At 33.1% G+C, this 101,068-nt stretch overlaps 17 protein-coding genes across 26 annotated transcripts; 7 read left to right on the top strand and 10 right to left on the bottom strand.

Annotated features, from left to right (window-relative positions):
• Window positions 1–10,937: 10,937 nt before the first annotated feature.
• On the top strand, window positions 10,938–15,550 carry LOC124915571 (acetolactate synthase small subunit 2, chloroplastic-like). Its single transcript, XM_047456322.1, has 12 exons — window positions 10,938–11,255; window positions 11,679–11,892; window positions 12,037–12,120; window positions 12,475–12,543; window positions 12,742–12,825; window positions 12,941–13,093; window positions 13,628–13,714; window positions 13,938–14,042; window positions 14,152–14,274; window positions 14,478–14,630; window positions 14,913–14,978; window positions 15,222–15,550. Exons 1-12 carry the CDS (start codon window positions 11,014–11,016, stop codon window positions 15,303–15,305), a joined length of 1,464 nt encoding a protein of 487 aa, XP_047312278.1. The 5' UTR covers window positions 10,938–11,013; the 3' UTR covers window positions 15,306–15,550.
• A 228-nt stretch (window positions 15,551–15,778) lies between these two features.
• On the top strand, window positions 15,779–17,587 carry LOC124914559 (polygalacturonase-like). Its single transcript, XM_047455137.1, has 3 exons — window positions 15,779–16,439; window positions 16,563–17,081; window positions 17,164–17,587. The coding sequence occupies exons 1-3, from the start codon at window positions 15,948–15,950 to the stop codon at window positions 17,398–17,400; spliced, it is 1,248 nt and encodes a 415-aa protein (XP_047311093.1). The 5' UTR covers window positions 15,779–15,947; the 3' UTR covers window positions 17,401–17,587.
• Window positions 17,010–24,435, bottom strand: LOC124914556 (type I inositol polyphosphate 5-phosphatase 12-like). Of its 2 annotated transcripts, none has more exons than XM_047455132.1 (11): window positions 23,598–24,435; window positions 22,940–23,192; window positions 21,971–22,781; window positions 20,852–20,973; window positions 20,348–20,432; window positions 18,987–19,292; window positions 18,624–18,891; window positions 18,424–18,547; window positions 17,975–18,335; window positions 17,479–17,833; window positions 17,010–17,386 (listed from the first exon to the last, which is right to left on the bottom strand). In XM_047455132.1, exons 1-10 carry the CDS (start codon window positions 24,103–24,105, stop codon window positions 17,612–17,614), a joined length of 3,060 nt encoding a protein of 1,019 aa, XP_047311088.1. In that variant the 5' UTR covers window positions 24,106–24,435; the 3' UTR covers window positions 17,010–17,386; window positions 17,479–17,611. The 2 variants fall into 2 exon arrangements, with proteins under 2 accessions (XP_047311088.1, XP_047311089.1); XM_047455133.1 differs by having other exon boundaries at window positions 17,573–17,820.
• A 145-nt stretch (window positions 24,436–24,580) lies between these two features.
• LOC124914560 (probable thiol methyltransferase 2) lies at window positions 24,581–26,885 on the bottom strand. The gene is made up of 8 exons (XM_047455138.1): window positions 26,429–26,885; window positions 26,191–26,321; window positions 25,932–26,018; window positions 25,538–25,638; window positions 25,358–25,457; window positions 25,098–25,144; window positions 24,926–25,004; window positions 24,581–24,792 (listed from the first exon to the last, which is right to left on the bottom strand). Exons 1-8 carry the CDS (start codon window positions 26,805–26,807, stop codon window positions 24,739–24,741), a joined length of 978 nt encoding a protein of 325 aa, XP_047311094.1. The 5' UTR covers window positions 26,808–26,885; the 3' UTR covers window positions 24,581–24,738.
• Window positions 24,844–31,147, top strand: LOC124914557 (general transcription factor 3C polypeptide 5-like). Of its 3 annotated transcripts, none has more exons than XM_047455136.1 (14): window positions 24,844–24,866; window positions 27,934–28,055; window positions 28,143–28,232; window positions 28,319–28,409; window positions 28,527–28,593; window positions 28,679–28,721; window positions 28,930–29,101; window positions 29,211–29,309; window positions 29,386–29,454; window positions 29,550–29,688; window positions 29,771–29,969; window positions 30,071–30,219; window positions 30,302–30,341; window positions 30,619–31,147. In XM_047455136.1, exons 3-14 carry the CDS (start codon window positions 28,145–28,147, stop codon window positions 30,801–30,803), a joined length of 1,341 nt encoding a protein of 446 aa, XP_047311092.1. In that variant the 5' UTR covers window positions 24,844–24,866; window positions 27,934–28,055; window positions 28,143–28,144; the 3' UTR covers window positions 30,804–31,147. The 3 variants fall into 3 exon arrangements, with proteins under 3 accessions (XP_047311092.1, XP_047311091.1, XP_047311090.1); XM_047455135.1 differs by lacking the exon at window positions 24,844–24,866 and adding an exon at window positions 27,202–27,580 and having other exon boundaries at window positions 27,710–28,055; window positions 30,074–30,219; XM_047455134.1 differs by lacking the exon at window positions 24,844–24,866 and adding an exon at window positions 27,202–27,580 and having other exon boundaries at window positions 27,710–28,055.
• A 336-nt stretch (window positions 31,148–31,483) lies between these two features.
• LOC124916667 lies at window positions 31,484–33,993 on the bottom strand. Its single transcript, XM_047457415.1, has 6 exons — window positions 33,460–33,993; window positions 32,887–33,090; window positions 32,694–32,810; window positions 32,453–32,602; window positions 32,303–32,361; window positions 31,484–31,846 (listed from the first exon to the last, which is right to left on the bottom strand). Exons 1-6 carry the CDS (start codon window positions 33,697–33,699, stop codon window positions 31,711–31,713), a joined length of 906 nt encoding a protein of 301 aa, XP_047313371.1. The 5' UTR covers window positions 33,700–33,993; the 3' UTR covers window positions 31,484–31,710.
• A 1,081-nt stretch (window positions 33,994–35,074) lies between these two features.
• On the bottom strand, window positions 35,075–37,608 carry LOC124915696 (outer envelope pore protein 37, chloroplastic). The gene is made up of 6 exons (XM_047456460.1): window positions 37,137–37,608; window positions 36,579–36,668; window positions 36,186–36,356; window positions 35,939–36,033; window positions 35,485–35,605; window positions 35,075–35,397 (listed from the first exon to the last, which is right to left on the bottom strand). Exons 1-6 carry the CDS (start codon window positions 37,518–37,520, stop codon window positions 35,266–35,268), a joined length of 993 nt encoding a protein of 330 aa, XP_047312416.1. The 5' UTR covers window positions 37,521–37,608; the 3' UTR covers window positions 35,075–35,265.
• Window positions 37,609–37,646: 38 nt separating this feature from the next.
• Window positions 37,647–38,959, bottom strand: LOC124915697 (la-related protein 6B-like). The gene is made up of 3 exons (XM_047456461.1): window positions 38,731–38,959; window positions 38,528–38,626; window positions 37,647–38,357 (listed from the first exon to the last, which is right to left on the bottom strand). The coding sequence occupies exons 1-3, from the start codon at window positions 38,820–38,822 to the stop codon at window positions 38,306–38,308; spliced, it is 243 nt and encodes an 80-aa protein (XP_047312417.1). The 5' UTR covers window positions 38,823–38,959; the 3' UTR covers window positions 37,647–38,305.
• A 2,359-nt stretch (window positions 38,960–41,318) lies between these two features.
• On the bottom strand, window positions 41,319–44,614 carry LOC124916670 (type IV inositol polyphosphate 5-phosphatase 7-like). Of its 3 annotated transcripts, none has more exons than XM_047457419.1 (10): window positions 44,130–44,614; window positions 43,955–44,048; window positions 43,738–43,870; window positions 43,554–43,658; window positions 42,825–43,479; window positions 42,531–42,742; window positions 42,349–42,457; window positions 42,087–42,247; window positions 41,762–42,006; window positions 41,319–41,421 (listed from the first exon to the last, which is right to left on the bottom strand). In XM_047457419.1, exons 1-9 carry the CDS (start codon window positions 44,148–44,150, stop codon window positions 41,778–41,780), a joined length of 1,719 nt encoding a protein of 572 aa, XP_047313375.1. In that variant the 5' UTR covers window positions 44,151–44,614; the 3' UTR covers window positions 41,319–41,421; window positions 41,762–41,777. The 3 variants fall into 3 exon arrangements, with proteins under 3 accessions (XP_047313375.1, XP_047313374.1, XP_047313376.1); XM_047457418.1 differs by lacking the exon at window positions 41,319–41,421 and adding an exon at window positions 41,521–41,684; XM_047457420.1 differs by lacking the exon at window positions 41,319–41,421 and adding an exon at window positions 41,521–41,684 and having other exon boundaries at window positions 43,967–44,048.
• Window positions 44,615–53,870: 9,256 nt separating this feature from the next.
• Window positions 53,871–61,255, top strand: LOC124914981 (ATP-dependent RNA helicase SUV3, mitochondrial). Of its 3 annotated transcripts, none has more exons than XM_047455619.1 (16): window positions 53,871–54,198; window positions 54,875–54,989; window positions 55,688–55,809; window positions 55,920–56,110; window positions 56,659–56,799; window positions 56,881–57,003; window positions 57,976–58,053; window positions 58,716–58,884; window positions 59,530–59,642; window positions 59,771–59,851; window positions 60,109–60,174; window positions 60,282–60,346; window positions 60,472–60,517; window positions 60,614–60,730; window positions 60,817–60,908; window positions 60,980–61,255. In XM_047455619.1, the coding sequence occupies exons 1-16, from the start codon at window positions 54,135–54,137 to the stop codon at window positions 61,089–61,091; spliced, it is 1,695 nt and encodes a 564-aa protein (XP_047311575.1). In that variant the 5' UTR covers window positions 53,871–54,134; the 3' UTR covers window positions 61,092–61,255. The 3 variants fall into 3 exon arrangements, 2 of the variants coding, with proteins under 2 accessions (XP_047311575.1, XP_047311574.1); XM_047455618.1 differs by having other exon boundaries at window positions 53,872–54,198; window positions 54,866–54,989; XR_007096840.1 differs by lacking the exon at window positions 60,980–61,255 and having other exon boundaries at window positions 54,866–54,989; window positions 60,621–60,730.
• Window positions 61,256–61,446: 191 nt separating this feature from the next.
• Window positions 61,447–62,829, bottom strand: LOC124914986 (homocysteine S-methyltransferase 3-like). The gene is made up of 3 exons (XM_047455626.1): window positions 62,562–62,829; window positions 62,060–62,470; window positions 61,447–61,985 (listed from the first exon to the last, which is right to left on the bottom strand). Exons 1-3 carry the CDS (start codon window positions 62,736–62,738, stop codon window positions 61,542–61,544), a joined length of 1,032 nt encoding a protein of 343 aa, XP_047311582.1. The 5' UTR covers window positions 62,739–62,829; the 3' UTR covers window positions 61,447–61,541.
• A 1,141-nt stretch (window positions 62,830–63,970) lies between these two features.
• On the bottom strand, window positions 63,971–65,952 carry LOC124915220 (40S ribosomal protein S3a). Its single transcript, XM_047455896.1, has 7 exons — window positions 65,848–65,952; window positions 65,699–65,746; window positions 65,523–65,628; window positions 65,028–65,165; window positions 64,765–64,950; window positions 64,481–64,681; window positions 63,971–64,332 (listed from the first exon to the last, which is right to left on the bottom strand). Exons 1-7 carry the CDS (start codon window positions 65,856–65,858, stop codon window positions 64,237–64,239), a joined length of 786 nt encoding a protein of 261 aa, XP_047311852.1. The 5' UTR covers window positions 65,859–65,952; the 3' UTR covers window positions 63,971–64,236.
• A 308-nt stretch (window positions 65,953–66,260) lies between these two features.
• On the top strand, window positions 66,261–70,682 carry LOC124916699 (inositol 1,3,4-trisphosphate 5/6-kinase 4). Its single transcript, XM_047457452.1, has 8 exons — window positions 66,261–66,650; window positions 66,839–67,041; window positions 67,211–67,367; window positions 69,459–69,572; window positions 69,687–69,749; window positions 69,830–69,975; window positions 70,053–70,197; window positions 70,289–70,682. Exons 1-8 carry the CDS (start codon window positions 66,582–66,584, stop codon window positions 70,436–70,438), a joined length of 1,047 nt encoding a protein of 348 aa, XP_047313408.1. The 5' UTR covers window positions 66,261–66,581; the 3' UTR covers window positions 70,439–70,682.
• Window positions 70,683–73,186: 2,504 nt separating this feature from the next.
• LOC124916456 (EPIDERMAL PATTERNING FACTOR-like protein 4) lies at window positions 73,187–74,023 on the bottom strand. Its single transcript, XM_047457171.1, has 2 exons — window positions 73,864–74,023; window positions 73,187–73,665 (listed from the first exon to the last, which is right to left on the bottom strand). The coding sequence occupies exons 1-2, from the start codon at window positions 74,021–74,023 to the stop codon at window positions 73,454–73,456; spliced, it is 372 nt and encodes a 123-aa protein (XP_047313127.1). The 3' UTR covers window positions 73,187–73,453.
• Window positions 74,024–78,612: 4,589 nt separating this feature from the next.
• On the top strand, window positions 78,613–83,957 carry LOC124914681 (1,2-dihydroxy-3-keto-5-methylthiopentene dioxygenase 2). 3 transcript variants are annotated; one of them, XM_047455274.1, is made up of 10 exons: window positions 78,613–78,745; window positions 78,899–78,998; window positions 79,094–79,188; window positions 79,267–79,518; window positions 82,710–82,821; window positions 82,906–83,000; window positions 83,114–83,228; window positions 83,331–83,455; window positions 83,530–83,600; window positions 83,709–83,957. In XM_047455274.1, the coding sequence occupies exons 1-10, from the start codon at window positions 78,734–78,736 to the stop codon at window positions 83,764–83,766; spliced, it is 1,035 nt and encodes a 344-aa protein (XP_047311230.1). In that variant the 5' UTR covers window positions 78,613–78,733; the 3' UTR covers window positions 83,767–83,957. The 3 variants fall into 3 exon arrangements, with proteins under 3 accessions (XP_047311230.1, XP_047311232.1, XP_047311231.1); XM_047455275.1 differs by lacking the exons at window positions 78,613–78,745; window positions 78,899–78,998; window positions 79,094–79,188; window positions 79,267–79,518 and adding an exon at window positions 81,652–81,809; XM_047455276.1 differs by lacking the exons at window positions 82,710–82,821; window positions 82,906–83,000; window positions 83,114–83,228; ... (1 more) ...; window positions 83,530–83,600; window positions 83,709–83,957 and adding an exon at window positions 79,583–79,927.
• Window positions 83,958–84,864: 907 nt separating this feature from the next.
• Window positions 84,865–86,515, top strand: LOC124913737 (heat stress transcription factor A-6b-like). The gene is made up of 2 exons (XM_047454150.1): window positions 84,865–85,328; window positions 85,589–86,515. Exons 1-2 carry the CDS (start codon window positions 85,029–85,031, stop codon window positions 86,333–86,335), a joined length of 1,047 nt encoding a protein of 348 aa, XP_047310106.1. The 5' UTR covers window positions 84,865–85,028; the 3' UTR covers window positions 86,336–86,515.
• Window positions 86,516–86,545: 30 nt separating this feature from the next.
• Window positions 86,546–91,921, bottom strand: LOC124913736 (protein argonaute 10). The gene is made up of 21 exons (XM_047454149.1): window positions 91,305–91,921; window positions 90,695–90,903; window positions 90,457–90,606; window positions 90,236–90,369; window positions 90,054–90,163; window positions 89,866–89,972; window positions 89,649–89,787; window positions 89,454–89,570; window positions 89,208–89,315; window positions 89,057–89,128; window positions 88,842–88,964; window positions 88,596–88,755; window positions 88,366–88,487; window positions 88,148–88,285; window positions 87,923–88,065; window positions 87,761–87,823; window positions 87,610–87,673; window positions 87,383–87,518; window positions 87,204–87,277; window positions 87,007–87,133; window positions 86,546–86,923 (listed from the first exon to the last, which is right to left on the bottom strand). Exons 1-21 carry the CDS (start codon window positions 91,794–91,796, stop codon window positions 86,748–86,750), a joined length of 2,964 nt encoding a protein of 987 aa, XP_047310105.1. The 5' UTR covers window positions 91,797–91,921; the 3' UTR covers window positions 86,546–86,747.
• Between the last annotated feature and the right edge of the window lie 9,147 nt (window positions 91,922–101,068).

Genomic DNA, 101,068 nt, shown 5'->3' with positions numbered 1-101,068 from the left:
TTATATTATTCATTAAAGTATATAGTCTTTGATTATACATACAAGTGTATCCTTGGCTTGGGTGGCTTGCTGGTTTAAATGTTAAAAGAAGTCATAGATTCAAAACTTAGAAATACTTTGTACATTTTACAACAAAAAAGTGTTTGATTTTGCACCTTAAATATATATATATATATTTTAACCTTTTTAAATTTTATTTATTTAATAAATAATCATTTGTTCAATTCTTATATTATTCATTAAAGTATATAGTCTTTGATTATGCATACAAGTGTATCCTTGACTGGGGTGGTCACTGGTTTAAATGTTGCAAGAGGTCATAGATTCGAAACTTAGGAAATGCTTTGTACCTTTCACAACAAAAAAATGTTTGGTTTTGCACCTTAAATATATATATATATATATTTTAACCTTTTTAAATTTTATTTATTTAATAAATAATCATTTGTTCAATTCTTATATTATTCATTAAAGTATATAGTCTTTAATTACGCATACAAGTGTATGCTTGACTGGGGTGGCTTGCTAGTTTAAATGTTGCAAGATGTCATAGATTCGAAACTTAGAAAATGCTGTGTACCTTTCACAACAAAAAAGTGTTTGATTTTGCACCTTAAATATATATATATATTTTAACCTTTTTAAATTTTATTTATTTAATAAATAATCATTTGTTCAATTCTTATATTATTCATTAAAATATATAGTCTTTGATTACGCATACAAGTGTATCCTTGACTGGGGTAGCTTGCTGGTTTAAATGTTGCAAGATGTCATAGATTCGAAACTTAGAAAATGCTTTGTACCTTTCACAACCAAAAAATGTTTGATTTTGCACCTTAAATATATATATATATATATATATATATATATATTTTAACCTTTTTAAATTTTATTTATTTAATAAATAATGATTTGTTCAATTCTTATATTATTCATTAAAATGTATAGTCTTTGATTACGCATACAAGTGTATCCTTGACTGGGGTGGCTTGCTGGTTTAAATGTTGCAAGATGTCATAGATTCGAAACTTAGGAAATGCTTTGTACCTTTCACAACAAAAAAGTGTTTGATTTTGCACCTTAAATATATATATATATATATATATATATATATATTAACCTTTTTAAATTTTATTTATTTAATAAATAATCATTCGTTCAATTCTTATATTATTCATTAAAGTATATAGTCTTTGATTACGCATACAAGTGTATCATTGACTGGGGTAGCTTGCTGGTTTAAATGTTGCAAGAGGTCATAGATTCGAAACTTAGGAAATGCTTTGTATCTTTCACAACAAAAAAGTGTTTGATTTTGCACCTTAAATATATATATATATATATATATATTTTAACCTTTTTAAATTTTATTTATTTAATAAATAATCATTTGTTCTATACTAACGCATTAATAAAAAGATCAATTGAGTGAGTTCAGAATCTAATTGTGTTGGGCTTAAGTTCACCAATAGAAAAATATTATTATTTACTAATCTTTATTTAAAATAATGACATTTATGTATAATTAGTTGGCTAGTGATTTTGAACATAAAATTTTATCAGCCTTGTTTATCCCCTAAGTTTAATTCTGGTTGTTAAGTGTGTGTTCAGAATTTTTTTTTCTTTCTTATATACATTAAATTCAAACATATTTTAACTATAATTTCTGACTTCATTCTCACCTAGCTTTGAAATAATGGTTTTAACCTTTCAAAAGTTCAAGTGTTTGGTATTGTCACTATATCAAGAATATTGTTTTTTACTTTATTTATTTATTTATTCATTCATTTATTTGGTTTTGGTGCAAAGATCTCACCCCGGCAATATGCTTACTTTTTGTTGTCATCATTTTGCATGATAAATGATGAAAAATAAAAAATGAAACTTGTTCCTCTTTTCTTCTTCTTCAGACAACTTTTTTATCTCGTGTATTACAGTAATATTTTATTGACAAAAATAAAAACAAATAATAATAATTATTTAACCCACACAAACACACATAGAAAAACTAGTATTGAAGTGATTGTGTAAAATAGTAATTCAAACTCACAATAATATTAATAATATTTAATAAAACAGTAGTCTTAAATAGTACATTAAATAACAAACACTAACTAATAAGAAAACAGTCAAATACTAACCCACTACTAAATAAACTGCCAAACACTAACCCACTACTAAATAAATTGTCAAACATTAACCCACTATTTAGAATAGTATCAACTTAGTCTAACCAACATTTTATTCAAACAAAATCTAACAAATCCCTCCCTTAAACTAGATTGTATTCTAGTTTAACTTTTAGGGAAACCCATCAAACTTCTCAAAAGTCTCAAATTTCAATGTCTTTGTCATAATATCAGTCAACTATTCTTCAGTCCTGCAATGAACAAGGTTTATCAAACTCTCATTGGATAAATATCTGATGAAGTGATAACGAGTATCAATGTGCTTGCTCCTTCCATGCAAAACAGCATTTTGCAGCATTTTTAGACAATTTTATTGTGGAAATATTATCACAAAAAACTGTAATGCATTTGGATTGTGACTGATGGAGTTTTTGCAGAATTCTTCTCATCCATTGTACTTGACATACTGCAGAAGTGGCTGCCACCAATTCAGCTTCAGTAGAGGAAAGTGTAACAATTGGTTGTTTTTTAGATGACCATGCTACAACTCCTCCTCCCATCATAAAAAATACCCAGATGTGCTTCTATGATCATCAACATCTCCTGTGTAATCACTGTCTGTATACCCAACAAGTTCTCTTTGCTTTCCTTTTTCATATAGTACACCCAATCCAACAGTTCCACTTATATACCTGAGTATATTTTTTACAAGATTCAGATGCAATTCAGTGGGTGACTCTATGTATCTACTTGCTATTCCAACTGAAAACATCAAGTCTGGTCTAATGACTATGAGATATCTAAGGCTACCAACCATTTGTTTGTATCTTGTTGAATCAACTTTATTTCCACTCTCATCTTTGTCAAATTTAGCTCCAGTAACAATTGAATTTTGGACAGGATTACAACCAGTTAATCCAAATCTTTCCAACATCTCACATGCATATTTCTTCTGGCTTATTAAAGTCCCACTGCTATCTTGTTTTATCTCAACCCCCAGAAAAATTTTCATCAATCCAAGGTCTGTCATCTCAAAATCTTGCATCATAGCCTTTTTTAAGACATCAATCATTTGCTCACTACTTCTTTTCAAAGCCTTGTTCTATGAAGTAAGCTTCAATTCTGCTGAACCAAGCCCTTGGAGCTTGTTTTAATCCATACAAAACTTTTTATAGTTTATAAACTTTGTCCTCCTCTCCTTTTTTTTCTCAAATTCATTGGGCTGGTCAATAAATACTTCATCAAGTAGTTTTCCATGAAGAAATGCACTATTCACGTCCATTTGATAGAGATTCCACCTTTGTTGAGCAACTATTGCAATGATCATATGAATAGTATCCCAGCGAGCTACAGGAGCAAATACTTTGTTATAGTCAATGCCCTGTTCTTGAGCGTACCCTTTAACAACTAGTATGGCCTTATGTTTATCAACTTCTCCATGCTCATTGAGTTTAAATTAAAAACACACTTCACTCTATCCTTTTTGCTCCAATTGGAAGCTTCACTAGCTTCCATGTATTATTTCTCTCAATGGCTGATATTTCTTGATTCATTACTTCTTTCCATTTGCCATTAAGTACAACTTCTTCATAAGTGACTAGATCAAGAGTAACAAGTAAAGCCACATCACTCCATCCCTCTTCCTCTGATAAATCTTCATCAAATATATAGACTTTGTGCCATTCAGGGGCCCTTCTAATTCTTCCCGATTGGACAGTAAGTTGAGTAGGTTGGATTACTGTTGTTTCTTGAGAGGAGTTAGAAATAGTAGGTTGGTTTGTTGTTATTTCTTCAGAAGATGAGTTGGAAGACTCAAGCTCCTCTTCATTTTCTACAACATGTTCTTCTTCTGTTTCACTTTCTTCTTCAATCACACCACTTTTCCAAACTACTCAATTATGAATTTCTTTTTTCCAGTCCCACCATTTTCTTTCTTCAAATATCACATCTTTGCTCACAATGACTTTTCTTAATATTGGATCATAGAGTTTATATGTCTTAGACTCTCTACTAATACCAAGAAATATGCAAATATGACTCTTATCATCAAGTTTATGTCTTCTTTGTAATGAACTAAGGTGTGAGTTGTGCAGCCAAAACTTTCAAATGACTTACAGATGGTTTTATGTTGCTCCATACTTCTTCTGGAGTTAGTTTATGCACAACAGAAGTGTGACTTCTGTTCATCAGGTAAATATTTGACTTTCAAAAATTTTCTCTAACAAAAATTATATGCAATCATCTTAGCAAACAACTTGTAAGAATGTCCCACATGAAAACTATCCATATTTTGTCAACGCATACGTCTTGTTAAGACGGGATTTGTTCGCATCCTACCATCGTAGCTAGACTTTTGACACACAATAAATGTCGTCCAAAAATCTAATTGAAGAATCATCCCCACAATGAATCTAGACTGCTCAAATTTATAAACTCGTTCGAACTCGAGTTTGAGTCGAGCTAATAAATACTTAATCGAGTCAAGCTTAAGCTCATGCTCGACTCATTTGTTGTCGTAGTCAAGAATAATGCGCTAACAACTGAGTGAACTTGAAATCTAATGGAAGAGAGAAAATTAATGACACCACTATCATTACTCTTAAATTAATGGTCTAATATAACATTTAAATAATATTAATATTTTATTTTAATTATTTTTTATTTAATAACAAATTATATTTATTAAATTTAATATATTAAATAATATAATTAAAATATAAAACATTTCACATATTAATTTTAGATATTATCATAGTTAAATATTGAGTATTTAAAATTATTAAAATTTAAATGAGGAAATAAAACAATAGTGATTTTGTTCATAAATTTCTTATATATATATTTCAATGGAATTTCCATTTAATAAAAAGAAATATAACTATCAACTAAAAAAAAATAAAAAAAAAATCTGTTGCTCAAAATTGAGTGAATATCAAAACACTTTCTTGGGTTATGAGTTTTTAAAAAAAATTAAGAGAGAGAAAAAATGAATGATGAACGATAATTTTAAGGAGATAATGATTATTTTTGGTAAAAAGACTTTAAAAGTATTGATATATATAGATAAAATATAAAATAATAATTTAAATTAAAGAGTATTTTAATATTTTAATTAATAAAATGAGTGATTAATTGAAAATTTAATTTAATAAAAATTAAAATAAAAATTTGTAAAGAACAATGCCTTAATAAAAAAAGAATAAAAAAATAAAAACAAAATTTTTGTGATTAATTGGTAAGAAGAACATTTTAAAATTGAATATAGGGCGAGTACCGACATACATATAAATGGGAAATTTGAGGAAATGACCCCAAAATAGGGGCTAAATGCGTTTGGTGCGGGCCCATGTTTTTTATAGCGCTGGTGACCCCCAAACTTTTTAATGACCATTATACCCATGCGTCACGCACCCTCCAGATGCGTGACGCACCCTGAACCCTATAAAGACTTAATTTTTTTTCATTTTCGATTCATTTTCTCCCTCATCCAGCCCCTTTCTTCCCCGTCTTCTCCGCTCCGCCGTGAAACCCTAATGGTGGCGGAGAAGACTTTCTTTTCTTTTTCATCGCCGAAGAACCAATCGAAGAGGCACCCTCGACCATTCCACCATATTCAATGGCCTATAGCTGCGAAGAACTTCCAACGGCGAACTGCGGCTCCAACGGCGAACGACGACGGCCAAAGCAAAATTTTCCACTATATTCGTTTATATTTTGTGTTTATTTCGTTTATATATGATTGTTTGTGTTGATTTTCTTTACAGAACGTCATTGATTCGCCCTGATTTGTTGAATGCAGGTTGGTTGGTTGGATGCGTCAAGTAGGATGCGTCACGCAGGTGCGTCACGCAGGTGCGTCACGCAGGTGCGTCACGCAGGTGCGTCACGCAGGTGCGTCACGCAGGTGCGTCACGCAGGTGCGTCACGTAGGATGCGTCAAGTAGGATGCGTCTCATCTGGTTAGCACATTCTCTGCCTAACGCTTCTTCTAGTTTCCTTGTAGCTGTGGAATCTCTATCTATGGTTTGGAACCTATTGCGTCCCCTTTTTTTGTAACCATTGTTTTATCATTTCGAAAGTTATTTTGGCATGTTATTGTACCCTAAATAACTTATCTTGTGTTTTATGATCTGTTGCATCTTTTCAGTTATGTTCTAGATCTTCCTTTTGTTACCTTTTTGAGAATTATGCAGGACTTTTATTTTGAATATACACTTACCTCCCATATGTAGATGTACAGTGTAATGAAAGAATAATAATAATATGCTTATTGTTATCAAACTTGATGCTTTCATGGAGGCTTACAATTTTATTGAATCAATACCGATTGGTTTACTTGCTTGAAATAGTATAACATTGCTTTAAAGTATTCTCTTTTGTTTTTGATGTTTCAATTGTGTGACTTGCTCTAGGATATTGCATTGTTATTTGAATGAACTCGGAAATACATTTCAAGAATGACGTCTCCAACTCTCCATTGTATCCTTTTGCAAATATAAGTCATGCCCAATATTGAATTTCTCATTTTAATGTCTCACATTACTGCTGAACATTGTTGTTAGGTTGGAAAATCATGGATTGGACCCAAATGCTGAAATTGTTCTCAAGTGAGTATGATATCAATTTCTTTATACATTCATACATATAAATCTTCAAATCCTTCATAAAACAACTAGACAAACAGACACTTAAAAATATTGCAAATGCTACATTGTAATGTACTTTATTTGCTTATCCTATCTTGAAAATTTTATAGGAGTTGAAAGTAGCTTATTTGTTCATACAGGGGGACCAATAACTGGGAAAATCGATCCACGGGCAATGCATGGAACTCCTTAGCATTGTCTCCAAAAAGTGATGGTGGTAGTGGTACTCGACCATCAACTGCAGCTAGCGATAGAGGGCATGAACCTGTTCCAAGTTCATGGGGTTCAAATTTTAGGCCATCATCAGCCTCTAGAGCATTGTCATCAAACCAATCAGCATTGACATCATTACGTCCTCACAATGCAGAAACAAGGCTTGGAAGTAGCTCACAAATAGTAATGTTAGGATATCCTATGTTCTTACACAAATAGGAAAATGTATTTTCTCTTGCAATTGCAATCTGATGCATTATTGCAATTATTATAACTTCAAGTATGCTAATTACCATACCTATGTTAATTATCATACTTGAAGAATGATAAAAAATCACTTTATTATAGTATGGACTTGAGTGTGTAATGAGCTCTAAAATGAGTTTGTATGTAGAATTCTATTTAGAAATGAAAAGTCTTTATTAGAGTTGTTTAGAACACTACTACTTCTAATGGATTTCATTTTGTGATTTGCCCTTTTTAAAACCCTTATCTCTTTTTCATATCAGATTGATGTTGGTGCACACATCTATCTATTGGAGGATATTTTAATGATTGAAATGCAAATGGTCATTTAAATGAATGATATTTCTTACTTAATAATTGTGCAGACGAATATGTTTAGGGTCCAGCAGCACAGGAAAGACAAGAAGGCAGCAACGGTACCACCCCGAAAGCCCAGAAAGATACAGGAGATGATGATAACTGAGAAATTCCTGAAAACCTTCCCTAGACACTGTTGTTATGTATTATGTATGTAAGAATGTATGTATGAGCCCTAAAAGGCTTTCCATTTTATCCATGTAATTTTGGCTTTGACTTTGGCTTGTAGATGAATTATGGAAAGAGTGATTGAAGTTTTATTGGAGATTAATATGCCAAATTAATTCAAGCAATGTTCTTGTTTCTTCAAATACTGATTATTATTAATAAAAAGTTTTTTGAGTTATATATCAACATATAGTTAAAAAATTAAACAATTTTTACTTGCAAAAGAAAATTAATTCAACTAAAAGAAAGACTAATAAATAAAAAAGAGTGTTATATTTTGCTATCTATTAAGAAGAAGCTAGCAATTCAGATTGATTAGCAAAGCCAAAAGATGATATCTTCCTGCTTCCTCCTTGACCATACTTTTCATTCCATTTTCGAAGCTCGTTCATGTTAGATGCCTCATCATTCGTAAACACTAGCCAAGAGAATTTTAGCCATGTTGTCTTCCTGCTTCCGCCATGGACTGTTTTAGCTAAGAAAATTTTGAATATCTTGACACTTTCACCAAACCACTGCAAACATCATTTGTAAACACAAGTGTTCAGTAGTTGTTTTCTTTCTATTAAGGGAAATCAATAGAAACAAAATAAAAATTAAATTCAACAGTTAGTTACCTCTGATAATAAAGTTGAGGTAGTTATGTTGATAAAACTTGTGCTTGCTTTAGTTGCAAGTGCCTTAGCAATAAGGGTTTTCCCAATTTCAGGAGGTCCAAAAAGTAATATCCCCTTGCAAAGCTAAAACAAACAAACAAAAGTATATTCTTTTTTTCTTTTATAAATGGGAGTATTATGATGAAATAGACTAATGAAACAGTACTACTAGTAGTAATTCAATCATTCTTCTTCTATTGAACGATTTAAGAGGCATATGCGTGACGCACCTGCTTGATGCACCTGCTTGACGCACCTGCGTGACGCACCTGCTTGACGCACCTGCTTGACGCACCTGCGTTACGCACCCGGATTCCGCCGCAACGGTGACATTCACCTACTCAATCCCTAATCACTAAACCTTAACAAACAATGCGTCGAAAGAGAGAAATAAAGAAAGGAGGAAGAATACAGTTTACAGATTATAAATATATAATGAATCTGAAATGCAAAAAACTACAAAATGATCCATTTGTGGTAACCTGTAATCTGAAGGATAGCAGCGAACATCTCCTTCGTTGGGATTCTGCCGTCTTCGTCGGGGTCTTCGTCGGGGTCTTCGTCGGGGATCGTCGTCGGGGGTGATCTTTTTAGAGAGAAGGAGGAGAATGAGAAGTGAAGAAAGAGAAAAGAAAGAAAGAAATGGGAAGAACTGGAATTTTTTTTATTATATAGTAAGGGCATTGTGGACTTTTCACAATGCTCTCAGGTGCGTCACGCAACCGGAGGGTGCGTGACGCAACGGGGGTATTTTCGGCAGAAAATTGTTTTGGGGTCACCAGCGCTATAAAAATTAGTGGCCCGCACCAAACATAATTAGCCCCCTTTTTGGGGTCATTTCCTCAAATTTCCCCATATAAATAGACTTTGTCTCACATGTCACATGCCAGCAGTCTCATCTCCTTCCGATAAGGTTTGAATAACTGGTTTATTTAAATAACTTATAATTTTTTTTTTATCTATTTTCCTTTTAAAATAAATACTTTTTCATAAAATATCAATGCTTTTTTTAATTGTTTAACTTTTACATAATCCCAAATAAAAAATATTTAAATAACTCAAAAAAATTATTTAAATAAATCCAATTAATCCAAAGAAAGTGCAAGCTTGTCTAGAGGAATTAAATACACTAGCATGTATCTCGTCGTGAAAAAAATATTGCTGTAAAAATTTTATGGGTGGGTCAACCCACAATCCGACCCAAATATATATTTACTCTCATATGTATCCAAATTAACCACCGCTCTCGACCCGACAATCCGGACACTTTAAAAATTAAGCATCATTATATATATAGATTATACTCCGTGTTTTCAAATAGACTATTATTTATTTGATTTTAGTAGTATTATATAAAAAATAATTAAAACGATCACTTATTTTGCAAAAGAAGAGAATCCTTTTATTCTATCTTGCAAAAATGTCAAAGTTAATGAGCTATTGATTCTGGTATTATTGATTGACTCGATCCAGTAATCCAGGTAATATATATATATATATATATATATATATATATATATATAACTGGTCTATCTATATATAAATAAAGAGATGGATACTGTCTTTCTGTCTATATAATATAATAAACTAATATAGTTTTATAATATATTTTTTTAATAAATTAAGTAATAAAACAACTGTTTAACCTAAAAAATATATATATTAAAATATTTTATTAAATAAAGACACACTTTAATATTTTATATATTTTAAACAATTATAATATAAAAATAATAATATTTTGTATTTTTAATTAAATAAATAAAATAGAAAAAAAATATTAAAAATTAATTAATTAATTATATTTAATGATAAAAAACTTAATAATTAAATAAAATAAAATAAGTAAAATAAATAAGATAAGAAATGTAAATATATAAAAAAGAAAATGATAAATAAATAATTTTTAAATTAATTAAGGAGTGAATAGAGGTTGTGAAAAACAATTTGATATATATATATATATATATATATATATATATATATATATATATATATATATATATATATATATATATATATATATATATATATATATATATATATATATATATATATATATATATATACTAGGAGTGATAGTGAAAGAGAATTTGGTGAGGGAATGACTTGACATCACATTCATTCGTTTGGAAAATGTAGAAGTGGGAGGAAAGAGAGAAAAGAGAGAAATTATTTGATTTTTTTTATATATATATATATATATATATATATATATATATATAAATATAAAGTAAGGGTTTGTTCGGATTGGGGTTTTTTAAAACCTAGAGGGAAAAAATAATAATGATTGGTGATGATTTTGAGAAAGTGATGATTATTTTTGATAAAATGACTTAAAAGGGTATTGATATATATAAATAAAATAAAATAAAAAATAATAATTTAAAATAGAAGGTAGTTTAGTATTTTGGTTAATGAAATGAGTGATGTGATTGTTAAGAAATGATTGATTGGAAAATTGATTTTATTTGGATTTTTCAAATAACCCAAAGAGAACCAGGCCTAAGTGATTTGGATTTGGTAATAGGGAGAGACGAAATAGACGTTCAATTAACTGGGTCCGACATCTCTTCCGCTAGCTCGCTCGCTCTGATGGCGGCCGTAGTATTATCACACTTTGTACAGAATCTGAAATCACATCACAATTCAGTTGCTAACAACAACAACAACAACAACACCGTATGTTCCATCACACCGGCAAAGGCACGTCCAATTTCCAATCGAAGCAGCAGCAGCAGCCTCGTCGTCTATTCAAGCTCTGCTGACAAGCACTTTGATGATAGACCTAGTTTCCCTCTCATCGATCCATCTCCCCCCCCTCTAACTAGACCCAAGTAATTCAACTCTTTTCTTTCTTTCTTTTTTTGTATGTACGCACTTATCTTCCCCCTTTGATCGGATCACCAGTCTTATCCAGGTCGATTCATATTACAAACTCCTTGAATAATAATAATAATGGGTTTTTTAATTAATTATGCACCTTTTTATTAGGATGTATGACATGTGAATTTTTTAGCATTCCAAGTTTTCTCCAATCCAATCCAACTAGAATTTGTTGTTTTTGTTTTTTGGTACTATGATAAGCTTTCTTGCTTTCCATTAGTCTCCTTCATATTGCATTCATGGCTTTTGTATGTTACCGTCAACATAGGTGCTTGTATTTCTCTCCATATAATCTTTTAAACTTCCTTTTCATTTTTGTTGAATTTGGCCAAGTGAATGTGGTTTTTGTGCTGCTGGTCCATGTTGAATCCCAGGGTGAGACGGCATACTATCTCGGTATTTGTGGGTGATGAAAGTGGAATGATAAATCGGATTGCAGGAGTCTTTGCAAGGAGAGGATATAACATCGAGTCCCTAGCTGTTGGTTTGAACAAGGACAAGGCCCTGTTCACTATTGTTGTCTCTGGAACTGAAACTGTCTTGCACCAAGTAATCAAACAGCTGCAAAAGCTTGTCAATGTTTGGAAGGTGACAATTATTCTTCATTTCTTCTTTCTTAAGAAGAATGCTATTTACATCCTATCGGTTTCATATCATTTGTCTTCTTCCAACAATTCTCCTGTCCTGTCCTGTCCTGTCCTGTTACTCAACCTTCAATCTTTGGTTGGTTAGGTTGAAGATATTTCAAACGAGCCACATGTGGAACGTGAATTGATGCTCATAAAGATCAATGCTGATCCCAAGTTCCGAGCTGAGGTATGTCTATATACACTCTATCCCAAGTATGCACTAATGAAACATACTTCATTTTTATATGGCTTCATTGTTCCATCCTTGCTGGTTCAATCAAAACTATCTTTGAGTCTTGTCCCCTAGTGATTTGCAGCTTGCTAGGTCATTTGAGATTCAACGAGAACTCTGATTCCAGTTCTTAAGACATTAAGAATCAAGATAACATGCCATTTCTAATACAAGCACAAGGATGATGCTAGTTAATTATGCCGCCAAGTTCTTATTATTGCCTTGTGCTTCCTCCTGTGACTTTAATTAAAGTTCAGTTCCCATCTACTTATCATCCTCAATAATTCCAGGTTATATCATGACCTGCAGGTGATGTGGCTTGTCGACATATTTAGAGGGAAAATTGTAGATATCTCAGAGCATTCATTAACCATTGAGGTAATAGAAAAATATTTGTCCTCAGTACTAACTATAGACTAGTATTCTTGAAAGTTTTATAACACAGTTCCACCTGTGGTTGTAGATAGACCCTTGTAATTTGTAAGTATTCCACTCCATGTCAATTTACAAGAACTCCCTTATAAAATAGGAAGTAAGTCTTCAACCTATTTTCTTAAATGCTGTATGATTCCCCAGGTGACTGGAGATCCTGGTAAGATGGTTGCTGTTCAGAGGAACTTGAGTAAATTTGGGATTAGAGAAATTGCAAGAACGGGAAAGGTTTGCAGATACTGCAGTAACTGTTGAAACTTCTGGTCACATAATCTTAAAGCAGTTCCAGTCATTTTTGTCTCTTTTGCTTTTATTTATTTTCTTGAATCTCCTGCTACTTTAGATTGGCTTGAGAAGAGAGAGGATGGGTGAGTCTGCTCCATTTTGGCGATTCTCAGCTGCTTCATATCCTGACCTAGAGGCAACAAACCCAGATGAGAACTTTATGGCCATTAAAAACAGTTCAGTCAATGTGGAATCAGATACATCAGTTGGGGTTTGTGAAGTTTAACCTTAACTACTAATTTTGTTCTTTTCCTATTTACCTTATTTCCATTGGAAGTGTATGTGGAGAAATTGCAGGAGATGTGAGATTTCCCACTCTTATATGAATGAACATGAAGCTTGATTATCAAAAACTTCTATATTCTATAAGCTGTCTAAGGTTAATCAATAAAATGATGCCGTGAGTGAGTATGATATATTGCATAAACATCTGTCCAGAAATATATAAATTTCTTAAACTACATGTACCATCTTCAACGAGAAAATAAGCATTATAAATAACCCTGATGTTAGCAAGTCCTAACTATGAGTATCATGACCTAGCTAGAAATATGCAAGTGAGAATAATCTAGTGAAAAAGATTTTATTCTTAATAATAAGTCGTCAAGATAGATCTCTCTCTCTGTATATATAAATATGTATTTTATACTTATCAGTTCTCCAAAGGTTGACCTATGTCGTTAAGTCTTACATTATTTCACGTTTTGTTTGTTAATTCATTTTGTCCTCCATTTTCTTCATGAAGGGTGATGTTTATCCTGTGGAACCGGCTGAAGGTTTCTTGTTTAATAAAGTTCTTGATGCTCACTGGGGAGTGCTCAATGATGAAGATGTAATGCATCTAAGCTTATTGATGCTTAAGTTTCTTCTGCATCTACTATGTATTGGTGCATAACTTCAATTTTACATTATTGAAAACGTATCTTCATAGAGGAAATGCTTTTGATATTTTTCCGATTCAGGTTCATTTGCATATAAAATGCACCCAAGGGGCTCAGTAAGCCTTTTGAAAGCAAATCACATTACTTATACTAATGTTGGTAAGCTATTTGCAGACAACTGGTCTCCGTTCTCACACTTTATCCATGCTTGTGAACGATGCTCCTGGAGTGCTCAATATCGTAACTGGTGTTTTTGCTAGAAGGGGTTATAACATTCAGGTAGTAGACGTTGCATGCTTAGCTAAATAAAAATAATAAATTCTTTAAAGTTGTGCAAGTTTAATTTGTTATTGTTCTTCATTTGACCCGTGCTGTTATCTTGATTCAGAGTTTAGCGGTTGGTCATGCAGAAACTGAGGGGATTTCTCGCATCACAACAGTTGTTCCTGGTACAGACGAGTCGATTGGAAAGTTAGTGCAACAACTTAACAAGTTGGTAGACCTTCATGAGGTAAATTAAACTGGGTGGAACTTTGCTGCAGCCTATAAATAGTCCAAGCTTCATTAAATGTATTCAGCATTTTGCAAAAAGGGGAAAATGTAGTATAGACAAAATTGATTAAAGTTGAATATGGACCAAAAACTGACATAATTTGCATACTGCATGGGTTTACTTACTGCATGTTGAATTAGGTACTTGAATTACTGTTTCAGGTTCACGATATTACACATTTGCCCTTTGCTGAGCGGGAGCTGATGCTTATAAAGACTGCTGCAAATGCTGCTGCGAGGCGCAGCGTTCTTGACATTGCTAGCATTTTTAGAGCCAAAGCTGTTGATGTTTCCGACCATACAATAACACTCGAGGTGGATTCTGTTTCTTTCAGATTTCGATTTATTCAATTTTGTTGAAACAGTCATTTCCATCAAGACCAGATTTAGCTGCAAATGTAGAATCATCGAGACAATTTGCTTCATGCAAAATTTGTTTGCAGCAAATTAATGCCAAGGGATTTAAATAGTGATTATATTGACACGGGCTTTACAAATAGTTAATGATATTTGATTCTGTTCTTAGTTCTTTCTATATATATATATATATATATATTTTTTTTGTAGTAAATCTCTGATCACTTGTTCTCTGATCAGCTTACTGGTGATTTGCACAAGATGGTAGCTTTACAGAGATTGCTGGAGCCATATGGCATTTGCGAGGTATGTATGGTATAGGTATAGGTATAGGGGTATAATACATGTTTTTGATGCAGAAGAAGACTCTTTGGGCTTTTATGCTTTCAGACAAGCTTCTGAAGCCCTTTAAAAACGGGGGGATATCATTGTTGTTTGTTACATTTAGTTTCAGTTTGAACATAATTTTGTTTTGTTTTTTTTGTATGGTGGTGGTGGTGGTGTGATATTGAGAAAAGACGTGCATGTTTGTTTGTGTGTTCTTTGTAGGTGGCGCGTACTGGACGCGTGGCTCTTGTACGTGAATCAGGAGTTGATTCCAAATACCTGCGAGGCTACTCTTTCCCATTGTGAGATTGAAAAATATAGCTAATTAATTGTTGGTCGGTCTATGTTGATGAAAAGCCAGCAGCTTGTTCAGGGTCATGAAGAAGGGTATAATAGACCTAGCTCAATTAGAAGAGACTGACTTCTCAATAATATAAATAAATGGTCATAGTGTTTTCTTTCTCAGATAGATAGTGTGACTTGAAGTTTACACTTGAATTTAACTGTCATCATTAATATAATTTATATAAAAAGAATTTAACGTTCAACCCATCTTTGTGTTCTTTAAAAGTAAAAGTGGAGGTCTTCTGAAAACTCTTGAAGAATTAATAAATAATAAAATTAAAATAAAACATGATAGTCTACTTATTTTGAAATTTAATGAATTTTAATTTTATATCATTAGATAATTATTAATTCCCATGCACGCACACGCACGACATGCAGTTGTTACCCCTCCACCACTACATGAAGTGTATAGAACGTGTTCCAACCAACCAACCACCATTTACCGTACTAGTAGCTAGCTAGCTAGCTAGCAAGGTAATTAAGGTATTCATCGATCATTATTGCCATACATACATACATAATTCCTCAGGCTCTGTCGACTGTCTGTCGGTCCATCTCATCTGATTATTAATTTCTAATTCTAGCTAATTATATGTATGTATGGCTCATCTCATCATCATCATCAATATCATCTTAATAAAAATAATAGCAATATTACTCTCTAATTTCCGACCATCAAAAGAAGCAGCAGCAGCATCTTACAATTATATTAACGTTGTTAGTAGTAATTACGGGGCAAGAGGTGACGGTCGCACAGACTCGTCGCAGGCATTCCTCAAGGCTTGGGGTGCCGCCTGCTCCTCCGCTGAGCCCTCCCTCATCTACATTCCCGACGGACACTTCCTCATCAACTCCTCCCTCACTTTCAAGGGCCCCTGCAAAAACAGGATCAACATTCGCATACTAGGAACACTCTTCGCCCCCACCGATTTTCGTGCTTTGGCCGCCACCCACTCCTGGATACTATTCATTCAGGTCAACAGGATTACCCTCACCGGAGGAGGAACCCTAGATGCCAAAGCTGCCGCATTTTGGGCTTGCCGCAGGAACACTACTTCTTCTTCTTCTTCTTGTCCAGCTTCCGGAGCCAGGGTACGTACCTACTACTATATATTATCTATCTATCTATATCTATATAATATATACTTTTTACTTACTTATACATGAGCACATGCACATGCACATGTTAATTTGTATATATACTAACTAACACAGTCCCTAACATTCAACTGGGCCAACGACATTGTAATCGACGGCCTCAAATCAATGAATAGCCAATTCATGCACCTCGTCATCAACAGCTGCAACAACGTTATGGTACGAAACCTCCGGATCCTGGCTCCGGATGAAAGCCCAAACACAGACGGGATTCACGTCCAGCACTCCACCGGAGTCACCATTTCCACCTGCACCATCAGGACAGGGGACGACTGCATCTCCGTGGGACCCAACACAAAGAACCTGTGGATGGAACGGATACAGTGCGGGCCCGGTCACGGAGTGAGCATTGGAAGTCTTGCAAGGGACTACAGTGAAGGGGGAGTCCAGAACGTCACTCTCACCAACTCCGTCTTTACTGCTTCAGAAAATGGTCTCAGAATCAAGACATGGGCCAGACCCACCACCGCCTTTGTCAAAAACATTCATTACCGAAACATTGTCATGAAGAACGTTCACAATCCCATTATCATCGATCAGGACTACTGTCCTAACAACCAAGCTTGTCCGGGACAGGTAATTAATTAATTAATTAATTAATTAATTAATTATACCTATACTCATTCATTCATTAATATATATATATATATATATGTAGAGTTCCTCCGGGGTGAAGATAAGTGACATAACGTATCAGAATATAAAAGGAACCTCTGCAACTCCGGTGGCGGTGCTGTTTAAGTGCAGCAAAAGCAACCCTTGCAGAGGGATCAAACTCCAAGACATCAGTCTCTCTTACATGAACCGCCCTGCTCAATCCTCCTGCCTCAACACCAATCACGGATCCTCCCTCCGAGTCGTGTCGCCCAAGAGTTGCCTGCCTGTGAGTGAGTGAATGAACAACATTTAATTACCCATCTTTTTTCTTTTTTTTTTGAATTTCAGACACATAGATCTAGATACAAGCAACAACCTTAATTAATTATTCATTACTCCTTCTAATTGAAGGTTGCTTCATAGTTAAATTAGAACAAGGAAGCCAGTAAGAGACCAGTTCAAGTATATACCAATAATTCTGTTTTGCTATCTTTTTGAGAAAAAAAAATCTACGAAAAACTGTGGCGCACAATAATCCTGTGAGACATGGTCTCAGTTGAGCAGCTTCCTCGGACATTGACCAACAAAACTAATTCTTTGTCTCCGGTGCTACTGTCTTCAGACCACCAGCCACGATCAGCATCATCATCCACTTCTTCTTGCGATTCTTCATGGGCTACTGATATATCCACCACTTGCTCCACTCCCAGTAAACCAGCTGCTGGCATTACCTAATATTATTAGCTATTAATTAGCTAGCTAGAGATTGTGCAAAATATATAAATCTACAAAGGTCAATTCTATGTTGTAGAGATCTAAGCACGTGGGATCCCTAATCTCAACCTATACATATTAAGCGGAATACAAATTACCTTAAGCCAGCGTGGAAAACCGAATGAACCCCTCGGGCGATAGTCTCTCCTTTTCTCTTTCTCCACAACAATGGACTGACCTTCACATTCAATCTGGAAAGTAGCACAATCATTCCCACTTCTGTTGGTGAGTCTTAAAGTAAATGCTTCATGGTTTTGAAGGGCAATGCTCGTAGCGCTCACAACCGTTTCTGGAACAGATTTCAATTGTTCAAGCAACACTCTGATATCTTCATTGTGCTTAACAATGTGTCCCATCTCCTGTCTCCTAACTGATCTATCAACATGCGCAATTTCAACATTCAGTTTGCACCTCACGGGTTTGTGGTCACTCCCTATGACATCCATGCAAGCCTCGTACCTGTCAAAAAGTAGAAAAGTAACGTACTCTTTCATTTTCTTCCATGGCCCATGGGCATAGAACTAGAACATAGAAACAAACAACATACTGCAGTACTGAAGCAACAACAGGGCATTCTAAATTGCATTCTGCTGTCGATGATGGTCGGTTATCACGATATAATACCCTGTCACACCATGAAGGTATACGTTTTTTCTTTCCAGAATCATAACCTGGAAGGAAAGTCACTCACTTTACTTGAAATCAATGTTAAAGAAGTAGACAATACTGCGTAAGGATCAAATGTACCTTCTAAGCCTTGTTTTCGTTTATCAAACTTGTAAGTTGGAGGGAATCTAATATGTGCCTCATGCATCCCTTGGAAGACTTTTCCAGCCTTCATTTCAGCTCTCAGCTGATCTTTCTCAAGAAGCCAATCAAAACTTCTTTGGGAAACAAGGTGCCTTGTCTCATCATATGATATACCAAATAGCCTATAATTAAAATCACCAAGAAAGACAACCAGATCAGCTTCAGCCAAGTCTGGCCTCTCCTCATTTGTAGCATTCCACAGTGCCTGTAAATGTCCCAAAGGAAAAGGATCATCTAATTTATGCATGATTCGTCATCTAGAATCAAATATTAACCACAAACATTGAATCAGGTAAATACATTTGTGGCACGAAGCATTTGAACAGCAGTTGAAACACCAGCTGCAACAGCAAGGAGGAACGGAAAGCCAGAAGAATAAAGCAGCCAACATAAAAACATCGGAAAGGCAAGAGAGCAAAATAAGAACAGGTTTTTTATGCCCGCAGCTGATTTAAGGAAATTGGGTGATTGGGTGAAGATCATTGTTCGATAGATATGATCAAAATCAGCATTTCGATGATTGACTGCTTCCAAATGTGCAGCCAGATGACAGTTAACAAAGCACAGTACACGGTCATACACTCTCAACCTTAAACCTACACCTCCCTGTTCACAAAAAAAAAATATCAAGAAAGAAGGAAGGAACAGTACAAACATGATTAGGAATTGATACACAGAAATTGGATAAAATCATACAGATGTTTAGTTGTACAGGAAGGTTTCACAGGAAAAAAGAAAAGAGACTTCTTACTAAAGGAGGATATAATGGATTTTTGTACGGGTAAAGATCTGGCTAAATTGAGTTGAAAGTTAACCTTAAGAACCATAGCAATGTTACACATTCCCAAATATAAAAATAGTCTCTGTCAATGAAATCTGATTCCACTGCTATTGAAAATGATAAAACAGAAGAATGTGTACAAGACTATCACAGTGGATATTAATGGTAAGAGAAGAGGGGACAAAGATTCGTTTTCTTTATTCCTTTTAATTTGTTCAAGTGATGTATTGAAAAACTCCTTTAAATCCTTCTTTGGATGAGGTTTGACTTAAATGGTCGTCCACTTGCCCCTACATGGAGTACTTTATCTCTAATCTTCTTTTCCAACACCCCCAGAGATTGTGTTCAAAAGATTCAATCCAACTTCAAAATTTACCCCGACTACAATAATCCTCACATGTAACAAAACTAAGGGTTACATTTTATGAATAACATCAAACTTCTACCGTATATTCATTCACAATCATATACACAGAAACAAATAATCAGGTAAGTGACCAATGCTAACGATACTATAGAGATATTACAGCAATCAGATTTGTAGATCTGATTAAGATTGTATGTGTGATTGATTGGCACAATTTGTGACTTCCATTTGTAAATGATCTATGTTTATACACGCACTCTAACATTCATTTCTAAATACATAGATTATCAATAAATCACTCTTCATTTTCTCTAATAACCAAGATGATTTTAGACATCTAATAATAGTGTACATTACCGATCAAATTAAGATTGCAGAAGAACATGGATAATCAATGTAAAATAGGATATATAACAGATTACCTTCAGATTTTAGAACTTCAATATAAACTGAAAGTAAGGAGATAAAAACAGGTAAAATGCCTAAGATTTTACACAATGGATATAAATATACCTTATTACCAATTACCCGACCTAGGCCACAAGCAACAGCTGCTACATCCAGGTCCCCAACATGAGGTCTCAGGGTCTTTCTTACCCTAAATTTGAAGCATATGTTAACAGGTACTTAAAGAGCTTTACTCAAAATAAATGTATGTTATTATTTTTTGGGAAAAAAATAAAATTCAATCATATTAATGCAGTATATGAATGCTATCATCGAAATTTAATCATATCATGTCGAGACCATAAATAGCATATCTCAAAGTAAATGCTAATTGAACACGCAGAAAGATAAGTCCTAAAAAATAGTAATGTTGAAGTAAGGATGATATATCTACAAAAAAAAAACTGCAAGGCCCAAGAATTCCTGTTTTATTTAACATAGTGGATTTCTTAGAAGTTTGTTGGTCTACCAGTTAAATAAGAGACAAAAATTAAGAAAATCAATGCATGAAATTATGTGCTGGATTTCATGTGTAGCACATGTGTCCTACACATATGGTTTAACACTTACCATATAGCTATGACCAATCCTGCTAGCTCTCTTGAACCTACACGTTCAAATGTTGTCCCTTCATTCAAGGCCTTCCCCAAGGCATCCTGCCACCATTTTCCAATTGAACTCCCTTCTCCTACCTAGTGCAGAGATCACACAATGGTGTTAAAGATAATCCAGCCACAAAGATTGAATAAAATGCGCCTATGAGAAGGTTAGTAGTTATTTCAAATAATTCTCTCTTTGTAATGCACTAATCCACCAACTCTCATTATTTTTTCCAGACGAGAAGGTTAGAATAGTATCCCACCGTCTATGACCTCCCACTTCAATCAAGGTGCTTTCAGCGGGAATCGAACTTGAGACCTCAACCTCTCAAGTCTAAATTCTTTCCACTTGAGCTACCTTGGGTGGGTCCAACTCTCATATATTGAAATCGGCATCTTCACATATTGTGACTGATATGCCTCTCTTTGACCTTTCATAAGAAACTATCAATACTTTCACCTAATCAATATTTGAATGTTAAAATGCAAGGCCATTTTGGGTTTCATTCGGTCAACACACACTGAACAAAAAAGCAGGAGAACCCACCAATCAACAAACAAAATGGTACGGAAGGTGTATGAATCCCACTTAAAAACTAATACTACTTCAATATTGGTCTATAAAAGTTTAATATGAGAAAGAATGATAAAGATCACAAAAAACGAGTAATGATGAAGCAGCAAAGCATCTGAAAATTTTCTATGAGCAAAAAACCAAAAAAAGGCACTCAAAGATAAAAAGAAACCAATATCATCATATGAAGTTAATATAATTTTTTCATCTTTATTTTTTTATAAGCATCTTCACCATAATATCAATTGTTTTAAGGACAGTAGAATTATTCCATCTTGCAAAGTATGGGTTCATTGTGTCCTTGAGGTGAAAATATAGAAGTTTTCAAAGATTTTTTTTATGATGTCTTCCTCATTATTCAGAACCGCAATTCTATGTCTTGCAGCCAAAACAATTATTTGGGCTTCAGGCATAAAACCATAATTTTTTAGAATACTTAATTTTGCTTTGATGTAGAGAAAATATGATTTTTCCACAGCTACGTTGTAAATACACAAAAGGTATAAGGGCTCTCACAGCTTCTCTCGCCACAGACATTGCAAGAAAACCTGCACCCATATCAACCTCCTGGCACCCAACAACCACTATGCCCGCATCATTTGCTGCAGAACCTAGCCATGTCATAAGGGCCTCATTAGAACCTTTTCTTTCACCAACATTCCATGTGCCAATCAAAATTCTGATATTTTCTCGTCTTGTGTACATGTGTTCCTTTCTTGCGAGTTCTAACCGCAATATGTTATCATGTGATCCGGGCGAAGAGATGTTCCATCCACGTATACCACCATGATTCGCCAAACTGAAAACATAACCAAATCCAATTGCTAATTTGATCACAGGACCGTTATGAGCAACCCAACCTGCAATCAGATTTCCCTCTAGATCGAGCAATTGGACCATCCCATTGACATAGCCAACCCATATCCGCGTGCCTAAAGTGCAAAAGCATTTAACAGCACAAGGATGATGATGAAAATTCTTTAAACGATTGCCATTTCCATCCCACTGTACAAGTACACCATTTGCACATCCACTCCAAATCATCCCATCTGCAGTCAGAATTAGAGCTTCTGTTCGTTTAGCATCTTCCACAACAGCGCCTTTGGTTGCTACTCGTAGTACAGCATCTGCAGCAACCATGATAGCATTGCGTGAACATTGCAGGATGCTATTTCTTTTGGATTTATCCTTTCTGGATTTGGAAACAAACTTCACATTCAACTCATCTTCAACTGGTTGGTCATGAGTCAAGGAGGGCATATCAATTATGTTCTCAATCTGACCATCTACATTATATACTTTTAGAAGTTCTCTACTACGAGCATCCCTTCAACCAAAAAAAAACAGGAATAAAAAATTACACCAGAATGCATGTAAGAGTATAACAAGCAACAAAGTAAAGAAAAGAGATATTTTACCAAGTGTTATTAGCTCAACTTGGATTATATAAACCTTCTGGCAGCAGGGTGCAAAATGCAAACGTACCATAGGGAGAATGATAAAGCTCCAGCTGCCCATACTTTAGCTCTAGCATTATCAGCCAGCAAAGATCTCACATCCGATGAAGAAATGTTGCACACACCATTAACAGTAACTTGACTCCTAATGTCAATGCCAGATCTCTCCACTAGTGAAGCAGTCATGTGCCTCTCCTCTGGAGAGACAGAAAGAGACTTTTCAATGGCATCCCACGGCCAAATCTTTATGACACCACCTTCTGAACCTGACCATAAGTCACCTGGATCCAGTTGATGAAATGTTAAGACCAACAATCAAGTACATCATCCTTAGGCAACTAAAAGAAAACCTGGATTCAGAAGAGAAGCTTAATGGAAATTAATTGCACCAATTGCCAAGCAAACACACTGATAGGAAGAGCAGTTCTTTACATTCTTACCGAACCACAAAAAAATGAGTCTAGTACTTCCCTTTGTAGAATACTCTCCCAAAATAAGTGGACAAATTTAACAATGAAATATGAAGTTATTTTAATTACAATGTCGAAATAGATACAATTTGGTGTTCAAAAACTTATGTACCATACAAATTGACCAAGACTAGAGGTGTATGCATCGTATTTGCAAATAACTAATACACATGAATGCAAGAAAAAGACTAACTCGATAGAGAGAAGAAATGGTACCATATGAACTGATTGCCATGCAAAGTACAGAGCCAGCATGAGCCTGCCAGGCCAAACAACCTTCTTTGAAAGGATTATCATAGATAGTCTGATCCATGTTCCAGGACCTGATCATACCATCCTTGTGGCCAGACCAAACCAATTTACAACTGGAGTCGATTATCAAACACATGGTTGGAGAAGTGCTCCTTGACTCATAAAAGGGTGCAGCGTCCTGGTCACCTCGGCGAGCTTGACCATCCGTGCCGCTTCCCGGCTTGTGCGCATCCGACAAATTCCATACTCTGACTCCTGATTCCTGCCCTGCCCAAAGCTGACTCTCTGTACAGGCAATCGTCCTCAAGAAAGTCCTAAGCTGTGTCTCCCTAAGCGGGTGTGGCCTGAGCTCAAGGTACGGAGGACGTTCGGGATGAAATGTTGGCCTATTGGGAACACTGAAAATTCCGGTTCCGCTGGCCACGAACTCCAACGAAGGCTGATCATCTTCTCCGATGACGTCACTTCCCATATGTTTGAGACGATATTCGTACCAATTGCTGCCGACAGTAGTACTATATATTATTCGTGGCGGATGGATCAATCGGTCGGTCGGCCCGCAGGTTGAAAGGAGAAATCACAATCTTAGCAAAATCCGCCGGTATTTGTCCGACACCGATGGATGTAGGAACCGTCGGTCTTCCCGGCTTTGTCTAAAAGAAGAAACTATCTATCGTGCATAGAACAACCGAAACTGTTGCTTGACAAAGAAAGGGAAGAGAGAGTTGCGCGTTGGCGTTGGAAGAACGCGGCGGGACGCATGCCGGCGTTTTGTTTGTTCGTACGGACATGAAAATATTATTTGCTCCTCCCTCCTTGGTAATATTATAATCTTCTAACCTAATATCGATTTCGAAACCTACTTTTAATGCCTGTATTCTATTTACAAAAATAAAAATAATAAACAATTTTGCTTCCCATTCATTCATTCATTCATTCATTTCCATATCTCATTGAGAAGCAATATCTATAAATACCAACCAACATTACATATTATAAATTTTTTATAGGGGTCTCACTAAAAGTACAAAAAAATTGTAATTGTATAAGATTGCTACAATTATAATTATGTTGACCATTGTTCAAATGATTTGTATTTGTATCTTCACAGGAATGAAAGGCCACCGGACTTCTTCCACCAACCAATCTTCTCTCTTCCCTGAGAAGGAAACCAAAAATATAGATCCAACTTTTCATCTTTATATATGATGCTGCTGCTGCTGCTGCTGCTGCACATGGTAGGTAAATATTATGCTGTTCTTTTTTCTAGTAATGATCTCTACACTACATACCTTGCGTGATCCAATGGCCAGCTCGTTTTCCATGATACAAGTTGCCTTGAACCCCATGGGGAGTAGCGCCTCTTCATAACTGCATTACCGGAGATTATTAATAATCATAAGCTCGATCCAGACAAAGATAATAGCATGCATGAAATCAAAGGGAGAAAATGTCGATAATTACTCTGCAACGGATACTTTATATGGTGGTCCACCGACGTGATCACTAATCTGTGTACACATTCACCAAAAACATAGTGTTTTAAACAACTCTTTCGAAGTAAGCCACTCATCTGGAGTATCTATTTTGTGTGTTCATTCATCTGTTGCTTCTCTAAGTACTTGGTATTGTTGTGTATTGGGAAATAATTTTTTTAGTGAACCTCCTCAAATATATAAAAATTATTTAAAAGTGAAGAAACGTAGAATGAAGATTGTCCTAACTGGAAACATCAATGTTATGAGCTCCCCCTCTGGTTTAAGTAGATCTCTCATTCGGCTTGCCCAGGCTAGTCTCTTATTGGGCTCAATAGCACAAAAGAAGCTGCAAAATAACTTTTGAACATCAACATGAAATCTCTTATTTATACATGATAAGTACAACCGAGATCGTCAGAAACTTACGTATAGTCGAAGATGAGATCAAATAACTCGTCTGGTTGCCAGGAAAAGAAGTCTTCTTTTAAAAAAGTAAAGCAATCAACATTTGGTGATGAGGTTGACAGCTGACACGGGCAAGAAAATATAATCAATCCAAGATATCATCAAGACTTGAGAGAGAGTATAAGCAATAGCCTCATGATTAAAATGTTCACATTCGCTTTATTATAAGGAAATCTCTCTAAAACCAATATTTTCAGTTGTATACACTGACAAGATCATCTATTGCGCATATCTGCAATTGTATTTCAAGTGTTTTAGGATAGGAATCAACAGAAAGTGCTTGACCACAAAATCAAGCATAAGTCGACTTCCATTTGAAGAATCAAAGTGAAAGCAAGCAATGTATTCACTTAACCTCAATTGCTTTCTTAATTGCTTTGTCTGAAATATCTATCCCCACAACATAGCGGTCAGGGCTGGCAATGGCTGTAACATCACGACCCTGCCAGATGTAGACTAATCATTTAGTTATTTTTGAGGACCATTTCATCATAGGAGAAAAGATGTTCCTTAATTAATATATAGCGTTTTTTTTTTAACGAAAATGAAAAGCTTGTAAATAAATAAGCATAATAATAATAATAATAAAGCCGCAGACAGACAGACAGACTTACGCTGCCACATCCAGGCACCAAAAGCCTGCCCTTAGGAAGCATACCCATCTGATGAAGATGAAGCATAACTGGAGTTGGCTGTCCCAAATCCCATGGGGTCACTTGTTGCTCCCAGCATTTCTCCCAACCACCTGAGATGTTATGTTGAGATAACATATTTAAGAAGAGTGAAGTGGAATTAGAAATGAAAAGCTAAAACCCCTCCAAATAGGTGAAGTGGATAGAAGAATTGCAAGACCAGAAGGATCGGAGTGGGAGTGTATGAGGTGTTGAAGTTGATTGAGTTTTGGATTTGATTTAAAGTCGTCATCTTGTCTCTCACGACCGGTCTGCTGCTGTTCTGTTTTGTTCTTCTTCGTCGTCATCTTATTGTTTTGTTTGTGAGCTTCTTCTTCTTCTTCTTCTTTTTCTGGCTGATGGTGATGGATATAACTTTGAGGAGAAGCCTTTGAGCAAGATCGGCAGTGTATCTGTGAGTTGGTTTTGAGCAGTTGAACGAAACAGGCGAGTGAATATGCACCACCACCACCACCACCACCACCCAAACTGAAGGGCGGCAACAACGAACGCAATTGCCCTATCCTACTCCTCCAAGGGTTGCATAAATAAATGTTCATTCATCAATCAATTAAGAACCAACGCCGCCCCCCGCGAAAATGGGTTGGTTTAGTTAGGGTTTATCTCATCATATCAATCGATTGGGAACAGAAAAAGCTCAATCTTTGGATTTTTTATATTTATTTTTTATTTTATACTTTATTGTGAAAAAAAATATATATATAATATATTAAATTTTAGTATTTTCAAAATTAAAATTCTATTAAATTATATTTTATTTTAATATATTAAATTTTAGTATTTTCAAAATTAAAATTATATTAAATTAATGATATATATATATATATATATATATATATATATATATATATATATATATATATATATATATATATATATATATATATATATATACCGAGAGTTCTTCTTCTTCTTCAAATTAATTAAGTTGAAAGTCCCAAATTATTCGTCGGCTGTTCTGTTTTGTTCTTCTCTTCTCTTCTCTTCTCCCTCCCTGAGAAATCTCTTTAACTCCTCTCGAGTTAACGAATCATGGCCACTCACTCTGATATACATATATAGTTGATTGAACAGAAGCAATATATATAAACTGTGTTTACTACTGTTGTGCGGAGGAGGAGGAGGAGGAGGAGGTGATTCTTCCACAAAATCAAAATCAAAATCAAAATCTGGTATGGGGTTGATCAAGGATGGATCAGTTTCCGGAACGTTGCCAACTTCTTCTGAGGCGTTTGCAGTCCATTATCCTGGTTACCCTTCATCTATTCACCGTGCTATTCAGACTCTTGGAGGGACTCAGGGGATTATCAAGGTAATCATTTTTCATTTTAGACCTAGCCTTTTGTTTGTTTGTTTGTTTGTTTGTTTGTTTGTTTCATCGGAGGAAAAGAAGACAAGGATACACTCTCATCTTTATTATTATCATTATTATTATTTGCAGGCTCGTAGCTCTCCGACAAATAGGCTTGAACTCCGTTTTCGTCCTGAGGATCCTTATTCTCATCCAGCCTTTGGGACACTTCGACGCTGCAACAATTTTCTACTCAAGATATCCAGAAGAAGAAGAAAATATCAAAACCAGGAGGAGAAGGAGAAGGCTCCTCCTCCTAATCATACCAATGCTACTGACCAGGGAGAAGTTAATCCAAACCAAACTGAATCACTTGCTGCTGCTGCTGCTGCTGCTGCTGCTGCTGCTGCAACAGATGATAAAGAAAAGAGTGTGCAGGAGGAACATCTTTCTGCTGATATAGTTGCCCAGGTCTCAGAGGCTTATCAATTCGATGGTCAGTTCCTATTAATTTAATGCATCTTGCTCGCTTGCTTGCTTGCTTGCTTGGATAATTAATTCAATTATCTTTTCATCTCCAAAGGAATGGTAGACTACCAGCATGTTCTTGCTCTCCATGCTGACGAGGCTCGCAAAAAGAAGAGAAGCTGGGAAGATATACAGCCAAAACTTGGTTAGTTCATTTTTTTATTTTAAGGAAAACAAAAAGTTGATGTTTTTTTTGCTCTTAAGTTATTCTCTTACATTGATGGGGTGTAGAGAGGCATGGTCTCATGGATGTCGATCAAGATGATTTGTTGATTCTCGTCCCACCTCTTTTCTCAATTAAGGATATGCCCGACAATATAGTGTAAGATACTCAAAACTTGGTATATCTTGTCTACTCGGTCCTTTTAGAAATAATGGTTGGCTACATCTTACAAACTTCTTTAAGCCTGAATTCTTAGAGTTGCTCCTTACGCTTCAGGTTAAAACCATCTTTAACTCTCAGTGCAAAGAAGAAACAAGAATCAGTTGTTCAGCAACGTTGGGAGGTATGTAACACTTTTTCTTTTTCTTTTCTTTATGTTCATAATAAAATAAAATAAAACTAATTAAAGTCTCTACTTTTCTATGCAGATGGAGATTGAGCCAAGTCTTGCAATTGATTTTAACATTAAAGATATCCTTCTTTTTTTTGTTTTGTATAATGTTAGATTTGATTCCTGGCTTAAACTCTTTTGGTTGGATTTATTTCCTTCTAGTATTTCCTATAATGGGAGACTGTCATTTAAAAAAACAAAACTACATCATCAAACATGTTCTTACTCATGCGATTTGTGTTTATTAATTACGAGGTTCGGGTTTTGTTTACTCTTTAACTTTCTTACATGTTCCATCAATAGTATATTGGGAGAAGTACATATCCAAGGATTCTGAACAATGGAACTGGCAAATGATCGTAAGTACATTGTTTGAAGAGCGTCCCATCTGGATCAAAGAGTCTTTGATTGCTCGCTTGCTTGAGAAAGGCCTTCAGTTTCGTGGCCACATTCTAAGAAGGTTGGTCTCTGCTTTCCCATGGCTTGACGTTCTTGAAAGTTGATATTGAGTAAACAGGAGCTTATATAGATAGATAGATGTAAGATGTTTTTGTTCATTTTATTTGCAGGCTTCTTTTCAGAGTAGCATATTACTTTTCAAACGGACCATTTCAAAGGTTCTGGATCAGAAAAGCATATGATCCCCGCAAAGACCCTGAATCTCGAATGTGAGTTTTTGTTGCAGTTATAAGTCCATCAACCTTTAGTTCACGTTCACGATCACTCATTTCAATTCTTGAACAGATATCAAAGAATCGACTTTCGAGTCCCACCATCATTGAGAAGCTATTGTGATGCTAATGTAGACACTGGGTAAGTTCCTCACCACAAGTACCCTTTTTGTCTAGTTTTTTGCTCTGTTGATATTAGTTCTTGACAATTTTTGTTTTGCTTTCTGTTTGGTTCAGGACGAAGCTTCGATGGGAAGATATATGTGCATTTCAGGTCTTCCCTTTCAAGTGCCAAATTTATTTACAACTTGATGAACTTAAAGACGATTTTATCCAAAAGGAAATTGGAAAACCTGCTAAGCAAAAAATCTGCAGTGTAAGTTGAAAAGGGAGAACAGTATGTATATACATTGCATAATGAAGTTAGATGATATTAAACTTGATATTACTGTTTGCAGTTAGCAACGGGATGGTTCTCGGCAAGTTCCATGAAGTTGTTAAGGTTAAAAATTGCAGTGAGATTCTTATCCGTCTACCCTAAAGCTGGTGCAGAATCCTTGCTGAAGTTTAAGTCTGATCATTTTGCAAAGTCCAAAAGAAGGCAGATTCATGTCAAGGGCAGGGTGAGTGGTGAAGGACAAAAGATTAGCAACACAGGTAAGCTGACTGTAATCTTCATATATGTATCTCAGAGTGACCTCTAAGTTGCATGCACATATGAGTGTGTAGTGATTATTCCATTTTTCATTATGGTGCAGAAGTTGTAGATAACGGAGACAAGGAGGAAGCAAACGAAGAAGAAGAGGATGATGGCGATGATGATGACGATGAAGAAGAAGAAGAGGAAGAAGAAGTCGATTTTGACAATGTTGAAGATGGGTTGGACCCATATGAGGAATTGAACCTGGTATATTTTCAGCTTATTTATTTCTTTGTATGTATTGAAATTTGATAATTGAATTAAGCGGGGTGTTATACATTGTGTGTAGGCTGATAGGATCAACCACGCCACTCAACAAGGGAACTCACGTATCCTTGAAGTTGTTTCTCATATTTCTTGTCTTAATAATATATTCATCTGTTATTTACTTTTCCAACATGATTCATGTTTCTCAGTTTTTTCTAAAATGTTATTGCATTGACCAATGCCTAATATAATCTAGTAAATCCATATTAATAGTGAACACACATTTCATTTAAATATGAATGGCAGGGAAAATAAACATGATAATTGTAAATTGCAATAGAGAATACACTTGTATATCCCCGTTTACTAGAGATAGAGTTTCCTATATATCACACACAGATGTGGTGGATAATGAGAGCATATCCAGGAACTACTTGCAAGAGCTTTTTGGTAGCTTCCCCCCTTCAAGTGATCTGGGAAACAGCGGACTAAATTTACAAGCAGGTGACAATAGTGATGAGGAATATCAGATCTATGAACCAGATGAAGATGATGATGGCAACTATTCTGACGATGATTATTGATGTTGCCAGCCATCCGTTCCAAGATTTTTTATTCCATATCCATATTATAATTGGAAAATGGAAGTCCCATACAACATATTCTTGTCTTCTTTGAGTTGCTGGTGGCAAAAAGAAAGAAAAAACATGAGATTAGCTTTGGAGATAGGTTCATTCTCTTTTATTATTATTATTATTTTCTTTTTCTTTTTCTTTAGAGTTTATGGGTCATTGTGATCATCCAGGGGATTATAAGTCTAGTAACATAAATTTATTGAATTTCCACATATATTCCTGTAAAACAACTAGCATATGATTATAGAATATTGGATTGCTAAATGTTTCAAATAGATCTCTCTCTTTCTTTATTATATATATATATATATCAATAATTGAAGATTTTCATATAATATATATGCTAATAAATTAATCTCATTTCAATCGTATTTTACTGGACAAGTCATAAAATTACATAAGACTCCATGTTTAGTTTGGATGGGATTAGAATTGGGAGACTAATTTCAAATTTGATGACTTAAACAAGAATATTATAAATTCAAATGAATTTAATTTATAAGTTTCAATTTTGTCCTTCCCCACATGAAAATTTCAATTCTATGATTTCTCAATCATAAAATTATAAAAATTGTAATTTAATTTCAATTTTAATCATGCAAATCCAAATATATTCTATCAGATTCTCTAAATTAATCTCTATAAATGAACAATTGCATAAAAGACATTAACAATATCTGTCTCAAGTGAATTTTTCTGGCTAGCGTTTCCCTCAGACAGTTTGAATCTGTACATGACTTTACTAAAGGAGAACTCGAAACGCCAAGGGGCATCCTTGAACAAATGTATATAAACAGAAGAAGATGATGATAGAAATGAGTTTAAAAAATAAAGAAAAGTGCTGCTGGCCCCCTGATTAATCTAAGTAGAACAGTGTCACAATCTTTCTCAGATTCTTGGCTTCTTGGCATGTTTCCATCAGCAATCGACTGTCATGGAATGCAAAACATATCACTTGTTGAACACGTGAAATGATGTCCATGTTACATAGCCTGCAAAATCCATTACACACACACAAGATATCAGATCAACAAAAATTCATTTTCTTCTCTTTAGAAGCCATGTACTGTAACCTTAAATATATCATATGCATATAAGCAAGCTCATCAATGAGAACTGTCCCTGAAATCAATGTCATATTTGTTATTCCTACGTGGGCGACTACTTTACCTTCAAATAAAGTATAGCAACGATAGATGAAACCTTTGAATTTGTATTGTGTTATCATATGGATTCACACATAGTTTAATGGTTTCCTCCTCCAAGTGAGTGACAAAATAGACAAACAAAACAAATAGTGGATTTCAAAGGAATAAAAAAAATCCAAATCTATATTTGGAAAGAAAAAGGAACTAATACATAGTCGTCCTTAATTATGTACAGCTCCATGTAAGGGAATGTGAAAGTGTATGAGAAATAAACCATGTAGGCCATTTAGTAGGACTGACCTGCTTGCTTCTATCAAAGGAAGGTGATCGTTTTCGGGTTTCTCCACAATGTATTTTACCTTCAACAAAAGAACCATAAAGTACACTCACTCAGATTCGAACTGAAATAACTAACATAAGAGTACTTTAAGCATAAGTCTGAACTCTTACTTTTGCCAGCAGTTCCTGACTCTCAGGAGGCTGCTTTTTCAAACTCTGGGGCAGTATAACAGTAAGGAGTTCGGGCTTCTCTGCTCTTAAGGCACCTCTTATGACGGCTGCATTAGTCCCTGATGCACCTGATGTAAAAATGTGGTTTTTCTGTAGATGTTTAACTTCATTCAGGTTATTACATCCAACAGCAACTTCATTCAGGAAGCACAAATTAGTGAGATGAAAAAAGTTATAATACCGTTATGACCATTGCATAGCTGAGAATCTCAATAAGTTCTTGGTGCATAAATCCCATATTGCGTGTCCCAAAAAAGCCAATTGATCTCGGTCCTTGCTGTTGAATTGCGAGTAATTCCTAGAGAAGGCCATAAACAGTTAAAATTGCATTCACGTTTGAGTGTTTTTTTCTTACAGTTAAAGAGTAGAGAGACCTGAATGTAATCTACATCTGGGGCAGGCTTATATTCTGCAACTAGAATGTCCCCAGAACCTTTTACAACAGACTGGGCTTGGGTTGGAATCTGAGTGGTAATTTCTTCATCAGAACCAAACATCTGAATTCCTGCTTCTTCCTCCTCCTCATCATTCAACAACCCGTCTATCTCCTCATTTCTTTTGCTATTTCCAGAAAGCCACTATACTAGCGCATAAAAACAGAAGTTTGTGGTGAAATGAAACATAACAATTCAAAAGTAGGCAGGCATCTATCTTATTGACAATCAATCAATCAATCCCCTTGACCTTGCGAATTCCATTTCAAGAGATTAGTAAGAAAGAATCCAATTGTAACATACAAAAGACAAATCACTGGGATAATGTAGTGTGAACCAAGAGTCAGAATGTGATACTAGTAAATGGAACTTGGAAGCATAGAAAGAAGAGCCAAATCTTGTTTCTATCTGAAATCGTTGCAAATCAAATCAAATGGAATGGAATGGAATGGAGTGGAATACTGCTACTACTAGAGGGAGGAGGAGAGAGATTAATTGAAGAGAGAAACATACCGCCGCCGCCGCTTCCGTTGAAGATGGATTGGACAGAGTATAAAAGGGTCTAGCACTTGTTCTTCTTCTTCTGTAGGGTTGATAGAATGGTGATGAGGCAGCAGCAACAGGTGAGTTGTGTAAGAATGGCTTCGGGGGGGCAGCAGCGTGGTGAACAACGCTAAAGAAATGAGCAGGGGGGCAGAATACAGATGGAAGAGGCCACACTACTACTAGCCGCATATGGGTGATTGTTGCCATTCTCTCTCTCTCTCTTAACTCAAAGGCGCCCCCCCAAGGTTTATTATCCTTTTCTTTTGTTTTGGGGTTTTTTTTTTTAGCACTCCTCTATCTCTTACTCAGTTTCAAAGCTCTCCAGTGGATAGATATTTGGAATCGCAGGCAGAACCAGCCAACCCTCCTCTCTAATTCCTCTTTTATGGCCTTTGTCTATTTTCTTTTCTGGTAAAGAAAGCGAGGAGAAGAAGAAGAGAAGGGGAACACGGAGGAGGAGGAGGAGGACATGGATGGTGTAAGGAAGGAAAAGGGCTATCTTTCTTTCTTTCTCTCTTTTATTGGGATTTTCGTTTTATCGTAAAGGCTTAGGCTTTACCCACCAAAAAAAACAATTTTACATACACACAAACAAAAAGGTTATCATTTCTTTTTTCTGATTATTATACATTTCAGATTTTCTCAACTGGTTTGGTTGGCTGGCTGGCTGGCTGGTCGGTCGAGTAATTCCTAGTTGAACTTTAGTCTGAACCAGAGCTACTTTCAGATCCAAATTTATTATTATGTCAAGCTGTTTGAAAGTAGTGCTTTGTCATGTCAAATTTTATTCGAACCGGACCTAATGGCTCCGGAAAAACAGGTACTTCATCTGTCCGGACCGAAATTTGTAGTCCGAACCGACATACCCGGACCCGACTTGTGCCCAATATATTATAATGAGATCCATTTGTTTTTTTTAATATCTTTTATAAATTTAAAATTTTTGAATTATTAAATATTTTTGTGACTCGTTATTATATTTGTTATTATTATTTTTAAAACGCAAATAAATCTTATGCAGCAAACTTTAATGTTTAATATTATGAAACTATTGAAAAATATACAAATTAAATATGAATTTCTCAATTATAAATTTAAATACTCAGTACATCTCAATTATTTTTTATTTGTAATTTTTTAAAATGTTTATATATATTAAAAATGATAAAATTATTTAAAAAAATGATACGAAATTACTGATGTGAAGAATGCAAAACTTTGTGATCTAATAAAATGAAACAGATCTTTATTTAAAATTAATGAATATATTATTTACCCTCTGAAAAATCCAACAGATCTTATTGTAAATTAATGAAATCAATAGTTCTATCTCTCTTCTCTTCTCTTCTCTTCTCTTCAAATAGTAAAAGAAAATGTTTGAATTATAGATTATTTTAGTTTACAGCAGAGTCCAGATCTGTGTCACAGATCAAACAGCTTGCATTATTTTAGTTTAAAGCGAACCCTTTGAACCAAGAATACAGACACACACAAATCCTAACTTCAAATCCAAAACACTGTTGGTCGGTCGGTCAACCACAAGTTCCACTACAAGGGGAGAAAATGAAAATTTAATCTAAGCATGAACTTGAAATTTATAGGAATAATAGGATGAATGTTTTTTTGTAATCCTTTTTATTTGGACACTTGTGGCTTTTCCCTTAAACTTAAACATGGATTGACAATTCATAATTCGATTTAAACAACAAAGTCTCCTTCTTCTTCTTCTTCTTTATAAGATGGTAATTCAACCGACCGACCAATCCAAAGGATTCAGATATCCCATCTCTTCTTCACACGGAACATTAAGGTTGACGATTTGATATCATCCTGAGGAACCTGAAGCATGAATTGGACCTTCATCTTCATGGGAGCCGTCTTTGCTTTCCCACTTTCATCTCCAACCTAACCACCACAACACAAATATATTGACAAACCAAGAAAACAAAATTTAATTAATTAAATATTTCAGAAAAAAAGATAGTTACTAACCCAAAGAGATGCCCATCCAAGCCGAACCTTAGAATCATATCCAGCCTTGAATTTGTAGTCTTTGACAACTGTATGCTTGTACGCTGCACTCCAGTCGTTCGAATTGAAATCATACCAATAGCTGGATGGATATAAAACAATAAAAGCATGTCTTCACAATATCCATCTGGAAATTATCTGATATTGACTACGAGAGAACAGTGTTTTCATAAGGAGGCTGTTTATTTGGAAGAAAAACAAATGTTGTTCAACGAAAAAGTGTGTTATTATAAGGATAAAGCAGGTTAATGATTTATCCCCTCATGAAAGAAACAATTTAAGGCCAAACTATAATACTTCAGTCAATAGTCATACAATTGATACAATACCTATCCATCGCAATGATCAATGCACCATGTCATTTGAATCTTATATATAAAGCAACAATATATTGAGATAAGAGTGAGAGAGAGACCTCAGCTTATCTGATGGACTAAACCGCCTTTTGAAAGCAAATGCTAATGCATTTGAAGGCAGTGAAATGCTGGGAATAAAGGCCATCTGCTCATCCTACAGTGCAAATTGAAAGTTATGAAGACACAAAAGTTTCCCAGGAGAAGGAATCGAGGTAACAAAAAAAACATGCTCTCTTAATTAAGGAAGAGAGTTCATTTTGTCAATAAGAAGGTATTAATGGCTCGCTTTTTCTCATAGAAATCTACCTTAAATAAGTATCTCAGATTAAGACTCTCATCATTGTATTGAGCAGTACAAATGCCATTCAAGATGTGACTTTTCGCAGTACCACTAACTGATAATGTTTTTGTTACTTCCTCTTCCTCTCTCTCATTCAATGAAACTTCGCCTAGTGGAAACTTGAATGTAGCTTTTGGCTGCATCATAACAGGTAGAGAAGAAAGATGAGGGAAGGATAAGTAGAACAATCAAATGCAGAAGACGAGGGTAAAGTTGCGAGAGAGGATATGAATGCAATCAAAGTCTTACCAGAAAAATCTTACTAGTATCAGGGAAACCTTTATCAACACAATAAAGGATTTGACAGAAAAAGAATGGTTCTACTAGATGATTCTCAAAACGCAAAAGAATTTCCTCACCATACCAACTGTTGGAACTGTGGATGAAAGTTCAAGTTTATAAGCAGGGCCAGCAATATCAGCAACCACGGTCACTTCTCCTTGATGTGCCTGGAAATTAAATAACATTCAACTTGTCAACAATTGTAGATATCACCAGTGAAACAGTGTAATTATGCTACCACCAGTGACTTGGCTTTCCACTGGTACAAAGTGTTATATTGAGCTGATATTAGATAACAAGACTCTATATATAATTAATTGGCTTCAGTAATAATTCATCTAACTAGAAGAAAAGGGGAATCAGAAGTGTAGGATAGATATTCTGGAGGAAGCAATAATACTCCCGCTGCTACATGCTGGTGATAATAATAATGATGTATCCGTAAAAGTTTTTGAGTTTCCCATATTGAATTGGTAATTGTTGGTAGATAGATAGTTAGATAGATAGAGTTTTCCAAAAAAGAAAAAAAAGAAAAAAAAGGGTTAAGAAATGAATGGTAGGTTTTAAAGTAAGAAATGAAGGAAAGGAAGGAAGAGAGAGAGAGAGAGAGAGAGAGAGAGAGAGAATAGGAGGACCTTGACATCGTGAGCCGCTTTAAGATGCAGACCAGGAACAAGGTTTAAAGAAGAGTGGAGAAAGGCATTGTGGGATTCAAGATCGTAGTGCAGAGAAAGATACTTGGAGGTGAAAGCTAAACAAGGGTCGGAAATCTCGCCCTTGTCGTTGTTCTGGAAGGACAGTTTGAACTTAGCTAGACTATCAAACAACTTGCAGGAAACCTTGTGGAAGAATCTGGAGCTGTCGCTGTCAAATTCCGAGGTCACTCTTACGCCTGGACGGGGAGGAACACGTAAAAACCCACGAGCAGCCGGAGGAGGAGGAGGAGGAGAAGCATCAACTGATGTTACAGCCGGTGAAACAATAATGATACCGCTTGTTGCTGGAACCGATTCCGCCATAACTAACAAAAACACTCTGAATCTCTCTCTCTATCTATCTATCTAGCTAATTTGGAATATCAATGAGATTAGATGAACCAGGTGGATGCGACCGTGAAGAGAGAGAAAAAAGAAAAAAAAAAAAAAAAGTTTTTGGATGTGGCGGAAATACATATTACACAGACGGTAATTAATTTTATATATATTTTTGGGAAACCGGAATTTACAAAGAAGTTGAGATAAATGGTTATTAATTTAATTTTGCATTTTGAATAAATAATTAATGAGTTATTTTCACACTTCATTAAAACCGGCCCCCCAAAATGAATGAACTCAATATTAATTTGAGTTACAGGAAATTTAAATTTGAAGTGGGGGAAATGGTGATAGATAGCCCTACACATAAATAATAAATAATAATAATAATAATGTTTGAAGAAAAGGAGAAAAAAATAGCAAAGCTTGTTGCTTCTTTATTTATCAATAATAATAATAAAAACAAACAGAAGAAGAAGACTGACTGACCCACACTAACTAGTAACTACAACAGACATACAGTACTTGTATGTCTCAGCCAGCCAGCCATCCAGCCAGCCATTAGGCAATATTGATGGAAATGGGCTTCTTCCCTCCCTCTGCCCATGGAGAACCCTCTACTAGTCCCATCCGGCATGCGAGGCCCTGGAGGAGGAGGACGAGGAGGTGGCTTTTCCTATGCTATGCTATGCTCATCCCATTCCCAACACCAGCAGCTTGCTCACTCTTTGTTGATGACCAGAACTCGTCCTTGCACCCTCACCTGCTGATTACCGCTTTCTCTGCATGCTCCATAGATTCGTATTCCACAAATGCATGTAGCTACAGAAAAAAGAAAAGGTGTGTTAAGAGTAGAGCTTCCTTAAGCGTCCCACGAATATATTATTTATTTAGAGTTAATCAATGTATTCCATAGAAGCACATGTATTAGTATTACATAAACTATTTCCAAGGAAGAAAGGGAAGACAAGTAATGAAGATACATTTTCTACCTTATTGCTAAAAAGGGCATATCCGCCTTTGCTGATCTAGATGCTGGAGATGCCCCGTTGTTTGGTGCCTGAGGCGGACAGGTACGGATATTCTTAACACTGACAAAAGACAGATCTTGAAGATTATATATCATCAGCATATAAAAAATTCTGACCATGATATAAGAAACAGAAAGCTTGTCAAAAACAAAGACCGTGTCTACCTTCCCACAGCCGCCGAGAATATCTTCACGAGGTTCTGTTGACAATGCCAGAAAGGAAAGGTCTTGGTCACAATAAAAACACTCAGAAACATGACAAGCCACTAACACAACATTTTCAACTAGTATGATATCCTACATGAATGCAATTTTTTGAGTATATAATTCAAGCGAAGCATTATGAAACCAACAGGCAATCAGGTAGCCCATCACCAAAAGTACCCACGCACAATAGATGCATAGATGTTGTGATGATGATGATGGGGAGGGAAGATGAAGAGATGAAAAGAAATTGCCAGAAATGGAAGCAAGTGCTGCTCAATGATGCTATCAAATCTGCTCACAAGAATCTCCTGGAATTTGTTGCTCAAGTTTCTTCTTCTTCTTCTTCTTCTTCTAAACATCCCTCATTTTAATTTTTTATATATATTAATTAATTAACTACATCTCCCTCCTTCCTGTTACAATATATAGAGAGAGAGATATTATCTCATATTGAATTTATTATGTTAGCTCAGTACTCTTTTCTTTGAACAATTTTAAAATTAATTTACCATTTTATTTTATATTGCGTATAAAAAATAAAAAATGACTTCGGGTCGGGCATATGTTGCCAAATTAGGTTGGGAAGTCTCTTGTTAATTATTATAAGGTGTCTTGTCATTAAACATTAAACATATATTATTAATTAAAGCTTCTTCAGACTACCCCACCACCTGAAAATGGTTTATAATCGCAGGAGGAGAAGGGTGCAATTATTTGTTGAATTCCCAATCCATATATTATACATGATCTTGCATGCATGCATTGCTGCTGCTTGTTGATGGGAGCTGCTACTATATATATATATATATATAGGTTTGAAATTGTAATATTGTATCCTCCCTCTTTTTGCACTTTCTTATTCCCTGTAAATGGATCAAATTTGATGCACGGGATATTTGATTATCATTGATCTTTTCCCCTTTTGATGGGATATATAGGTTCGCAATAGTAGATATTTTCGCTGTCCTGCTAATTAATTGTTTGATCCTATCTATTAATTTGTTGATCAACTTGAAGCAGCCTCAGATGGAAAAGAAGAATATGCACATGTCAGTTCTGATATATATATAAATGAACGTTTGAATCAGGAGGATTCATCGAGCAGGATATATAACATAATATATAAAGCAACGACAATCTGAATTCCATTCCATGATGGAAGAATTAATAATTAGAAGAAAGTCTGCATATGTTATGTATTCACAGATGACAATCATGCATGCATGCATGCATGCATAGAAATGATCTGCTATTATATTTATGTGTCAATATGGAAGCACATATATATTGTTGTTAAAATAGGTTTTAATTTCTTTCTTGTATGCATTAATGAATGCCTTGCTATGTTTTGGGGTCCCCTTGCACATAGATACAGGAGTAGTTGCTGTCTAAATTAAAATTTATCAAATATATAATCAGGTTTTCTTCTTCTTCTTTTTTTTTTTTTCCATTAATCTCTTCTCTCATTTATTTTAAATTTTCTTGACTAGGAATTAATTAACTATATAACCATTAATGTTTAGGGTTTAATTAGTTGCTGTCCCCGTTGATATATTGTTTATAATGGAAAAGCAGCAACAATATAACCTGCTAAAACTGTCATTTGCTTTGTATTAATTTTGATGTGGCATGATAAAAAGAAGCTGCAGTATTCAAATTATGGCTGTTTGTTTGGAGAGACTGTGCGCGTGCGTGTGCTTATTTATGATAAAAGAATGAAACTGCATGCATGATTTATCACTTTTCTCCACACATTTATTATTAATTAAAAAACTAATGATCCTTATCTCGTACCAGCATCATCATTATTCACACATCAGCTTTAATTTGCTTCAGCAATGTTTTGTAATTACATTAATTATATTGTCCTTTTGAAGACAGAATGAATATTCCTTTTCTATCTTCTTCTTTGATAATTTATTATAAAGGTCATATAGAGAAGAATATGAATATGATGATTTCAATGTTATATCTGTTCAAAGTTCAATCCATTGGTAACTAATAGTTTGTTTGTCTTCCCTGAAAGAAGGCTGATCATAAAGTGTATTAGGTAAAGTTTTACCTAAATTACCCTAGCTAGCTAGAATCGATGAGACAAACCAACCACAAGTGTGTTAAATGACTGACTGACTGACAGACAAGCTCTAATAAATGCTTGCAAAATGGAATTAATCTGAAATATATAAATAAAATTGATTTTTTTATTCTCATATTCTTACTTGTCAGGTGATCTGTTGCACATAATATATATATAGCTTTCTCTTTCTCTTGCTTTTGTAATAAATTTTATTCTCTATGTATCTCCAATCATGAAAGAAAGACCATCTTTTTCAGTAGAATCATTGCCACCAACAGAGGCAAGGAATTAACAAAAAGAATATTCACTTGCTTGTCGCAATTAAACAACGTTCAACACTACACTACACTACACTACACTACTAATCAAGGTATATATCTTTCTTTTTGAAACAAATTAAAATATAATGGCAGCATCCATCCATCCATCCATCCATCCATCCATCCATCCATCCATCCAGATTATTATTACTTTGGCAACCTACCTCTCTTTCTCTCTGTCTCTCTGTTTGATGTTGTCCTGGACTTGCTGTTTCAAACAAATAAAGAATCTCCTACCTTAACTTAGCTACCCTGCATTAATCCCACAAAACAAAACAAAACAAGAATTCAGTGACTTGTTGAAATGTCTATTTAAGCTGAATATACAAATGTAAAGAGAGATTATAAGTTTCCACACCAAATTTGACTGCACTTTCTTTCTTTCTTTCTTTCTTTCTTTCTTTCATGGAGAATTAATGAATCAAACTGGTAATTAAGGATATATATATATATAATCTCATTCCATCTTATCAGGGAGAAGAAGAAAAGCAGCCATATATGTACTGTTTGTACACCTGAAGAAAGAAAAGTTAACTAGTTTGAGACAAAATAGAATAATAATAATAATAATAAGGAAGAAAGTAAGAAATACCTAATTAAGTATGTGTTTAGAAAAAGCAAAGTTCAGTATAGCCATTTGAATAAGGAAAAAGATCCTCAGCTTCAATCCGAGAACTTGAACAGCTTGTGCTTTTCCTCGAGTGTTGTTGGTATACTGAATATTCTGCCTCGGCCCAGAAGATGCCATAAACCGGTCTGTGATCAGAGAATCTTGATTCTCCCCGGACATAAGATAGTTGATGAAGTCCCTCTCCGTACCATAAAATTCTATCACACCTGAGACAACACAGACAAAGCTACCTAATTAATTACAACATATTATTTGTATTTCATTTCATTTCATTTCATTTGAATACCATGCAGGTGTCCGTTGCTTTTGTTTTGGGTGGTGATGTACATGTTGATTATCCACGGAATATCTATCCGAATTGTAAGAATACTTGTATGTTGGTGGAAAGTATATCTTCCCTTCTTCCCATCCTTGGAAAACCCTACCGTGTCTTTGTTCAATTCTCAGCTGCATAAGTAACAACTAATTAACTAAAATCAAACTCAATTCTCAATAATATATCCTATCCTATCCGTGCATATTTACTTACTAGCTAGTTAGTTACTTACCTGATCATTTTCTAACAGTCCCCTCCAGTTCTGCATCTCAACAAGCGCCTTAGCTGATCGCTGTGACAGTGCTATTCGATAGTTCAGATCTCCAAGCCAAATTATTCGACTGCGGATTCATCAAAATAATTAAATTACAACACAATATCAAAATCCTGTAAGAAGTTTAAATTAACACTTACTCATGCTCGAGGATTGTTTCTGGAGATTTCATTAATATATCCCCCCCTGCTGCTTTCATGTTTATAACTTGCGGAAATCTAGTCTTCCTTAGAATCTCCGAAACATCAGCATTCCTGCGTAACTCATCCCCCTCTTTCTGTCCTGAGGTCAAGTGACTACACACGAAACAGAAGCTTGTACGATGAACTAACATGCTAATGGAAATGGATCCCTGCAGCAAATGGATTGAACACAAATTCATGACTTTCTTTCTTGTTCGTTCGTTCACTCACATGTGTACACATAATACATACCTTGTTGCCGAGGTAACCCATCAATCCTCTGCCGACACAGGACACTTTGATGTTAGTGACGTGTTCCCTTAACTCGCTCCTCACCCATACTGTGAGAAAAACTCCAACCATTTGCTTACTTGCTACCAAACAGTACTTAGACTGTCTCGTTCTGTATTCATCTTCCATGATTGGCGAGGAGAATAAAACAGTGCTTGGAGAATCATATTCACAATTAGGCTTGTAATTGCAATCCTCGTCTGATGAACCCCACCTTGAAAAGTCACTCATCCTTCTCCCCGACGAATAATCACTCGGCCTATCACCCCACGTCGACTCAACCTGATCACACGTCGTTGTTGTTGCAGACTGCTGCTGACCGAACATTACCCTGTCGCAAACGCTGTATCGCCGCTCAGATTCATCGTGATTTCTCTGCGGTGCCTCCTGGTATGATCGCCGTGGGAAAAAAGAGGATTTCTTATAATTTATTGACCCTTCAAAGTCTGCATCTGATTCCGCCACGGGATTTGGAGTGGGAGATGGCGGACCGCCATTCATTCCTGCAGGAAGGTCATTCAGACTTCTTCTCAGAAGAGACAGCCATTTCTTAGCAGGACCGTTGTCTTCAGCTCCAAGAATATTGCCGGCGTTTAGAGGAACTATTTCTTGAAACCTATCATCATCATCATAAAAAAAAAAAGAAATTAATTTGTAAAATTAATTATTAATAATTCATTGCATACATACCCAAGAACGTATATATCTGCAGGCGGTGCTGAATGTATGAAATCATCGAGGTTCATATTACTTGAAGGGGATCGCCCACCCAAATTCCATGTAGCTACAAAGACGCTGCAAATAAAATATTCCTGAGAAATTGGAATGAAAAAGAAATAAAAAAGAACAAGGGGGAGGGGGGTTCCAAATTAACCTATAGTTCTGAACGTTAATGATTTGGGGATGATCAAGATCAACTCTGCCATTCCTGCTTCTACTACTCTTCTTCTTCTTAAGTCTAGATGCTTCTCTCTTTAAAGAGTTGTTCCTCCATTCCGAATCCCCACCTAATAATAATAATAATAAAAAGATAGCTAAAACGCCTAAAATTTCATAAAAGAAATCTCTGAGCAGAAAGGAGAATGCTTAACAATCTCTCTCACCACCACTATCTTCTCCCTGACATTCAGTTCTGCTGTTTAGGTTGAACCATTTCCCAAGCAATTTCTTGGACCAGGACGACAGCTTCATAAAATGATCAGCAAAAGAAATGGGTGAAATTTCAACAAAATTGAAAGCTCTAATTAGAAAGAAGAAGAGGAAAACCTTTGAAGTCCCATGATTCATTGTTTGAGTACGTAGTGGCACATTCAAGTCCTTTCAGAGCGTTTGGGTTGAATTTGGAAGGAAGTGGAGAAAGTAGAGTTGGAAACACAGAAAAGAAAGTTGTAGTACTGATTGGATTAATGGAGGGAAGAAGAAATCAGGAGATGATCTGCTGCATGCTTCTCTGGTGGTGGGTATGATTTATTTGATTGAGTGAGACCACAAAGTATTAAGTCAAAAATCTTGGAAGCTAGAGAGAGAGACCTCCTCACAACCCTTTCCCTTCTAAGTTTAAGTTTAAGTTTAGACAACAATGCACCACAGCAAAATAGAGTCGGTATGGTGGGACTTGGGAGGGGATCGAGCGAGCTCTCATCAAGAAAGAATGAATGAATTCACAAGAGGAGAGAAGGAGAGAGAGAGAGAGAGAGAGAGAGAGAGAACAAACAAGGGCTTTCTCTTTCTCTTTCTTGAAATGTGTTCTGTGTTCTTTGTTCTGGGTAAAAAAATAATAAGATTAAAAAGAAAGAAAGAAAAAGGGGAATAGAATAAAGTGATGAAGAAGAGTCTCTAACCCAAACCCCAATGCCGGGGCCAACAAAGATTTGGGAGACGAGAGGGAGGAATGGACTCTCTTCTGGGTGGGTTGCTTCTTTTCACTTTTTTTTTATTTATTATTAATTATTATTTAATTCATCTTTGACTGGACCAAAGGGAGATTATCATAATATTATAATAAAAAATGCTTATATCTTTAAGTGAATGAATGAATGAATTGGAGTAAACTATATATATTAAAAATATTCTCTGTTTGAATTAATGAAATGATTCCCTTGTTCAGATAGCAAGCAAGCAAGCAAAAAAAAGAAGTGGTCAATCAATATCTATCTGACCAAATTAAAGAAAAAAGTATGACAGTAAAATTAATGTTTGTTTTAAGGGTCTGAGTGATTGATTTAGATATATGGACGAATCTATGTAGGGGTTCGGCCCACCCCGAAAAAAAAAATAAAAAATAAAAAAATTATGATATAAATATGACATTATCCTTAATTTCTTAAAAAAAATTAATATAATTCATTTTTTCTTATTTAATTATTAAAAAAATGGTAAACTTACTTTTATATACTTATTTTTTTCAAAAATTTTTCGTTATTATTTTAAGTCCACCCTAAATTTATTTCAAGTCCTCTTCACTTCGAAATTCTGGGTCTGTCCCTATCTAGATCGATCATTAGATTAAAGCAAACATGCATATATTTTCTTTGATCAAGAAAATTAGAGATTCATGCAGCTAAAAAAAACAAATCTTGTTTCTTCTTCTTCACTAATTGTTTTTATTATTAACTTTGTTTGAGTGCATGGCTAATAAAGTATTACTGGTCAATCATCAAGCTCAGCTCAGCTGACTCATTATCATTTATCTTTTATTAATTACCTAGTTAGCTAGATCCCTCCCTCCGTTAATTAATTTTAGCTAGTGTCCCAATTATATAATTTCATTTTTTTGTAACTCCACTAATTAGTTCAATTCGATCCACTAATTATTCATTTATTACCATATATATATATATATATATATATATATATATATATATATATATATATATATATATATATATATATATATATATATATATATATATATATATAGGTCATATATTTTGGGTCCCAATTTCACGGGGGAAATCATTACAATCTTAATTGGTATATATATATATATATATAGTCATATATTTTCTTCTATAAGTTGGGTGCTATATATTAATTTGTTTGCGAAACTTATCCTAACACTAATTAATTAATTAATTAATTAAATCATAATCATAATCATGTGTCTAGCCGTCTCATCCCAATACAAGTGCACGCTTCCCTATCTATAGTTATTTAATTAGATACTATACTTATTTATAGTACGTACGTAACCCTTAAATGTAAATTATATAATATTTATTTTATTTTTTTAAAATTGCCTATTTAAAATAAAAATATACATAAATAGTAAGCTAGCTAGCTCAACCTCGAGGTCCTAGGCAGCATTGGTTTGTTTATACATTTTGAGTATTCACATGAAAAATTTATAAATATTATAAAGATAACATAAGTTTTATAAGTCAGTGGCTGGTTTAAATTATAAAAAATGATATAAGTTATATATAGTTTATAATTTTTTTTGTTTAATATATAATATAAAATGTAGTATATTAATTAAAAGATAATTTTATTTTTATAATTAATTAAAGTTAAAATATAAATTTAAAATTATTTTTATATAATTAATATTTAAGTATTATTAATAAAATAAAAATAATATATATAATTGACAATATTATTTATAATCTAATTAAAATATAATAATTAATAAAATTATCATTATAATAATAAAGATATATTCTGTAATTATAATATTTGACTATTTTTAAAAATAATATTAAAATTAATATATATAATAATATTAAAATAAAATATATTAGTATATTATATATTAATAAATTGTATATAATAATAATATTAATAAATGGTATATATAATAATATTATTAATAAAGTATATATAAGGACAAATAAAAATTAAGCGATAAAAAAAAGTGGTGTACATAAAGTGACTGGCTAGTTACAATTTTATACTAAATATATGATGTATAAATTGTATAGGGTATTTATACCAATAGAAAAAGTCTAACCAATACGATAAATATAATTTTTAATTTTTATTATAGTACTATAACTTCTAATACTTTCTACATTATATTATTGATTGATCTCTCACTCTAATAATACTTTATTTGAACAACTAACCATATAAGAAATTTGATTGAATAATTTCTTACCGGGATATATATACATGCATACAAGCTATCATTATTACAAGTAAGAATGTTTAATTTTATGGTTATCTAATCAGCATAAACTCAATTACTCTCATGAAATAAAATGGAGAATGATGATATCATTTTTCCCTCCTCTGGTTCTTGTGACTCATTATTATTATTATTATTATATTTCAAAAATTAGCTCAACAAATTAGGTCACAAACCAGAAAAGAATAGTAGCAACCATATTAATTATAACAAATAATATATGAAGTAATTAATTAACCAGTCGAAAAAGAAGGTTCCCTGTCTTCGAATTAGTGTAACGGGTCAAGCTAGCTAGAATTTGTTATGAGCCAACCATTCTAAAAAAATCAAAGATAAGCTGAGTTTAGCATTATAAATAATTAAACTCGGAAGTAACCATCACACAGGTCTTACATCTTATTTAATTAACTTTCTATATATGTAGTTTTATTATTTATATAAAAATACAAACATTTGTTATTAAAAATACATTATTTTATAAGTGTTCGTTTTTTAAATATGTTTATATTACACCTTCATTTGTATAACTACTTTTAGATAAATATGTTTAATTTTTATAATAGTTGCAAGAAATGGGATCCAATATGTTTTCTTATTATTCAAGGAAGATATGATTGAAAATATAAGGTGGAGAGTGATGGATGAGTATTTTCTATCTGTCATTTCCGGATAAAATAATAAAATATTTATTATTAAATCATTTAAATTAGATTGTAATCAAAAGATAAGTTATTTTAAAACATAAATAAATTCAAGAAACAATCATATCATTATAACCATGCACCCTAAAAAATTAAACTAATAATAAAACACCATATTAATTCATGATCACTGACATTTATCTATCTCGTACCTCCAAAACCGGCTGAGAGCTCAAAACAATTATTTCATACCTCAAAAAAAACATATTCAAATTATGGTTTCATTGAGTACAGATTTATGTAGGGATTATATTAAAAGCTTAAATCCAACTAAATATATATATATATATATATATATATTATCTGCCAAATCTCTACATGTCTCATTTTTTTTTTAATTAATAACATGCATAAATTAGTTGTATAGTGATTAATTAGTAAAATAAATTGAATGTATATAAGGTCAAGTCTTTTTAATTTATTTATTTTAGAATATTTTGTATATTAATTAAGTTTAATTAATTTCTTTAAATTGTACACTAAGTTAAAGTTCCTAACTTAATTGGTTGTTCCTAAGTTTCATTTTGTCAATTTCACGCGGAAAAAAACATTAATTTGACTTGTGGGATTTGGAAAAAGAAGGACTATATATCCTACCCAATTATTTTAGCATTATGTAGTGTAGGCCATCTGTTAGGAGAAGATCAGTAGCTAGGTAGATTACCAATTAAACGATTTGTCTGAAAGCCCGATAATATTGTGTAGTCGTCGTCTATCGAGTTTAGTGACATTTCTCAAGTAACCACAAGGCATAAGTTCAGCTGGTTACAGTATGAAATATATATATAGTTACATTATTTTGCATAAAATAAAATAAAAAACTGATGTAAAAATAAAACTTACCGAACAATATTAATCTAAACTCTTTCATGTAAAAAATAATAGATTAGGTAGAGATACTTAGAGTATCTTTAAAAACAAAAATTGGTTAAAAAAGGAAAAGAAAAGGAGATGATTAAATAGATCGAGTAGCAAAAATAGCTTGGGCAGTACCCAACAATGATATGATATAGTATTGAATTAATTAATTAATTAGAATGGAAGCAACATGCATGCACTAATTGAATTGGATAAAGTTATAAGAGCTGTCCATTTCTGCAATCTCTCTCTGTATATATATATATATATATGTCCCAAAAATGGGTCCAATAATTAAATTATTATTATCGCGACTGATCATAAGAGTGAAGCCACTCACTCCATCGATCAGTCCCATGTCCAATCTTATTAATATGTAAATGTCTCACTTAAAACTAGTAGCTAGTTAATGTATAATTAATTCAGCAGGTTCACTATTCACTTAATTATACATATATTAATTAACACGTACTTTAATTATAAAGACGTTAATTAAGCACGTAATTATCAGCCATAATTTCAGATTAATTATCCTTAAAATTAACATATATATTATATAGAGAGAAGGCCGGTGCGGGCAGTTACTCAGTAGTGTGGTTAATTAAAATTAATTTAGTTTGGGGATAAAAGAAATATAAATAAAAGTGGTCCAATAATAATAATATATACATTTAATTGATTGGGCCATCCGCCATTCATGAAAAAATATAATTAAGTAGAAAGAGATGTGTGTGAATGAATTCCTTATACGTACGTACCTCTTAGGGCTCGTTCCATATGGAGTTATTTAAAAAAAATTAAGAGAGAACAAATAATTAATGATGAGTGATAAATTGTAAATAGGTAATAATTTTTTATTTAAAAGATATTAATATATGTAAATAAAATAAATAATAATAGTTTTAAATATAAGATATTTTAATTAAAAATTTAGTGATATGAGAAAGGAGGGGAGTTATTAATAAAAACAAACAAGGATTAGAATATATTATATATATATATTGGATTGAGTGTATAAGAAATACGATTGTCTTGGCCGTGTCCTTCTCCTTTCATTTATGAACTTCAACCACTTCATCTTAGCCTTTTAGGCTTATAGCTAGCCACACATTCTCAAACTCTTTTCCACAATGACATTGATATGATATGTAATTTCTAAGTGATAAAATTGAAAAAAGATTTAACCAAATTTTTAATCTTTTTAAGCGGTGAAAATTAGTAAAACTAAGTAAACAATTCTTTCAATTATTGTCAATGATATTTTTTCAATCGCATCGTCAACGGTCGTTAGTGAGTCTGTTTTTTGTTTTGGTAAATGATAATTGATTTTTTATGAGTAATTTGAATCATAAAATTGTAAAGATATTGGTGTGCACAAATAATTGACTAAAATGAAATGAATTCAACTTAAAAAAATACCATATATGTGATGAACTTGAATTGTTCAACGAGAAATTTTTATTAGTTAAGTCTAAATCAAATTAAATTTATTATTATTATTATTTAACATAATTGTATTATCAATTTATATAAAAAAAAAAAAATCGCATAATCTCTCCCATTCACTTTAGTCTAACTTAAACACCGTAATTATGTTAATTTTCATTTTTGTAATTAAATTTAAATTTTAACATTAGTTAGTTGTTAAAATTGTTAAATTTTAAAAAGAAAATTTTATTTTATAATAAATATTTTTAACTTGGGTAAATGATAGTTGATCTTTTTATGAACAATTTGAGTCTTAAAATGACGAAAGTTTGGTGTACACAAATGATTGGCTAAATGAGATGAATTCAACTTAGAAATACATTCTATATGTGATAACTTGAAAATAAAAAAAAAAAATTAAAAGAAGTGAAAATTTTTTGTTAATTAAGTCTAAATTAAATAATATGTATTATTATTATTATCTTGTATTATCAATTTATAAAAAATGTTGCAATACAAATGATATTGAAAATCGTTTAGAATATATCTCGTATCCATTTTAGTCTAACTTAAATACTATATTTTTTCCAAAAAAAAAATACACTTATGTTTATTCTTAATAATTTTAAATTTTGTAACTAAATTTAATTTTTTAAATTGGTTAGTTTTTAAAAAATTTGAATTTTAAAAAAATATTTTATGATAAATTTCTTTATTTTTTTAATTTGTTGTAATGTTATTAAATTATTATTATTATATTTAAGTTATTATGTTTTTTAGATATGAAAGGTATAATATTGATACCATACCGAAATTAAGGTATACAAAAATCAAAGTGAGATAAAAATATGAATTTTTATATGAAAATGATAAACTCAATTCATGTGTATCGAAACTAAGTCTAGGAATTCGACGCGGCATTGCATGTAAGTAGGAGAGAGAAAAAATAAAAATGTCCTAAAATATCAGTTATTTTTTCAAATTCTGACGTGTAGGCAATGTGGCAGACCACGTCGGATTCGTGGTCTTACTTTCGCTGCCCCCTTCGCTAAATTTATCATTCCATTTTTATTTACCGAAATTTTCAATAATGTAAAAGGTATGAATAAAAAATGAATATATACCGTTCTGATTCATCCGTATATTTATTCATCCTCTCTATACACAAAAAATAGAAACCAATTTCCAAATTAACTTTATTTTTCGTAGAACTTCTTAAACTAACATATACTTTGTTTATTCAATCTCAAAGTAATCTTACTATTCAAACAACAACTGAACTGTGTTTTCTTATTTTTGTTAATTTTGTATTTAAACTCATTAATATATATATATATATATATATATATATATATATATATATATATTTAAATTATTAGTTTTTATTAAAACATTTAATTTAGTATTTTTTATAAATTTAATTATTTATACTTTGATATATACATTTAAATTATTATTTTTATAAATTTAACTATTTATATTTTAATATGTATATTTTAAATTATTTATATATATTTGATCATTTATATTTTAATATATATATATACACATTTCAATTATTATTTATATAATATAATATAATAAATATTCATTTTACCATTCTTATAAATTTATAATTCATACAAATAATTACAATCATAATAATTACAATCATAGTTGTCTAAATTATTGACTATTTTGTTTAAAACATCGTTGACTATATCTCATAAAATATTTTTGGTCACCTCTCATAAATTATGTTATTTCCTGAGTTATTTATCTTAATTCGAATACATCTTAATTTGAATACGCTGACTATGACTTCATTGGTTTTTTTTATCTCAAATTTTTATTGGGAATAACATTATCATATTTCTCTCAATCATGTGTTATTGAGAATATCCATTATAATTCGTAAAGACAATACAATGAAAAATGTAGACTATAAACTACTCATTATAAATATTTGTGGTAAAAATATAACACAATTAAAAATGTTAGACTATAATACTACTAATAAAAAATTATTGTAAAAATCTAACACAATGAAAAAGTTAGACTATAATATTTATAATAAAGTTTTGTTGTGAATATACAATATTATGAAAAACTTAGAATAGACTACTCATAATTAAAAAATTATATTGAATAAATATTTATGAAAATAATAATTTAAATATTGTTACGACAACAGAGGACGTCTCTTCTAAAAAATCGGTGAACTTATTAATTTTGTTGAACATCTTTGAAATCGTTAACGCTAAATTTTATGTTAGGTTGGTTCGTTGATGAATATTTTTTACATATATTTATTATTATTTTTTTTTCATGTTTAATCTCGTAATGTTTTGACTTTGATTGATGAAACTTTGAATGATTATGTTTTTTATTTTATTTTATATTTTTATAATTAGATTTTTTATTAATATTTATTCATATAATATTAGATGAAACCTTTAAAAAAAGTTATATAAAATAATAATTAAAATATAAATAATTAAATTTATAAAAATAATAATTTAAAATATATATCAAAATTTAAATAATTAAATTTATAAAAAAAAATAATTTATATATATATATATATATATATATATATATATATATATATATATATATATATATATATATATATATATATATATATATATATATATATATATATCAAAATATAAATAATTAAATTTATAAAATAATAATTTAAATATATATCAAAATATAAATAATCAAATTTATAAATATAATAATTTAAATATTTTTAATATAAATAATAATTTATATATATATATATATTTAATATTAGTTTGAAAAATGATTTAAAAAACTAGTAACCAACTTAAGGCAAGGGTTTGTTCTTTTTGGATTTTAAAAAAATCTCAATTAAAATTAAATTTTAAATTAATTATATCTTAACAATCACATCATTTATTTCACTAACCAAAATATTAAAATATCATTTATTTTAAATTATTATTTTAATTTTATGTATATATATCAATACCCTTTAAGCCTTTGTATCAAAAATAATCATTCTCTTCTCAAAATCATCACTAATAATTATTTATTTTCTCTTTCTAAATTAAAAAAAAACCCTGAATTCAAACCAGCCCTACGATCATTAGATCATCCATTTACACATATAGTACATTACTCTTGAATGCCTACTAAACATAATTTAATTTTAATTTTTTGTTGGAATAAAAAAAAGCTGAATTGTTTAGTTATATTTAATAAAAAAGTAATTGAATATATATGGTAATAAATAATGTGATGAAATTCCAAATGATCCTACTACGTCAAACTGTGAAAGAAGCTCGTCACATCAGAATCAGATCATGGACAATGACCATTGATGATATATATATATATATATAACCAACCACTTTCTCTCCTCTCCCCTGCGTGTGTGTGTGTGTTTTTGTATGATGGACTCAAAGTGTAACAGCAGCGTTAGACCCAATGGGCTTTTCTAAATTGTTTAATGGAATGGACTGGGCCTATCCACAATAATCAAATTGGCTTATTGTTTAGGTCAAATATTAGGACCAACCAGCTCCTGTATTTCTTTCTCCATGTTAACCAAACAAGAAATATTTATATTTTTTTGATTAGGGAATGCAAATCTAATTGATTAACCACCTACCTTTTAAAATATTGAACAAAAACATTATAGTAAAATATAGGGTATGAGATCCACAACTACATTACATATATAGTCGATAACATAATATAGGCCATTGACATATTACAAATAAACTTGTTCACAATAATTAATATTGCAAAAGGACTTGTTCAATAATATTATTATTATTATTATTATTATTGAGCTGAACCATAATTTATTATAAAAAACAATTTGAATATACAATGAATTCGAATTGAATATGTTGATATATATATATATATATATATATGAGAGTAAAATCGGGGGCAGCCAACCAACGGAATCCTCGCCAGAATGAGAAGTTGATAGGCGCACGTTTCCGATATCTCCTGTTACCCTCTTGATCGATCGATTGCTGTCCCCCTTCCTTCTTCATTACGAGATTACGATTAAAGATTACTTTGGTGGTTGCTTAGGTTACATGTGGTATTATTATTATTATTCATCTTATTTTTGATTTTAGCTGTAATGGTAGCTGCTGCTAGGAGTTTTTGATTTCACTTAACGAACAAAGTATGGCTTCCTGCTGCCTGCTTCGCCGCCGGAGACTCTCACCTTCTATCTCCTCCTTGTTCAATGGTAACTTTCTTCCAGAGTCTTCTTCCAATCATATCCAGCTATATCAGAATGAATGCTAGGGGATCTCTTTTTCCCGACTAAGTACACCATGCCATGATACAGAGAAGATGTGGTCTTCGTCCATCTCATACTTCTTTGCATCATATCTATATTTCTTGAGGATTATTTTTCTAAACTCAACATTTCCGATTATCAAATTATTTGACCACATGTTGTTTGTTATCAAGGTTCTGTCTTTGGCATCTGTCATGTCCAGTTTAATACTTTTATTATGTTTGTGTGAGTGTGTGTGTGAAATAAGTTAGTTGGAGAACTCATTCCACAACCAAAAGTTTATTGACTTAGTGAGTGAGTTCCTGCAGCATCAATTACAATGACTCATCCTTTTTAGCATATATAGATTTTGTTAGAGGGGAAGCAATAATAATATATGATATTATGCCAGCCACACCAATGCCCTGCCTTGCCCTTCCCTGCGTTAATAATATATATATATATATATCTTACTTGTGATTAAAACCTATCTCTTTATTTTCTCTTTTGTGCTATGCTACATAACTTTGATGCTTCAAAACTAAGTCTGTGCTAGTTTTCATTACAATCTTCTTCACCTCGACAAGTTACTTTCATTAATAATAGTGTTTCCTTTTTTCTAATGTTGCTGCAGATTATGCAGGTCCCTATTGGTTATCCGGGAGATGCCAGCCTGCACGTTTATCTTTCTTATATCATTGCTCCAAGCAGTTTAGCAGTTTAAGTGATGCTAGAAAGATTGATTTTACAGACCTAACGTAAGACATTCAGGGGCATTTTTCTTTTGTGATCACAGTGCATAGGATTTTGGTGTCGATAATAATATTCACGAATATAATTCTCTCTTCTTCTGTTTTAACTTCAATCGTGCATATAAATTTGAAGCAGTTTAGACAATCTTTACTCAGTTGATTGCTACGATCCAATTGGTTAATGCATGATGATACTTGATCGCACATTCAACAACTAGCTTTTGAGCTGTGGTTTACCCAAGGTTGTACATAGGTTGACAGTTTTTTTGGTGTTAGAGAGATTGATTTAATGAACCAAAAGACATTCCTTGGGTACTTTGCAGGTTCATTAGAATGATCTATAGGAATGTAAGACATTTTTCTTACTTTTTTATGATAATAATGCATTTGCTTGTTTTTATGGAGGATAATAACATTTAGGCATTCATTTTTCTCTATTTTTATGGGGTTTACCTATGTTGCTGTTGATTTTTTTAATTTATATTTTGTAAAGCCTGGTAAATACTGATTTATCTTTCATTTTCCTCTTCCTGCTTTCCTTTTTTGGTTGGGGGTGCTGAATAAAAGCTGATTTGTTAAATTGAAGGCAATGTTGCTTAAGCTGTATTCCCATTAAGAATCACTTACATGCCTCATGCCTTATTTCTTCTACCCTTTTATAATGAGACGCTGAGTTAATTATCAATTCTTTTCTTTGTTTTTAGTTCTCCCCATACATGGTATCCCAAAGCTAGGAGAAAGAAGCGGAATGTTATTCTCCATGTTGGTCCCACAAACAGTGGTAAAACGTATCATGCTCTGAAACAACTGGAACGTAGTTCTTCTGGTACATTAGCATGCTGTATCATATGATCATCCTGTTCATACATCTCCTGATGGAGAAATGGTTGACAAAATGTTTATATTTCATCTGATTTATTTTCATTATTTCAACAGGGATATATTGTGGGCCTTTAAGGCTTCTGGCCTGGGAGGTTGCAAATAGGATGAATAAGGCAAAGGTTCCATGCGATCTGATTACTGGTCAAGAAAAAGATGTTGTAGATGGAGCACAACACAAGGCTGCGACTGTAGAGATGGCTGATGTAAACACAGACTTTGACTGTGCTGTTATCGATGAAATTCAGGCATGTAATTATTTTTTAAAGATATTTTTATATCCAGTAGTCAGATATAATAGAATTTGAGAGTGTCATAAAGTGCTAGTTATTTGTAACTAGACAGAGGAAAATGAATAAAAGTCAAAGGAAAATGGATATGAGTTCCACTCCTAGGCAGACATGAAGACTTTTGAGAACTTTGTATGCAGAAGTTGCAATGATGATTTCATTTTCTGTTTTATTTTTGTTCAAAGTAGCATGTGATGTGATTCTTCTCATGAGATTATTTATCAAGATTAACCTTTTTCATAATCTTTTTAACTACTGACAGTTTTTTTGGCTGTAATCCTTCGCTACTGAGAGAGATGGATTTATCCAATGTAATTTTAAATAGTTCGTTCAAGATCCTTGCCCAGAAACATGATAAACCAAGAAATTTCGACACAGATTTTCTCGTCTTATATTGCCTGTTTTTCCCCCTCTGTGGTTTGCTGGCTTTAGATGTTGATGTAAACTTTTTTTCTTCTCTACATATTTAATGTGGGTATTGTCCTTAGCTTGATATTGTTTTATAGATGATAGGATGCAAGACAAGGGGGTTTTCCTTTACACGTGCTTTGTTAGGGCTTACTGCAAATGAACTTCACCTTTGTGGTGATCCAGCTGTTGTTCCCCTGATTCAGAAAATACTTAAAGTTACCGGTGATACTATCACGGTACTATGACTGCATTTTTCATTAATTTGCGACCTTTACTCATGTTATCCACAAGTTGTCATTTTGTACTTTTTTTCTTAGATTCAACACTATGAGAGGCTTTCCCCTCTAGTTCCATCAGAAGTACCTCTTGGATCTTTCTCCAACATACAAACTGGTGACTGCATAGTTACATTCTCTCGTGTTGAGATATACAATATAAAGGTCAGGAACTACTTCTAGTATTAAATTGCAGAGTGTGGTTAGATGTGTGCTGAAACATAAATGTGTAAGCTGCAAATTTGAGATCCCTTTTATGGTCTTGAAGGAGGTACTATTTTGTTGATTTCTATTATTTGTTCAATTAACTGTGTGCCAGTTAAGTTCAGTTGATCAGCCATAAGCTCATGGATGGGTGGGCTTTGGTCATGGACCAGGCCGCCTTTCACCCAAGAACTAAAAGAAGAAGAATGGTAAAGAATCTTTGACTGAGGGATGTGCAGAAATATTGTCTCGATCCGTAGTCTTCTAATCATAGGCCATAGCATACCTCCTCACTGATTCCATTTCAATGTGGATAATCTCCTTATGGAAACTAAATACTGGATTAATAGTGGTAAAATACTAAAATAGTGTTGAGAATATCATAATCGTTAGCAAATCTTTTGGATTAACCTAGACTCAGTTGGTAAATGATTGATCAATTATGTCAATTTATATAGATGCATGTATAAATTATTGTTCAGAGTATTGCGCAATGGACGGAAGTGCACTATGATTGTCTAATATTAGGTTATTTTCAGCTGTTATCAAGAACAAACAGTTTCAATATCGCGAAACTATCTTATAAACTAGTTTCAGAACCATTTCTCAAGAAAGCAAGTTCACAAAAATAAATACGTTTTCCTTCAATAAGATAAAAAAGACTATATTATTGCTGTTACACTGTTCGAACTTGCTGGTAATGATATATTAACTTGACTCTTCTGATGAATGAACTCTCAATATATTATTGTATTTTCTTATTTGATTGACTGCATCCACTAACCTGATTTAAGAATATGCATTTCTTATTACTGGAAGCGAAGCCAGATGGGTTGCTCTGTTTTTTTCTTTCTAGTTCTTACATTATTACTCAGTATTGATGTGAAGCCTATCTATGTTCTCATGGTACCTGCTCTTGTTTCTGTATGCCAGAAAAAAATTGAAAACAAAGGAAATCATTTGTGTTCTGTAGTTTATGGTTCGCTGCCACCTGAGACTCGAACAAGACAGGTAGATTTTGTCTTTTTTGGATCTATTATTTTCTAAATATATTATCGTTCTTCCCCTTACAGCTTTTTGTTTGGCTTCTAATTTAATGTATTCATTGCTCATAACACCTTACTGATTTTAATTTAGAGCATATATATTTTGGTTAGGAGTGTCTCTTGTCTGACTGTCTACATGTTGGCGTCTATTTCTTTTCATTTTAATGAAACCTGTTTATCTTTTAATTGTATACCTGACCACTTCTTTTGATTGGATAATGTCCCTGTTCTTTTTCATGGTATTTAATAGACCTAATACTTTGTTTAGTTGTTCTTTTGATTACAAATTGGAAAGGTGTAAATAGTATGAGAAGATTTAGAAAGAATAGATGAGACCAAGAGAATATAGGAGTCTTTAGATTGAAAATAGGAGAGAAGATAGACTCTACATCTTTCATTTCATAATGATAAACAGGGAGCCTCTTTTCATATATAGCCTTGGCGTAACGAACTACGCCAAGACTCTACACCTTTTTGAAGGGATCCTCTACATCCTTTGATCTACTCATGACAGAAGGTCAAAGGTTCAATTCTCCTTTGGCCTCAACTACTGTTGGTCAAAATTTGACTTTGGTGTTCCCATATCTTGTAGTCCAGCTTGGCTTGATTGATATTTTTATGTTGCAGGCAACTAGGTTTAATGATGAAAGCAGTCATTTTGATGTTCTTGTAGCAAGTGATGCAATTGGGATGGGACTCAATCTAAACATTTCCAGAATTATATTTTCAACGTTAGAAAAGTTTGATGGTATAGAAATCCGTCCGCTCACAGTCCCAGAGATCAAACAGATCGCAGGTTTGTTATCATTGGTATTTCGACTCTAGTGAAGTTTCAAGCCCTCACTCAGATTGCATTAGTTGATTTAGGGTTTCCTATCATATGCTTAATATGTTTGCTTTTCTAAGCTGCCCGCTGATAGGCCATTGAGTAAAAACATTCTTGGTAATATTGTAAGTTGTTCGGTACCCATGATGAACATTTTCTTATTAACCAATCTGGCATGTCTTCCCAATAATCTGTACATTCCTGCAACAGAATCTCAGCATTACTTAAAAATTAAATATTTGGAAGACATGATGAGCTTTTGACCATTATCTGCTTATACTTGGAAGAAGCATTTAACTTGCATATTTTTGCTGGAGTCTCCTCCATTTCATTTTTCTTGGATAATTGTGAACTGGGGTGAGCGGCAATTGCTAAAATAGCGGGACGAGTCTTTTATTTTCTTTTAGTATATTACAAGATGAATCTCTTACCTTCTTATGAACCATTACTGAAATGATGATTTATGCACTATTTATCGTTGACTATTTAGTTACCTTCATGGTAAAATGTCACGTCACACAAGTCAAATCTGAGAACTGTCTTATTGTGTTTTTTCATGCCTCTCTTCTTGAAAGAAAGAAAAATATATAAGGACATCTTTGGCTGGTTTTCTAGGGAGAGCTGGGAGGTATGGATCCAAATTTCCTGTTGGTGAAGTAACATGCCTAAATGCACACGATTTGCCTTTACTACATTCATCACTGGATTCACTTTCTCCTGTCTTAGAGGTAAGATAAATAGCTCCCACTTCAGATCTTAGGAATATACCTTGAGATTTAACCTTCATTTGGTTAAAAAATAAAATCTAAATATTCTTTTGTTGTCTCCTGACCTTATAAGAGTACTTTTGTTGCAGCGTGCTGGATTATTTCCATCCTTTGATCTATTGCAAATGTATTCCCGGGTGCATCCACAGTACGGAATTCGTCAGATATTGGTAACTTGATAAGTGACTCAAAATATGAACTCCCTTGAACTCTAAATGTTAATTAGTGGATTTGAACCTTGGTCCTGCACTCTAAATGTTTCTAAAGGGGTTCGTTCATCTATTGTGTTTACTTCAGAGTGCAATATGTGCTGCATCCAAATAATTAATGTCTGACTATTAGGATTTAATGCATTTGGTTACATGTCTTCTAGGAGTGTCATAATTTCTCCTCTCTTATTATCATATTTTTTTCTTTTTCCAAACAGGAACACTTTGTAGAAAATGCAAAGCTATCTCCCAACTTTTTCATTGCTGATTGCGAGGAAATGTTGGTATGTCCATTTAGTTATTTGTGTCTCTCTTCCTAATTATTCGGTCTCCTGCACAGGAGGCAGTCTGAGGGGAGTAACTAATGCTTCTTGCATTGTGTTGGCAATAGAAAGTTGCTGTTGTAGTGGATGAGTTGCCGCTTGGTTTGCATGATAAGTTTCTTTTTTGCCTTAGGTAAAATTTTATGTTTCTTTCACTTGCATCTATCTCTTCAGTAATTGTTAGATGTATAGGAGGGAGTATTGTGATAATTATAATTTTGATAACATTTTTAACTATTGATATTACATCTTGTGTAGCCCTAGTGATATGAATGATGAGATCTCAACACAGGGTCTGACTCAGGTAAGGCTTGGGAGGGATAGTAAGTAATGTATCCTCCCCCCCAAGTTATTTGGATAGTAAATAAATATATATTTCTTTTCTTTTTTAATTTTACAGTTTGCAGAAAATTATGCAAATAAAGGAATTGTTCGGTTGAAAGAAATATTTACACCTGGGACACTGAAAGTGCCAAAAACACAAAATGCTCTTAAAGAGCTGGAATCTATCCACAAGGTAATTGTTCTTAATATTTTTCAAATTAGAAGAAGAAATGTAGGGGGGTGGGGGTCCTGATTCTTCTTCTGTCTTTGAAAGCGAAGGTACTGGATCTCTATGTATGGCTGGGTTACCGGCTTGAAGATTCATTCCCTGATCATGAGTTGGCATCTCAACAGAAGGCTCTCTGCAGCATGTGAGTATATTGCATTTCTCTGTGGTCAAGACAGTTTGTTTAGATTCATTCATTAATGTTTTAAAATTCAGATTGATTGAGGAATTCCTGGAAACATATGGATGGCCAAAGCAGCAGCCGCCGCCAAGAGCAAGAGGATTAAATTCATACAAGTTGCATCATTCTAGATCTCCTCTTCTCTAGGCATAACAACAACATTTTCTTAACATGTAAAATGTATCTTCTTTCTTTTTGTACAAATATATGCCTCCCTTAAAAGTATTATTTATTTTCCCAAATGAACATGATTCAATTACAAATGTTTGATAATTTATTTTAATGTTATAAAGGAAGAGTGATTTTTAACATGTGTTCAGCAGCGGTTTGTCAATAGAAGACTTTAAGTTTTAGATATTTTTCTTTAAAATATATAAAAAATGAAATGAAATTGCCTAGGCCGTATCTATCTATCTATCTATCTTTGAGAGATAATAAGCTGTTAGTAACCACCACTTTTACTTGTTTAATTTAATCATGCATATGTTATTTGAAGTTGAAGACGAACAAGATCCACCACCACCACCATTATTGATTGATTGTTTGATTGATAATAGTTACTAAAAAGGGAAAGTAGGAGCAAGGAGCAAGCAAAGTCTAAGTATCATCTGTGTGATGATGTGATGAAAGAGCTTTGGATATAGCTTTAATGGTTTTAGGTGTGGTTCTGCAGCAGCCGCCGATAAGGGAAGCTCCAGCCTCGTGCCATTTAGCTACGTAAGATACGAAATCTCCATCTTCTTCTTCTTCTTCTTCATTTGTTGGCACCCATTTCTTGGAAACGGCGTCGTAGGACTCACCGCTGTTAGGGTAGATGACTACTGGCTTAGCAGTTACAGTCCGAATCGACTGTATGAGTCCATGAACGAATCTGGGAGCGGTGCAATTGATACCAACTGCCACCACTTGCTTGCAGGTATCAGCTACGGCGGCGCACTCTGTTATTGGATCTCCGTTGGCAACATTTAAGCCATCTCTGGAGCTGAAAGACAGCCAAGCTGGGATCTTTATGTTCTCTTCCTCAACTAGCTCAGCAAAAGCCTGCACTTTTTTTTAATCAAAAACTAAACTAAAGGAGATTATAATATATATATATATATATATATATATTTTACCTGGGCTTCCAATTTGTTTGGAATAGTTTCAAAAGCTATAAGATCGGCGCCAGATTTGGCAAGAACCTGAACCCTCCTCCTGTGAAAATCTTTCAAAGTTTGCAAAGTAATGGAATCTCCATAGTTCCCGCTGTACTCGGACCCATCTGCAAGAAAAGCTCCATAGCTTCCAACAGAGGCTGCAACTAAAATGGGTTGAACAAAGGAAGAAGAAGAAGAATTATCTGGAAGCTTCCTCATCCTGCTGCTGCGGAATATGTCTCTAGCCTCACGCGCTATCTCTACGCTTTTCCTGAGTAGAGCTTCCCCTTGTTCCTTAGAGAGCCCCCTTGCCTCAAACCCTTGGAGAGTAGCCTGATAGGATGCAGATATGATAACATTGGCACCAGCTTCAAGGTAATCAAGATGAACCTGTATAGTATAGTATATATGTTATTGCATTTGCATGAATGAATGAATGAATGAATGAATGAATCGGATGATGATGATGATGAGTAAGTACCTTTCTTATGAGATGAGGGGAGCCAATAAGGCACTTGCCGCTCCAGAGTGGGTCGTTGAGGTCGGCTCCGTGGTGTTCCAGCTCGGTGGCGAGTCCTCCGTCCACCACTGCGTATCCGCCGCACTGCCGAATGAAGTCCGACATAAGACCCGACGGCTGCAACGTGTCGTACCCCATTTTTATCGAGATTTAACAAACAAACAAACAAATAGATAGACAGATATGGATGCTAATGCTGCCTTGCCTGTCTTCTTTCTTTCTTAGTCGAGCGGTGTGCTTATTATATATAGCCGTGCCGTGGCGTGGCGTGGCGTGGCCTGGGGAACATGTACAATTACCTCCTCGGCCTTGCTTTTATTTAATTTGCTGTTTCCAAAAAATAAATATGCTTTTAGAGAGATCAGATATATGACGTGTTCAATTAGATATTGGAATACATATAAATTAATTATCATGTTTCGCTTTATTTAATAAGAGATTATGAGAATAATATATATATATATATATATATATATATATATAGTAATTAAGCAAATTATGTTATTTTTTTCTTTTTTTGGGAAAAAATAAATAATGCAAACAATGCTTATCATCGTTGTGATATGGATAATGTCTTTTCAAATCCCATCTTTAAAATCTTTTTTTCTTATCTCCAATAGTAAGTAAATACAGTGTGCACCTAGACCGGTTCCTAGGCCAAATTCTTACCTCAATTACTTTATTTTGAGATTTTATATTAAAGAAAAAGGAAAACAGATTGAATTATTAATTAAAAAAATGATTTTGATGGAGATGGGGAGTTCTTCATGAACAAGCTAAGCTCCCCTCTACTCTACTATACTAGATAAGCATTTCCAAATGGCGTGCAATTACACGCATATTATATAATAATAATAATATGTAACATGTAATGTAATGGGCTCTTCTTTCTTGTAAATAACATTTTTAATAAATTTGTACTAATATATATATATTTTTTATTTGTTATCAAATCGAAAGGCTAAGATTTGTCCTATAAGAAGAAAAGAAGAAGATGTAGCTTTGCTTATTTCTCAAAAAAACATTAACATCATTATCATCATCATAATCATCTTTTAAACAAACTAATTCATTATATCAAAGTGTTTAAAGAAGTATAATTTGAATTAAACATAACCTGCATGTTCCACGTTAGACCTATATAACATATTGGCGTCACATTTTAAAGACACGTGACACACTTTGGATGCTACGTGTACTGCACTTACTTACATAGATAGTGCAAGTGGAGCGACCAACAGAAAGAAAGCAAGATAAGAATCCCATTACCATTATTACAGCTTTGCTTTGTTTGTACTATCAGCCCCATTTGTTTTGTTTGATCGTTTAGGTTTCAAATTCTCTTCTTATATATATGCTTCTATTGCACATAAGCTCAATCAAACTGGCACTTATTTTACTAAACATACAATTTTCTTTTAACAAAAATACAATTTCTAGGTGCAAGTTCAACTTTCTTTATCTTACTCCTATCAAAATCTTTTTTTAACTTACAAAATAAAATATCCAAAAAAAAAATGTCATCATATTTCCACTGCTCCAATCAATCAATAGAACTACTGTCAAAAAAATTAATAAAAAAAATCCTGACAAAAGAAAGAAAAAAAGAAATAGAGAATCGGAAAAAGGTGACTCTTTACTCAGCACCCACCACAACAGCTTCTTCGGCCACTGGCTCCTCGGTAGGCCTGTCCACTTTCACTCCAGTGTCTTCTGAATAATCTCCATGAACCTATAATACATAATAACACAGTTAATCAATTTTAGTTGCAGAGACAACAACAACAACAACAATAATAATAATAATAATAGTAATGACCGACTGCCTAACTGACTGATGAAGAGATTTATTATTAATATATATATACAAGTGTACGTACCTCCATTAGTTTGCCAAGATCAAACTTGGGAGCCTTCAAGATCTTCACTTTGCGGATGTAAACATTTTGCAAGGGATAGATGCTTGATGTTGCCTTCTCAATCTCTCTGCCAATTGATTCGGGAATGAATTTCTGGACCAAATCCTTCAGATCACATGATTGTGCTTGGTTCACCATTATCTCTCTCATTTTCCTTCGAATCTGGATTTTAATTAATTAATTAATATAAGAAAAAAACAATGATTCCTCCAAAAAATGCAATTGCAGGAACCTACTCCACCCACCTGTCTAATCTGGCTGGATTGAGCATAGCAGGTTCTCTTCTGCTGGTTGGGACGTTTCTTGGTGAACCCAATGCAGAACATCCTCAAACTATAGCTGTCGGTCGTTTTCACATCCACATGAGCCTCAATTAAAGTTTGCCACTTGCGCACCAGAGACCTCAACTTGTCTGTGGTGAAGTCCATCCCCTGTGCCATCCCCATCCAGAAGAGATATAAAACTTGATTCAAAAAGATAAATAAATAAATAAATAATTCTTGCTCACCCAGAAGTTTGTTAGGACATTCTTCCCTTGAACATCCTCAGCTCTCAGTCTGACCTTTCTGTAGGAATGGTCTTCGTCGTTCTGTAAATCCGCCAAAGACACTTCAAAGACGCGATGCTTCAACCCTTCGGAGGCAATCTGAAAGGAAATCATAATTAATACAAAGATCACAATGCATCAAACACTCCTCCTCCTCCTAACCACCATTTTTTGGTGTCTAAAACTACATAATTTGCATTAGTATAGATAGAAGAGACATTTAAAAGAATAGCAAGAATTGTGGAGCAAGCATATCCTTTTTTCATTATTGACTAAAGGAATGAATGGTAGCACTACCTAGACATGTGTAAATTTCTCAAAGGACAGATCAATTACAAAGTTACTTAAATTCACAGTAGATACAATGTCAATTCAGCAGAGACAAGTTTGTTTAAAGCAATGGTATAATAGTTGGATTTCAATTATACAAAAAGAAGAGAACACGCACGCACACACCTTTGTACCCTGAGTACGGGTAACAAGAGTCTTTCCGATGTTGCGGACGCTAAAAAGTGAAGGAGCCTTGATGTCATACCAATCCTTCTTGGCAAAAGGATCGGTGCTGCAAACATGGAATAAGAAATGTAAATAATAATAATAATAATTGATTATAATAATAAATATATACTCACGCTTTCTTCTTCCCACCTTTCTTCCCCTTTGAAATTCTCTTGTTCTTCCTGCAAAACAATTTAACATTGAGATTGGTAATCTATGAAGAAGAAGAAGAACGCTTACAATGTAAGGTTGCTGATAGATAAGAGAAAAACAGATTTAAGACCCGACGGCCATCTTCGAGCTGCTGATGCTGCTGCTTCTTCTGCTGCGTAAGATAAAACTCTCTCTCTCTTCAAGAATAAGCACTCGCTTTCAAACCCTAGATTGCTTACGTTTTATACCTACGATATCAGGACTCGGGGGCCCACTCAACGGGGCATCCACCCGTATAATAATAACTCATAAATCCGACACAAACGGATCGGATCGGATCGGATAATTACATTTTTTTCCTTTTTTTTTTTTTATATAAAGAATAAAAATAAAAACTAATTATTCTAGTATGTGATTACAAAAATGTTATATTATTTAATCAATTTTTACTTTTAGACTAGGAAAGAGTTTAGGGTGACATTTGTATTTGGTTTCTTTCGGTTCCTTTGTGTGTGTGTGTGTGTGTTTTTGTTTGTTTGTGTGTTCACTCTTCACTTTCTCCTCCCTCCTGGTTCTTCTTCTTCTTCTTCTTTTCCGATTGATTGAATCATTCAATCAAACAAGAAACAAGGGGTTATCTCCTCTTTTCAGATTCAATCTATCTATCTATCAAGGAGAACTAGGGTTCTCTCCTCTTTTCCAATTCATTCAATCAAACAAGGAACAAGGGTTCTCTGTGTGTATGATTTAAAGAAGCAAGGCTGATCTCGCTACTTCTCAACAGTGCAGTGCCGGTTAGCCCTTCAATTTGTTTATTTGTCTTGTCTGTGCACTCCTGTTAACATTCGTTCGTTCAACCACGCAATGGGGAAGGATGATATTCTGACGGTTGGTTATGTTATGAAGCCTTCTCGTGCACAAGATTTTGCAAAGGTACCAACCAACTCATTTTCAGTATTCAATATTCTTGCATGCAATGATCTGATCTGTTTGGACGACATGGTGAATCAATCTTCTAATGCCATTTTTATATATTCATTTCTGAGAATAATTTTGTGTTCATTGCTCTAGCAAACTGATTATTTATTTGAGTTTGTTTAATTTTACTTCTTTGGTGACAGAGAGGTGCCTTCCCTATGTGTCCCACTCAAAATGGGTTAAAATTTATTCCCATTTCATTAGAGCTCCCTTTAGCACCTCAGTTGCAACAAGTTGATATCATTCTCCACAAGGCAACTGACCAGATTGTATCTATTCAAATGATCTCTTCTTCAGAGTTTTTGGACAAGATTACCTATTCAAGTAGCTTCCAGGAATTACAAAGGTTGGAATCAAAGCTTCAGTCACAATTATTATTTTCAGTACATGAATGATATTGTACACAGACAGATGGATAGATCAAGGAAGATTTTTTTATTTTCCTAGTAATGTTAGATTGAAAACTCTCTACAACAACACAGTTTTTTACCTAATGATGGTTCTTCCTTCTTCAGGTACATTGAACTCAATCCAAAATGCTGCATTATTGACCCACTTAGTGACATTTACCCTGTAGTTGACCGTCTGAAAATCCAAGAGATACTTCTTGGTCTGGAAAACAACTTCAACAAAGAAGGTAGTACCAAAATCAGGGGGCCAAAATTCCTCAAGGTATTTTTAGTCATGAACATGTTTTTGTTTTATTTTATAAGTAACTGATAGAGTCATCTCTGATCTCTGTTACATTCGTCCGACCTGCAAGATACTATTAGGCTGGCACAGGGTGAAATTATATTCATTCATTTTCTCTTTGTTCTGCCGGTTAAGGAAAGTGTGCTGATTTTTTAAAGAGAAATACCTGAATGAGAAATTTTATTTGATGAACAAGTGAATACAAAAATCAAATTATCCCTGACAGGAAAAAACTCACAAACCTACCTAAAGGGACCTGGACTATGCAAAGAATCTCTTTGTATAATTCCGAATTCAATGATAATCAACTATTTGGTTCTTAATTCCTCGATTAAATCCACTGTTCCCCTGTTGACGAACATCGCTGAATCATGAAAATTGAGCAGATGATGAGACGTGTTTGACGAGCCTTGTCAATGAATGTGGTTTGTTGCGTTCGATCCATATTATCCACAAAAAGAAAGATCGGGATGAGAAACCATATTTTGATGAGCCTGGGATCTTTACATTGTCCTACCACCGCAATAGTGCTTGGCATCATCCATTCCACCCCCAACTCTTGACCACAAAAGGCCCCAGATGCAACGCACTAACGGGCAGTGAAGTAAAATATGTGAGGCGGATTCTTTCGCCGACACGCAAAGAAGCCGTCTGCTGACGATCATAGCTCCCTTCTTTTTGCATCAGTCATCTGTCAATATACATCCATGTAATGCCCACCACCCAAAAAATGACATTTGTGAAGGAATGCATGTCCAATCTTGTCCCATGGAAAAACTGGTACTTCTTCTGTCTGGCCCCCGATTTCTTCTGCTTTGCACAACTATAGAAGCTTCCCCACTTAGGTGATACGCAAACCAACCTCATTAATTGAAAGATCTTTCTTCTAACACATCAATTTCCGTAAGTTATCTGTACAGTAAGTCAACCTTTTTCTTGAAAGATGGATCGTTGTTGTTGGTCCAACCTTAATGTCCTTGAGATTCTTGAGCTTATTAAACAAGTGGAGAGAAGGGTTACTTTAAACAAGTCAAGAGAAGGGTTACTTTTCCTTTCGATTCATTTCACCCTGCTTCTTTCTAATCATTAATTCATTGTTCAATAACCTCTTGATCTCAAATCTAAAATGCATTTTGATCCATACTCTATTTCGCTTCTCGCATAATATAAGTTTGTGATCCGAACAACTACACGGAAGGACGCTCATGAACATCGATGACATCACTATGTTCATGCTAGGACAAATAAGAGATCTATCATTCGAGATATCAGTTATGGATTTAAACCCTTCTTCCTTCTCCAAATGAAATTACCTCCCTCTATTGGTATATCAATCAGACCAACTCTTCTATCAAATTTGGGAAAATCCCTCACCATCCTTGCTCCCCTACTTTCGTGTGGAATTCTTACTTCGATCATATTGCCTGCAAAGACGATTGGCAAATCCAATGAATTTTATGAAATAACTTAAGTTACTATAATTTTGGAATTCATCATAGCAATGGTATATCCTCCTTCCTTATTATGCTCAACACAATCTTCAGACTCCTAGTTTCCTTTTGAGTTTCCATTATTACTATCCCCATAAAGATTATTTCCTTCCTTGTATCTTGATTCCATATCTTCGTTGTCTTCACTATCTTCTTTACTTTTAGAAAAGGAATCTAAATCTGCTGCGGAATTTTGCGTGATTTACGTATTTTCTGGAATCCACGCTCCCCGTATTGTGCTCTTCGTCTAAACGGAGCTCCGGACAGATCATCACCGAGGCTTCCCTTCTGCTGTTACCGATTGTAATAGTTTCCGGAAACAAGAACTTGGTGAAGAAAGGCGAACTTGATCCTCACCCACTCCATGTCTGCTCTTCTCTTTGTGGCTTTATCCATCTCCACAAATTCCCCTAAAACGTCACTGAATGGCTTAAGTAGATCAAAACTTCAAAAGTTTCTCGGAAGATGAAACAACTTAACTCAAATAACTGGTTTCTCCTTCTCCTCCGGCGGAAGTGCCGGTGGTGTTCTTGCTGCTGGTGGTATATGGATTAGTTAAATTGTTATTATTTGTGTGCAGGTTAGGAATTTTGAGGTGACTAATTTAGCACAGAAGCTCCTTGAAGCTAAGCTAACACCACCAAGTATAGTGAAGCCTCAAGTAGCATGTGGTGTAGCTGACGCTCACAGCATGGTAATTATTCATCGGTTCTATGGACAAATGCTCTTACAAACAAATGGCCTGGAGTGGATGTGAAAATAGCTTGCAACTATAGTTTATGTTTTTCCTTTGTTTTTTTGAGAACAGGCAATTGTGTTTAGGACAGAGGACTATGAAGGTTTGAATGTTCCTCTTCCTGCGATTGTACAGGTAAGAGGTAAAATGTGTGTCTGAGATGGTTCTTAAAGAAAAAAATGTACCACTAACACAACTTGGTTGGGAAAATGCAGGAATACGTGGATCATTCATCTCGTCTATTCAAATTCTATGTTTTGGGCGAGAAAGTGTTCTATGCGGTTAAGAAGTCTACGCCAAGTGCAGAAGGCTTGACTAAATTATCTGAGAAAAATGGATTCAAGCCTTTACTGTTTGATAGGTATTGGTTAATTCTCTTGGTTTCTTCTCGTCAGTGCCATTATCTAACTAACAATATCTATACATAAATCTTTGTAGCTTAAAATCTTTGCCTACTTCCAATGAAAGCCAACAACACTGTGTTGAATCTTCTGAAAATAATATGGAGCTTGAGCTGGTGACGAATGCTGCAAACTGGTTGAGGACAACACTCAATCTCACTATTTTCGGGTTTGATGTTGTTGTGAGTGTAGCTGCCCAAACAACAACCATAATACATCTTTTAATAACCATTATATATTTATCTATGATTGTCATGTGTGAGTGCATTTCAGGTTCAAGAAGGCAGTGGTGACCATGTAATTGTTGATGTGAACTATCTCCCTTCATTCAAGGAAGTTCCAGATGATATAGCTGTACCCGCATTTTGGGACTCTATAAAGAGCAAGTACAACAAAGCTATAAATAATGGAGAAGCAACTTAATAAGATCTTTCTTCAACACATCTGTCTTCCCTGGCCTGCCGGGTTTGTAGTAACATATGTTCCTTGTGATTGTATCCTTTTTGGTGCAAGCAACTTGAATAAGGTACAATATTGAGAAAGTGGTGATAAAGCTAGCTTAGCTCAATGTATATCTCTGTTTGGCTTGATGTATGCTGCACTAATGGGAAGGATGCCTTGTTTTTATCCCTTGCCCTAAAATAACATGAATGTGACTTGTTACTGAGTATGAGGTACATTATTAGAAGTAAAAGAAGCTAATACACGACAAAAGGCAACCAAACACACAGTCAAATCAGCCCATCTCCTCAAATCACATCCCTCACCTTTTTTTTTTTAATTCTCGGAGCATACTGTAGGGGTAGAAATTGTTAAAGATGGAAGAGACCTGTTATTTACTAATGGTGGTAAAAAAAAAGGAAGAAAAAGTGGGATGGGCAAATTTCTTTGAGCAGAAAGAAGACTGATATGGGATTTTGACAAAAGTTGGGAGGCCATTGAGGGGTCAGTTGCTGCTCAGCAGCCTTTCTTATCCTTTATAGGGCCCCCAACTGCAAATTTGAAAAATGACCCCCACCCCCCGGCTTCATACATAGTAAATGCTTGTTTTGCTTCTTAGCCTTTTTTTTTTTCTTTTCTTAAAATGTATTTATCTTATCCTTGTCAGAGAAGAGTTTATATTTGAAAAGAGTAATTATGTTGTTTGATATTAAAATGAGGCCTACTCAACAGCCAAGTAGAAAGACATATTATTATTATTAAAATGATATTTGTGAACAGCAAGTAACATATGAGAATGGAAGAAAAAATGGGTGGTGGTGGTGGTGATGGGGTGGTACTAGGTCCAAATAAACCTGCAGGTGTGTGCAAGCATATGCTTACAGAGAATATGACAAATTTGAATAATTTAGAGACTTTCTGGGAGGACATTTTCGGAAATTACAGATCCTTTAGGGGTACAACTGGCAATTTGTTTGTACGGAGCTGAATCATATCAGTTTTTTTGGTCCCATAGCACATACATACATCCTATAAAAGAAAAATATATTTGCATTTGTATCTTATTATTGACTTACATGAGTTTAGTAGTAACTTTCATTTTTACCTAAAAACAAATATATTTTAAAATAAGTATTAATAAACTTGATCTTTTAAACAATTTAGCAGTAAGTAAAATAAAATAAATATGAAATAAGAGAAAAAGATAATATATATATAGATATCCCATAATTTTATCTTATTTATCCTTTTTATAATTTAAAACCCAATACTTTAAATCAACTTGACAAGTTTAATTATTAAACATTAATTCTTTTATTTATCTTAAAACCCGAGTACTTTAAATTAACTTGACAAGTTTAATGATTAAATATTATTATTTTTTTATTTATCTCATCTTTTGCTTTGTTTGGTTTTGGTTATTTGAAGCCAAAATATATAACATTACTCTCTCCTCTATTATATTATTCAATTCATTAACCAAAACATTATAATACATTGTATTATAAATTATTTTTTATTTATCATTATATATTAATACACTTTAATTCTTTTTATCAAAAAAAATACTCACCTCAAAAATCATCACCAATCATTTAAATAACCGAATTATTTAAATAATTCGAATCCAAGGCAAGTCTTTTAGATTTTTAATTAGGTAGCATTAAACTAGTTTTTATTTTTAGTTTTCCATACTATAATTTATTTTACATGTTTATATATTATGCAGCCGATGTGCCAAATGAATGTAGTGATCCAATTTTTTAAAATATTGTGACAAGTTAATATTGAATAGTCTCTATTATTTTAAATAAATAATAATAATATATATCATAAGATTTCATTAAGGGTAAACAAATATTTTTTTGTCCAAACTAACTAATTATATACCATTATTAGTTGTATTTGTATTGGATAACATCTCATGAGTATTAATCCCTGTCCTCTATAAAATTTAAGAATTTTAGTAAAATGATTTATATTATGTTTTCATAATTTACTTTAATTTTTAACATACATTGCTATTATGTCTTTTGTCTTGGCAAGAGTAGTGCATTATAAAAATCACCCAAAAAAATAGCCTTTCTATATAAGGATTTTTGGGTGAAATAATGGCAAGATTAATGTGATTATTGTGCCTTGTTGTGCTGTAACATAATCTAACCATAGTTGTTGGTGTTGACTCAAACTATGACACTAATCATTAGTGTCATTTTGTGCAAGGCACTCTAAATGTGAATTATTAATATAATACAATAACAAATCATATAATTTTATCAATTTTTATTTTCTCTTCTCTAACATTATTATCTCTCTTCTTCTTCTTTTTTTACACTTTTTAAATATTTATATTTCTTTTATTTATAAATATGACTTATTAATCAACCATACTTTTATTCATTTACATAAGATATTTCATCTATTAAGGCATTAGGTATGGCTAATGGCTTCATTTGAAGTGGCAATTTTTAAACCTGTAGACAATAGCATATATATTTGTCTATCATACCTTTAAGATTCTAGTACTTTTGCTAAAAATAATATATCCTGGATTAAGAATCTGTCACATGTATCCTGCCAAAGTTGATAAAATAGCCAAGAAGAAATAATTAGATCAGTAATTACTACTAGACTGAGTTGATTCATTGAGTTGTAAAGAGTGGGAAATAAAGAAAAATCATAATTGCTTGCATATTCCCAAAGTTGCATGCCTGTCCATATTTCACATGGTGCCTAAACTTTCATAAAATGATGTATTATAATAATACAAATAATTAGGCAAAAGTGAGTAAAAATGGTAATTCTTAGACATTAATGTAAACATAGAAAAAGAAAAGAATCAAAACTCTACACTTGCTTCCATACAAACAACAACACTAATAATAATAATAATAACATACAACTACTACTACTATTCCTAAAATGTTTGTCCTCTTTTTTTTTTTTTTATATATTTTATTTTTGAATAATAAGATATTTTATAATTAATTTATTATGTTAAGGCATGAATAGCTTGTTCCCGCATTTGCAACGCCAAGCCTCGGGATAGTACTCTTGTGGCGTACTGAAACCAGGCTGGATGGGCACATGAACCGCATCGCACGGTGAGCAAATCCCGCACTTTGATTTACATGCCGGTGGCCACGATCCCAACCCTCCAACAAGTCTTCTCCTCTCAGACGCTTTTACCCCTCCTACTCCTCCTACTCCTAATTTATATGCAATCAATTTTAATTAATTAATTAATTAATCCCTCAAGACAAATCATAGAAAGAAAGAAAGAAAGAAAGACTATTGCCTTTTCAACCAATTTGACAAATCAAGTGAATAAATCTATTTATCTAATGCAGTGACAGGTGGGAAGAGAGGAATTAAATGAAATGAAATCTATAGATTGACTCACTCACCGGGTTTTGGAATTGAGTTGTTGATGAGGCGAATGGAGGAAGCCGAGTAGGAGGAGGAGGAGGAGGCAAGGAGGAGACAACATATGAAGATGAAAGTGACTTCAGCGGATATATGAATTGAGCGTTGCCGACGACGGAGGCGGCACAAGACGGCGCCCATGTTTTATATCAATTCACGCACGCACACACACACACTAGCTGATGATCGATCGATAAGACTCAAGGCAGCTGAACTGATGATAGATGTCTGGACTGAGCAGAGCAGAGAGAGAGAGAGAGAAAAAGAGCAGCTAGCTGCTGATGACTGAAAAATAAGTTCTGAAAAGAAAGAAGCAAGCAGTGTGACCGAAGAAGAAGAAGATGGATTTTGAAGAGTCTGATGTGAGAGTAAAATAGTGATTCTATTATTATTATTATTATTACCCGGTCTCTTCTTTTCTTTTCTCTTCTCCTGTTTACAATCCAATCGAATCGAGTCAAGTCAAACACACTACTATCTTCTCAAAAGCCCATCCTTTTCTCTCTGTATATATATATTATATATATATATAAGTAAGTGAGAGAAGACATAGAGATTACAAAGAGAGACCATAGAAAAGAGTAGGCCCTGAGGTGAATGTTAACCAGTTTTCTTCCGTTCTGTTCTGTAATTTGTACGGTAGTGTAATTTTAAGTATCTTTTTTTATTATAAATTAACAATTTCATTTATTTATTTATTTAAGATCAAAACAAAAATATTCATTTGTTTAATTTTCTGAACTAATATTTCTGACTTCACCATTTTATCACTCCATCTCTATTATGTATAAGTAAATGAATAAACTTAAAATTTCAAACCTACGTACTATAGGCTAGAAAGAGTGTGTTTGGATTAGGCTATATAGACAGATAGAGGTATGAGATAAGCAAAAGTAATATAAGGATAGTATCCAAACAGGGTGGGAGTAAAGGAAGGACATTAAGGTGAATAAATATAAAAGACAAGGGTATTTAAGGTAAAAGTAAAAAATAATAGCTTCACATGCATACCTGCGGAAATTAGTCAGCTATATATATTACTTTTATTTAGTTATATAGGGATGGGCGGGACACGCACATATCTGTAGCCACTGTGGGAAGCAGACGCACGTGTGGTGTCATACGTGCGCAACACCTTGGGCCGCTATATATCTGTTTTTATTCACTCAAATTACCTACACTTGTTTCTCTGTTTCACACCAATTTAAGGTCTTATTTTTAAATAATTGGATTTTTAATTTTGTCATTTAAACACCATTCTTACGCCATCAGTTATCACACTTTTAACACTTCAATTATACTACTACCTAAACAAAAACAATAAATTATTAATACCAGTATGTTTACATAAATGTTCTTAAGTAATATATGCAATTTAATCATATTATATCATTTTTATTAATATAAACAAAATAATGATAAATATCTTCAAATAAAATTATGCATATTACTTTATACCAAATAATATTTCTCTTTTACCGATGCCTTTCAAAAACACTCAATTATATTATATCATTTTTAAATACGTAAAAATTAATAAAAATAAATTGTTAAAAAGATGTCCATATTAAGTTAATCGAAAAAATAAATTGTTGATAAATTAAAATATCAAAATATTTTAATTAAGCGAAACTAATTATAAATATATTAAACGAGTTAAAAACATGTTTAAAAAATAAAAAAATATAAATTAAAATTATAACCACGACGGATAAATTGAACAAATTTATTATTTGAGAAATAAAATTTAATTTGAGTGTGATAAATTCAATTAGTTTGAAATTACATATTTGCTTAGTCCTACTTAGAGGCTCTCTAAAAGTAAGTCTACCAAACTCTTAAGTAACACATTAAGGGACAGGTTGAGTTAAAAAAAAATATCTCACATTTTCCACCACTCTCATTTATTATATTATTAATTTTATTAATCAAAACATTAAAATACTTTATATTTTAAAAAAATATATATTAATTATATATTAATACCATTTAAGTTTTTTATATAAAAAAAATATTTACTTCTCAAAATTATTACCGATTATCATTTTTTAAATAACTATATTTAAAAAAATTAAGTTGAACAATATCTACAACTTTTAAAACTAAAATAAAAGTTATATATATATATATAAATTATTAGTATATATGTAAAATCAAACTAAGGTAAATACTAAATAGGTAAGAAATATTGGTGTCATGAGTCATTATGGAATTGAAATTGGGGTCTAATTTCAATTAATAGATATAGATTTGATAGAGCATTTAAAATTAAAAATTAAAATTAAAATTAGTATTTGAATTGAATTCAAATAATGTGTTTTTATAATTCTCAATTTCACTGTTTTTATCTCGGAATTGTAATTCTAACTTTGTATGTTTTTAAAATAAAAATATATTATTATTTTAATATTTATAACACGGTTGATAATAAAAAAAAATTGAGTGATAAAAATTATTTATAAATTATAAAAACACTCAAATAAACTATATTAAACAAATTTTAAAAAAAAAATCACTTAACTAATACTCTAATCAAACAAACTCTAACAAAAACAAATATTAATAATGATTAAAAATACATCTATAAACTTGTTTGATATTAGTTTTTATAAAAAAAAATTATCAAAAACATTTCATCCAAACATCTTATCAACAATTTAATCAATTTAAATACTAAAACAACCCTCCCTCTAATCACCTTATCATTTCTCTCTCTAATCCACAATTCTCTCACATTCATTGCACCTTCTCAACTCAGAGATAAAATAATGTTAAAACTCACTTCCTCAACAACTATTCCATATTTATTTTATTCATAAAATAATAAAATAATTTTTATTTAGTATTTTCTTTCTTTCTATCTTATATATTTAAAGGACATGATGATTAATAAATTTTAAAAATATTATTTAAAAAAAAATCAAATTATATTTTTATCTAAAACCTACTTAAAGAAATAAAATAAAAATAAGAAGCTTTAATAATATAACAATATCAAAGCCCTCTCTCTTTCAAATCATCATCTCTCTTTCAAATCATCATCTCTCTCAAACGAATAATATATAAAAAATGATTTGGTGAAAATAAGGACGACAATGAGTATTATATTCTTCGGGTAATAAATTAGTATTTATTTTCTAATTTAATTTTGTTTAGAATAAGAATATATACAGTAATTTTGCATAATATCTACCTTATTTGAAAAAAGAGAAAATATATCTTAATAAAAATATAAGAAAGAGAAAAATATATATTTTTTTTTTCAAATGAGGTAGGTGCTATGCGAATGTGTTATATAAGAGTGCTGTATATATCATTATTTTTTTTTTTATTACTCGATTCCGACCCCAAATTTAATAGGTACATGGGTACGTATACCATTGTATACCTAAGAGGAAATTTTGAAGAAAGAACGAGAGAGAAAATGACGTGAACAATTTGATTTGCTGAAAAAATAAAATAATTTTTTTCTTTCCTCACACTTTTTAATTATTTCAACAAATAAAATAAATAACTTTATTATCTCTCACGTTCTCTTGAATCTCCTTCTCAAATTCCCTATCCCGATCACCTTATAATTTAAAAAATAAAATAAATAAATATAGGACTTAAACCCACCGTAGTCCATACGTCTATACGGTATCTGTATATGAGTATTAGTAACTTTAACTTTCAGCAATAAAATAAAATTTAGGATGAGAATCGGTGTTTTATTGACTTAAAATACGGACATGTTATAAAGCATAGCCTAGTGTGTGCAGACTTTTCCAAGTTTTTTTTTTTATTACCTTTGTTCTTTTTATTTTATTTATATATATATATATATATAATATATAATAATGTTTAATTAGGAAAGTGTTCAGATTGTCAGGGTCAAAAGTGGTGGTTAATTTAGATATACATGTGAGAGTAAATGGATGATGCTATAAGTATGTTTCGAACTCATAGTCTAACAAAATAAATACAGCTCTTTAACCAACTATGCTAATAACACTTTATTTTTAATTCAACACCAAATTTAATAAACGTTGTAACCATATATTTTTATAATATTTTTAATTAATTAATAAAAGTTTATAATAATTAATGTTAATTTATTTTTGACAACAAAATAAAAGAAAATTGAATTATTGAGAGGTGGAAGCAGCGAAAAAACAAAATTTGAGATTAGAGATACAAGGCTGCCGTACACGTGGCTCCATTGAGATAATAATCTTTATTTTTTATTCAACCTGTTCCCTCCATTAATTCAGTTTAAGGCTAGTATGTTTTATAAGTTCAGGTTATTTAATTTATTTATTTTATATTTGTAATAATATTTAATTAATATATTATTTAAATATTATCCATTTAATTTTTTAAATATTTGTTTATAAATCATAAATAATAAATAATTCATATTCAATTATATTAATAATATATATATTTTAAATATTATATACAAATAATCTGTCATATTATATTTTATTCTTAGTTAAGTGTATTTTTTCTTTCTTTATTAAAGTAATTAATATATATATATATATGAAATAATTTATTTAAATGATTTAAGTACTATGAATAAAATACAGTAATTTAAACAAAAAAAACTAAATATAATATTAAAAATAAATAAGTAATGAAATAAATATTAAAAGTAAATTACGATTAGTTAAAATAATTGTAGGAATTTATTAAGTAAAGCAAATTGGCTTATAATAATAAGCTAGTTTAAGGTGAATCAAACTAACCCTAAATTTTGATTGTAGATGACATGAGGGGAGGCTTTAATAAGGTCCACCACATCTCTCTAGGGGCGCAGCACAGCAGGAACTCATCAAGTAATTGTGTTGAAGATCGACATCCATATCCATGGCAATCGAGGTGAGTGAGTTGAATTAATATTAATTAAGCTGAGGGCCGTTAGATGTGTTTTTTTTTTTTTTTTTTTTTGTATTAATTAGTGATGTGATTGAGAAACAAACAAGCAAGCAAGTAAGCAAGCATACATGATTAGTTACAAATTAACTGAAACAGGCATGGTTTATGAACGAGAACACCACCACCGAAGAAGAAGATCAGAGGCTTCCTCATCATCAGAATCCCCAGAAATTGGTGTCTCTGGAATACTTGGCAGGTAATAATATTAACTTAATTTTGGAGGCATGGTGGTTGTTGTTTTTTCTTTCATAAAGTTCGAAGTTAACAGAGATTTGGTTGGTTGGTTGGTAGATCTGGGAATCCTTTACTGGAAGTTGAATCCAGAGAATTACGAAAAGGACCAAGATTTGGAGAAAATAAGGGAGAGCAGGGGATATAATTACATGGTAATTATTAATATTAATTATATATATATATGGTCGATGCATGGATGGAGAAGTAAAAAAGTAAAAGTAAATATATAGGATGTGTTGGATCTGTGTCGTCCAGCAGAAGAGAATGAGATGGAGAATTACTGGCAGAAGCTGAAGAATTTCTACAGGGAGCACATACACGGGGACGAGGAGATTCGTTACTGCCTGGGAGGGAGTGGATATTTTGATGTACGAGACAAGCAGGACCGTTGGATTCGAATCTGGATGAAGCCCGGCGATCTCATCGTCCTCCCAGCCGGGATATATCACCGATTCACATTGGACACCTCTAACTACGTAAAGGTAATTACTTAATGAATTTTCAAATAATGATGGTAGATTTTAATTAATTAATTAATTGGTGCAGCTGATGAGGCTGTTCGTGGGGGAGCCAGTATGGACGGCCTACAATCGTCCGCAGGAGGAACATCCGGCTAGGAAGTTGTATCTCCATAAACTGGGGCAACCTCACTCCTCATAATCACTTTAATTCTTTCATTTCTCATCTCATCTCACCTCGCCGCCTACTACTACTTCAATATTCTTCTTCTTCTTCTTCTTCTTTATGAGCCTCAATTACTTAAACTGTCTGTATATGCTGCTAGCTACATCATCAATATCTACTCTACTTGTGGTGGTGGGTGGGGATCAATCAAAATGAATCAAGCTCATGAATATACATACATACATACATACACTCATTCTTTCTTTCTTTCTTTATGCCACTTATTAATCCCATTACACACTTACTCACTTAGCATTATTAATTCTAATAATATCAAATGCATTAATTTAGCCAGCAAATGAACAAGTTACAAATAAATTAAATCAAAGCAGCCCAAAGAATGTCATTCTTCAACAATCCCGTCTAGAAAGGAAAGAATGATTCAAAAAGAGATAGAGATTAATTCATATAATATGTTCATGAAGTTTTGGTTCTTTATTTCCCCAAGGATTTCATGTGATACTAGTGAGCAAGTGAGTCTGAAATGAAAAGACAATTTTTTATGTGGTGTTGTTTGCAGAGTTGATTCACATAGAGATAACATGGTTAAGCCGACAACTCCTCACAGTCGAAGTTCCCATTCCCTAGGAGGAGAGGGAGGCTGTTGTTAGTGGGCAAGTCTAGGAGTGATTTTGAGGCACATTAACTTGAGTAAAAATAGAAGTCATGCACACTTCCGTTGATGTGCCTATAGAATATTTTTTACATTTTGTAGTCGGATGGAGAGATAAGTTTTGTCACCTCCTTTCTTCGCCACAAAGAAAGTGTAAGAAATCAAACAGCCAAAATGAAGGAACGATCTGACTAGAAAGTCATTCAAAACTTAATCGAAGAACCAACGTTTATTGAAGAAGCTATAGAGTCAATTACAAAAAGTACTAGTTTGAAAGCTCGCTAAAGAGAGATCTCTGCATAAAGGGAATCCTAACAAGGCGGACTTAACTAGTCCAATTAAATCGGAGAGATCTTGTTAGGTCAAATACCAAATAGTATTTCGGAAAAGAAAAAGACAAATTATAAAAAGAATATAGCTGAACTAATTCAAAATTTGAAATAAAAGTCGAGCCTTCACTTAATGGCTCCACCCCTAGAAGATCTTGGCATCAAAGATCCGTGCTTTCCCGACAAAAATGTATGAAAATATTGCATAAGAAGACATGAAGTGAAGGATTCAGATGCAAAAAAGGCGTTTCTTCGGATGATACGATGAGTAAATCATTTGCTTCATTGGTTCCAACGGGGGTAGCTGCGAAATCTGCAGAGGCTATTCTACAACGTCGTTTAATTCGCAGGGAGGACACTTAATCTTCCGAGCTTTTTTAAATACATCAAAAGGTTAGCTTCGACTTAGTCACAATCTACCTTCCCTCTTATTTCAGAGGGAATGTGAGGACCCTTTGGACGAGCTTGGGCTTAGTCAAGAAGAACCGGGTTGCGCTACTTATGCTCCAATATTTATTGTAGCAGTGACGGACCCAAGATTTAGAATTGGGGTGACTTAAAAGAATAACGAGAAAATTATGAATAAAAAGTTAGAAAAGTAAGTTTTATTATTTTTTTTTAAAAATTAGATAAAATTGTGTTATATTGAAAATTTTAAGAAATGAGTAGGTATTAACAATTTTTTTTTTTTATTTTATTTTTTTTATTGTTATTATATTTTTTTTTTCAGTTAGGATTTAGGTCTGCGAGCCCCTAAGCCTCTACATTAGAATTGTAATCCTTGATAATTTTTTATATTAATTTTTAAAACTAGTTTGAGGGTAAAATCGTACTTTACTCCTTTAAAGTTAATTGATATAACCAACCAACCAACATGATAATAATGAAACCGAATAGAAAAGCTAATAATTTTCCAAATCCAACAAAATATAACAAGGGCAGATTAGTCTTTCCGGATGTGTGTGAAAACAGCAATATGAATGGAATCGGATTTCGGGACTTTGATTTTCCCCGTTTTATTCTGAACCCATCACACAGTGGAGGAGGAGGAGGGAGGATAAAGAAAAGCGCAGATATATATATTTTGACAAAAGGGCGAGGAAGAAGGAAGAAGGAAGAAGGAAGAAGGATGGGTTCAGCTACCAAGGTGAATTATTTTTCCTTACTCTCCTCCTGGATTATGCTTTTCTCAATATTTAGGGTTGAAGCTCCTGTTACGTACGCCTCTCGAAATCAACCATTTTTTTGTACCACTTCCCTTTTCTTTCTTTGTATGCAATCCGAGTCCTAATTAATCTATCTATCTTCGTTCGACTCGATTCTGAATCAACGTGTTTGGGTGGTTTTATCATCGAAAGTTAAATTGGTTTAACAGTAGATCGTGATCTTTTTGTTGGCTTCAAGTTTCATTCTTAAATTAGTTAATTATTAGCTTTATTTACCAAATCATTCAGAATCCTAGACTGCTTCTTGAGATATCCAAGTCTTGAATCGTTCTTGGTTTGTGTATCTGTTTCTCTTTGGAGCCTTGATATTTCAAATAGTGTTTGTATTACATTGTGAAAGCTTTAGAATTTCTGTATAGATGACAGGATCTAATCTTATCTTGCTTCCTAGCAAACAATCTTCCTTGTGTATGTCATTTACTAGCTAGGCATTACATAAGTGCCGTGCCACCTCTAGTGGAATAGATATATGCATTCATCAACTGATTTTTTATGATATCTTTTAAGGGCCGATATTTTGTTAGAGATGTTAAACAACTGCATGATTTGTCATTTCTAGTATTTTTGTTAATAGACTAAATGTTCTGTTTGAAGCCCTCATTCTGAATTTTATTATTGCAAGTGAACATTGACGTGTGTGCCCTATTTAGTTAGGTTCTGAAATTAATAATCACCTATTTACTTCTGCATCATTTGTTCATTTTTAGTAATGAATAATAGATTCTCCATTTTTTATTTTTTTTTTATTTTGACAAATTTGTTCTAGACATGCTAAGTATGTAAGTGAATGTTCATTTAACGTCTCTTGTTTCTTCCTGCAGGATGCCAGGGAGGAAGTCTTACAAGCTTGGTACATGGATGACAGTGATGAAGACCAGAGGCTGCCACATCACCGGGAGCCAAAGCAATTTGTATCATTTGATCAGCTTGCAGGTATCATATTACATGCACAATTGCAAATTTCAAGTAGTATGTTTGTCTGTACATAATAATGAGAAGCTCTGGTTATTTATCCAGAACTTGGAGTTCTTAGCTGGAGTTTGGATGCTGATAACTATGAAACAGATGAAGAACTAAAGAAGATTCGTAAAGAACGTGGATATTCCTACGTGGTTTGTGAACATAATTTCTATTATTATTGTTTTTTCCTAGGACTCCCATAGATTGAAACTTAGAATTGTTTGGTTTTCTTCTCTTGATCTTGAACGGCACACCTTCTTTGCAGGATTTTTGTGAGGTGTGTCCAGAAAAGCTTCCAAACTATGAAGAGAAAATCAAGAACTTCTTTGAAGAACATCTTCATACTGATGAGGAGATTCGCTATTGTGTGGCAGGAAGTGGTATGATTTTAATGAATTCTGAATTTGAGATTTGTGATCAAGTTGTAGTCTGTGATAGATAATAATAATAATAATGTATGGTCTTTGTTTGTAATGGGAAAGGCTATTTTGATGTGAGGGATCGCAATGAAGCTTGGATTCGAGTTTGGGTGAAGAAGGGGGGAATGATTGTCTTACCTGCTGGGATTTATCACCGATTTACCCTTGATACAGACAATTACATCAAGGTAACTCCTTTATGACTTTTCAATGAGATGATATATTCTGTTTATTTACCAACACTGACAAATTTTTGTTTTAGGCAATGAGGCTATTCATTGGCGATCCAATATGGACACCCTATAATCGCCCTCATGATCATCTCCCTGCCAGGTATTTATGTTAAATCAATAGAAAGAAAGGAGGTAAAACATTATGTGTGTATACTTGTTCTTCCAACTTCTGTCAAACTAAATAGTGGGTGCTGGGTTTTACTTTCAGGAAGCAATACACGGAAGCATTCTTGGAGACAGAAGCAGCCGTTAATGCTGCAGCTTGAAATCTGGTTTTCAACATTGTGTGTCTTGTAATATTAATGAGTAGTAAAACCCTTTGTTTGATGAAGGTGATGATGATATGTGGCTTATACACTTGTTGAAATTACAATATAACTATATATTTGAATAAGACAAGGTGTTGCTGCCTTGTTGACATATGATATATTATTGGGCATGCGTATGTTTTCTTTCATTCATTCTAGTTTTTTTATGCAAGAGAGACACAATAGAGAAAGCAGATGATGAATTGAGCCGAGTGATAATTTTTCAGACAAAAAATATTGAGAGATTGAAGTAGGACAACACTGTTGTTGGGGAATTTGATTTGTTGTTAATTGATCATTGTCTCAATAATGGTCCTACTTGTCATCTTCTACAAGCATCATCTTTGAAGACCCAATTCTGAATTAAACTATTATTATAGTTTTTACATGGATAGTCTCAATCTCTCCCTCCCTCCCTCCCTTTTGGTTTAATAAGGCACATGTTTCGTTGCATTTTCTTAAGCCTGGGTTTTTACAATATAATAATCATCCTTACTTTGTTGTCTTCAACAGTGTTAATGCTTTAATACATATAGCTAAGGGATTCAACAAGCAAGGATATGGATACCAACCAAAATTTAAAGAGAAAGAGATTTGAAATCAAGGGACTACAAAAGTGAGATAGTAATAAAGAAGAGAGTTGTTTTAATGAATTTATTAATAATAATATTTAATTAAAAAGAAGGAAGATAGATAGATAGATAGATATCTGACAGGCAGGCACTGTATAATACTGCATGCTTCACTTTAAACCGTGGCGTGTAGTCTGTATGTTTCTCTCAGACTCTCACAGATAGATGATAATAATCATAATAGTTATGACAACAAAAACTATAAATAAATAAATAAATAAAATACTTCTCCATGCTCTATCTCCCTCTCACCCACCTTCCATTTATGGACTTTTCTCTTGTTTCCATCATCCTTATTTTATAGTATTTTAGTAACCATCTGGTTTCTCTAACTTACTACTTTACTCCAAAGGCAGAAACTTGTCCTAGATCCTTTTATCATTCTTCTTCTTCATCTTCTTCTTCGAGTGCTTTTGTGTTTACATCAATTCAATCATATGATGTTGTCCCTCAATTTTCTTATATTGTTTGACTATATATGAAAACCATATTAACTAGTACATATATATATAGCTGTCTCAGTTGGGCAAGTTCGAGATCAACCATATAATTTGTATTTGCAGTCTTGCAGATCTATCCTCCTCCAAAATGGATCCTTCTTTATCACTAGTTGCGGTGAAGAAGGAGGAAACGGAATGTAGTTTGACATTGCCAATGTCAATGCCAATGGAGAGACTTCATGAAACGGTTCCTCCTCCTCCTCCTCCTCGATTCCTAACAAAAACATACGAAATGGTGGACGATTCGAGCACCAACCACGTGATCTCTTGGAGCAGAGGTAACAACAGTTTTGTTGTCTGGGATCCACATGCATTTGCCATCACTCTACTTCCTAACTACTTCAAGCACAACAATTTCTCTAGCTTTGTTAGGCAACTCAACACCTATGTAAGTTAATTCATTTGCCACTCGCAGCATCTTTTTAAAATGCCTTTCTAAATTTCGAAACTTAATTTTAACAATTGTTTAATGGGTTTCTCAGTTTGGACATCATCTATTATAACTTTAACAATTGTTTATTAGCTACCTTTCCTTATTTGGAAACTGTAAGTAGTACGTAGTTTCTATTATAATAATAAAAACAAACAAACAAGCATGCCCACAGTTTCTTTGTTCAGTGTTTTTAAATTTAGAAATGATGTGTGCAGGGGTTCAGAAAGGTCGATCCAGATAGGTGGGAGTTTGCAAACGAAGTATTCTTGAGAGGGCAAAAGCATCTTCTCAACAACATTAGGAGGAGGAGGAGAAAGGCGCCACCACCTCCACCATCATTATCATCATCATCATCATCTCATTCTCATCAAGCCACTACTTCTCACATTGATCCTTTGGTTGAGGTCGTCGGACGGTTCGGATTAGATGCAGAAATTGATGGTCTGAGGCGCGATAAGGAGACCCTAATGGAAGAATTGGTAAATCTGAGACAGCAACACCATAACACAAGAGCTTATATTGATGCAATGGAGGAAAGACTGAATGGGACGGAAACAAAGCATAGACAGATGATGGGTTTCTTGTCTAGAGCACTGCGGAATCCATGTTTTGTGCAGCAGTTGCTCAAACAGGATAGAAGAAAAGAACTTGAGGAGGCAGTTTTGAATAAGAAGAGAAGAAGAAAGAGAATCGATCAAGGTCTTGGAGAAGTTGCTGAATTAGGAGGGCAAGAACATGTTGATGGGATTGAACAACTTGTAGAGGAGATTGAGGGGCAAATTGGGCTTTTGGAGAACTTGGAGGAAGAATATGATGTGGAGGGCGGAGGAGGAAGAGGAGTTTTGGACGATAGCTTCTTGGAGAACTTGCTGAATGAAAGAATTGATCATCTTGGATCATCTGACGATGTTGAATTATTAGAAGAGCAGCTCCGTTTCATGGGTTCTTGTAACCTCAAATAAGTCAAGTCCCCTCCTACAAAACAACATTCTCTATTTTCGCCAAGGAACCTTAATACTATGTCTTTCTCACTAATGTCCATCTAACGCAGTTTAATTTTAAAGCTTTTGTGACAAAGATTATATTTTGCTGAAGTTTGTCGTTATGAAGATTATTACATTCCAAGGTTTTCCTTTTTAGCTACTAATGATGATGATTTTGGAGAGTACATATAGAAAAAGAAGAAGAATGTACTCAATAAAAAGGTTTGCGCAGCCTCTATTTTACCTAAAACCAGTAACCACTGAACTAAAAATACTCAACTCATTGCTAAAAAAACCTACACCACAAGAACAAGCCCACCAATTTACAAACAGGCTCCCTCCTTCTCTTTGATTGACATGTTTCTAACAAAGAGTTTTACTTCTATGTTTCCTAGCAATAGAACATCACTCTCTTCACATTCTCCTTGAGGGCAGGCAAAGGACGAACTCCGCCACTTTCAGTGTTTCCCCCTCCTCTGGTCACTTTGCCATTAGTCTCCTGCAATTCTGGCTCCATATAAAACCTCGCCCGAAATGCAGCCAAATGTGCATAATATGCTGGAGGGACTGCATAACATCGGTAAATTATTAATATAATTAAAAGGTAGCTATGTCAAACAACAACATGGATGATGATGATGGGAGCTTACCAACAGAGACTGATCTAGTGCAACGGGCATATGTATAACAAAGATTATTGGTCAAAGACTGAATTCCATCTGCAGTAAAGTTGTTCTCATCCCATAACACATGATAGTGAGCTGGCCGACTTGTCCCCTGTCACATTACAAACAAACGATGTTCATTTTAATTTCACTTTTTACAAGATTAAAAATATTCTCCTAACCTGAATTCCAGCGTGGCTGCAGAGATAGAAATCAAATTCTGTAGGATGACAGATTTTAGAATCCACAACAGTGCCTGCAGAGAAAAAAAAAAGAAAGAAGACAACATTATTGTAGATAGATAGGCAGGTGTAATGTAAAACAACAAAAGCCAGAAGTAGTTTTAAATTTATTTGAGTACCAGGCAAAATATTCCCACTCTTGTCTGTGCTGCTACGATCCCTATGGTTATTAGCAAACAATCGTGTATGATGCCGTTTTTGTACAACAATGAATGTAACTGGAGGTTGATAATTTGGTTCTAACGATGCACAAGCCTGAAAGATCATCAAATCCAAGTGTTACTACTTGCCACTTGCCAGAGAGATGAAAACCGGAAAATCTAACATAAAATGACACAACAAATACCTTCCGAATAGCATCCAATTCATAAAGCAAGACTTGGTAGAACTGCCCTTCGCTCACACCGTCCCTGCATTCATAAAGTAATCAATCAAAATCTTATTGTTCAGAGTATTTTTCCTTCTACAAGCGAATATTCAATTTTGTTATACTTTACCTGTAAAATATGATCCTCAATGGCTTTTGCCCAGTAGCCTTACGGAAAGAAACAAGAAGATCCCTACACAAAACCAAAAACCAATGTTAGTGAGGAACAAACTAGCTTGTCTAAAAAATATCTAGGAGATGACTTCTCAAGTAGTTGGAAAGGAGTAAATACCGAATCATGCCTCCACTGACAGTGCCTCGGACTGGATCATGCCAGCTCTTGTACAAATCTTGAATGAGCTCTTGCCTATGAGGTTGAGCACAAACCAATCCTGCGTACTTTGTAACTTCTGGCCAATCCTGAGAAGCCACAACCTATTCCAAACAAGTTTTAAGTTAGCCAACTAAACTAAACCATTGTGATTTGGCAATAACTGTTTCAGAACAAGAAATATACCGCAGCAATTGAGGGGCTTGAATCTTCACCATTTTCAGGATGAGTCACATCGGCCCCAAATATTATGGTTGGTATATCGCTTACCAAGGGAATTCTACAGCTGATAGCATCTAAAAGAACGGTGTTTCTACCACCCATCTGCACAGGTATACAAAATGTATTTATCAGGAATTTCTGAAATATTACATGGAAAATATCAAAAATCGTTATTTACAAACCTTGACATTGATCTTTAAGGAAACATTAGCCAGGTACTGCTTGCTAATCTTGAATACATGTTTTGTCAAACAACACTGTGTTATCAAACCCAGCTCAGTTTCACATATCCTCTTTATATCTCCTGAAAATTTCCAAACCACCATTCTTGTTCATATATCACAGTTAACTACTCAATATCAAAGGAAGTTATCAAATCTCATCATATATATGTCTATTTAATGAAGGGTACCATAGAGGGATCCGTTATTGTCTGGCAGAATGACTAGCAAAAGTTCTAACTCCTTTCCTTTAAATTTATTCAAGCTTGCATGATAAACATGCTTCAAAGCTTTCTCAACATTCTCCGGCCTTGCCGAGTAGATTGGGATTACAGGATCTGGATTAAACTCCTGAAAAGAGTAGAAGAAGAAACTGTCACTGAGCTGTTAAGAAACATAGAGATATCTGGTTGAAAAAAGTAAAATATTATATATACCATGCCAGACACTTGACACATTTGGGCCAGTTCATTACAAAAACCACGAGCAACACTCTCTTGCACACCTCTCGAGAAGTTAATGCATGCCCACCGTCCAATCGTCATCCCATTGATTACTTTCTATTGATTGAAGAAAAATAAAGAGTGAAATGATTCAACAGGAAGTTTAAATAAGTCCTACAGAAGGAAAATCCACAAATATGATAGCCCACCTTATTCATCATGTTCCATTGTCCAACTTGAGGCAAACAATCTTTCTCTTTCCCAGTTTCATGATATTTCAGCTGCATAATGGACAAGAAGGATTATTAGTTTGGCTCTAGAAACGTAGACAGTAGGGTTTGGAAGCTGTCGCATTGTTACCCAAGGTGCAGGAAGAACACGAGCCTCCACAGAAGCCAACTTTTCGCTAATTTTGATGCCAAATTCTTTAGCATAGGGATCTTGATCGTAACTGTTTTGTTGAACAGCCTATAATATTGGAAGAACCAATAAATTAACATCCAAATATTCATTTTTTTTCTTCTATGCTTAGTAGAATAGAATAGAATAGAACAGAACAGAACAATCAATCATAAAGAATGGGTAAAAGGTTATCCACAAAAATACCTGCAAGATGTCATTTTCCCGGTCTCTGGGTCGTTGACATGTAACCTTTAACAAGGCTGTAATCTGCTTTTCATTTAACCTCTTCGAATATCGCTGCCCCTCAACAATTTTACATGCCTGACAAAAAGAGAAGAACGTTTTAAACTGAATCATGAAAACATACTGTAGACTATGAAAGGACTGGCAGCTCTTCACCTCCATTGGTAAATAATTTGCCTTCTTCTGATTTCCAACTTGAAGGCAAGGAAGGTGTGCATGTTGAATTGTGAATCCATACATTTCTTGGAAGTATTCAACCACTGACTTCATTGTCAAATTATCATCAACAGGAAATCTGAAGGAAAACCCCGCAGCATATATTAAATAAAATTAATTAAGATCAAATGAAAGGAACAATTTGAAAAAATCTTACACCAACTCTCTCGTTGGCTGAGATGTCAATCCTGAAACACGATATTTCCTTCTCACGTTGGCTCGATGTGTTACTTCAACTTTCACCCCTCTAAGGGCTTTCTTAATCTGGCATGAAATAAACCAATTACACGAGAGAGAGACAGACAAACAAACATATTCTAACTCATTTTTCTTTTCTTTTTTTACCTTAACTCGGTCAGAATCTGAGAGTGGCCTTGACATCACATCTTTTCCTAGAAGCTGGGCAACATACTCCATTACGGGAAGAGGCTCAATAAAGGCAGCTGAAGCCATATCTGTTCAAAATAAAAGACAAATTAACAAAAAGTAACAACAATAATAAAATTGCATTTCTATTGATTGATTACCAATGTTAAGTGACAGGCCCATCTGAGTAGGCCTAATGCTTTGGTAGAATCCACACCAGGATTCCAATCCCTCTCCAAGCCGTTGTGGTTTGCGAATATCAGGAGAAAAGAATGATCTCCCAACAGGGCAGTATCTACCATTCATGCAGCAGCAATTAAATTAGACTGGCATTTAGAGCCAATTATAAAAGTAATTTATTATTCCTTAAAATGAATTTCACCTCTTCATCGAAAGCTCTCTCAACACAACATCGAGAATTTGAAGTGCTTCTTTTGGACCATCAGCACGCTTGCCCGCCAGAAATTGGCTGAGCTGATACATGTTTGCCCTTGCAACAAACTTGATTACAACTTTGTACTCCCTTTCTCTTCTGGAGAATAATTTCCAAATTTATTTTATTTTTTCAGTTGTAATGATACGTTAATATTACTTGGAAGATAAATTGACGAGTTGCTTACTTAGGACCCGTAATTCCATCATCTTCATCGACAATTTTAATCTTGAATTCCTTCCATGTAAAAGGGAGTTCACCGGCAGTGTATAGACTTTTCCTGCCATCATATGCAGGCAATCTCCTTCCCAAATCAGATTCTCTGTACACTTTCACAAGTTCTGCTATGATAGCTCTGTTCACAGTTCTTGATGCCACTTCAGGTATTATAGTTACCTAGGAGGAGGGTAAACATGTCAATATTACATCCTTCAAAAATAATAACAAAAAAAAAAAAGAAGAAATGCAGAGAGGACGTAACAACAATAAGAACAAAATTAAAAGCTCATTAATGCAAGCGAAACAAAAAGGCACAGAGGAGGAGGAGGGAGGGTTTAATTTATTTTCAAACTCTCAAAAGAAGACAAATAGTATAAACCCTAAATTTGTCAGTACAAGGGCCCCAAATTTTAATGGCATTAAGAAGAAAGACAAAGAATTGCATTAATTACTCTGCAGCAGAGCAACAATGTTCTTCACATGCTCCAAAGAACAGTACTGGATTAGTTTGTTTAGTTCCGGACATTTATAAATTAATGTTTATAATAATAGCAAAGAGAATATTAATTAAAGCTTACATCATACTGGTTTAAGTCCTTGTTTGGCAACTCTGTCAAGAAATGGTTGGCCTTCACTATGCACTTGGTCCCTAGCTGCCCATAACCCGGCCTGGGGGCAAAACTCGAGCTTTTTGTCGAAGAAGGAAAGCCCGGCGGCATCTCTACTTCACATGGAAGACGACTTCTACTACTACTACTACTACCCTCTGCAGACCCATCTGTATTTGGTAAATGGGTAGTAGTGATTTGGACAGAACCGGCAAAGCAAGGTCTCGAACTCGGTCGCATTAAAGTCTCAACCGGGTCCGATTTCCGACCACCGCGTCCCCTCCTCCTTCCGCGGTTCTTTGCAGGAGGAGGAGAAGTCTTGGGTTCTTGGTTTTGGGGGTCTTTGACATTTTTGGGGGCTTTAGGTTGTTTTTGAGCTTGATTCATGGTGTTATAGTTGGTCAAGAGAGGCTTAATCACAAAGTGCTGCTCTGAGCTCTCTTTCATTTGCCTCATAGGCATGATTCCCAACTTTTTCTCAACTTTTCTTTCGCTTTTCTAATCTTCTTTGGTTAAAGTCCCTCCTTCTCCTAATCCTCCTCCTCAAACATCCAAAGCAAGCTTAATACACTCCTACTCCTGAAAGAGAAACCGGAGGATAACAAACAGTTGTCAGCATGATGAGATCAAAATCCAAATCAAGATTGAGAAAAAAATAAAAAGTTGGTGATACCGAATCATCAAAAGTTTCACAAAGCAATAAAATATTTCAAACTTAGGACTCTAAACCCATTCTTAAAGTGGACCAGTAAACATAATAATAATAATAATAATAATAATAATAATAATAATAATAATAATGTTGCTTCGCCGCTCTCTCTCTCTGTACGTGACACTACTGTGTTTTGTGTGTTGTGTGTGAGAGAAAAAAAAGAGAGTCGCCCGATCCAACCGTCTCTGATCCATAATAAAAGAAAACCCATTCTCATTTCCATATCCCAAGAACAGAGCAAAATAAAAAAATTAAAAAAAGAAGACCCATTAGATGGTGTAAGGTGAAGCAAAGTATGAATCGAAAAAGGGAAGAAACCTTTGAAAAGAAAGCATAAATCTTCTTCAACAACATCCATTGTTGAAGGTAAGATATTGAGTCACATAAATAGAGAAACAGAGAAATCAGGTGGGAGCTGATCACAAAGTAATATTACCAGTAGTTATAATTGAATCAAACAAACAAAATTAGGTGAAAGCTAGCCGTCATCCAAATAAATGAATGTGTTTCTTCTTCTAAGAATTTAAAAGTCTTTGTATGTTGTATGTACTAACTATGATATAAATAATGAATCCATTAATAATAATATATATATATATATAAGTTGGGCTTGTCTCTTATGAATCCAAAACCAAAGTAGCACAGAAAATCACAAGACATGAGAATAAATCCAAGGAAAAGAGACGACACATATTGATGTGTGTGTGTGCAATAGTTTGTGAAAATGTGAGACAAAAAATGACTGCTCAAGAAGAAGAGAATAAATGGAATAGATACAAACAAACAAGACGAAAGAGAAACGTCGACTTTAAAAGTACTCCTAAATTTAACCACACTTGCTCGCACCATATGAACGGTTGTTCAGTGACAAGACCACTGTTACATAGAAAACGACTTGAAACGTTGGAAGATGAATCTATATAGCTAAAAAGGGTTTTCTCTACTCACCAAACGGAATCAAACAGTAAGGTAGGCAGGCAGGCAGGCAGGCAGTCACAAATTAAACAGATAGAAATTGGGGAAATGATCTAAAGAATATTAGAGATGGGTTTGATTAAATTCACATAAAGAAGGAAGGGAAGGGAAGAGAAGGGAAGGAGGCTTTAATCATAAAAACTCGTGAGACAAGAGTGCTAAAGATGGTGAAACCTTAGAAAGTGGGATAAAAAGATGGGCTTAGTGGGAGATGAAAATTCATTGAAGAAGAGAGAGAGAAGAAGAGATCTGGGCTGGGCTGGGCTGGGCTGGGCTGGGCGAGGGAGGGAGGGAGGGAGGGAGGCTATGAATGATGATGATGATGATATGAATAATCTTTTATATACACGCATGCAATTGCTTTTGGTGCTTTCTTTGTCACGTGTAAAGCTTATTGGCTTTTGTTTTTAATATTGATGGATGATGATAATGATGATGATGATATGAGAGTCGTCTCTCTTTCTCTCTCTTCTGTGTTCTGTGTTGTGTGCTGTGGAGTCTGCTAATTATTAATTGTTGCAGTACCAATGGGATTATCGTTCGTTTTGCATGATCATTGCATTTGAGCGCTTCTTCATTTATAAATTGTACTCCTTCAGATTCTAATTAAGGCTCATCAGCCAGCCACACAAGATTTTCTAAGCGCCTATGAAAAGAAATCATTACTCTACTACTCTCTAGTACATCTAATTAATTAATTAATTAATACACTTTTCTTGTTTCTAGATAATTAATTTGGATTGTCTATCTCGATAAAATTACAAAATAAATTGAGTTGAATTGGGTTGGGTCCATCCATCCATGTATAGATGTATACTTCATTCAAGGTACTCTCTCTCTCTCGTATGATGATGAGACTGCTAATTTTGTTTGTTCAAATGACAATCATGCATAAATTCATTTTTTTTATTTGAATTTTGGCTAGTAGTTATTGGAGTATAAATTTATTCATGGTCTTCAAGTTATTTATTTTAATGAACAGTTTAATAATCTAATTCAAGTGCATTTATTTGATAATGTTTTTGTTTTGTCTTGTTGTGGGGCTGGGTGTTTACAATTGAATTTTTAGATTGCCATAAAATTGTAATTTAAATCTTTCTAAATAAAAACAAACCTTCTCTTTGGAATTTACAAGTTAGATGGGTAAAGATGAACTTATAAGGTAAACACCAAGCATATTCCTATACAGATTTCACATAAATTGAAGGGAGGAGGGAGGCATTGGATTATGAGAATATATAATAGTTTCAAATAATTAACCACGATTAACTACAAATAATAATAATAATAGTATCAATTTAAATATCTCAACAACAATGATATTAGTTTTGAATAAGTTAATTGATTATTGAAATAAGCGATTGAGTGGGGCCGGGGCAATAGGAGGAGTCCAAAAGAAAAGAGAAACAGGAATTGAAAAAAGCAATCATAAATCATAGAAAGAAGAAGAAGAATGGTGGAACTTGCAGACCCGATGTAAGTAATAATAGTCCTCTCTCAGCCAGCCCTTATTGTCTCTCTAAAGATCTTTGTGTATATTTCTCTCTCTAGGCTCCGAAATGTCTGATAAGTGGCATGAAAATTGGTATGGACCGCCTTGGTTTGGGTACTTATGATGTCCAACTGCAACACCCGACCAAATATCATATATATTGGCTTTGGTTATGTGTTTCTCTGGATCCTACATTTTAATTCACTAATTAATAAATAAACCAAACATGGAAGCAATGCAGATGGGGATAGATAATATTAATTATTATTACTTTTTATATATATATGGACAAGGCATAAGGATATTCAGTGGGAGTGATGGAGGAGGAAGCAGCCAAACCAATTGTGGAGTTCAAACTTGGGAGTCAAATACCTTTTTCTTTATTTATATTTATACATAAAATAAAACACAAACAAATTAATTAGTGTTCTACATACAATCATTAAACTTTTTTTTAGCTATTAAGTTACAATGAAACAAAAGTAAATGAAAAAACACGTAGTTTTAAATTAAAAAAATATATATAAAAAGTTTAAAAAATTTTAGAACAATTTTTTTTATTAAATTTTTTAATACATATATATATAATTAAAATATATTCTAGAAAATTATCTATTTAAATCAACATTAAATTTGGATGTTGCTAAATGAAAATGAATGAGATTTTTAAATATATATATATATAATTTTATTAAAAAGTTTGTTTAAAACCAAATTTAACTGTTTTCAAATAAATTTAAATTTGTCAAAAATTTATGTTTTTGAATGAAATTCACAATAAAAATAAAATTTGTAACACTTCTACCTTGATTTGTATTATTTGAATAACTAAATCAAAAATATCATTTTATTCTCTTTATATATATTACATCATTCAGTTTATTAACTAAAAAATTTAAAATTTTATATATTTAAAATTATTATTTTTATTTTATTATTATATATTAATACATTTAAGTCATTTTACCAAAAAAAAAATAAAAATATCCCCTAATCCAAACAAAACCATAATTATAATAATAAAAATAAAAGTGTATTATGGGCCTTATTTTGAAATCTAAGTGTGGCTAGAATATTTTAAACATGGGAGAGAGAAAAAGTGAGGTTTAGTTTTTGATTAGAACTTAAAACCAAACATGGGATCATGATCGATCATATGTTGAGGAGGAATTAAGGAAGAAGGTTTCTCGTGTTTGCTTAAACAAGGACAAAGTACACGTGATTAGCAATAAGCATCTTCTGACATATATAGCACGATAATTTTATTTATTTTTAATTTAGTAAAGTAAAAAAATAAAAATTATCCTAAGTTATATTAATTAATATGCTTACCCATGCATGATGTATTTTCTTTTATATTTAATTTATTTATAAAATACTTTTTATTAATACATTTACACTTAATTTGTAATAATAATTATCAAGATTTAGCTTATCTGGGTGAAGTGATTATATATCTTAATTAATTAATTAATTATAAGCTAAAAATAAGTTGAGTTGAAGGTAGTTAGTATAGTATAATATAATATAATATAATATAATTATAGGGAGGGCACGTGAGGAGGGGCTTGGGTTGGGTGGCAAGTGAAGGTAAGGAGTAAGGTTCGGGGGAGGCTAGTCTCTCGGCCCCGGCCTTTATCTGAAAAGGGACAAAGAAGACTGTGAGAATGGCTTCAAAGTGTTACTTTTTGTTAAAATGGCAGCCAACACTACTTTTCCCCTTTCTTTCTTTCTTTCTTTGAAAATAAAGATTTTGATACTTGTGCTATTGTCTGCCTGCTTACTTAAGTATAATATCGCCACACCGTCCAATACTTTACTTTCAAAATACTCTGCTTTTTGATTCTATGGAGAGAGCTGGCTAGCTACAAGCCTACATCTCCTCATCATCATCCTGCTCTTGGTTGGGTTTTGATTAATAGTTTGGTTTGGGTTCTAGATCGAAATTATGAACTTCTCAAACACAACATGTTGGTTTCTTTTGCCTAAGTTTGGAAGCATGGGCAGATAAATATAAAAGGTAATTAATGATAATAAGAGAAAACAAAAACTTTAATCAGAACAAAAATAATAAAAAAAAACTTTAATCATAGCAAAATGTTTGTGGCTCAGGTTCAGGTTCAGGCTCATGGTCAGACTCAGAGGCTGAGGAATGGGATTCACGAGCTTGTTTGATTTGAATTTATTGAAATAAATCTGATTTATTTAAAAAATATTGATTAATGATAATTTTGAGCAGCTTGTTATTTTTTAGGTAAAACAAAAATATTTTTTTTTTTGGGGTAAATATAACATATTTTAAAATTTTGGTCAAAAATAAATAAATAATGTAATTGATAAAAAATAATAATATTTAATTAGAGTTTAATTTATAAAACAAAACTCAACCAGCATCTAACTATTTATTTTTTTTCCTTTTTTAATTCATAATAAAATTATTATATAATTATTTATACCCTTTTTCTGTAAAGTGCATATCTGTCCCCTCACTCAAACAATGTTAAGTTGTTATCTCACCACACAAAACTAGACAAAGATAAAGATTTCTTTTAAAAAAACATTTTTAATCACTTTAACCAAACGAGGCTTAATGAATAGCTAAAAGCATGCTGAAACTGAACAGTAATCGATCGATCGAGAGAGTTTCGTGACTTTCACTTTTCTTTTTTCTTTTGTTGGAGATGGTAAAAGCCTAGCTAGCTAAAGTGGTAAGGGACCATCTTTTCTTATTTATCAATAGGAAAATAATTATGTAAAAACAAATATTATAATTAGTTAGTATAACGCTTAATTAATTATGTGAGTCACTGTAGTGGAATGGAATGGAATGTAAGTTCTATTTGAAAAAATTACAAAAGGATATCTCTATGCTTGAATATTAATTCACTAAGAGAGCTTTAATTCTATGTTCTAAGAGTGTGTCGATAAAAATAGAGATTAAAAGGTAATTTTTTTAAGGTTCTTCTAATTTGTTGTTTTTTTTCACTTTGTTAGTTGAAATAAGGTTAATATTTTAAATATCAGAGGAGACTAGCTAGGTGTTCAAGAATTTTTTTAGTAAAATTATTATATCAAATGATGTTATAAATTTTCCTTAGAGCAATAGTTTTTGGGCATGTATGTATGGTCATCATAATTAGATGTATGTATATATGGTCATCATTCATATGGTTAATTAACTAAAATCTCTAATTGTACATTAGGGTTGTAGCATCTGGACATCAGGGTTGTAGCATTTTGGGAATGATCTATGTGAATGAGTGCATTTTAGTTTTTCTAGTTTGTTGGGAGGGAAATCTTCTATCAGTTTTGGGACAATATTTGGTATAGGATGTGAACGTAACTTGAGTTTATTTTATTGTTATATATAAAATTCCACTTAATTTATTAATGCATAAGATATAGAAGATTTTTTTCTCATAATATATAGTTTTGATTCTGATAGAACGTAAAGATGTGTTCCGTCTAGTTAAGACATTATACGTCGAAAAAATATTAATAATTTACATACGAGACATTGTTATAATTTGTTTATTGATTTATGTGTCAAATATGTTTTTTCGTTATTTAGGACTAGCATTATTCATGGTGAGATTTCTAACTGATAATAATTGAATGAAAGTTGAAATTGAGAGGAATCAATGTCTCACCTTCTATTGCATTATGGAGGTAACTAGTAACTTGAGCATTTTGCGGGAGTCTGAATATAAGTCCTTTAACAATTACTGAAGTTTGGAGGGAAGCATTTAAAATGGCATGCTTAATTTTTTTTAACCGTCTCAATTATTTTCTAATAAATTATTTAGTTGAAAAAATGCGTCGTAACTTTAATAATCGTAATCGTTCGATGCATATTATTCATAATATTTTTATTACGATGTTTTTTAATTTAGGTTTATAAAATATTATGGAGTTAGTTAGGATGATCCATATTAGACCATCTTATTTTTGTTTCTATATTCATAATATATTGTGAGAAGATTATATATATATATATATATATATATATATATATATATATGAAAACAAAAATATAATTATATAGAACTTATAATTATATATATAATTTAGATAATATTTTTTAATTGAAACCTTATCAATAAATTATGTTGTTGGTAACTTACTATTACTAATTTTTAAGAAATTAGTTCTCATTCAAATGGCAGTTGCATATAAAAAAATTTAATTAATAAATAATATAATATAACATCTACAAAATAAAAATAATTAAATGATGATGTATATATTAAATTGTATAATCATTTTACAAAATTAAATCTCTCAATTAAAAGATTCAATAAGCATTCAATTTGTTGAAGATTATCTAAAGACAAACTCTTTGAGTTTCTAAACGATGAGTGCTGAAGTAGAATAAACCAAACGAACCAATAAAACGATATCGAAAGAATCTCTACCAAATATATATTTTGAACGACAATTAAAATTATTCTTAACCGATGATTGATAAGTAACGCCAAAAAATGTCATGCAAATGAAAATTGACCATCTACATATATATGACCGAAATAGTGAAAAATCCATATAAATAATGAGAGGATATTTGTAAGAGGTCCTCCATATGAAAGATCAAATCTAGAAACGCTTTATTAAAAAATGAAAAATAACTCTAGATCCGATTATTTCGTCTTCTATGCTACTAAAAAGGGGGACGGACACGGACTCGAACTCGAGAAAGGATCACCAACACAATTGAAGGTATGAGCAGCAAACGACCCATTAATGATTGAGAATATTATTAGGATTATAAAATTTTGGAACGAAAAAACCGATTCGGCTAAACAGGATGTCGGACTGAACATAACGCAACACCAACTCAAACCTGAGTGATAAAAAAAGAAACGAGACTCCTTTCGATACTAAAAAATACATTAGAGGAATCTTTCTAACTTTTCTAAAATTTATTTTAATAACTTATTTAAACACATATTAGTAATATATATTACTAACCGCAATAAGAGATCAAAATGTCACATGTTTGATTTAATCTGAAAGCGCTTTGAGTTAAAACAAGATCATAACGGTGCGTTGTCATTCTATTTCTTCTTAATAATATATATATGGTAAAATTTTCATATTCTTTTAAAATATAATTGTGAATAATGAAACTGTTTATTCAAGTAATTTGATCCGTTATAATATTTGGATGAAAAGAGAAATAAATGATAGGATCATAATTCTGATGATGAGGAGTTTAATTAAAATAATTCCGATGATGAGGAGTTTAATTAAAATTTAGAATGATGGATGTTATTAGGTGGAAGTATTGATGATGATTAATGAAGGTAATTAATAATGATGTAATGTTGATTCCATCTCATTATCATGATTAGACCACGTAAGTACATAAATAGTTTGATGAAATTAAGCAAAATTAAAAGAAAATAAAAGTTGTAACAACTCTCATATATATATCATCTGATAAAGTAGTACTGCTGCTGATATATATATATATATATATATGTATGGTTATGGTGGGCATCATCATTTTATCCATCGCCCATGAATGATTATGATTCTATGAACCATACATACTCATAATTGAGTGTAGGGTACGTAGTGCTCCCAAACTAATTAATTGAAGTAGCTAGTTAGTTAGTGGGGACGTCAAAGTCATGATCACTCCACGGTTACATTCATCGATCACCACCCATGAACACCCACCCATTCATTTACTTTCATTCCAATAATAAATTATAAACTTAAAAAATTTAAGAATTTTAAAAAAATAATAGTTATATATTATTATATATATATATATAATTAAGTATTTTATATTTGATCAATTTAAAAAATATATATTTAAATATTAAATTAGTTAAAAATAAATAAATTATATTTACAAATTAATTATATTTATTTGAATAAATAATAACTTTATTTTTTAATTTTTAAATATAATTATCTTTTAAAATAAAATAGTATAGAATAATAAAATTGAAATTATTTATAAACTGTTTTATAAATATATTCATTAATGGGCTTAAGACTTAACTATAGCCTATACCATGCGTCTATTCTTATTTCTGACTTTACTTTCATTTTATGGTAATTTCTATCTATTAATTTACAACAACCTCCACTTATGCTTTCTTTTAAAGGTACATGTTACTATTCTATTGGGCCTATTGTTATAACATTTTGTCATTAAAAATTAATAATGTCTAATTATAGTTATTAAAAATTACAATAATAGTTAGGACCATGGTTTATATATCTAAATCCATTGTAATTCCTACTATGACCTGTGAATCTTTCATATATTTCTCAGATTAATGATTTTTGAAAAATCTACTTCCAAATGTAGCTAAGTTTATTATTTAATTCAATTAATATAAAGTTTTAAATAATATATTATTAGTTAGTAAGTTTTGATTTTATAGTGTGTTAAAAATCACTTCAATTTATAATTATTTTTAAAATATCACCCTACCAAAGAAAATTAAGAATCCCCTTTCTCTTCTTCTCATATAAAGGCCGGCAAATAAGCTCTTATAATAGTTTTAGTAGGGTGTAAATAAAATCAAATATATATAA

Source organism: Impatiens glandulifera, chromosome 9 (genome assembly GCF_907164915.1).
Source record: "Impatiens glandulifera chromosome 9, dImpGla2.1, whole genome shotgun sequence".
In the NCBI taxonomy this organism is placed as follows: domain Eukaryota; kingdom Viridiplantae; phylum Streptophyta; class Magnoliopsida; order Ericales; family Balsaminaceae; genus Impatiens; species Impatiens glandulifera.
Note: the sequence above shows the minus strand (reverse complement) of the source record. Positions and strands in the feature narration are given on the sequence as shown.

Bases quoted from the DNA above. Each gene is read 5' to 3' on its own strand.
- LOC124915571 (XM_047456322.1), top strand. From the start codon at position 11,014: ATGGCGGCCGTAGTATTATCACACTTTGTACAGAATCTGAAATCACAT. The intron at 12,544-12,741 runs GTAATAGAAAAA...ATGATTCCCCAG, and splicing joins AGCATTCATTAACCATTGAG to GTGACTGGAGATCCTGGTAA. The intron at 14,275-14,477 runs GTAAATTAAACT...TTACTGTTTCAG, and splicing joins AGTTGGTAGACCTTCATGAG to GTTCACGATATTACACATTT.
- LOC124914559 (XM_047455137.1), top strand. From the start codon at position 15,948: ATGGCTCATCTCATCATCATCATCAATATCATCTTAATAAAAATAATA. The intron at 16,440-16,562 runs GTACGTACCTAC...TAACTAACACAG, and splicing joins GTCCAGCTTCCGGAGCCAGG to TCCCTAACATTCAACTGGGC. The intron at 17,082-17,163 runs GTAATTAATTAA...ATATATATGTAG, and splicing joins ACCAAGCTTGTCCGGGACAG to AGTTCCTCCGGGGTGAAGAT.
- LOC124914556 (XM_047455132.1), bottom strand. From the start codon at position 24,105: ATGGGAAGTGACGTCATCGGAGAAGATGATCAGCCTTCGTTGGAGTTC. The intron at 20,433-20,851 runs GTAAGTGTTAAA...CTTCAAATTTAG, and splicing joins GGATTGGTCATAGCTATATG to GGTAAGAAAGACCCTGAGAC. The intron at 18,336-18,423 runs GTATGTTGTTTG...ACTTTTTGACAG, and splicing joins GTTGTTGCTTCAGTACTGCA to GTACGAGGCTTGCATGGATG.
- LOC124914560 (XM_047455138.1), bottom strand. From the start codon at position 26,807: ATGAACATTTATTTATGCAACCCTTGGAGGAGTAGGATAGGGCAATTG. The intron at 26,322-26,428 runs GTCTTGCAATTC...ATAACATCTCAG, and splicing joins CTCCCACTCCGATCCTTCTG to GTGGTTGGGAGAAATGCTGG. The intron at 25,458-25,537 runs GTAAGTTTCTGA...GTTATTTTGCAG, and splicing joins GATCTCATCTTCGACTATAC to CTTCTTTTGTGCTATTGAGC.
- LOC124914557 (XM_047455134.1), top strand. From the start codon at position 27,443: ATGGGGTTGATCAAGGATGGATCAGTTTCCGGAACGTTGCCAACTTCT. The intron at 29,310-29,385 runs GTGAGTTTTTGT...ATTCTTGAACAG, and splicing joins AAAGACCCTGAATCTCGAAT to ATATCAAAGAATCGACTTTC. The intron at 29,689-29,770 runs GTAAGTTGAAAA...TACTGTTTGCAG, and splicing joins CTAAGCAAAAAATCTGCAGT to TTAGCAACGGGATGGTTCTC.
- LOC124916667 (XM_047457415.1), bottom strand. From the start codon at position 33,699: ATGGCAACAATCACCCATATGCGGCTAGTAGTAGTGTGGCCTCTTCCA. The intron at 32,811-32,886 runs GTCTCTCTACTC...GGCCTTCTCTAG, and splicing joins CAGATGTAGATTACATTCAG to GAATTACTCGCAATTCAACA. The intron at 32,362-32,452 runs GTAAGAGTTCAG...CTTTTGTTGAAG, and splicing joins GTCAGGAACTGCTGGCAAAA to GTAAAATACATTGTGGAGAA.
- LOC124915696 (XM_047456460.1), bottom strand. From the start codon at position 37,520: ATGGCGGAATCGGTTCCAGCAACAAGCGGTATCATTATTGTTTCACCG. The intron at 36,357-36,578 runs GTGAGGAAATTC...GTTATGATGCAG, and splicing joins CAGTTCCAACAGTTGGTATG to CCAAAAGCTACATTCAAGTT. The intron at 35,398-35,484 runs GTTAGTAACTAT...TGTGGTGGTTAG, and splicing joins TTGGATGGGCATCTCTTTGG to GTTGGAGATGAAAGTGGGAA.
- LOC124915697 (XM_047456461.1), bottom strand. From the start codon at position 38,822: ATGTTTCTGAGTGTTTTTATTGTGACCAAGACCTTTCCTTTCTGGCAT. The intron at 38,627-38,730 runs GTAGACACGGTC...GTCTTTTGTCAG, and splicing joins TTCTCGGCGGCTGTGGGAAG to TGTTAAGAATATCCGTACCT. The intron at 38,358-38,527 runs GTAGAAAATGTA...TTTTTTCTGTAG, and splicing joins ATGCCCTTTTTAGCAATAAG to CTACATGCATTTGTGGAATA.
- LOC124916670 (XM_047457419.1), bottom strand. From the start codon at position 44,150: ATGAATCATGGGACTTCAAAG. The intron at 42,743-42,824 runs GTATGTATTATG...CATTTGCTGCAG, and splicing joins TGGGTTACCTCGGCAACAAG to GGATCCATTTCCATTAGCAT. The intron at 42,458-42,530 runs GTAAGTGTTAAT...ATGAATCCGCAG, and splicing joins GAAACAATCCTCGAGCATGA to TCGAATAATTTGGCTTGGAG.
- LOC124914981 (XM_047455618.1), top strand. From the start codon at position 54,135: ATGGCTTCCTGCTGCCTGCTTCGCCGCCGGAGACTCTCACCTTCTATC. The intron at 56,800-56,880 runs GTACTATGACTG...TTTTTTTCTTAG, and splicing joins TTACCGGTGATACTATCACG to ATTCAACACTATGAGAGGCT. The intron at 58,885-59,529 runs GTTTGTTATCAT...CTGGTTTTCTAG, and splicing joins AGAGATCAAACAGATCGCAG to GGAGAGCTGGGAGGTATGGA.
- LOC124914986 (XM_047455626.1), bottom strand. From the start codon at position 62,738: ATGGGGTACGACACGTTGCAGCCGTCGGGTCTTATGTCGGACTTCATT. The intron at 62,471-62,561 runs GTACTTACTCAT...TATACTATACAG, and splicing joins CCCCTCATCTCATAAGAAAG to GTTCATCTTGATTACCTTGA. The intron at 61,986-62,059 runs GTAAAATATATA...AAAAAAGTGCAG, and splicing joins CAAACAAATTGGAAGCCCAG to GCTTTTGCTGAGCTAGTTGA.
- LOC124915220 (XM_047455896.1), bottom strand. The intron at 64,951-65,027 runs GTGAGCAAGAAT...GGGATGGCACAG, and splicing joins ATGTCCTAACAAACTTCTGG to GGGATGGACTTCACCACAGA. The intron at 64,333-64,480 runs GTACGTACACTT...TATGTATTATAG, and splicing joins ATCTTGGCAAACTAATGGAG to GTTCATGGAGATTATTCAGA.
- LOC124916699 (XM_047457452.1), top strand. From the start codon at position 66,582: ATGGGGAAGGATGATATTCTGACGGTTGGTTATGTTATGAAGCCTTCT. The intron at 67,042-67,210 runs GTTGGAATCAAA...TTCCTTCTTCAG, and splicing joins AGCTTCCAGGAATTACAAAG to GTACATTGAACTCAATCCAA. The intron at 69,976-70,052 runs GTATTGGTTAAT...AAATCTTTGTAG, and splicing joins AAGCCTTTACTGTTTGATAG to CTTAAAATCTTTGCCTACTT.
- LOC124916456 (XM_047457171.1), bottom strand. From the start codon at position 74,023: ATGGGCGCCGTCTTGTGCCGCCTCCGTCGTCGGCAACGCTCAATTCAT. The intron at 73,666-73,863 runs GTGAGTGAGTCA...CATATAAATTAG, and splicing joins CAACTCAATTCCAAAACCCG to GAGTAGGAGGAGTAGGAGGG.
- LOC124914681 (XM_047455274.1), top strand. The intron at 83,456-83,529 runs GTAACTCCTTTA...TTTTTGTTTTAG, and splicing joins ATACAGACAATTACATCAAG to GCAATGAGGCTATTCATTGG. The intron at 83,601-83,708 runs GTATTTATGTTA...TTTTACTTTCAG, and splicing joins CATGATCATCTCCCTGCCAG to GAAGCAATACACGGAAGCAT.
- LOC124913737 (XM_047454150.1), top strand. From the start codon at position 85,029: ATGGATCCTTCTTTATCACTAGTTGCGGTGAAGAAGGAGGAAACGGAA. The intron at 85,329-85,588 runs GTAAGTTAATTC...TGATGTGTGCAG, and splicing joins TTAGGCAACTCAACACCTAT to GGGTTCAGAAAGGTCGATCC.
- LOC124913736 (XM_047454149.1), bottom strand. From the start codon at position 91,796: ATGCCTATGAGGCAAATGAAAGAGAGCTCAGAGCAGCACTTTGTGATT. The intron at 88,286-88,365 runs GTTTGTAAATAA...ATACCTGTGCAG, and splicing joins CCTTAAAGATCAATGTCAAG to ATGGGTGGTAGAAACACCGT. The intron at 87,674-87,760 runs GTAAAGTATAAC...TTATGAATGCAG, and splicing joins TTGAGGATCATATTTTACAG to GGACGGTGTGAGCGAAGGGC.